Source organism: Melopsittacus undulatus, chromosome 10 (genome assembly GCF_012275295.1).
Source record: "Melopsittacus undulatus isolate bMelUnd1 chromosome 10, bMelUnd1.mat.Z, whole genome shotgun sequence".
Classification (NCBI taxonomy): Eukaryota; Metazoa; Chordata; class Aves; order Psittaciformes; family Psittaculidae; genus Melopsittacus; species Melopsittacus undulatus.
The window spans coordinates 13,325,852-13,450,359 of NC_047536.1; the positions used below are offsets into that span (position 1 = coordinate 13,325,852).

The following is a 124,508-nucleotide window of genomic DNA, read 5'->3' on the forward strand; positions in this document are numbered from 1 at the left end:
TTCCATGAGAGAATCATCATCATGGAATCCCAGGCTGGTTTGGGTTGGAAGGGCCCCTAAGGCTCCTCCAGCTCCAACCCCTGCCACAGGCAGGGACACCTTCCACTGGAGCAGTGTGCTCCAAGCCCCATCCAAAAAAGGCAGGATAGTTTCGCTTTACCAGTTTTCTGGCAAAAGGGTTTGCACTGGTGCCCCACTATGGGCTTAGCTGCTCTCTTTGTCCAGACCAACCCGAAGCAGCCTCTGCCAGGCTGTTTGCTGCTCAGCTCTGCTTCACACTGATTTACAAGAAGCAGTATTTCCCATCCTGGTGACTCAAGGTTCACGCAGTTCACCACAACTTCTTATTTATGGCACAGTGACCCTTCACCTGGCTCCAAGGGTAGCTGGTACTACCTACCCCACAGGCTTAAAGCAACCCTGATTGTCGTGATTGGGTTTGCTCCTTCAAACCACAGGATTTGCTCTCAGGGTGTCTAATTCCTGCTAAGTCAGCCTCTCCCCCCTGTGACCAGAGCAGCGTGGGGTTGTGCCAACCCACTGTGATAGAGCCATCCACAGGATTCTTCCCTGTGAGGGTGCTGAGGCGCTGGCACAGGGTGCCAAGAGAAGCTGTGGCTGCCCCATCCCTGGCAGTGTTCAAGGCCAGGTTGGACACAGGGGCTTGGAGCAAGCTGCTCCAGTGGAAGGGGTCCCTGCCTGTGGCAGGGGTTGGAGCTGGAGGAGCAGGATATCCTTTCCAAGGTTATACCAGCACCAAAGGAAAGCTCCTGCTAACATGGCCTCAGCCATCAGGTGCACTGCCATGCACCCTGCTCTCAGAAAAGGCAGTGCCAAGAGGAAACCAGACACGTACACAAAAACACATCCAAATCAAACACGGCAACGTTGCAAGCCCTAACAAACAGAAAGCTCACTTGGAAGCTACAATCCTGCCTGCTCAAGGCCATAACACAGTCATGGAGCTCACCATAACACAGCCACGTTCTTGGGTTCACCTTCAGGCTCAAAACACTGTGCAAGTCTGCAGCTCACCGCAGCCAGCACCAACCCAGCTGCTGTGGTGGGGCCATTGGCACATAAGGAAGGCAAACTCATCCTGGGGCAAGCAGAGGGCCAGAAACGTGGCTGCATGGTCTGCAGTCAGCCAGCCTTTGAGTTAAGGGTATTTATCAGGTGGTCTCACAAGCCTGGCTCTGCTTCTCCAACTGTCTCTGTTTGGATGAAGACCCAGATGCTCCAGTCCAGCCCAAATGGCCTCTATTGGAAAGCAGGGCAGGAGGAGAAGGGGGACAGGGCAGTGGTGCACATCTCAGCCTTTGTGTGTACCGAAGACCAGAACCAGAGCATACAGCAAGCAGCAGCTACAGACATGACTCCCAGGGCAGCAGCTTATCCACATTCCAGCTGTATTACTTCAATAAGAAGATAGTGGCAGCCACAAGGAATGTTTTCCTTTTCCCCATTGTGCTTTGGAGGCAAAAGAACAGACGTTCTCCAGCAGGTTTGGTACTATAATAGTGAAAATCATGTCATTGAACACATACAGAGAGGCTTTTTTGTCCCTTGCTCCATGTATGCTCTTGGTTCTAAACAAAGGGGCGCAGACAAGACAAATTAAAGAGTAAGAAGTACTTAAACAAATAGATATGCTTCCCCCCAGAAAAAACTGTCTCAGTTCTGTTTATGCTGGCTGGGAGACAGCATCCTCCATTCCTCTCTGACATACCAAACAAAACCCGAGCTAATGGCGTGAGTTCTGTAATCAAGGTCACAAGCCTGGGTTTGCTGGTGTGCAGCCGAGCATTATACCCAGGGCAGGACTCATTGAAACTTCATCTAAAACGGGATGAGTACCAAAAAACTGCAAGAATTTGCTTATGGGGAGGAAAAGCGCTTGGGAATGCTTTCCTTTCCAAAGAAAAGAGTAAAAGTTGGAAAGCTTGAGGGTCCTGTGGAGCGCTGCATCTAAAGGAAGCTGCAGGGTGAGCTGTGAGCTGCTGAAGTCAATGGCAAAGCTCCTCTCCATCTGGGGCTATACCCAGATAGGGAAGAGGGTAGTGCAGACAGAGGAGGGAGGGTTCCCTGCTTAACCCCTGCAAATAAAAGAGTCATTTCCCAGCTGAGAAACTCACCTGGGGCATCAGTGCCTTAAAATAGCAGTGGTGACTCCACCATGGCAAACAGCAGCCGCTCCCTGCACACAAGGGATGTACACTATGGCAAACAGAGGGTTCTCTCCAAACAAGGAAATCAGCACAAGGAGGACTTGCAGGTTGGGCTGTTGACACAAGAAAACCTGCTTCAGCTCATAAGTCTGTTGTTTGTTTGATAGAGAAGAAAACAAATTGGCTTTGAAATGAGTGCTGGCAATAAGGCTCAGCAGCTCAGCCGGGACAGCTCGGGATGTGGATGGAGAGGAGCAGGGACACCTTCCACTGGAGCAGCTTGCTCCAAGCCCCATCCAATGTGTGCCAGCTGGAGAGAGATGCCCGGGCATGGCAGGAGCTCTTAGGGAAGGCAAAGAGGAAGAGCTTTTCTGCAGATGATTCCAGCTTAAAGTACCTGTGGGACGCTCTCACACTATTACAGTGCACTGTTCTTGACCTACTGGAACTAATAAAACCAGTTACAGTGGAGGGTAATACAAGCTAAAGCTCTTTTAGAGGCAGCTCTTCCAGAGCACCTTCATGTGCTGCAGGACCTCCTGTTATGTGCAGGTTGTCACACACTCGACTTCTATTAACCACAATACTTGTGCAGAGGAAGGTGATGCAACGGCTACATGGGAAGTGTCGGCTATTTCATACAATGCTGTTTATTGTGCCAGAAAAGACTCTCAAAATGGAACGGTTGCTGCTGTGGTTCCTGATCTCCTCAAAAGGCTTTTGGCTGTGCCTTTTCCTCCTGAAAGGGAGGCAAAAATGTCAGGATGCAAAAATCAGTGCATGTTAGTGAGGAAGAGAAACGGAGCAGCAGCAGCAGCACTGCCCCTGACCTGTGATCCTCCTCCCTCCACCCACTCTGGTTTTGCCTGGGGGCTGAACTCCAAGGGTTGCATGGATAAAACAATCCTTTCTCTCTGTCTAATCTCCTCTCTTTCCCATTAGCTCAGCACAACACATGTTGGTTTCTCCACTGCTCAGTTAAACCCTCTCAGGAGCAGCAGCCGTGGCACTGCCTGGGCTGCAAACGGGGTTTGGGGAGCTGGTCCATCCTTGCCAAGGAGCAGTGGTGGCATTGCTCCCCCAGGAAAGCCTCACAGAAGGGAACCTTAATCCATGCAAATACCACACGTGGAATTCCAATGCCTGCCTCTTTAGTGTCGCTTTCAGTCACCCTTCTCTCATAAGTGGCATAAAATCAGTTCAGCTTCACCAGCTCCAGCCATCTCCATCATCACTAACCTCACACGAACCTGCTGCATCCAGGCCTGTTTCATCATCCATCAGCAACAAAAAGACTTAAACCACAGCCTAATACATTGACAAAACCAGATATGGGTGATAAATTGCAATTTATGAATGTGCATTAAAAGCAGATGGGTATCACAGAGTCACAGACTGGTTTGTTTTGGAAAGAACCTTAAAGCTCATCTGGTTCCAAGCCCCTGCCATGGGCATGGACACCTTCCACTAGAGCAGGTTGCTCCAAGCTCTATCCAACCCTGAACACTTCCAGTTCCATCTTGCTGCTGCAGACCTCGATCTAACATGTCCATAATAACAGATCACTAGATCAAAATCATATCAGTTGACCTGCAACGGGGCTGCTCTGCAAAGCCACTTCCTCAGCAGCAGAAAGTCAGGGGCTGGGGCAAGCAGGGAGCAGAAAGCCGTGGCTGCATCAAGGAGCCAGCACACACGCTGCTGCCCTAGTGACAGTAAATAGTCCCTAATGCAACCTTTCCACTGTGCAGTCCATCTGGGGCCCAATATCCTCTGGAAATCATTAACTCCAAAAGTCTACACAGACAGAAATGTGATAAACGGAGACTGATAACACTCCATTTTCTCTGGATTAAAACTGAATTCTATTTTCAGGCTTCTGGTGTACTCTCACTCTCAGAAGCCCAATGGTACGGTTGCGTTTCATCCACCAGCTGCTTGGTAGCTCCTAAACTGGGGGACCTGCCTGTTGACACAGTGGGATGTGGACACATTCCTGCAGCATCTCCCAAGGATTTGGTGCAGACACACAAGGGTGGTGGGATTTCCCCTCTCTGCACCTTCCACCATCAGATGAGGCAAAAGCTGTTTCATCTGCAGAGTCAGGAGCAAAGCTGCTGATTCACACCGAGGTGCCACCAGGCACCTCTGGTTCACACAGTGAACTTAAGAGAACATCTACTGTAAATAAGATGAACCCTTTCCTGTAAACGAGTGGCAGAACTGGTTTTGCAGCCCTTGGGTCATAGCAATTTGCTGATAGAAAAAAAGGTACTTGTAAGGGAAAGCAAGCGCCAAGCGTGATTCACTGTATTGATGAACTGTGTACCAGAGGAACGCCATTGAAGTTGTATAACTTGTATAAAGCCTGCTTCAGTAGGGTTCACTTGAAACAAGAGATCTCACCCATAAAACCGTCATCTCCAACAGCTGGTAAAGAAGAGAGCAGAAGCTGCCTTGAGGTTCTCCTCTAGACCACTAAGGTCAGTAAAGTCACACAAGGCATTCCCCTTTCTCCAGGGGCACAGTCTTAACTGGCAGAGTTATGTGGGCTCTTAAACTTAGCAGCACAAGGATAAGTTGTGGATATTGTTAGGGTGGTGAGGCACTGGAATGGGTTGCCCAGGGAGGTTGTTAATGCTCCATCCCTGGCAGTGTTCAAGGCCAGGTTGGACAGAGCCTCAGGTGTCATGGTTTAGTGTGAGGTGTCCCTCCCTATGGCAGGGGGGTTGGAACTGGATGATCTTAAGGTCCTTTCCAACCCTAACTATTCTATGATTCTATAATTCTATATACTTTGCTAAAGTCCTAGAATGGTTTGGGTTGGAAGGGACCTGTGCAAGGACGGCATTGCTGGAGGAGGAATAGATGATACATCGATGGATTAGTGGGGATGGATAGGCTCATGAGCAGAGCAAGTTACTGCACTCATGAACACAACTTCTGTCCTGCACAGCATGAACTGGGTGGTAAAATATGGCTACAGAAGTTGTGTATCGTGATAAATTCATCTCATGTGCAAACACAGGGTCCTTTGGGTGCCCTCAGATATTGACCCGGTGGGGAGATACAGAAGTGATCCCACAACAGCAGGCACCGGCTCTGCTGGACCTCTGCAAGGCACAACAGCGCCAGGCAAGTAATAGCATGGTATCAAACCAGGCTGATCTTTACTAATCCGCTAAAGAATGACTGCAGGGTGAGTGTATCCAAGCTCGGGAGGGAAGAACCTGCTCTTCCCTCCCTCAACCACAGCCTGGAGGGGGCAGAGTGCTCTGACAGCATCTCTGCCTGTTTCTTCAATCAAACCCACCCATGCTTTCCCCACCTGACCTGGCCCTCTTCTGCAAACCTCTGTTCTCCATCTCTTATGCACACAACCGCCCCTCCAGGCTTCCTCCCATCTCTCAGCTCTGCATTTGGAACCCAGCGATTCCCACCAATGCTCCCCAAGACCTTCCACTGAAAAGCCTGGAGCATTTAATAGGAAAAACTCTATTTGGTTTATTTTAAGCTGTTGTAGCAGAGCCGGCCCAGGCTGGGGCTGTATTTGGCACATGTCCATGGCTGCTGTGCAGCGATAAGTGTGGCTGCTACGGCAGCTAGAGATGAGACAGGAAAGGGTGGGATGGGTGTCAGCTCTTGAACAAGCCATGACAAACATGGGGCAGGAGGCTGAAAGTCCTGACCTACCACACGGGATGAAAAGATGACCACAGACCCCCTGGATCACCAAGGAAAGGAAACCCCATGATGCTGCTGGCACATGTTATGGGGCCAAGAGTGGTACAGAACCAAAGCCGGTTGTGTTTTCATGTGTTTCCATGCTACAGCCTATGTTAAAGTTCTTTGCTGTCACGTCACAGTAGTGCCATATAAGTGACAGCACAGTATCAAGCTGGACTAATCTTCGTTAATCCACTGAAGTATGACTGCAGGGCTGGTGCACCTGAGCTCTAGAGGGAAGAACCTGCTCTTCCTTTCCTCAACTCGAACTTGACCTCTAGCCCTGGGGATAAACCCAACACAGGGATGAAGTCAATGGGCTCTGTGCAAGGGTCCCAGGACAAGGAAGAGATGTGGCTCCAACTCAGCATCTCAAAGCCACTGCCTGAGGCTGCCTTTGGCTTCCAGAGTGAAAAGAAATGAGCAGAAACAACATGGATCCATGCCCAGGCTTTGTGAGCTGGGTGCTGACACTGGAGATCTGGGCCCCAAGGGTATGACAGTCACTGTGGGCACAAGCTTGGCAAGAGCTATGTGTCACACAGCACAGCTATTGGGTACAACCAGCACTTGGCTTAAACAAGAACAGAGGAACAGCCCATTGAGGAAAAGGGACAAGTGCAAACTGCACTTCCAGCAGGAGAGGGAAAAGATGCTGAGTGAAATGAAGTGCAGAGGAAGGCAAAGAGGCTGGACATAAACCACGCATGCTTCCAAGTGCTCAAGGCAATGCTCTGGCACAAGACTTTGATCAGACTGATAAAGCTGAACTCAGTGCATTCATTTCTTCCTGACAGCCGCAGTAGGACCAGCAGCCCCATACCCTCAACCTGAGCTGCTCCTCCAAGACCTCAGAGCTTCTGCTCTTCTTCCAGGACTCCTCAGGACCTGGAAGCTCTTCAGAGTGCCCAAGTGCCCCCCGCAGGGTGCTCTGCAGCCTTTTTAATTCACACCAAGGCAGAAGCACACTGCACTTGACTCACATAATCTTTTGAGCAGTGCTGAGCTTGACCGAGGTTGTTTTGCATTGCTGGCCAGCTGATGGTGTTCACCATCAGGGCAGTGTAAGGGAAGCATCACAGTGGGTGTCAGAGAATCACAGAATCCCAGCCTGGTTTGGGTTGAAGGGACCTCAAAGGTCCTCCAGCTCCAACCCCTGCCATGGGCAGGGACCCCTTCCACTGGAGCAGCTTGCTCCAAGCCCGTGTCCAACCTGGCCTTGAGCACTGCCAGGGATGGGGCAGCCACAGCTTCTCTGGGCACCCTGTGCCAGCGCCTCAGCACCCTCATTTGTGTCTTGTCTGGAATGGACGTTCCCAATGCCATGACCAGGCAGTGGCAGCAGAGAGGACACCAGGACAGCCCCCGACAGCCACCAGCACACACAATAACCTGCAGAGACGTCCCTTAGAGCCAGGCAGCCCCAGTGACGGCCGCAGTGACCCACACTGCTGCCCAGAGCTCTCCCCAGCCGATGGGCGCTGCTCTGGGGCAGCTCCTGCAGCAGCACCCCGGGACACGGGTGTCTTGCGGATGCCACTGCCCTCTGCAGTCTCCAGAGGAAGGCACCAGCGCTACAATCATTAGTTGACCTGACATAGAAGGAAATAAAGCTCACAGTTTTCTATAGAATGTGCAAATCATCCTATACTTGGGCAATAAAATCTGTTCTCCCTTCTCAAAGGCACATTCCTTGCTCGGAGCCGAGGAAAGCTGGGCAAGCAGCTCTGCTCCAAGGAGAGGTCACCACCACCACGGCTGCCTGAGACACAAGGGTCAGCCCTTGCCTCCCTCTTGGCTGGACTAGTATCAATATATACAGCAATGGAAGCCAAGCTGAGGCGCGCATCCAGGACGGAACACGTTCAGCTCGAACAACTGACAATGGCACAGTTGTAAGAAACTCAAACCCAGGAACCTGGAACGGGATGAACCAAACCTCCCTGAGCACGGGGCAGCAGTGCCCGCTCCCTGCAGCCCTGTCAGCTCCGGGGGCACGTACACGAAGGACAACTCCAGAACTGAGGAGCCCCGGCAGCCCCGCGGGCAGGGATGGAAGAAGCGTTAGCACCGCCTGAGCAGCAGAAACAGCGCTCACACTCACCCGCGGCGGGGGAGGAGGAGGGAACCGCGGAGCCACGACGGGAACCGGGGCCTCACCTCCGCTGACCCCGCAGCCCGGAGCCCGCTCACGCATCCAGCTCCGGTCGCGATGCTCCCCGCAGCGCGGCTTGCGCGGGGTCCGCTGCTTACCTCCGGCTGCCGGCCCCGCTCCGCAGCGGCCCCGCGCTCCTTTCGCTTTCCCTTTCCCTGCGCAGAGGGGCCGGGCCCGGCCGCGGCCGCCCTCAGGGGAAGGGGCTGCGGGCGGCTCGGCTCGGGCCGGGGCGGAACCCGGAGCGGCGGCACCGCGATGGGCGCTGGGTCTGAGCCTGAGCCTCCCCTCGCCCGCATGGCACCGACCGAGGCCATTGCTTCCCGGTGCTCAGCATGACCCGCAGCAGGCAGAGGGACCGCAGCCCTGCATCCCTAGAGATGCGAAAGAGCCAGCCCCTGAAGGTGAGGGGGGTTGATCTGGGACCTGGAGATGGGGTGCTTGGGATGCTGGGAGCAACTTCCTTCATGGGAAAATAGAGGTCTCCAAACAGGAGAACTCCTAACCAGCCCTGTCTGGAAGTGTCAGCAGGAGCTATAAGAGCTCTGGGAGCTTGGAAAGAACTACCTGAGCCATAAGATTTCTGATGGCTGAGGACACTTAATGGATAAACCAAAAGGGAATCAAGTTAATTCACCCTAAGGTCAAAGAACCCTCCAGATGGTCACAATTAAGATGCCTCAGAAGCAGGGAGCCAACAGTGAAAGAGCTTTCCTCCCTCCAGCACAGCTGGGGAGAGGAGCAATCAGCAGGAACAAGGAGCCTCCTCCTCAGATGTTCTGCTCTAGTCCTTCTGCACGCTCCAGGGAACGACTGCATGCTTCAGAGCTGGTTTCTCCAGGGATGTAATCCCTCATCTTGGCATTTCCTGCTTATCACTCCTGTTATTTACCTTGCCTCGAAGTAAAGCTGTACCAGAGCCGCCAGCAGCAGGCAGCACAGGGGGTTCTGAGCACAGCCCCTGTTTTGGGATGTTTCCCCACTGGATACAAGAGGGAAATTCTTCACAGTGAGAACAATCAGCCATGGGAATAATCCCCTCAGGGAAATGGTGGATTCCCCAGCATTGGACACTGTTAAGATTTGGCTGGACATGGTGCTGGGATGTCTCATCTAGGTTGTGCTTTGCCTATTGTCCCTTCCAACCTAGGATTCCATGGTTCTCTTCACAGGAGCACTCATTTCCACACAGGGTTGTGCAGAATGCAGCTCACAGCTCTCCCACACAGAGAAATGACCCCAAATCCAAGCAGCCCCACAGCACACAGGCTGCTGGAGGCCATGGGGATGTCACGTTCCTGGGTTGGTTTGCAAGGGGAAGAGCAAGGAGGTCTCAGCCCTGGATCCCAGCAGCTGGCTGGGATTGCACGAGCATTGCTGGCAGCTCTCCATGGGGCTGCTCTTGTCCAGGCTGCCCCAGCCCAGCTCTCTCTGCCTGGCTCCAGAGCAGAGCTGCTCCAGCCCTCGCAGCAGCTCCATGGCCTCCTCTGGACTCATCCAACAGCTCCACATCCCTCTTGTGCTGCTGCCCCAGAGCTGGAGCAGGGCTGCAGGGGAGGGGGTGTCTCACAGAGGGCAGCAGGGGGGGTGAATCCCCAACTTGTTTCTTAAACCTCCAATGCACCAAACTGAGCTGACAGTGCTGGTGGTACTTCTGCTTCTCCATGAGCACACAGCTGAATGTTGCATGTGGAGGGGAACCCCCCAGACTGAATCGAGCAGTGATGTTTGCACAGCTTTGTGTGCTCTCTTCATCTGGGATCACAGAATCATAGCATGGTTAGGGTTGGAAAGGACCTTAAGATAGAGTAAATTTTCTTCCCAGTAGCTGGTGCAGTGCTGTGTTTTGGCTTCAGTCTGAGAACAATGCTGATAACGCACCCATGGTTTAGTTGTTGCTAAGTAGCTTTTACCCTGATCAAGGACTTCCAGTCCCTCATAGAATGGTTTGGGTTAGAAAGGGCCTTAAGATCATCCAGTTATAATGCCCTGCCATGGGCAAGGACACCTCACCCTAGACCATGTCACCCAAAGTTCTGCCTGACCTGGCCTTGAACACTGCTAGTGAGGTGGGGCACAAGAAGCCTGGAGGGAGCAGATCCTGGACCCCTGACCTGAGCCAGCCAAAGGGGTGCCCTGCACTAGACGATGCTATTTGAATTATTAAACTGATCTTAACCCACAGATTTTACCTTTTCCCTGATTCCTCTCCCCATCCCACTGTGGGAGCAATGAGGCAGCAGCTATTTGTGACTTTGTCACCAGCTGGGTTGTCTCAGGCCATTGTTTTGCTTAGAGAAGTATTGAACAAAAGAATTATGGAAAACAGTCATTATAAATCATACAAGATTAAGGAAGGTAAAGCCTGCAAGATCACCAAAAATGAAGCAGCTGCTATACAGAATGTCCTAAAACATGAAGATGTAAGACACCCCAAAACCATGAAGACATAAAAAACCCATATGAGAATGCTCCACTTTAAGACAATTCCAGAGGATTTTATTCTGAGTTTTACGAATAACAATAATTTTTTTTCCTACAAAAACATCACGAATCAATCTAGTTACAGGTAGGAACATTCACATTCTTAAAGACATTTCTACATCTTTCTATATACAAGGCTGTGGCTGTCACTAAGCTATGAAGTACTCCAAGAGCATTTGTAAGCAAGGCATTGTGATACCTGAGCCCATTCTAGGCTTTAATAAGCCATTTACAACGACCAGGATCAAGGTTCTAACCTACAAATGCTGAAATAGGTGTTTATGAGCACAAAGCATCAGTGTCCTCACGTGCTTACTGTGCTCTGGGCTCTGGAGAGCATTAAAGGGAAGTCTCTGTGGTGAGCCTATGAAGCAGAACTACCTTCCTGCACTGTACCCACAGCTCATAGATATATCACAGTGCCTCTCGCAAAGGTAAATCCTGTTCCTTTCCCCTTACAAGGCATTGCTCACTGCTTCTTTGAGGATAACAGCAGCAAAAGCATCAACTTCCCCAGAGAGCAGCCCCTCTGCCACAGCCAACACACACCAGGCAAGACCAGTGCTCAGGAGCAATCAGCTACCGGTGCTAAACCCCATCAGCTCTTTACCAAAGGGACAATGTGTGTGACTTCCACTGGGATTCAAGGCACGGTGCAGCACCAGGACTTTATTCTGCAGGTACAGTGATGCTTAGTGCTACAAGCCTTACCTCTTGCCAGCATGGATGCCACTCTTGACATTTGCCAGTGACAAGATCAGGACCTTTCATCTGCAAACAGATCACCCACCTATACTAAGATATTCCTTCAATTTTTGGCAACACCTATCAGCTGGATTGTGCCTACCCATGAGAACAAGACCCTTGATTTAGAGATAAACATGAAAGGAGCAGGATAGAAAAGGAATTACAAAGGTATCCATGATTCCATATTAAATATAGCCCATGTTTCCAACTCATACTTTTAAAACGTAAGCAAGGAAAATCCCCCAGAACTTTTTGACACAGAGGCTGCCATTGTGCCTGTGACATTAGTCATAACCAGGAAATTCCCCTTTTTGCCAGAAAACCCCCCAATTCCTTCCCCTCTCCCTCTTGAGTAAACATCACAATACTTAAATATGCAAGAACAAAAGTCCCTCTGTCAAGGTGCATACCTGGAGAGAACACTAGATAGGAAATAAGAGCTAAATTGGACCTTGAGTGGGCTCTGCTTTAGGACAGGAATTCCCATACTCGCTCCTGTCTCAGAGAAGCAGGGATCTTTCATTTCAGGATTGTTTTCTGAAGCAGTTTACAGGAAGAGACTCAAGGAAGTTGGAGCTCAATGTGCTTTGCCTCAGATTCCTGCAGTTATCAGATAACTCTCCTGCAACACAAAGAAAAGAAGCAGCTTCTAAACGTTCCTGCCCCTAGAAATAAGGTTTGAGAACTTTATTTTAGAACAGGCTCTTTTAGGTTTGCAATGAGTGTTACAAACAAGGTGATAGGCCTAAGAAATTGCATCATGTCTTTTGGGCAAGGGAGACCAGTTGTTAATGCACTCTCCTGCCATGTATTTGCTCATGTCAGGGCAACTGTATGATGTACAGCGAGGCTTGCAAAATCCATCCTCTATTTCTGCACTAGCTTCAAACCCCACACTGCATCTTAAACCTGTCAACTTAAACAGAAGTGACACTGAACCTGCCCAAGTGTTTGGATTTCTCTCCGTGGAAGAGCTGAGGGTATGAGCTGGTACCACCAGGCAACTTCCTGCTGCATCCAGAAATTGAAGTGCTGAACAAGCAGGGGAGAAAATGCAGGGAAAGGGGAACAAACTCAGAAAGTTTAAGCAAACAAACCACTATAGTCTATACAGTGTTTTCAGCTTTCTTGTTTCTGCAACAAGTAATCCCAAGGGCACACATCAGTCTGGCTGCTGGAATCAATGTCTTGGTTAATGAGAGACTGGAATCAGCTGAAGTCTACTGTATTCAGAAGACAGAACCAGTCTGGTCGTGTCTGTGACCTGTGAGGGTGCTGAGGCGCTGGCACAGGGTGCCCAGAGAAGCTGTGGCTGCCCCATCCCTGGCAGCATTCAAGGCCAGGTTGGACACAGGGGCTTGGAGCAAGCTGCTCCAGTGGAAGGTGTCCCCGCCTGTGACAGGGGTTGGAGCTGGATGAGCTTTAAGGTCCCTTCAACACAAACCAGGCTGTGATTCTATGACAACTCCCACAATCAGATCACACAGCAAAGTAAGGCCCCTAAAAGCTTTGGCTACAAAGGTTTAGGTTCTGTTTATTAAGTCTCAACAAGACAGAACAAAATACAGACAAGTGCCATAAGAGAGAAATCTTTCACCATTCACATCTGCCAAAGTATAATCAGAACAGCACAAACGAGATGGGGTGTACAGATACATTGCATGTATTTAAAGAAACACAGGTAATGCCAAGGGTGCTCCCACGACTCAATGAACAATTTCTTGGCAGACTGTCAACAAGAGCTCTTTCTTTAAGCAGGTTGAGAACAATTCAGTGATTACATGAGAGCTGAGGGAAACAACAGACCTCACAGTAGCTGTAGTGCTGGCACCTGAGAATTGCGAGCCAGTGCTCAGAGCCACGTCCTGAAGTTTGTTCTCAGTACGTTCCACCATGAGGTGAACACAGTGCCATAAATTAACACAAAACATAGCTCTAAACATAGTAATTGTGTGCGTGTGAACGTGCATGTGTGTGAAAAGCACAGAACGAGGACAGGAGAATTGTTTCCATCATCCAAATTGCACAGAAGACGTTAAAACAACAGGCACAAAACATCCATCACCCATCAAAGCGGAACAACTCCAAATACCACTGCTCCCTCCACACACAGCCAAAACCTTCTGCATAAATCTGGCCTGCAAGCAGGCCACAGGCAGGGCCAGATGTAAACAGCTTCACCGTGCAGGTAGAGTAGAAAACCAGCACTGGAACCAAGTGAAGTTCATGAGCAAAGCTTCAGTGCTTACAAAGAGTTTGTGCAAGACAACCCTTTCCATCTGTGTTGAGTGAGAACACACCAAGCTCCAATTCAGTCTCAGAATCTTTCTTTGCATCTTCCTGAATTTGGTAACAAACTCAGCATGTGGAGTCATTTGGGTGAGACCGGGGGCATGTTCTCATCACCTCCGCTTAATAAATAAGTTTCCTGTCCAGAGACAGAAATTCAAGAATCAAACCAAATTACCAGCTTTGTCTGGCAATTTTGACTTCTTGATGTGCATTAGCTGTGGGGGAAGATTCACTGAGGGATCCAGGTACCTGCCACCCCTTGAACTCATTTTCAAGTGTCTTTCAGCTGAACTACACACTTAAAGTTACACAGGATTGCTCAGATACTGTTCATGGTACTGCTCTATTAAACCAGCTGTGGCTGACAAACCTCACTGAAGGCTATACACTACTTCTGCTCATATAAAAAGAGAATGTATGGAACACAGTGTTTAAATTAATAAATAAGGTTAAAATCACAGGAAGTGTTGCCACTAGCCCTTTCTAGAATGCATTTTAGAAGAAAAAGTCCATTTAACTTTCAGTCCACCAGGGAAGTACACAGGAGTTCCATCAAAAAGCTGTGCTTTTAAAGATATCTGGATTTTCTTCTTCCTCCTTGGAATCCCTTTTGTTTCGAGAGGCAGGTCTGTATTCTAATCTGGTAAAAAAGGAAAAGGAAATGCAGACAAAAAGAAAGAAAAATCACTTAAAAATAGATGGGAACAGAGGAAAAAAAGTCTTTGATACCCTGAGCCCTATTTGATATTACAGCCTCCTGATTTCACCATCCTTTTGGCTTCAGTTGGACAGGTCCCTTTCCTACACCAGGTGTATGCTCATGTGCCACCTTCAGAGCAGTGGCAAAATCACAAAGGTTCTCAATGCATTTTTAGGTCAGTTTAACTAAACTGGAAGAGTTCAGCCCTCCCCCAGTACTTTTAGAACCTAGGAAGAGAGATTATAACCCACAAAGTGTCCCTATAAAGCAACACATTTAAGTGCATTCATGGACTTCTATTCAGCCTTCAGAGTAAAATGATAAATTTGGAGCTGAGATGTCCAAAACATACACACTTGGGAAGAGGAATATGGTAATACTTGGGGAAGTCCATTCCCCTTCTCCATATAGAGAACACGTGTTAAGATCAGAAGGCGACACAGTGATACTTACCCTTTCACCAACAGCATTTGATCAATGGTGTCTGGAAGAGGCATTCCATAGCTTTCTGGCAGAAATAAAGTCAAAATTCCTGATAGCACAGTAAGGCTCCCCATCAAGATGTAAGGCAGGAATCGGTCATAGGCACCTAGCAGAATACATTAAACAAACAAGCAAGCTAGTATCAGTTCCAAGTCGCTGGTGATGTTTGTACCTAGGTACAGGGCTCTATCCATGCAAGACTTAAGCCTTCAGTAGAAAACAACCCAGCCAGTCCCCCTCATAGGCTGGTGTTCAAAGCATTGCTGTTATAAATGTGGGTTAAGGAACTCAAGGGACCAGGAAACAACAGCCGTAAGAGCTGCCCCTGTTCAGGCAATCAGATTGTGAGTCTTCAAAGCATCTCCTAAACAGCAGAAAAGCCCAATGACCTGCAGAGGCAGGACACTGACGTGGGTAGAAAGTATTGCTATCCATCCACCAGCATCTCCCCCCCAAAGGAGATCACTTACCGAGGTAAACGAAGTAAGGTGAGAGGATGCTGCCCAGCCTAGAGGCCATGGAACTCGCTCCAACTCCCATGTTTCTCACTACTGTTGGGTAGAGCTCAGCTGTGTAAACGTAAACTATTGAAAAGGCAGATGTGATTCCAAATTTCCCCAACATCACCAGCAGAATGGATAGTGCACGAATATCTGAAATCAAAATGCAGGAAGGACTTTTAAGCAAACTTTTATGCAAAGTAAAGCTCTGACAATTCATGGCATCTCTCAACTCTGTTATGTTTGTGTAACTCCTGCCTAATTCATCCCAGTGTTTGGCATCTTTTTCCCCTGCAGATCTCTCCAAGCATGGGCAATGTTTTTATGTTTTAATTTTTAATTATTAGGACTCAACATTTCAATTTCCTCTTGGGCATGGGGCTTCCTGCCAAGCAAAGAATAAGGAGAACAGAGCAAGAACGGGAGAGGTCCTCTCAGATTTCAGATCCTTGCTATTGCTCTCTATCCCTTTTTAATAAAATGAATCAAGTTAAACATTTGAAAGAAGTTATTTTTGGTTTCCTGCTCTGGTTTCTCATTAACATTCTTAGCTGCAAGTCAATAATTTAATTAGAGGAAGCTGGGTTGACTTGAACTGGGACAGAGTTGAAAATGAAAACAGATCAGTGTGCAACTGATTCACAACACATCTATTACCTGTATAACATAAGCAAGGCAGCACTTGTGCATTCTCTTGTTTATGCTTTGATTTGTAAACAAGTGCTAAGCAACAACAACCCTCATCATATTCCATATCATTATCAGTAATCAGTCCATAACTCTACTAATCTGTCCTGAAGACACCTACGGTTTGATATCCAATACATGTTATTCTGTCCTCCTTTCCAGTTGCCAAACATTATTTTAGTTATTGACATCAATTCAGTACAAGCATCTTTGCCAAGCAAAAATGCTTCCACAATGACTGCCCTGAATATAACTCTTGAAACAAGCCACAAAGAGACAGTCATTGACAGCTCCTTGGGAAGTAAGTTCTGCAGCCTCTTGGTAATCTCCTATCAGTCTGGTTTGTCTAGTCCTGGTTTTACACTTGGACCATACCAAGGCACCTGGTGAGGGATGTGCACAAAAGGCAAATCTGGACTACAATGCTAATCCCAACAGACTACAAAGCCAAAAGTGTATTTGAATTGACATGTGTGAGCTCCTTGTGCAGCAGCACGGAGAACCAAGGGACAAAGACAGGAAATAAACATCTGTACTTAGTCCCCCTCAGGACACTTTTCCTTCACATCTGCCTAGCGCAGGGTACTGCACTTCACCTATCATGCATATTTGAGATCAACTAACGATTCCATACGTGAAGGCACGAGCTGAATGAAGAGAAGAACACAGCCTCCCAAGAATAACGCAGCAGCCATTGAGTACCGTCGCGGGAGATTTCGAAGCAGCAGCCAGGAAATAATGTAGGCTGGAACTTCAATCACTGCCGAGAGGAAGCAGTTCACATAGACATCTCCATGCAGGTTAGGTGTGTCAAGAGACAGTCCAAAATAACCAACAGAGATTATCATCCTGAAAGAAGCAGAATAACACGATCAGACTAATTTCTCTTCTTCCTGAGGCTGCTGTGAACCTCTGTTACATCTGCTAAGCACAGAAACCACTCCCGAAGGCAAATTCAGCATGTGCCAGATTCTTTCACCTCTGAAGCAGCTGAAGTGCCAGCTTCAGAAAGAGCAAGACAGCAATTTAACAGTGCTGATGCTTTTTATCTTCCAAGTTGCTCCTGAATTCAAAGAATAAAATATATTTTAAAAGACTAAAAATACCCTATTCAGCATTACCACAATGAGGTAACTCCAGAGCTGTTGCTAGCCTTGCTGAGGCACAGGTTTATGGGCCCATGGTCATAGGTCCTTCAGCTAGAGAGGTCATACAACTTTTCTGATGCCACTGCATGACTGTGCAACTGTCCATCCCACTTTTGTTCAGATCCTGCAAGGAAGCTCTGGGCATTTGTCACTATTAGATATCTCATTTGTCTCTGCTTACTGTGCTGATGGAGAGGGGCTGACTACTTCTCATGTATTCCTCTATATATTAATACCATACATCCCATATCCTGGGAGAGAAGTGATGATCATTCCTAACGTGAGGATACAGAAGTTCTTGATACTAGTTGCTATAGTCTTAAACTGGAAGTCTGGACCACCAAATTTTACTGCTGCTGTGGTGTACCATAGCTCTTTCTTATATTTACCAGGGAGCTCTGGATGAAGAACATTGTTTCTGGGTCATTACCCTCTATGCTTTGTGTATAAAGTCAGAGAGAAGGAATACACCATCACAGCAGACCCAAACAATCAGGGATTCTCTCTGCCATGCCCCAGGGTGGCTGGGCAGCATCCAAGCTATGTCTGCATGGCTCGGTGCTTGGGCTGCTCAGCGCAGCAGGACAGAGCCTAGGGGCGAGGAACACTTTAATTGTGCCACCTTAATTGTGCTGCTGCCAGATGAGGGCTGGCTCCCACACAATGAATGGAAACACACAACTGGCCTGAGAGACAAATCCTGTCATGTCTTGGGAGATGCTGGGAAGACAAGGTCATGCTTCACCAGCAACACACAATAAACAAGGAAATAATGGGCACTGGCTCAGGACTCGCCCAGGTGCAACGGTGGGTACAAAGCACTCAGCACTTCATCTCCTTCAGCATCTGTGTTAGAACAGAACTGGAGCAAAATCACTGCACAGCACAATGTGAGTCACTGACAAGAGGGAAGTTCTTCCTCTGGCTCACTTGACGTGGAAGAGCCTTCATGGTCCAATTGCTTAAAATAAGTTGCATTGTACCTGGGAAAGTATGAAGTCATAGAGCTGAGGGTGACCCCCTGCTGCTGAGTGTGCCCTGCCAGCTACAGCTTTTCTTCTCAGAGGTAGGTACTCAGTGTTTTCCACAACACTGTGCTCCTAGGAGTTATGCACAATAAGCTGTGTTTGCTGGAACTCCCTTGCAGCAGCAGTTTGTCTCAGTTTATCACACTGCCAGATCTTGACACAATTCTATATTTTGCAGAAAACCTCTAGAGGTCTTTACACACCCCAGGGTGAGAAGAGGCCAAACTTCCTCCTCCCTGATGCAAACCCAGCAAAGGGATTAGTGTAAAGGTTGCTACTTACTCAAAATGAACAAAACACTTGGCAATATGTAAAGGGGATACACTGCTACCTGCAACTACCCTCTTTACAGAGCTTCTTTTATGAGCTCTTTTGGTTCATAATACAGCACATATGGAAACTGAATTGATATTCTTGGTGATGGGCAATGGAATCTGGTTTAAATATTAGCTAAGTCATCCTTTGACCCAAAAAGCCACATCAGCTTGTACACGCTGGCAGCTCTGTGAACTGACCTCCAAAGCTTTGCCCCACTAAAGCACAGGAACATTGTTCACAAAGGTGGTAAATAAACTTACTTAGTCCCAAAGCACTTAAGAGACCTTCTTGGTTAGGACACTGCAGGTACATGCACTAACTGAAGCTCACTTTTATAGCCTCTGGCAGGCTGTAAGTTACCCTCCCTGTTTTCTCTGAGCAATTACAGCTTCACTGAGATTTGCCGTAAAGGTAAATGACAACTGTTTAATCAAAGCATGGCTTCAGCTAGTGCAAACCCCAGGTGAAGATGGCAGGAAGACAGAGCAGCCAGCAGGAAAGTCTAGGGAAATCTCAGATTAAAACGTCAAAGGCAGCTTTATCCCTTTAAGAGACAACACAAAAGTAATAGGAAGATTCTCCCCCCTAAGTCAAGCATGGATGTGTTCAGATCCCTGTAGTTCTCTGACCGGAGGACAGGGCATGACTTACTCCTCTTTGAAGACTCTGTTACACTCAGAAAAGCATTCCTCAAGGCACAATATAAGGCAGGATTCCCACACATCATCACCAACTGATCTGATTCTGGCTCAGTTTAGGATATGCCTGACTGCTTCAGAAAGGAATAACAATCCAGATGTGTTTCTAGACTGTTACTGAGATTAAGAACCTACATAACCAGATTTCTGTTGCTTCAGCTAGCAGGTTGTTGGCTCTTGAGCTGGTTTTGTATGAATCTCTTCAGAACACCTTTGTGTTCAAAGACCAGGTTTGAAATGGTTTGCTGCTTTTGTGCTTGTATACTCCTGAACCACGCTTGCTTACCAAATAATCACTGACATAATCGTGACAGTGAGGATATTTCGGGTTCTCACTAGATCCAAAATGGTGTATGTCTGCTGCTTTTGGGAATCCAGGTCTTGCAGCTGGAAATAACAACAACAAAGATAAGATCATTAACTTCCTGCAAGCAGAATTACTGTGAAAGTAATCCCCTCCCATAGCACACACTGCAGGGCTGAAACAGGTGCCTCAGTTTTACCTAAACTCATATAAGCCCTAAGAGCCAACTATCTGTGAAAGTACTTGCTCCTCCCTCATGTAAAGACACTTAAAACAGGCTGAAATTAGTAATGATTTATTCTGCCTGAGGAATAAATTCTGCCTGAGCAACTGCTTATTGTTACTTTTGTACTTGAATTATAAAGTGACAGCATTAATTCATGATTTATATCTCACTGCTGGTAGGGTCTCACATCCAGTTTCGAGCACTGCACCTTGAGGAGCATGCAAATCACTGCACCCCAACAAGAAGAGAGCAACAAGGATGAGAAGACACTTGAAAAACATGATCTGTAAAAGCAGAGGGTTTATTTAGGGCCAGAAGACCAAAGACCAAGAACGGTCTTCAAAACCCAGCAAAAGAAGGGATAAACTGTCTGCAGTAGACCTGTAGGACCAGGCAAGAAATAATGAGATTAAACTGCAGCAGGGTAGATTCAGTAAATGACTCCTCATGCTGGATCCACAGTAATGTATTTGAACAGAGAGAAACTGGCTAATGAGTTGAAGAGTCCTCACCATTATCTAGCCTGGTTTTGAGATGATCTTTAAGAAGCAAAGCAAAGCAAAGAAGGGCAACAAACTTCTCCTTTCCCCATGAAACTTTCCAGCTCCTCAATATAAAACCACTTCCATGTAAACAATGCAAAGGTACTTGTTCCTGAAGCACATGAACACGTTTGGTGCTCAATAAGATTGGAAAAATAGAAAGAATTTAAGGCTTTTTTCGACTCCTCAGATTCAGACTCTTAACTAGAAGTAACAGGGCCAAGCTTTTCAGAATATATAAAAGGTGATGTAAGAAGACAAGTTCCATTGATTTAAACTACTGACTCTGATAAAGCAGAAGAAGAATCACAGTTTTCTAGCCAGGTGATATTTTGCTATCACAATAGATGGTATGTTTTCAGGATTTATCACAACTGCTCACTCATCAGCTTAATGGTATCTTTAACAGCCTCACAGCAAGAACATTAACAAGAAAAAAACCCACACATCCACCTGAGCATCCTTAGCACTTTATCCACCTCAGAATTAAAATGAAGAAAGGCAATACTAAAGTATTTGGGCATCTTTTGAATTGGAAGCTGCCAAGCCAATACCTCACAATACTGAAGACTTCTCTTTCCACAACTAGAAGACTCACTCTTGCTTGACGGACCTCTATGAAGTGCAAGCACAATAAACTGCATACAGAGATCACTTCCTCCTTTGGTTTTGTAAGTCAGTGTGACCTGAGGATGTCAAATTAAATTCCAGTATGCTTAAAGACTGAATTGCTTTTGTTGGCACCGTGTACTCCATCGTATGTGCAAATAAGTTACCTATAGAAATGAACTATGGTTGTAGCTACAGTAGAGTGCAATTACTCTAAACTTAACTCTTTCCCTGGTCTAACATACCATCCTCTAATCTATTAGTTCAGTTTAAAATCCCTTTTCCCCTAAAACATCAAGCTGGTTCAGCAGAAGTAGCTGGATGTATTGCAGGACACCACACACCAATAAAGAGACAAAAGCAACCATTAGTTTAACTTAATTCTTCATCAACCTCTCTTCCATATTCAGTTAGTGAGGTTTTTTTTTTGGCAGGGTAGTTGCTGGACACTGATTTGTGGCCCTTATCTCTTGTCCCTCAACTCAAAACATATGTTATCTTCTCCGCACCTTGTAAACTGTATCCAAGCTAATGGGAACATGAAAGGAACATGAAGTTTATGTAATCCCTGCAGTCAGGTGAAAATTCTTTGAGTGCTATTTTGCTGTGACCTGGAGGGTAAACCTGGAGGGTCTGATGCTTGTGCACACCCAATTGCAGTGTATTTGACTTCATAAATCTTTGTTGTCTAAGAAAAGCAAAGTTCTTCATGTTTCATAGCTTTCCCTCTGCCTGAAGCCAAACCTCCCACGAGTCAGCTTCAGTCAGCTCTGCAGCTCCCAGCCTTTCTCATAAATCACATGATCTTTCCTAAGCATTCTCCAGTTTTGCCACTATTTGTTGCCAAGAAACCAGCAAACAGGAAACAAAAAAAAGGAGGAAACCACCCCCCCAACCAAATCAACCATAAAACAAAATCAGGAACAGCAAAATTCAGCCACAGCTGATGAGAAAAAGAATGAGCATGGCTTTTAGGAGCTGAATATATGAACAACACAATCCCTGACAGGACAGGCTAGAACAAGAAGCTAAGAGAAGAGCAGGAAGGGCTAAATGATGGTTTGAAATGAAACCCGTAACCTGAGCATTTCTACTCCCCTCATATGGGATAACTCAATCAAGCAGCCTCTGTCTGTGCTCTGCAGCTTGTTAGCAACCAGTCACCTGCAGGATCCTAACTGGTTTTGAAATCTCCAGAGCCTGAATGCTGCAGGTGCTGCTCCCCAGCTGCCCAGGGCTGAGGAATACTCCAAACATGAGCTGGCATTGCTCCTCCGAAGGAGGAGAGTTCTAAAGAACTCACATTCCAAAGGCAGGAGGGCTGAGAGCCAGCCAGATTCCCAAGAACCTCTCTGCAGTGTGAATAAGCTTCCTGAAAACCCAAGAGGCAGTGAGCCTCTTTCTTCACAGCTCTGCAGAAAGCAGACATGGGAACAGGGCAAACAGACCACTGATGGCGAGAAGCTCTCTCTGCACTGAGTTTTTTGGCCAGGCCATTACTTTGACCTTGAAAAGTAAAAAGATGGGCAGGAGTCTTGCATTTAAACATTTAAACTGCCTGTTCATCAAGCTCATTTCCCTTTGAGCGCCACAATGTTAATCTGCCTTTCCTAAAGTTAATGTGCAATGATTTATCTGTAAACAAGCCCCCTGAAAACCGGCCCATCCTGCTGCAGAAGTCAGCAGTTTCCCCTTGTCCAGTGTTTCCTTGCCCCTGCCTTCTGCTGCTTTGTAATCCAACCCCATTCTTAGACAGCAAACAAATCAATGTTTCTTTCTAAGAACAGAAGATAGAAGATTCCAGGGACAGTGACCTTAAGCAGATGTTGCAGCCAGAGCCAATTTTCTGTTCTCCTGCCACTCACAATGGGCGCATTTTCATGGCTACAGCACGAAAAGAGGACTAAAAAGGAAAAAAAACACCATGTCCTATGAATATCCAGGGAAAAAGCTCTCCTCAGAAGATCTGGGTCCTGCTGGCATTCTCTCTCTGTCCCAGCAAGGCCAAGATGTCTGTCCTACTATCTACAGATAAGTCTGAACAGGCAGTTTGTTTGCTCCTCAGCTCAGTTTAACCCAAGCAAAGCCTTTTCAATGTCAACAGCAAACACTCAATGTGTAACCATCTGCCCTAGCCTGGGACAGAGGCCTTGAAAAGCAAGTGAGCATACAAGGGATCGTCCCATAATTACAATACCAATTGTCAACTAGAACACAATTGGGCAACTGCCCCGACAGGTTCTACATGTCTGCTGAGGAAGGTGCCATTCTCCTGGATTAGGCAAACACTCTGTCTGTCTGACCTTTGGAAGTCATGTCTGAATGAGTGTGGAACTGCTTTTACACCCTAAGGTCACCAAACAGATCAGACAAAGGGAGATACCCACAGGACACAAGTACATGTTGGAAGAAACAGATGGGAAGCAAAGATACTGCTACCTACTCCACCCTAACAGGGCTCAAGTTTTGCTTTCCTTAGCATGCAGTAAAACATGGAATTGAATACAAACTAGAATGACATTAATTCCAGTGCCACTCATCAGGATTAGTCTTGTGTTAAGATTTATAGAACTACACTAGGATGTGCAAGTACAAAACCTGTTCAGCCCTGGTATTCAGATCACAAAGCAATAGTTACCTGAAGTTCATTACCTCCCTCAAAAAATAGAGTGTAAAAGGGAAAAGGTGGCTGTAAACTGGATCAAAAAGAATGTATGCTGACATTCCCATGGGAATGGGACAGTAAGGGCTTTGCAAATCTTAATGAAGCAGGAAAGGGCATTCTGCTTTTCAGGAAAAGGATGACCTTTTACTCATCTGAGAAGTACATAACAACACTGAAGGCATAACTCAATTCATACATCTGGAAATCAATCACTTTACATGGTCATTAATAGGTTCAATGGATGCTAAATCGATCTTACATCACTCGGGTGAAGTATCACATCTGGGGCTGTAATGCCGTTAGTTTTTGCAGCCTTTCGAATGATGTCTTCTGCCTCCTGAAATCTTCCCTGGGATATCAGCCACCGAGGAGACTCCGGAATGACCCTGTATAAAAAGTTCAGAGTAACAAGCACTGCTGCAGGCATCAGTCCACATTGTTCCAGGTATGAAGGTCTCAAAACCTGTCACATCTTGCAGAAATTCGAGCAATGGCAACAGAAATCAGGTTTACAAGAGCAGACTAGCACGCTGGACAAGAGCAGACCAAAATGTGTTTGTGGGTTTTAGAAGTACTAAAGAAATTAGCAATGACTCAGAGAAAAAAAGAGCAATCAAAACCTTCAGAGTATGGGAAACAGCTAGAGGAATTCAGAAACGTGACTACACAAGTAGCATTCTGTACGTGAAGAGGTGCATCCTTGAAGAGTAACACACGTACAATTAGTAACTGGAAATACTGTCACAAAGGCAAGTCAGAAAGCAGAATCACCAGTTATTCAATCCCATGAGAATCTGGAGGGAGCTACAAATGGCTAGCGAGGAAACATCACCACCGTGTGGACTATTTGAGCGCTACATGCCACCTAAAAGTAGTATTCGACTATGGAGGAAAACACGGAAGCCTCAGATGTGCAAGTATCGATCTGTAGTTTCCCAAATCTACGTCAGCCGAGCATTGCCCAGCTTCCCAAAACAACCGGTTTCTCCTGCCCTTAGTTGAGGCCTAATCATGGATTTAAGATGGTGCAGAAGGATGATCATTACTGACTTTTTATTTATTTTCTATGTATGTGCATTACTTCATTTTATAGAGGCCTACAGAAATGAAGAGTAGGCTTCTCAGGCATAAGTCACATCACCCACAAAGCTATGGACTTGCAGCTGGGACACAACGTCCATTCTTCACCTGCCCGTTCCTGAATTTCATTGGTAAAGGCTGGTTGGAGTCTGGACCTTAGAAACCTGTAGACAGGACTTGTTAAAGACTGAAGTCTTTTAACTTATACTCACCACCAGAGCGGGATGCAGAGCAGCCCGGGTAAAGTGAGCGCCAGCAGCAGCATCCGCCAGTCCCTGATGAAGTAAGCAAACAGTGGCAGCAACATGTAGCCAAATGCATAAAATATGCAGACACCCAGCGTGCAGAACAGCACCCGGATTGACTTGCCAAGGATTTCTGTGCCTGTTCAAAACAGCAGAGGGAAGGGCAGTATTTAACTTAACAGCAACCACATAACGTACCAAACCCACCTCTAATAACTGGCTTTGAAATACAGTAGTTAGTGCAGTGTGCTGTCTGGTTTTAGAGGCACCAGAGATCTGCTTCATGCAGTGATCCTTCATCAACCGAGGTAATTATATATAAAACAGGAAGAGAACTGGGCCATAAAGTATTTCTGTGGCTCACAGTAGCTAATACTTCTCTGTATCTTCTCAGAATCTCACATTTTACTTGAGGAACTAAACCTACCTAATATACAGCAAAATATTCACAACAATTAACCTCAGCTTGATCTCTACAGGGTCCTCTCCAGCTCATGGAGAGAAACCAGCTTCTTTATGGAATAATTCAGAGATGCCTGAGTTAGGTCCCTGACCTGTATCACCTTCTGAAAGACTATTTTGCTATTAGCCCAAAAAGCCTTACAATCTTTTGATGTACACATATATTAAATCAAAAAGGCACTCAGGCCCCAAAACGGACAACAGAAATCCCTGAGAATTCATGTCTTACGTGTCTTATCGCTCCAACCAGAAGATGGACTTTGTTCCAAGTAATAGATTTTTGGCCTTTTTAGGATGGTAAGCCACAGAATTAATTCAGATTGTACCTCTATCGACTGGAAACTTCCAAAGAGAGAACAAGTTATCCACATGTGGTGAGGATGTGTTGCTGCCTGGCAAACAAATCAACCCTAAGCCAGTACTGAAAAGGAGCAGGAAAAGCACAAGACAAGAGAACACATATTGTGCCCAGCAGGACTTTCATACCAAGAACAAACGCTGCCACGTAGTTGGAGATCTGCCCCATGCCGACCAGCATGAATAACACTGAAAACATCTCCCAGCTGGTAGAGAAGACCTGTATGAAGCTGAAGCCAGTCTGCATCGCCAGAGTTGCAAACAGCACTTTCTTCCTGCCAAACCTTCCATGGACAGATTAAAGAAAGAAGAAAAGAGGTTATTACACAACAGCACAAATGAAATCTTGAGACACAGAAAAATACGATTACTCATATAAATTCTCAGGGAGATACAAAACATTTGCAGAAAGCAGAGGTTCGGGAAACATGACACAGGCACAACTACTCTAAATACATTAAAACATCCACTGGCCAAGAGAAAGTAACATTCCAAGGGCTGCTACTTAAGTTGCCTTTAAGTATATGCTGGGACACTATTTTTTATTTACTGATAGTATGAATAAGGAATAAAATCATCAAATTATTTCAAAAGCAGGAACATGAGATGCTCCTTTTCTAAGGAGCCACAGCTCATGACATAGAGCAGCATGGTAAAACATGAAGAAGGAAAGCTTCTGAAGGAGAGCTAAACCTGAGGTGTGTAAGATGCTGTTATCAGTGGAGTGATCCCATGCTGTAATCTTCGTTCCTCTTGGTAAAAAATGAACCAATTTAAGGGACTCCAGCAGTTCTACTGATGAAGTATTAAAGATAAAAGGAAATTAAACTCAACCCAACCCATCAAGCTGTTGTAGAAGTCAGTGCCAATGTCCTGTGAGAGGAACTGGATGAGCTGCACCAACGGTCTCCATGACAGTGCCTGTGCCATCATGTGAAGGACCCACAGGAGGAGACTCCTGTGACCGTGAAAGTGGGAAGCTAATGGCTTTTGGCACCAGAACTGCTCCTGCTTCACCTGTTGGGCAATTTCCATGTAAAACACATGGCATCCTTGTGGCAGACAAAGGGTTGGGAGCTCTTTTGAAGGAAGCACCCAAGCCCTGCAGCAGCACCAGGATGAACTGGTGGGAGATGCCTCATAGTGAAGAGTGGAAATGTGAGAGCAGCCAGAAGGCACAGAACTCTGTCTGGGGATGGATGAAGAGCCAGCTGAGAGCTTATGGGTCAGGATTAGCAAGTAGACCAACACTGGCATTGCTGTAGGTGTCCACTGCAGTCCACCTGGTCAGCAAGAAGGAGGCCAGCTTCAGACAACCACAGGAAGCCTTGTGTTCAAAGGCACTGGCCATTGTGGGGGATTTGAAGGACAAGACCCAGGAAGTTTCTGGCATGCTTTCATGATAACTTCCTAATGCAGATGACTTAGGAGCTGGCAAAAGGAGACATTACTGGACCTCAAGCTGGCAAACAAGGAGAGCTGTTTGGGGATGTAAGGGCCGGAGGCTGCCGTGGCTGCTGGCTGTGCCATGGTGAAATGCAGGATCATGAAGGGAAAAACAAGGCAGAAGGGAGTATCACTGGGAGAGCAAACACTGGCTTCATCAGCAATCCGCTTGGAAAAATCCATGCCATACTGCTCTGGAGAGAAGTCCAGGAGAGCTGCTTGCTTTTCAAGGATCACTGCCTCCAAGCTCAAGGTTGGTCCAACCTGATGAGCAGGCGACCACGCAATGGCCCTGAACGATGCTACAAGATTCGTGGCACAGGGATTGTGTTTCAAAGAAATATAAACTCTGCAAGGGAATCAGCAAGTTAGAGGACCACATACTGTTCTCTGACAATCAGGAAGACAGCACACATTGCTCTGCACAGCAAATCCCAGGGAGAGAATTGGGAAAACTGAGCTTTAAAAAACAAACCAGATGACTTTTTATACCACAAAACCTAATGGCTTCTTCCAATTCATTACGGTTTGTACTGACTGACAAGAAAGCCTTGCTTCCCTGGAGTACAGCTGAGCAGCACTCATACTTTGAGCTTCCACACATGCAGATCATCGGATTTGAATGCTGCATTTGATGACGACGAAAGAAGCTATAGGTGTTTACGCAAAGAGTTTCAAATCTGACCTCAAAAAAGGGAAAACAAGCCTCAGGAATCCCTCTGATCATGGTCCAAAGTAATTAGAAGAGAAAATCCCTAATCTGATATTTCCAGACAAAATTTATCTCCTACACCTGCTCCTGGCATAAACCCAGTTTGCTGCAGAAGTGCTTTTGCTGAAAACATAAACAGATAAAGACAACCCCCCCAACAATCTTTGTACCACTCTGTTCTATCTAGTTCAGGACATGTTCCCTATGCACTGTGTACCTTCAGATTAGACAGTCACGGAACAAAGATGTGTTAGCAATCGCAGACAGATACAGGAAACTTCACATACACAATCGCTTACAAAACAGCACCAAACAGAGCCAGCAGCTCTGGTGTATATACTTTACTTGTCTGAGAGCTGTCCCGATATGAAAGACCCAAGCAGGACGCCCACGAAGAACAGGGAGGTGCTGAGGGGTCCCTTCCAGTCGTTGTCACACACAAGGTTCCACTGCAGAGAGAGAGAACATGAAAGTCTTCTGGTAAACAAGACTTCCCCTCCCTTTGAAACACCTCGGCTGAGCCTGGATGAAAGTGTGCTCTTTGGACAGAAAACCTCCGCAAGAGGAATGAGTAACCTGCTGCGGGGATGCAGCTCCATGAAAGCAATGGGAAGGGATGCTGGGCTGCTATGTCTGAAAAATCTCTCCTTATTTCAGACTTCGTAACCCTCAATTATTCTTGCACTTACTCCCCAAACCATTCCAGCCTCCCACCACCTGAGGTGCAGACATCAGCTTTCCAAGCGCTGCTCCAATAAACCCTGTAACACCATCAATTACACATCATTCCAGAAGCTCCTGTCAAAACTGTGGCTTTCTACTAACAAATTCAAACCACTCACATAAGGGATTTAACTTGCTATAGTTATCAATGTCGTGTGGATTAAAACCTGCAATTAACATTCATAATTAACTCTGCAATTATTCTATAGAAGCTGTACTTCATTACAGATTAAAGAACATTTGAGCAATTCTGTGATGACCCCAGAGGCTAATCCAAGTTGCCAGATCCATTTTACTGAAGCTTCCTGGCTGCAACTACACAGTGAATGATCAGCACCAAATTCATATAGGCCAAAGGTCCCAGTAGTTATCACAAGCCTACACATGATGGCACTTACCAGGAAATAAAATACTATGAATACAAGTCTTGCATTACTAAAGACTTACCTACTCACAAAGAACCATCTTTGCACCAGCTACTGGAGCCAGTCATCTTCAATCACAGAACTAAAATCTACCCAGCCAAGACTCTAGCTCAGTGATTTACAGTCATTACTAAATAAGTCATTATGTTCCAGCTGACCACCTTGTACCTGTGAGTTGGCATCCCCCTGTACTTTGACATGAGGCTGTGGCCCATTTGGCTTTCCAGACACTGATGTGCTTGTGCTCATTAACAAACACTTTCTTCTGGCCACTAAGGAGAAACCTGCTTGGAAGAGTTCATGGTAATAAAATTGTTTGCACTGTTCTGCCAAAAGCTCCTTGCATTGGCAGCTGGGACCATAGTGGTTCTTTAAATGTGGTAATGATTACCAGCTTGTTTTTCTCTCCACTCTACTAACACCATGTTAGGAGCTGTTATGCTGAAGATCACTTGAACCAGGCACCAAAGTGAACTTCAACACCAAATTTCCAAGGAAAAACTGCCTTGGTTGTGCAATACCAGTTATTTACAGACTCCACAGATGCACAACCATCAGAACAAAAGGGTTTTAAGGTCTGTTACTTCTTGCCCCAGTAAATGAATGTTGACGTCTTCAACTTCTCAATAACTCACCAACAAGGTCTACGCTATTGCTTGTCAGTGATGGTGGCATCAGCCTCCCAGAACCATTCCACAACCATACCCTTCCCTCAGCTGTATGTTGCCCAAGAAGTCACTGGAGCATCACTGATAGAAGACCAGCACCACAAACAGCGAGTGTCCCAGTAGTTACTGATGGAATCCTGCTGCTGGTAGTGCTGTTTGGACACGGTATAACATGACCCAGTACTCTAAAATCATGTGCTTTTTTTCATTTCTTAGTATCTTTTCAGTTGGCCTGCCAGCTCTAACGGTCTTTGCCCCAGTGAATGAGATAAGATTAACCCCGGCAAGGTATGGGGGGCTCCAAACAGGAGAAAAGCACTGAGCTGCTGAACACTGGTACTCAATGCTCTAAGCATGGCACAGAGCATCCTCACTCCATTTTATTACAACTTCAGAAGGGGACACCCTCTGCTGCAGTTTAAACTTATCTTCTTACTCAGAGAGCTTGCACTGTAGCTTCTTCCTGAACAATGACCAGGCTGGGGTGATGCCTACCAGTATCCTCACACCTACCGGCAATGATTACTTATGCATTGGAGTAGAGATGTGTGGTGGGATATTCACCTCCGTAAGATTCCTGGCTGATACCAGCTGCTGGTGAGGGTGGGTGGGAAGAGGGGACTGGTAGAAGACCCGAGCAAGAAGTATTATGGCAGGTTCAGCTAGGATTACACTAAGGAGAGGCTGTAGAACTGCATCAGTCTTGCTAGACTAGCATTTCCTACACCTTTCCAACATGTGACTGAACACTAATATAACTATCAAAAAAGGAAACTTGCCTGCAGTTTTCACACAAGCCACAATCAAAATGCAGACTCCAAGATGAAATATTTTGAGTTCTTTAAACTGCAAGCTGTGAACAGCATTCACAGCCCAAAATAACAGCATCACACTAAAACCACAAGGTAAGCTCAGGCAGACAGGATGCCACAAGTCCAGCTGAAGGTACTGCTGTACCACAAGTGAGAAACACTGTTCCTGGGTGTTCTCCAGATACTTCAAAACCTGGAGGGGCAAGGAGTAATTTCCTGTGTGCAGGCTCTGCGTCCACTGCACTTGCAAAGCAGCCCATGCCTTGAAAGGAGAGCTGGCACCTCATGAATTGCTAACACTAAATCCTGCAGTGGCTCTCATCCAGACACTGATGCAGCTCCCTCATCCTGCTTCCCTTTCACTGCAATTATATCACCTTGTAAGAGATGGCAAAAGAGGAAATAACAGAATTCTAGCTGCTAATAACAAGATGCCACTCTACATAAGGATAAAATTTGCCTGACATTTTCAATGCATCATAACATGGAAATTGCAAGTTTAATTATAGAGGAGTTCTCAAAACATTGTCAGGCCTTGCAATAGCATCACAAGAAACAAATATATACCAAATACAGACCACTACCAAATATGTTTTGAAAGTTACAAGTAGTTGCAAGGCCACCACCAGTAGAATTCAGGGCTTCATTTGACAAAAGGCTGTTTCTCAGATGAGAGAGAACTGTTCCACCACAGAAAAACTCCCACTTCCCCAACAACATTACTACAACCCCGGACAAAGATGAACTGTGACAAATACAACAACTCAAGAGCCTCACTTGGTTACATCCCTGTTATAGAAGGAAAAACTCAATAGGAACAGGAACTTTTATAGCAACAATACCTGGTGTCCTCCCACTCCTTTATTTCTTTTGAAGCTGTCTTCCTCTAGCAGAGAATAACGCACAGTTGAAAACCGATGAGGGATGGTCCCATGTGCTAATATTTTCTTTATAAAGTCAACATGTTAGCAAGAGTTTTTGAAGCCAATCCAACCTCCTGTACTCTCTCTCCTACCTCTTGCTTCTCCCTGCAAGCAGAGGCAGGCTCTTCACAAACAATCTCGCAGCCTCACAACTGAGGACTCCGGAGCTCCGATTCAGAATCAGGTTTTGTTTATATCTATATAAACATACTCTGCTTACTCAAGAGCTATGAGCGTTATTAAACACCCTTTTCTCTGACAACACACTTGTATATTTCAAATACCTCGAACCTCTAAATGGGACATTAAAGCTCATTAGCCAAATACAAACAGAAGTCTGTATGTACAAAACATACATTCTGCTCCATTTCTCCCCTTGCTGCTGTTTTCAATTGTTACAGAGAGAAAACTTGCACAGAACAGGAAGGGAAGTGACAAATATCTTACAGCTCCAGCACAGAAACTGAACTACCCCTCATACATCACATTCTCGAGGGGGCTGGAGAAAAAGGACAATGTCTACCATGACCCAGGGTTATTCTGGTAAAGCAAAACAATACATCCCTCTGCCTTCCAAAGGGTGAACATGGAAACCTCTAGTTCCACAGCTGAACCATTTCTGTCATTCCAGATGTCACCACTGCCATCTCCACTTCCTTCCTGAAGGTCTGGCATAACCGGCTGATCTCCAGCAGGTCTGGCAGCACAGCAGGGCACTTGAATCCCTGTTGTGCAGGGAACGTAAACCTCTGGGCCCTCAGATCTGCCCAGAACTTTCTCTCCCTGCATGTCCAGACAGGACAGAGCACCAGCCCTGTGCAAGCCTCAGGACTCTTGGCAATACCTGCCACACGCATCCTTCCTTTGCCAAAACCAGTCCCTGAAGCCTGTAAGAGCACAACAGGCATAAACCACACAGCCCTGGAGCACACCTCCTGCCCCGATTTCAAACTGATGAACACCACAACACATCTTAGAAGCAGAGGGTGAACACATGTATACAAAATGTGCCTGTTTATGTTTCAGTATGTTAGAATTACTCCCATGTGGACTGCTGTATCATCTAACGTCTTCTTATATCATATTTCTGGTCCTCTCATGCTCTTAACTCCATTGCTCAATTCTATTCCCAGTTATTCAGTATAGCTCCATAACAGATCAGACTGGCAGAAGTTAGCCTTTTCCCTTAATTACCCTGGGTTTTATTCCTTTTATTACCACATAGGAACTTTTATTACTCCTACATTCTTTTTTATGGGACTTATGAATGAGTAAGAGTGACACAGATGGCTTCTTGAGCCAAGGCAAAGCTTTTCTCATCCCCTGAGCTACAGCATTTCAAGAAGTAAAAGACAGAAAGGGATTTTGTTACATGAAACTGGTTAAATACTGCAGACAGGGTAATAACCTTCTGTCGTTAGTCTGTGGGAGAAAAGGAAGGGTCTCTCCAAGCGAGGGGGCACTGAACGTTTTAAATCTCTGAAAAGCAGAACTATAAACGAGGACTTTATCCAGAGGCAGGAGGGATTCAGCAAAAAGCTTTCTTTAAAACAATTCCCCCTTCCCCCTCCCTTGGCTACGGAAATCTGGGACAAAGGTCCCCATGATTATTCAACGAGTGCAAGATATGCAACGAAACAAGATTGGTCAATCATGAAAGCAGCAGCAGCAAGCCAAGAAATGCAACGAGTTCAACACCAAAAACCTGCTAGTATGTGAAAGGCCACAGCTTTTGCAAAACTCCCTGGGAGGCATTAATAAAGGGAGAAAAACCCCAACCCCAACAGTGCCCCGGTGCATGATGTTTGGGCAGACAGACATTACCTCCCACAGGCACGGAACATCTGCCAACACCAGAGCTGCTGGGGAGGTGCAGCAAGATGTTAGCTCCTGTTTCTCATAGATTACAGGACTCCTGGACAATACCCTGAGAGCTCAGGATGTTTTAATTTACACCAAGGCAAAGCTCAGTGAAGAAACTCCAGAGACAAAGCTGAAACCGTGTCTAAGCCAAGTGAAACATTATAGTAAGGCACTGGAACAAAATCTGCATTTCAGCCGTGAATGGGACTCCCACGAGAGGATGCCAACTGCCTTACGCTGCTCTGAGAGCAGCCCAGCCTCACACAACAGTGCATTTCAGCAAGAAGCAGCATCTAGAGATTCAGAGCAGGTTTTCTCTCAAGCAGCTCTTTAGAAACAGGTGAAGGGATGCCTTGTGCATCACTTAAGGCCCTGCTGCTGTGTGCGTTTGAGGGAAGTTTCCAACAACTCCAGTGCCACCGTTCCATGATTCCCTGCGGTGCCATGGCTCCTCTCCCACACTCCCTTCCTCACTCCAGTCCTCCTGAGGAAGACTTCTGTGCTCTGTACTTAATAATTATGTTCATTAAATACTCACACCCATCACTATCCAAACATCCCATTATGCAAAGCAAGGAATAAGAGCAATTATAGTTCTGGCTCTCTAAAACTTGTCCACAGGCACAAACAGGCATTGGGACTGTACAAACGCTTTATAAGCCTTTTGAAATAAACCCCAGCAAACTGTACATGTTTGGAAATTCTAGTGTTCCTCAAAATCTATTTCCTTGCACTTTAAGTGGATAAGCACCTGTGGATCTCTTCAGCTTTCACCTAAAACAAGAGGGAACATTGGCACAGCTTCAGCTGTATTGCCTGCCCTGACCACAGGCTTGGCTCATAGGGTGCATACGAGCAGAGCAGAACATGACCTGCCCCTGCAGGTGAACAGGGACATCAAAGCAGCAGGCACGGTCAAAGCAGCGGCATCGCGGGCTGAACAGATGCAGTTCAGTATCCTTTAAGACACAACATCAGGGTTTCCTGACTGCTGCATTGTGCACAACAAAACCAGACCTTTCCCGAGCCCAATGAACCCTCCCCGAACCACCAGGCGGGCGCACCCACTGTTCCTGCACTGACCCCTGCTCCAAGCCACTATCCAGGTACCGCATGAAGCCCATTCAGCAGCCGCGCACATGCAGTAAACGCGCTGCGCTTAGAGGCTACTTTTACAAGGGAAAGCGAAGAGCCCCAGCATTAGGATAACCCCGCACCTCGGTGACGATGGTGGAGCGGTAGACGTCCCGGCTGTACTCCCAGCCGTCCCGGCACGGCTCCTGTTCCAGCGACTCCAGCTCCACGTCGGAGCCGGGCCGCAGCCCCAGCGCAGACAAGTTGGTGAGCGCGGCCAGGCGGTAGCGGCGGCAGCGGCTCGGCACGGCCCGCCCGCCCCGCAGCTCCAGCGGGATGCTGGCGTTCAGCCACTCCGCGCTCAGGTTGGCCCCGCTGGGCACGACGCACCGGTGCTCGGGGGTGCCGGCCATGAACACGATGGAGAGGCCGTTGAAGCCGTTGGGGATGATGCTGGCGCTGAGCAGGAAGAAGACGAGGCGCTGGAAGCGGCCCCATTCGCCCAGGAAAGCCGCCACCTCGTCGTAGTCGCGCATGGCGAGCTGCGGCCGCCGCTACCTGCGGGCCGGTCTGGCGCGGGCAGGAAGCGGCCACCCCGAGCCGCCAAGGAGCGCCTCGCCATGGGCCGGGCCTCGGCGGCGGGGGAGCGGCCGGGGGTGGGGTTTGCAGGCGGAGGTCCCTCAGGTGGGGCCGGCCGCTCACTGCCTGCGCCGCCGCCGCCCGGCCCGGCCCGGGCCCGCTCGGCTCGGCAGGCAGGCGGCTCCCAGCGTGCCCTGCGCCCGCACGGAGGCGCGGCGGGGGCTCGGCTCCGGTGCTCCGAGCCCCATGGCGGCCGGGGGAGCTGCCGGGTCCTGAGCCCCGCCTCGGCCCGAGGGAGAGCCCAGGCCTGGTACTGACAGCAAGGGCAGAAGTGGCGACCTCGATGTGCAGGGTGATGCACAGAGCCCTGCGGGCAGGAGCGATGCCGGGTCTCACGCTGCTCCCTGCCTGCCCACATGGGGCTAATCCACGTCTCCGACCAGCCTATCTTCACCTCTAATTGATCAAAGCCAAATGTACACCTTTCACAGCACTTTTGAATGCTTCTGTTTAAAAAGAGCTTTCATTCCCTGTTGGAATCATGCTTTCCACAGCTGTGAAAAATCTTAGAATTGGACAAAATAGAAATTTCATACATTTCATACATGATCCATGCTAAGTACATTTTAAACTACCTTTTTACACTTCTTTGCCCAAAGCGTTAACGCGAGGAGACTTCCTCTTCAATTACACTCCACACGCAAAGCAGGTTATACAGTGCCAGTGCACATTTTATTACCATGAAGACATAAGTGAATGAGTGGCAATTGCTACAGTTTCATATATGCTTTAGCACATCCAGTTAACCAGCCCAGGAGCAAAGGTTGCACAGAGAGACCCAGGTAAAGGTGACAGCGGTGACAGTTGAGGCACAGCGCAACAGCCCCAGCGTCAGTGAGAACGGTCCCACTGGTGCTTCCCTCCTGCCCTTCCTGCTGAAGATTGCAGGGAGAGGCTTAAATAGCTCATAGCAACACATTTAACTTCTGCCAGCGGCTACTAAACCAGTGCTGTTTGCTTCAGCTTTACAATTAAGAGAACAGTAACCGGCCAGAACGTGGCACTTCAGATTCATCCCTGTTGGGTTCTTCCACAGACCATTGCTCTTTGGGGCTTGTGAACCTGCAGAAGCCACTGGCAGAGGACAAAAATTCTTGCAAATACTTTATGCACTGAAGCAATCCCCTTGTTTTTCACCATTCTCAGGCACCATGAGGCCTTGTAACAACACTGTGTACTTTTCAGAATGTTATTCCAGAGGTGGGGAAGATTTGTCTTTGTTTAAATATGCCATTGAAAACACTAAAATGTGACACCAGCTTGAGATTGAGTACGAAAAATGAGACCGATTAAAATAAGGTATTTAAACCAAAACCCAACACAACCCTTTTTCTTATTTAGAAAAGGGAAAATTGTTTTTAAGTTACCATGGAGCTCAAGAGTACAAAAATATTTACTTTTTAGAAACACCCAAGCCTACAATCACACAAAGTAGCAACTTGATATAAAAATCTTCATAAAGATACGGCCACCTCTATTTAATCAAGTCAAACCTGTCCCACACTGATACAAAGGCTTTGCTGACAAATGTAGTTATGTCTAAACTGCTATTCTATAGATTAACTTTGTAGTAAGTAAACCCAAGATTAAATACTGCTGATACCAGAGAAATTCCAGCTTGAGAAGGGATGAGAACATCAGGGGTCACAGGATAATGGTTGCCTGGTGTTACATTCATGGCAAAAGCCTAAGTGCAGCAAACTAATGTGAAAGTAAATGGTATTTCTGCATCCCAAAGGGCATTACTTTAAGAGTAATTGCACAAGTTCTTTGTACATGTTATAAAGCTTTATATTTGTGCTTGAACTTGGAAGGGACAGCCTCCTTCCTATGCCCAGTGCCAGCACAAGACCAGCTTGCCACAAACTCTCCCATGAGAAGCAAGACAGAATGCTTTTGTTAGCCCTTACAGAAGTTAAATCATGGCTAATTGATGCCTATAGAGGATAAAAATCAGTCTAACAGGTCTGATCGACTTTATGTGCCCAAGAACTGTAGGCACTGCCAATAAATAGGAAAATAAAAGGTATTCTGCTGTGTAGTGTTCATTAAACAATAGTAGCAGAACTCTAAGCTCTGCATTTGTTTTCATCCAATCTAGTGTTGCTGAACTTAAACACATCCATAACCTGTAGGATCTGAAGAACAAAACACTAGATTTGGTGGTGATTTGCTGGTGTTTTCTTTTTTTTTTGTTCTGAAAAAAACTGTGGTCCCAAATTAGCCCTTTTGTGGTTTTTCATAGCTTGGGGTGAACATCTCCAGAGTAGAATGCCAGATTTCTGTGAGCATCAAATCCCCTTTAAATCTGTAAATGGTACAAAGATTACACAGAGGCTTTTGAAGCTGTCTTCTCTGTACTTCCTGTGGAGGCACAGAATGATGTGGTATATTTTCAAATGAAATGCTTTGGAAAAAACGCAACCCCAAAAGATCTAAAAACCCTGCTTATGCTCATATACCAGGAAACACCTGAAAGCTAAAGCTGTTTGGATGGGACCACTGACTTGCTTAGGCCCATGTGTCTTCTGAAAGAAGGCACAGCCCCTCAGGTGGTCAGCAAGTTGTAGTCCTTACTCAGTGTTAAAGATTCCCCCTCCATCCCCAAGGATACCAAATGTTCATGAAGCCCAAGGATTTCAGTGGGCCCAGGCTTTATGAACAAGCATCAGCTTTTACAGGGACAAGTGGATCCCAGCTCCTGGGAAAAGCAAGCGACATCAAAAGATACTCTGATGTCTTGTACAAATCCCACATCCTTACACTGAAGTGCTTGTCTGCTTTGCTACAACTAAATCCTGATCCTACTTAGTCTATTAGGCTTTGGTCCCAGATTTCAAAGGAAGATCTTCCCTTCAGGGGCATATGCTGATGTTTTCAGAGGCAGACCCCAGCTCCCCTTCATCCAGTCAACATGCACAGTGAGAAAAACCATGAGCATTACATTCACTACCCTTTCTTTCCTTTAAGCAGCTTTCATTGAGTATCCAACTGACTGGAGTCATTGCTGTACTATTCCTAACACTCATTTCTAGCTTACTCCTTGAATTGTATTTAGCACACACAGGCCCCATTTCTCAGCAAGGGAGAAGTCCCAAGTTTCAGGACACTGAATTACAGACTAAGAGTCCTACAGGACTACACAGCATCTGTTAGTAAACTATGTATTTGGGTAGAGTAGCACAAGGGATAACAACTATGGTGCAGTAGCATTGACTGTTGGATTTTCTTCTGGCAGAAGATGCATTCTGAGAAGATGCTGTTCTTCTTTCAGCATCTCTGAGCTTGTGTCCTTCTTCACAAGGGTGTTACCAGAACCTTAGGACTCTCCTTTGCATTCCTAATGCCAGTGGTTTGTTGCCCGTTTCTGAAACTGAAATCAAGTAAAAGACTGAGAAGCCAGCAGACATTTTACAGGTTGTCATCAGACACTTCCCCCTCCTAATTACCACCACTAAAATAACCATGTTCCACCATCAATAGAAGTGTTACGGAAAATGTAATGCTCTGTAAATTACACCTTTCTGGATGGCAGAAGTAGTGCAGCAAAGAAACACTGGGAACTTGGACATAATTCACTGTCATTCAGCTGCTTCAATCTGTTTATGCAAGAAGCCTGTTGCTCCCAAGAATTTCCCTCCCCGATGGTAACTGGTAAACTGGTAGTCTCCCAAATGAGAGATGCTAGAGAACTGCAATCATGTGTTTAATTTGGAGTGGTACCTAATGAACTTACACTGAAAGAGTGAAGTGTTTTGGAATGTCGGACATCCCACTAAATGAATAGCTTAAATGAAAAGTTAAGGAGAGCGAGTGCTAGAAAAGGATTGAAAGACTTGGGAGACAAAGCAGCAGCCTGAAGGTGATGTGAGGGTCAGCCTTGCTTTCCGGGTGCCCACTTTCAAGCACAGCAGCTCTCAGGTTCACTTTGAAAGATCTGATGTTTTGCAGAGGATCTGATGAAACGGAATCATAGACACATGGAATGCTTTGGGTTGGAAGAGACCTTAAAGCTCGTCCAGTTCCAACCCCTGCCATGGGCAGGGACACCTTCCACTAGAGCAGCTTGCTTCAAGCCCCATCCAATCTGGCCTTGTTTACTGATTTACATCTTTACTGATTGTGAAAAGGGACTATGTAAAAAGAGGTGCTGAATTCTCGTGATGATGGGATGAAGGAAAACCACCTTACCACTTCAACTTCAGCATCTGCTCAAAGCTCTCCGGCAGGGAATTGCCATAGCTCTCTGGGAGAAACAGGGTAAGAATCCCAATCAGCACAGTCAGGCTTCCCATCAGGATATATGGGAGGTATTTGTCGTAGGCATCTGTAAGAGCACAGGAAACAACAGTAGTACTTAATGTGCATAACCAGCAACCCCATGGGTAAAATTTATATTCCAAATATTGCTGGAATGCAGAATTAATTGAGAATTATTAGCTGAACTCTTCCTAAATATCAAAAGGTGAATCCAAAACCAAATTAGTACTGTTATCTGTCTGGAGATGTTTTCAGTTTTAAAACCACAGCATGCACTCGAGGATAGTCAACACCTGCCATTGGTTTCATGCCATCCCCCCTGTCTGTGTAGCAGCTAATAGGATTTTTGTACACTTCCAGCTGGGATAGCCAACATCTCTGCAAGGTAACAGCTCTGCTGGGATCATTGCTGGAGCCTTCAATACTACTCTGTCATCAGGAACCAAATCCTCTGTTAAATAATTCAACATGAGGGAGGAGAAGTGCTCAAACAAGCCAGCACTCATCAGCTGCCTGGGATTGTGCTTCCTGCTGGGCTTGTGCAAAAGAACAGGCCAATTACAGACTAATGAGCAGCTAACAGGGGAATCCTTAGTTACCTTCCTGACTGCACAGGAGGAGAGCATCAGGCCTCCCATGACAGACAAGAGGCTCTGACCTTGCTCTACCCAGAATATTATTTTGGACTAGAAGGCAGCAGCCCCTGCCAGCAGGCTGAAGCCAGCACACAAGTGTTTGGGCAGGATGCAAGATCTTCAAGTCACAATAGCATAGCAAGGAGAAGGGGTTAGCTAGGAGTTCAAGTATTTATGGTACAGAAAATACCAAACTGGACTTGCCAGCTTTAAGTTGGTTTAGAGCAACATGCTTTAGGATGTATGGAATAAACTAGCAGTAAAATGAAGACCTCTGAGTATTGCACACAGAGTCAAAGTTTGTGATTTGATCTCTTCTGTGTTCATGAGCTGGATGAACTGCAAGGTCCTAATTTAGCTGTTGCAAAGATCAGCAGCTGACGAGTTTCTCCTAAAACCTCCTGTGGTTTAGGAAACTATTCTGATGACTGGAACAAGAGGGTTTTGGAACAAGAGTTCTTTGAAAGGATGAGCCTATGGAAACCTGGGATAAAAATAACCTCAAAAACCCAACCAACAGCTTGGTTTAAAAACTATTATTGTTACCTGTGTTGCAAAAGAGACTGAAGACCCTAAGGTGCATCACAGTCCTGCTGTTCCTTTTACTTTACATTTGCACTGTACAAGGATGAAATAAAGACCATGTATTTTCATTACTTTTGGTGCAGTTTGTTACACTCATACTAGGATGTGGATGTGAGACAACATGGGTGAGTTACAGACAGCAAAAATAAGTAGTTTTCTCTTCCCTTTCTTGCCATGGTGAACCAGCAAAGCCCCCTTAGCAGGATACCAGCAACATTCTGCTAGAGTCAGCAGATACTTCTACCCTTAATCCCCTAATCTCTGTTACCTTTTCCTGCCTGCAACATGATGATCATTTCCATGTACAGACCCAAGGTGAGAGAAGGGACTTAAGAGACAACAAGTGAAGGGACTTAAAGCTGAAGCTGCACTGCAGAAGCTCAGATAATTTCTCTGGGCAGTTGTGTAGCACAAAGCAAGGAACACAAGATGTCTCACCCAGGTAAACAAAGTAAGGAGCAATGATGCTGCCCAGCCTGGAAGCGGTGGAAGTAGCTCCAACTGCCATGTTTCGCACTAGCGTTGGGTACAACTCCACACTGTAGACATAAAGCATTGAAAATGCGGCTGTGATGCCAAATTTCCCAAGCATCACCAGGCCCACAGACAGGACATTAAAATCTGGAAGAGAAAAAATAAAACCAAGGTGAATACACAACATCCTGCACTTACTACTTGTATTTCTTCTATATCCCAAAGATCAGATCACTGCTTTTTTTCTAGTGGTTGTGGTTTTGGTTTAATTATAAAATGCATTATACATTTTGCATATATATATATGTATATGTATGTGTGTGTACATAAAATTGTACAGTGTATTAGCCCCATCCCTAGCTGACTTGGCTCCAAACTTCCCCCTGAACACAATGTAGATGCTCAGGCTATTTTGTACTGTTCAGATATTGCTTGTTTCCAAGTAAAACAGCATTCTTGAAATGGAACAAAGCTGGATTACACAGCAATAAAAGACAAGCTTAAATCCACCCTTTTTCATCAGATCCTACAGAGATTTACACACAGTGAAATCTGGAAGACTTGCAGGGTTTTTTAGCCTCTATGCACAACCAGATAAATCACAGTACACTTTTGGCTCTCATTCTACAATTCCAGGTTCCCCTGGGCTATAAAAAGCTCAGTAATTTGACACAATAAATGACAGCTGTGCATGACTCAGCATCTTCATAAACCCACATCTTGGCTGCAAGTGATCAGCACAAACTTGACTTCAAATCCTAAATGTGATCATGGTTTCCAGCAAGTTTACAGAACTATTAGTACCATAAACCATTTCTAACATTTTATATGCTCAGGTCATGTATTGAACCTTGTACCTGCAGGAACCAGCTGAATGAAGAGGACAACACCTCCCCCTAAAAAGAAGATGCCAGCTAAGGAGTAGCGCCGGGGGAGGCAGCGGAGGAGGAGCCAGGCAATCACATAAGCTGGAACTTCAATCACAGCCGAGAGGAAACAGTTGATGTAGGCACTGCCATGCCAGTTTGGAGTGCTGAGGGACAGGCCGAAGTAACCAACTGATGTGAAGAACCTGAGGAAAGCAGTAAACCCAAATGATTCCAGAAACATCAGTCTCTGAACGCCTCCAAGCGTTGCCTCAGATGTTGTGACAAAAATAGGATGCTCCATTAAGCCATGGGCATTGTGGCATCCCCATCTTTCTAATTCTGTCATCCCTTCCAGTGACCATATCCACAGCAGCTGGAAGAGACCTCTGATTTCTCTGTCCTTCCTGCATACACTATACCAAGTAAAAGGCGTTGTGTAGGTCGCTCACAAGGCTTTTCACTACAATGGAGTCATTAATGGCACAGTGAAGAAACTCTGGAAAGCTTCCCATGCCAACTACATTCCTACTTGTATCCACCTCCAGTGACAGGATCGCCCACCCTTAGCAGTTCCGTTACATCTTATTTAATCTTCATGAGAGAGCTGGATGTTCGGGTTTCAAATCTCAGGAATGCCTTACTCTGGCATGCCAAGTGTGCTAGCCAGTTCCTTTCTGCTGGGGGAAGTATGTACAGAAAAGGGTCCTCGTTTGTCTATATGGTATTATTGGGTGCTCATTCCTTGTGGCTGCTCAGACAGAGACCAGGATCTCACTGAGATGGGCAGTGTACAGAAACCAAACAAAACCACCGGCCATGGGTCTGCTTCTTGTTATGTTACTGAGTTGCTGCCTTTGCTTCAAGGAGGACATTTCTCTTCAAATAGTGATTACAGAGTTGGGAGCTTCTTTAAAGAAACCAAAGCAACAAAATTTGCAATACACGAGCTGTTACCTATAATTTCCTAACTATTTTACATCTAAGTCGATGCTGTTCTCTCCATACTCTTGTGGATTAGTGCAGTATGGGTGCAAGGACACTGAGGGCCAAGGACCATGTGGATGAGCTCTGAGGCTTAGACTTATTATCTAAACCTGTGGCACGTGCCCTCAAATCAGAGAGTGTTCTATTGCCTGGGTACTGTAGGAATACACATTTCCTTACCACAAAAGTAATGACATAATAGTAATAGTTGCAGTGTTTCGGGTTCGAAATAGGTCCAGAAGGATAGCCTTCTGCTGCTGCTGAGGCTTCCAATCCTGCATCTGAAGGAAAGAGGAAAACAAATCCAAAACATTCCCACACACCTGAGAGCAAAGCAACCTCTGCTACCCACAGGTCTGGGCAGTTATGATGTTATGACTCTTATCAGGGGATAACCAGTGAGCCCAAGGGCTGCTTCTGCACCAGGGCGGGCAGTCCTTAGCTAAAGCTTGTGTGCACCCACTGTACTCGTGGTAGCTTCCAGGTTTTTGTTATAAGAAAGGTAGCACTGAGACCACTGCTCCTGCTGACTAATGAAAAAGGTGCCAGCTGACAAGACAGACACATCAACATTTCCTTACGGATCTAACATAGAGCTTCCAGGAGTAACCTCATTACCAAAGGCACTGCCTGTGCACTGTCCACTTGGGTCTTCTGCTCAACCTTCACAATCAATGGGAAATCAGTGCAGAAACCCAGCCAGTTCTGCTGCCTGTGGGGAGGATGGATGCCAGAGCTCAGCATGGTGGCATCATTGGAGACAGAGGGTCCAGTTTAAAGCTTGAAGTTGGAATCTTCTGGGTGGCATTAGGGAGCTCTTCTGCCTGCATGGAGAGTCCTTGCTGGGACAAAGCCAATGCTCATGGCCAGGCCTCCCCCTGAGCCCAAAGAGGGAACCACCCTGGTCCTCCCTATGGGGCTACCCAGTGAATTTCCTTTCCTAGGAAGAGAGGATGGTTTCCAAGGAATGTCTTTATAGCAACGTCTGAGAAATACTTCCAATGGAGGCCTTCACGTGCAAACATCATCCTCAGGCTTTGGTGGACAGATGCTTTGGCACACAAGATTCCCATGCAGTAAAGGACAGTGGAGCTGCTGCTTTCTCTCACAAATACACAGGAGTGATGGAAAGCAAAGCACTTACTGGAGCCTGAAAAGTCATGTCAAGCACGAAAGGCATCTGACCTCCAGCTGTGAAGTAAGGAAAATGCTTTCCCATGGTTTCTGTAGGATGAGCTTCCCATCGCTGGAATAGGCACTTCGGTTTACCCTAGAACATACACTTGGCAAAGAGATCTTCAGCAGCTCAGCCAAAGTGTGAACATGACATTGAAGGGATGGATCCAGCCCATGGTAGGTGCAGCACGCAGCATCTTCCTTGCAAAAGAGCACACAGCGCTTTGCTTTCTGCTCCATCGGGAGACATCAGGAGGCCCAAAATGCAGTGGAGATCTCACATACAGACACATGGGTATTACTGATGCAGGGCTGGTTTCTTTGCACAGCAGAAACGTCTGTGCTTCTCCAGGAGCTCCAGCCAGGGCAGAGCCACTAGAGGGGGAGATGAGCCCAAGAACCATCCATCGTGCTGCTGCTGAGCAGCTCCCTGGCTTGCTGAGCTTGTGCTGGGCTTTCTGCTCTTAACCAATACATGTGAAATACAGCAGAAAAACAGACCTGAAAGAGCTTGATATTCTTCACCACCATTGCTGCTTGTGGTTTTCATGTGCCTGTGTAGCACTGGGGTGCTTTGGTTTGTGCCACCCAGCCCCAGCACATGTGTGTGCTGATTTAGGGTCCCCTGCACAGTCCTCCTACAAAGGGTGGCTGTTAAACTGCAAATCCCTAAGACCACAACCAAGCTGGAAGGGGGACAAACACATCCTCCTCGGGTCTTCTCAGCGCCAAAGGCTGAAGCAGTCTGGGTCACCCTTGCTCTGAAAACCACAACCAAGCACTGCTGAGGAAGAGAATTTCACTGTAAAAACCAAACAAATAAAAGTCCCTCTGGCTTCGCATTTTGAACTCCCTAACCCAGCACTTACCTTGCACCAACAGTCACTGCCAGCCTTGAACTGCTGCTGGTGCAAACCATTTCTGTGCTGGCATTTCCCCCCCAAGTCAATTGGCCAAAGGGGGAAAGTGCTGGTGAGGTAAAGCACCAGAACGCATGAAACATACCTCTGCGGTGTCAAAAAGCACTTCTGGGGCTGGCACACCATTTATCTTTGCAGCCTTTCGGATAATAACATCTGCCTCCTTGTACCTTCCCTGTGAGATCAGCCACCGAGGGGATTCAGGAATGATCCTGCAATGGGTTTCACAATCAATGACTCGTTGTTTCTCACACAGAGTTACTAAAGCCACACGTATCGTCTCTACGAGTTCCACTCTCAGCTCACAGATTGCTTGCAGCAGAAGGCAGTCAGCACAGAACCATGTGGGCAATGTAATCCATGGATTTGTCCCACTGGGATCAATGGGAGAATTCCAATCTATGGGATGTGTTTCTCCTCGCACTGAAGTAGACGCACGCTTAGGCCCTTCTCCTGGGTGGTTGGTTTTTAAGGGGTAATTGATGCCCAGCAGACAAACCCCAGATGTCACCAGGCAGAGAGCAAAGGTGAGGGTAGCTTAGCCAGTGGTGAGCAAAAATGTTGTTAGGGAACCACACACAATGTGGAAATGCTTGAACTATGCACAGGGTATATTTGAAGCCTCTGTGTCATAGAAAACTTCTATACAAACCTCACAGTTTACTATAGCAGCAATGGGCGAGTGAGGGTGCACCTACACATCACCAGTGCTCCAGAGCAGGGATGGGTGAGTGCAGTGGAAAGATGAAGGAAAACATGGACTCAGGTACCAAGAGGACAGCGTGGGATGGCTGAGAGGAGCAGGGTAAGGAAGAGCCAACCTTCAGCTTAACCAGATGCTCATATGGGCTGAAAGAGCTCACAAATCAAGGTCCTGCTCCAGCAGCCAAAGCCAAGGCTGGGAAGACACAGGGCTCCTGGCACACAGAGCCCGTGGGAGAGGGCTGGCCTGTGACTTAATGACACTGAGTGCAAAGAACTGCTTAATGATAGCAAGTGCAATAAACTGCTGCGTGTGAGAGAATGGGCTCAGCCGGTCTCCGAGGTACCCCGAGAAGCTGTGGATGCTAAGGCCAGGTTGGATGGGGCTTGGAGCAAGCTTCTCTAGTGGAAGGTGTCCCTGTCTGTGGCCAGGGGTTGGGGCTGGATAAGATTTAAGGTCCCCTTCAACCCAAACCTGTCTGGCCTCTTAGTACCAATCAGCAAGTGAATCCACATTAAAAAACAGTTTAAATTAAACAAGGAAGGAAGCAAACTTAGAACAAATCACACGGAGGTACTACAGGGATAAACCTAAAGGTGGTTAACAGTGTCCAAAGCTACAAATCAAATACAGCATTCCCAAGTGCTCTGGAAAGCCAATGCACAAGTGGCTTCAAGCACAGTGCCAGCACCAGCAGGGCTCTGCAGGTAGTTAACTTGACTGAAAAGTGGTACTCACCACCAGAGCGGGATGCAGAACAGCCCCGGGACCGTGAGTGCCAGCAGCAGCATCCGCCAGTCTCTGATGAAGTAAGCAAACAGTGGCAGCAACATGTAGCCAATTGCAAAAAATATGCAAATTCCTAATGTAGAGAATATAATACGAACTGATTTGCCCAGGATTTCTGTTCCTGTTCAAAACAAGGGAGGGTGGATTAGCATCTCAACGCTTTCTTTCCAAGCATCACTCAATACTTTACTGCATTTATGAGAAAGTTAAGCTGAACAACCTTAGGAAGGAGCAGCACAACACAACCCACCCAGTACAGGAAAGCTGTTGGGAGTATTGGGGACCTTCAGATGAAGGAGTTACTTCTGTTTGCTTTAGTTAATGCATTGGCAGAGATGGAGAAGAGCAGGCAGGGAATGGTCAGCAGCTTTTCAGGAGCCTTTCCGCATGCTTGTCTAGGATGTAACCTGCTCCTGCCCTGAACCCATTGGAATCTAGGATGTTAAGTTCACTGCTGAGCACTTCAGGTCTGACATAGGATGACAGAATGTGAATTACAGTGAGGTGGAAACAAATTTAATGTTTATTGTTTGGAACAGAAGGCTGAATGTTGGACCAGCACATCACAGGCTGTAGGATACCACCAGGGAGGACGCCATCATCTAACAATGCTACTGCTGCAGTAGCCAGGTAGCAGCCCACGAAAGCATCCTACAGCCACTCTGTCATGTACAGGATGTGGTTAAAAACATCTCTAAAGACTTTTGCCACCATCTTTGGGAGGAATCTATTCTCATGAAGATGGAAGCAATAGTGCTAAGGGCAAGAAGAACCCTGGAGGCTGGAGCAGGGCCTGTGTTATGCATAGGGCAGCAATGCATGTTTGGATGTTGGAAGCTGGAACGACAGGAGAAACCTGTGCTGAGGTGGCCCCTTAAAAAGACAAACACCTGGGGATGGGGGGTGCCAGGGCTGCAGCATCAATGGGAGCTTTATGTCACTGCTTTCCCACGGCAGGCTCCATCAGCTCCACACAGGAGTTAACTCCCAGGACAGGGGGAGCAGTGGCATTGGGATGGCAACAGCAACAGCAAGTGATCTCCCTGCTGACAGCCTGACCTACTTAATCCTCCCTCCACCACTGTCAGCAGTGACTCACGGCTGCCCCGGGGACATGCTGGTGCATCCCCTCCACAGCACTGATTTCACATCATGTTCTTCTGCTCTGTTTCCCCCCGGCATTAAAGCCTCATGGGGTAGGAAAGAACAGCATTAACTATTTATTAGGTTTTAATTTAGACTAGCTCGTATTAAAAAGCACAAATTGTAATACTAATGAAACTGGTTTAAAATACCTACACTGGTTTCAAATACCTAGAGACCAACAAGAAATCTGGAGAGGGGCTTTGGACAAGGGCCTGTAGGGACAGGCCAAGGGGAATGGCTTTAACCTGCCCAAGGGGAGACTGAGATGAGCTCTTCCCTGTGAGGGTGCTGAGGCGCTGGCACAGGGTGCCCAGAGAAGCTGTGGCTGCCCCATCCCTGGCAGTGCTCAAGGGCAGGTTGGACACAGGGGCTTGGAGCAGCTGCTCCAGTGGAAGGGGTCCCTGCCTGTGGCAGGGGTTGGAGCTGGAGGAGCTTTAAGATCCCTCCCAACCCAAGCCCAGCTGGGGTTCTATGATATCAAAACCTAACACACACATGTACACACAAGACAGCTCTTGCAAATCGCAGCTCCCACTGGAGGTCTGCATCAGTCATCCCCATAATTCCCTCTGACAGGGAGGAACCCTAATGCCTTCTCTATCTCAGACCTGCTTCTGCTGATAACAAACCCTGAACATTGCCTTGAACTTCTCCAAAGAAGAAAACAGATCTTTATTGAGAGTCTTCTTGCTCTCTTCCTTTCCTCTAAACCTATAGGAAATACAGGTTTGATGTAGCCAAGAGCAAAAGGTTCACACTGGCCTAAATTAGAAATTGTACCAGTGAGGCTTCACTGCTGTCTAAATAAATGCTCAGAGGGGAAAAGAACATAACAGTATATGAAGCATGTATTGAATCCAGTGCAGACATCTTCATACCCAGTATGAAGGCCACCACGTAGTTTGAGATCTGCCCCATTCCCACTATGAGAAAGAGCACTGTGAACATCTCCCAGCTGATGGAGAAGATCTGCAGGAAGCTGAAGGCAGTCTGCACGGCCATGGTCAGAAAGAGGATGTTCTTCCTGCCAAACCTGTTGCAAAAGAGAGATTGCTACTGAAACAGCATGTATTGGTGGAAAGGGGCTGTGTAAGAGAGCAGGAGGGAGCACAAACAGCCAACCTCAAGCAATGCAGCTCAGCACAACCTGAGGTTTGGTTCATCATAAAGAATTCTGGTTATTAGTTTCATAAGCACTAAAAATGTTTCAATTTCCAAGATGCAGAAATCAACCAAGAAGAAAAAAGAAACTTCAGGGAACCACTAGACAGAGCCCAGACTACACTTTATAGGCGAGATATGTGAAGATTTCAAGCCACACAGCTGAAAGTTAGGAAGTGATGGCTTCTGGGCTACTGGCATCTATACGTGGCAACACCATCACACTTTGAATGTATTAAATGGCTTTATCAATGGGCTTTGGTCTGAGTTGTTATTGCACCCTTTCCCTCACCTGTCCCTCTGCATCAGGATTCCATAGCATTGCCTTATGGGAAGGTAAGAGCAAAAGCAAGGTTATGTTCAGGTTTGCACACCCAGGGCTGCTGCCCTGTGCACGGATGCTGCCCAGGCCACCCTGCCAGCAGCAGCCCTTGACCTAGGAGAGGTTTCTGCAGCAGCTGCAGGCTCAGACCATTCCCTTCACTGACAAAACACTCCCAAAGCAGCTCAGTGAATAGCTCACAGAGAAGGTGCTGGGCTCAGGGGGAGGCTGACAGGGCACACACGCCTTGTCTGATGCTCCCAGGGGGATTTAGTGATTATCTCGTCTCCCTTTCAAACAGTAACACTCACTGACTTCTGCACCAGGGCAGGAGTCAGGAGACTAAATTCAGATCACATGGAACTTAATGCTGGTGGCTTTAGGATTAAGATTCCCATCGAGTTTGGAAGCCTCTCTGCTGAATACCCAGGGGAGCACAGTGGCTTTTGTGGCTTCCTCATCAACTGGCAGCTGCGGTGTTACCTGTCTGAGAGCTGCCCTGAGATGAAGGAGCCGATGAGGACTCCCACGAAGAACAGGGATGTGGTCAGCGGGGCTTTCCAGTCATCCTCGCACACCAGGTTCCACTGCAAGAGAAGAGGCTGTTCTCAGACACAGCCATCATGCTCATCCAGGCACAGGGGTTATGGGCTGGAGACATGAGCTTTTCCACATCATTTAATTCCATTCCCCCACACCCACATTTTCACCTGTCCTTGGCATCAGCACTGGTTTCCACAGTGAAGCTCACTGCTCAATGCCCTGTTAAAGCACAGGCAAGCCCCATCAGGCCAAAATGCTGGCAGCCATCTGATGGGACCCCATCACCTCTGAATGCCAAACCCAATGGGCAGTTGGTGTTTGCAGCCCGGGGGCTGTCCTGACCCCATCTCCAGCACCATCTCCCCACCACACACCCCAACTGCCACATCAGACCCCCAACACCTAGGACATGGCTCTTCACGTCCCGAGATGCTCCCCATCAGGAAAGCAGAGCGATGGAAAGGGGTGAAGGAGTGCCCTATCCCTGACTAGGGACAGTTTTCAGTTCACCTGCTGCAATCCTGTAACTTCAGGGGTTGACAAACCATATGCAGACAATGAACAGAATGTAATTTCTCCTCCTGCACTAACGTGTTTCCAACTTCCTTTCCATCCCCATAAAGTGCAGGGCTCACTCACTGCCCGTCACTCAGCCTCGACTGCCTCTGGCTGGGGGTGGAGGTTTAGGACAGGAGCCAACATGGAAACTTCCACCTCAGGCTGCTCATAACCCCAGACAAGACGAATAAAAGCAGCATCATGAGTCTCTGGCCACTGAAGCTGGAGCTGTGGCTCGCTCCATCCCAGTGACTAATCTGCCAGCCAAGGCATGCCTGCCAGGAGCACATGTGGATAGACTTCAAACATGTTAGTCTAGGATTAGATAATTCTACCACAGAATGAAGCTAAGTAGATCACAGATCAAAGTATAGCATCATTTTAATCATTAGCCATGCTGTCAGAGAGTGGGACATGGCACGCACTAGTGCTGGGGGCATGGATGGGCTGAGCCATCACAGCCAGCGGCAATGGAGCCTGAGCAAGGCAGGGGCAGTGGAGCAGAAATCTCCCCTCAGGGCTGCTCAGGGTCCTCAGCTCAGCAACAGGCAACACGAATGAGCAACTTTCGGGTTGCAAAGAGATGCAGGTGCCATCTGACAGCACTGGGGGTCCTGCCATAACCAAACCATCAATGGGATGATGGATGGGCTTTGTGTCTCCTACAGAACAAGGAGAAGGAAACCCCCAAGCAGGGAGGGATGTGGTGGTTCCTCCAGTTTGCTCTGGACTATAATTCAGGAACAAGCTGCACTCAGTGCCTGTTTTTCAGGCAGGACAAATGTACCCTCCCAGCAGAGGGAAGCTGGGTACCTATGCCCAGCTTGCGGAGTAGCACCAGCTACGTGACAGAGAGATCAATCGGGTTTAAGCACATAGCCCATGCGTCTTCTGGGAAACACACAGAGAGGCTTTAATTTGGGAACATGGAGACTTGAGGACTAAAATGTGCCTCCAAGAATTCAATCTGATTAATCATGGCTTCAAGCTGCCAGAGGGGAGATAGAGATCTTAGGAAGCTGCCTTCCAACCCAAACCATTCCGTGATTCTATCAATAACAAAACGTTATTGATATAGTGTTAATAATAACAACATCATTAAGACCTATGGCAGCCATTTCTGGAAGACAGTTTCTCATCCCTGCTGGGAGGGAAGAGATGTTGCCATGGGCCCAGCTGGGTCCCCACCAGCGCTTATCTCCTCTGTATTTGCTTGGGTGGGTGTAAGCACATGGGTCAGGAGCACTCAGTATGCTCACAATGAAAAACACACACAGGGATCTGCTACACAGGGCAAAGAAAACCCATCCTGCTGCACTTCCCTTTCCCTGCTCTGGGAAAGCTGGTGACAAGGTGGTGGTAGAATTTGGAACCAACAGAGACCATTATTGGGGTGCTGAGCACCTTGCTCTAGGGCTGCCAGTGAAGTGCCTCATTCTGGACCCTCAGGCTTCAGTCGCTCATGGTGAAGGGTCAGCGTTTTAAAATGCCTCCACCGTGCCAAAGGCACTTTGGCTGCAAAATAAGCCCAGCTAAATAATAACTGCTTCTTGTGCTTCCTTGATGCCAAATGCCTCCCACCCAGCTGTTCCCTTTGCCTTTTCCCAGGACAAAGGAAGAGCTGTGTACAGGAGCTCGCTGTCTTTGACCAGAAAACACACAAACACATCAAATCCAGCTGATTCCACATATACCTCAATCTGCTGAGTGAAGAAAACACATCTCCTGTGTTAGACCCAATGCCACACACAGCACACACAGGGGTGTATCCAGCCCTACTCCATAGGTACACCTTGTCTTCTCCCAAAGTACCAGCCTCCCACACCAGAGGCACTTGTTCTCACAAAGGCTCATGCCCTAGCACTGCACGGTGATAGAGCATGTGTCAACATGGGAAGACTTCACTTGTCCTTCCATGTACAGGGCTTTCAGTTACTCATTGCACGCTGATTCCTTGCCAGCAGTACATGGGGGAAAGGGAAACCTAACTTCTCTCTTCCTCAGAGGCTGTATCCATCACAGCTGGTGCTGAGCACACCATGGCCCCGGAGCTGCAGCCCAGCTACAGCTATACCAGCTATAGCTACAACCTCCACACTGTCTGTACTGGACTAATTACTCATTAACCAGCAAATAAGTCATTCTGTCTGTCTCTGGTTAAGCATGCAGGAGAGCAAAGTGCACGTAAGCTTCTAAGGAAGTGCTTGGAACACCAGGAATAAGAGCTGCTCAAGAGCAGCACTATTAAGGCATTGTGAGACTTCTCCTCCCTGCAGTTCCATGCTCAGCTCTGGGGCCACCTCCACAAGATGGACCTGCTCAACCTTAAAGCTCCTCCAGCTCCAACCCCTACCACAGGCAGGGACACCTTCCACTGGAGCAGCTTGCTCCAAGCCCCTGTGTCCAACCTGGCCTTGAACACTGCCAGGGATGGGGCAGCCACAGCTTCTCTGGGCACCCTGTGCCAGCGCCTCAGCACCCTCACAGGGAAGAGCTTCTGCCTAAGAGCTCATCTCAGTCTCCCCTCTGGCAGGTTAAAGCCATTCTCCTTGGCCTGTCCCTACAGGCCCTTGTCCCAAGCCCCTCTCCAGGTTTCCTGCAGCCCCTTTAGGCACTGGAGCTGCTCTCAGGTCTCCCCTTCTGGATCCTTCTCTAGTCCAGGCTGCTTTGGCCCAGCTCTCTCAGCCTGGCTCCTGAGCAGAGCTGCTCCAGCCCTCGCAGCAGCTCCGTCACCCTCCACCATGGCTCTTTTCAGCCCCCATCTGCATTTTTAAGACCAAGCAGATGACTGAGTCTGGGATCCTCCGTTCCCAGGGTTTAGCACGTCCCTGCACACCAAATACCATGGATCTGGCATCTCCCAGCCTGTTCCCCTCAAGCAGCCGTAATAACAGGATTTGACGCAACTGCACAGATCAAACCTTCCAGAGCTTAATCTTGTGCCATCAAGTTTTGCCCCTCTATTAAATTCTTCAACTGAAGATGTTTTTTTCACTGAGCTTCTCTGACAGCATGTCCTGGCCTGTCTGCCCTAATGCAGAGAAAAATGTTGGGTACAGAAATAATGAGCTCAAGTTTAACTGAATTGCTTCTCCACAGGGTTTCATCGGCGCCTTGTTTTCCTGCTTTTGCAACCAAATTCTGTATGTTTTCCAAACATCCATGATGATTTGAAAACAAAACAAATATCCTTCTTTTCCATCTGGCTCACAGATGGGAACCTGGCACTTGGTTTCCATCCCTGAATGCGCTATTTGCTCCACGGCATGCCCCAGGTCCCATGGCAAACCTCACTGCTGCATCCCATCAATCTGGCATGAATGGCTCTTGTTTGGTATCTGCCAACTGAACTGTTTGCTGCTTGATAAGAAGGAAAAGCATTTCTCCTCTTTTTCTTCATTTGCAGCCTCTCTCAGAGCAGACACCAAACCACAGATTTCAAGTTCACAGCCACCATGGGATAACCTGGCTGTGCTCTTGGCATTGAGCACCATGGCACTGCCTGGATACAGCTGGGCATGCCCATGTGCAGCAGTGGGTTGCTGCTATGGTTCACTCAAGGCCAGGAGCAGGGTGAGCTTTCCAAGCCTTGATCTGGTGTTGTGAGGGCTCCCCAGTGACCGAGCATCGCTGCCAGCACAAATGTCAGGAGATAAGCACACGCAAGTGTCACACACGCTGATGGCATCGCTTTGGGCATGTGAGAGGAGGCTGCATCCCTGCCCTCCCCTGCCCTGCAGCTGTTCCCTGCTGCCTCCCTTCCCCGTATGCTTCAGTGCAGCCCAGTCCATGTCCACACACCCCAGTACAGACCCTGACCACGTCCACAGGGCACAGCCCTGCAGCCAACCCCTCCCCCCCCCCCCCCAAGCCAGGACCTGTGCCCCCATGCAATGTGTTTTGGTGGCAGATGTTGATGCTGATGTACAGGGATCCCAGACAAGGGCCACACAACTGCTCCCCTGCCGTGCCATGCATCCCAAGAGTGAGCCATCAGCAAATCCACCAGGTACCTGCAGCACGCTACTTGTGCCTGCAGTCACCAAACCCAAATGCTGGCTGGCATGAGGATGAGACAGCTTTATTTTTAAACCCTTTCACACAACACTAAGGAGCAACAGCTTTACTGGAGCTGTGTTTTCCTTCTCTACCAGAGCTCCAGGCTCCTCACCAGCACAGGCAGAGACAGACACACGTCCCTGCTGCTGCACAGCCAGGAAACCCAAACAAGCCAAACCTGACCCATCACCATTCCACAGATGCTCTGTACAATTGAGGCCCCTGTACAGACTTACACCCCAAGCTGATGGCTTGGCCACAGCCAGGACCAGGCTCACAACAAGCCACGTGTGCTGCAGACAGCGACAACAACGCCTGCTTTGCACATCTCGTCTCACCCAGCTCCTGGTGACCATGTCACCAGGGCTGGCAGTGCTGGCACAAGGTGCTGGGGCCAGCAAGGGCCCATCACTGCCCCGGACCCAACCAGGCTGCTGGTGTGGTGATGGAAAAGCCTGGATGTCCCCATGCAAAGTGCCACTGGGAACCAGGGATTCCATCAGGTGGAAAGTTTACCGGGGCAGTCAGCATGCCAGCAAAGGAAATGACCGGGCTTCTATTTAAAGCCTTGGCTTTCCCCTGTGCATAAAAGCCCTCCCCAGACAAACAAGCTGCGGTTTCAATGGGCAGTACAGCACGAGAGTAGAGCCCGGTGGCTCCTTCCGGGGCCCTGCACCCCATGTACCCCCCTTCACCCCGCTGCATCGCGTCCACCCGGATCCTCTCCCAGAGGCACTTCACCCGCTGGTCGCTGCTCCCTGTTCGCCCCCTCCCAAGGTAGAACGACCCCCCCACAAAGACCCGGCGGAGCCCGGCCACGCATAGCCGGAGGCAACAGGGGGTGGATGGAGGGTACCGGGATAAGGGTGGCGAGCACCGGGGGTTGGGGCGGGGGTACCGGGGGTTGGGGGTCTCCGCGGCCGCGCACCTCGGTGATGATGGTGGAGCGGTAGACGTCCCGGCTGTACTCCCAGCCGTCCCGGCACGGCTCTTGCTCCAGCGACTCCAGCTCCACGTCGGAGCCGGGCCGCAGCCCCAGCGCAGACAAGTTGGTGAGCGCGGCCAGGCGGTAGCGGCGGCAGCGGCTCGGCACGGCCCGCCCGCCCCGCAGCTCCAGCGGGATGCTGGCGTTCAGCCACTCCGCGCTCAGGTTGGCCCCGCTGGGCACGACGCACCGGTGCTCGGGGGTGCCGGCCAGGAACACGACCGACATCCCATTGAAGCCATTGGGAATGGTACTGGCGCTGAGCAGGAAGAAGACGAGGCGCTGGAAGCGACCCCATTCACCCAGGAAGGCGGTGGCCGCGTCGTAGTCGCGCATGGCACAACGCGGGCACAACGCGGGCACAACGCGGACCCTCCGCGGCTCTGCGTGCCCACGGACACCCCCGCTGCTGGCTCCGCCCCGGACCGGCCCCCCTGGGCGGGGCGTCCCGCTGGTGCCGGGGGGTACTCACGGCACCGGCCCCGCAGGTCCCCGGTTACCCCGTGGCTGCTCGCGGAGGCTTTGGGGCGGTGAGAACGTTGCACAGATTTATTACCGGCGGCTGCGGGACCCGCGGCCGGTACCGGAAGCCCCGCACTGTGCCCGGCCCCGTGGTGATGCGGGCGGTGGGAGGTGAGCGCCTGCGGGCACGGGGAGCACCGAGCATCGGAGCCAGTGATGGAAACGCGGCGTTATCCGCGCCCGGTGTTGTTTGCCACCGCAAACAAGGTCAGCAGGAGAGGAGCTTTTTCTGTTCCGGTTCCCTATCTGTTAACGGTTACCGCTTTGCACATGACTCTGGGCTTTGCCTGGACTCAGAGACATCTCAGACATGAGACAACGCTGTCATCTTATGAAATAATTCAAGGGGCACTCAGACACGCGTGAGTGTTCCAAACACACAGTGTTCCTGAATTGCTTGTAAGATGCGGCTCCTTGGAGCAGTGTCATTCCCCACGATGCCTGCTCAGGAATGGGGCAGTTTGGATGTGCAGAGCTATGGATGAGGCAGGCAGGGAGGCATCTCTCCAGCAGAGACGATGCAGGGCTGTGTGTGTGTGTGGAAGGTGGAGGAGCAGACCGAGGAGCGGCAATGCCTGGGGAGCAGAAGCAGATGGCAGTATTTATCCGAGCCATGCAGAGATCTGCCGCTGCTTGGGGTAAAGGATGGAGAGCCCCCGTCATGCAGTAAATGGGGAAGGTTTGGATACCTCCTGCTTGGAGAGAGGCCGGAAGTGGGAGATGCTCACCTGTGCTGGGCACTGGGTGAGGCTGCACCTCGAATCCTGGGTTCAGCTCTGGGCCCCTCACTAGAGGAGAAACACTGAGGTGCTGGAGTGGGGCCAGGGAAGGGCAATGGGGCTGCTGCAGGGCCTGCAGCACAAGAGAGGTGGGGAATGGCTGAGGGACCTGAGGTGTTCAGTCTGGAGAAGAGAAAGCTCAGGGGGGACCTGATGGCTCCTTACAACTGCCTGACAGGAGGATGGAGCCAGGAGGGGCTGGGCTCTGCTCCCAAGGGACAAGGGATGGGACAAGAGGAAACAGCCCCAAGATGCACCAGGGCAGGTTTAGATGGAGCTGAGGAGCAATTCCTTCCCCAGAGGGTGCTCAGGCATTGGAACAGGCTGCCCAGGGCAGGGCTGCAGTCACTGTCCCTGCAAGTGTTCACACAGCGTGGAGACGAGGCCTCAGTGCCATGAGTTAGGGGTGGCCTTGGCAGTGCTGGGAACGGTTGGGCTGGATGAAATTAAAGGTCTTTCGCAGCCCGGCTGATTCAGCCCAGAGCTGAAGCTGGCCCCAGTGATAAGAGCAGGGCAGGGGCTGATTTGGGTGATCAGGGCCTCACAGGCAGCAGCTCTCAGCCTGCCCTGCCCTGAGGCTGTGCAGGAACCACCTAAAGCCATGCAATGCATGCCTGCTCCACCAGGAAATACATGAATCAGGAGGGTATTGTCTTAAACATTAATGCTAATACAATCTTAATAATTATTCAATCAACAGTAAGAGTTTACGGAGGAATAATTTGCAGTCCTAAGTGGCTGTGGTTAGACTGCACATTTAGCGTGTCAAAAGAAAAGGGAAGATGTGGAGGGCACACTCAGGCTTCTCTGGTTTGCAGATGAATCTTTAATGTCTTTAAAAATTCATGTGCTCAAAATGAAAACACTGTGAGGTTTTCTCTTAATTGTGAATCTACATGAATTAACAGTCCTATTAACACCTCGTGTTCCAGCCAGCTCTGCCACAGCACCACCAGCTACTGACCGTCAGTTCAGACCCAGAGGGAGGATCCAACCTCAGGGATGCTTCAAACCAGGCATGGAGATTGTGAAAACCACACGGAATTAGCATCCAGGAGCTGGCTCAGGCAGGCAAGGAGCAAATTCACTGTGGAGGAAGGGCTGGCCCTGGTTCTCCCCACTGAACCCTCTGAAAGCAGTAGGTACATTTCACTGCAGCCTCCTAAACTGCGCTTTGGCTATTACATGAGGAGCAGTGTGCGGGAAGCGAGGTCGGAGAGATTCCTGTAAAGTGAAATCAGATGCTGAGGGGGAGCAGCTCTGTCACAGGAGGAGATGGAGAGGACCTTGAAGAGCTGAGGAGGCTCCTCTTGTGCAAGTGGCTTGTTCTTGTGCAAACACATTGTCTAACATGGCCCAAACCAGGCAGGCAGGGGCTGGAGCAGGAAGCAGCACCGATGGGATGCTGTGCTGCTACAAGTTGCCCAGCAATGGAGCAGCAGCCCCATCCTGTGTGTATGCTGGCACATAACCTCACCCTGTGTGACACTGCCACCCGGCACGGTCATCATCAGGGCTACTGGGCTGCTGCCTGTGGTGGCTCTTTCTCTTCTGCCTGGGCAAGGCCCCTCTCAAGGGATCCTCTGCCTTGGTGGGACTCATGTACCACCCTTCCAGTAGGCATCCCAGGAGGTGGGAATTAAGAAAGCACATGATAATTCATAGACTTCTAATTGTGTTGTTTGTGTAGCAGTGGGATCAGGTGGAAGCTTATTGATGGGGCAAAGGTAAATCACAGAATCCCAGCCTAGTTTGTGTTGGAAGGGACTTAAAGCTCACCCAGCTCCATCCCCTACCATGGGCAGGGACACCTTCCACTGGAGCAGCTTGCTCCAAGCCCCTGTGTCCAACCTGGCCTTGAACACTGCCCGGGATGGGGCAGCCACAGCTTCTCTGGGCACCCTGATGTGTTTGCTGATCCTGCCCCTCCGAAGGCTGAGGTGTCCCTGCAGAAACACCCCCCAGCAACACAAACCCTGGTTGTTTTCATGACTCAAGCTGGAAGCCTGAAGCGTGGCCTCACACAGCAAGAGAGCGACCCTGTGCATGTCAACCCCGCGGAGCAGCGGTGCTGGCACCAGCCCAGGCCCTCCCTGCACAAAGAACTGCTTCAGGACTACATAAAAACTCCAAATGTTTACATGGCCGGGTGTGAGAAACTGCTCCCGGGCTGGGGCAGCTCCGTGGATGCTTCCTGACAGCCTGCGCCTTCCCAGAGAGATACAGAGAGACAAAATAGCTCCCAGATCAGTTCCTTCACACTGAGGAGCCCTTTTCTGTGCTTTATTATATACAGAGGGGGATTTCCCCCTCCAAAGTAATTAAAAGAGCCTCTTTCACACAGGAGAAAGGGAGGAGAGGGAACTTTTCCAAACAGCCTCCTTCCCTCCGTTTTTACAACACAAGGACTTTCATCCTAATACAAATGGGCCAGCTGAGATTTTTGCTTTGAGGTCCGAGGGGCAGCCACCCAGTAACAAAAGCAAAGTTAAACAACTCCAAACAGCAGCAAGGGCAGAAAGGGGGTGGAAATAATGCCCAGCTAAGTGGGAAACTGGAATGATGATACATGGAAAAAGTTAAAACAATTAGAACTTGAATCATTTGGCACTGGTCCCACCTCACTGAGTTAATAATGATGCCCTTCATCATTTTTGACCTTATGTGCTTTCATTTCCATGGCATGAGGAGCCTGAAGGAGGCTCCTGGGGACAGTGGGGGGTTTGAGAGGGTCCAGCCAAGCACCCTGTGTCCCCATCAGTGTCACCCCTTGGCATCACCTCATGGGGCAGCAGTGCCCAGGGCAGAGGGGCCATAAATCCCTGTAATATATAAACACACCCAACATCTGCATTCAAGGGGTGAACAGAAAAATCACTAATTGAAAAGCCACAAGCATGTTAATGATTTGCATATGTGCACTAATTAGACATGGGGTTAAACAGACCCACACTACATGGAAATCCTCCACAAGCAGAGCCTCAGAGACTTTGTCTTTTAAAGCCCCCAAGGATACAGCAGCTAAACCCCAGTGAGCCTGTGCTCACCCTCTTGCTCCTCTGGCTCCTACCGCCTGGTGAGTTTCCATGAGTCAAGGTGGGACAGAGCTTTTACAAGCCTCTCTTGCCTTTCTTCACAAGGGATGCAGGGACAGGCCAAGGGGAATGGCTTTAACCTGCCAGAGGGGAGACTGAGATGAGCTCTTAGGCAGAAGCTCTTCCCTGTGAGGGTGCTGAGGCGCTGGCACAGGGTGCCCAGAGAAGCTGTGGCTGCCCCATCCCTGGCAGTGTTCAAGGGCAGGTTGGACACAGGGGCTTGGAGCAAGCTGCTCCAGTGGAAGGTGTCCCTGCCTATGGCAGGGGTTGGAGCTGGAGGAGCTTTAAGCTCCCTTCAACCCAAAGCAGTCTGGGATTCTAGGTAACGGGCAGAGACACAACAGCCCATCCCGTCTCTGGACCTGATGGGATGCAGGGTCCCAAGGTCTCATGAGTGAAAAAAAACCCAACCAAACCCTGCCAGAAACACAGGCCAAGCCTCCTGCAAGGCTCTCAATGCACAATGCTATGAGTACAGCTGTCTCCAAGATTATCCAGTATCCTCCTTACCCAGATGCTGAGAGACCCCCACACATAAGGACACGGCCACAGGAAAGCCATCAGGGACCAGGCTAAGTTCAGTGACACGAGACACAAAGCCATCAGTACAGTTTTATTTTGTATTCCATACAAACAGTGCCCTGCCCATGTTACAGTTTAGTGGCATTCCCTGGGGACACTGGATCCTCGTGCATGGCAGCTCCTACAAACCCCATAACGTGAATGAGGGCACCTGAAGTCAGGAATCAATGTGCCTGGGGATGGGGAACTCAGAACCACTGCTTCTGACAGTGGCAAACGGCTCCAAGCAGAGCCCTGCAAACAGGGCAGAGATGCTTCCCACCCGATGATTGTCAGTGTCCTCATCATTTACAGTTGTCCCAAGTATTTCCCTTCCACCCCACCGAGCACACCCATGCAGACAAGGAACACAGCGCTGTGATAACAATTCCCATGTGTTCCTGTACTTTAACAATTGCAAATCCTGATGGCAGCAGGAGAGGTGGATGTTCTGCTGGAAGGGAGGCGCAGGACCGGCATCCCTGTGGCTGTGAGGTGGTACCCAGCTGGGGGGAGCTGCATCCTCAGGAACAGGGCAGGAGCAGCTTCAATCACTGTAAAGCACTGCATGAAGAGGTCTAGATATAGCCCAGTACCACCCTAACATCCCTCCTCCCTTCTGGGATGCAGAACCTGAAGGAAGAGGTTGTGTGCTCAGCCTCAGCTGGGATAGCGCTCCCAACCCTTCTCCAGTCCCAGATTTCTGAGTTACGGACAGCCAGGAGGAGAAGGAGTGCTTTGGCCATTGCCCTATCTCTTAATTTCCTTTTCCATGTATGAGAAGCAAGCACAGACATTTCTTTTTCTCCCCCACATCTTCCCTCTCTCAAAGGAGGAGGAGGAAGGAGGCTGTTGCAGAGCAGAAGTAACCTTGTGGTACCAAACACACGGCTCCTGTAGGCACCCAGCAGCTGGGAGACTAAACTGGGAGACTCAACTCTCCCTCCTCCAAGCGCCAATATGAAAACAACCACATTTCTCCAACAAAGCATAGTTCCAAGATCCGCAAAAACTTCTCCCCGTTAAACAAAGCTGATGATGGATCTGGCTGAAAGCAGAGCCTTGGGATATGGGTATAAAGCCAATCCTGCTGCCTGTGGATAGGGGCTCATCAGCTCCAGTTACTTCCTAAGTGCCGGGAAGGATTTGATCAGCCCCTCCCCGCTGGGAGGCAGACGTGGATGGGATCTAGAAATAAAGGGCTACAAAACTATAGCAAATGATGGGGAAGAATCAGAACAGGCAAAGCAATGACAGTGATGGGGCTGGAGCAAGGGAGCTGGAACAGCTGAGGTGGGCTCCGTGCTATTTCAGTGTCCTTTAAGGTGTGCTGGGGGGAGTGGATGACAGAGAACAACTGAATAAAGAGTGAAAGAAGGGAGACAAAAGCCTCCTTGCATTATGAGTGTGGAGATGTCCTGGGGAACTCGGGTCGGTCCTTGTCAGCCTCACACTGCAGTGCCCTGATCCAGGGAATTCCACAGCAGTTGCTGTTCTAAGAGACCACCTTTCCTCAGCACATCTGCTGGGATGAGCCAGGAACTCCGACCCGCTGGTACCGCATCCCAGGCTCCTCAGGGGCTTGGGCTTTAATCGCTGGGGCAGCCAGAAGGCAGGAGATAAATGTCAGGATGTTGGAGTCAGCTTCATTTGTTAAAGTGCCTTATTTTCTATGAGCTTCTAAAAACATCTTCCTTGCTTTTTTCAGAAGGGGGGGAGGGAGCAGAAAAGGGGGGAATACTGGTTTTATAGGAAACAGAGTAGAGAATTAATCAATATTTACACAGATCTTGGATAAGGTTATGGCACAGACTAACATCCCACCGCAGCAACCCGAAAAGCAGAGTGTCAAAAAGAAGGGAAAAACCTGTTCGTATGCTTTCAACACCATCCCCCAGAGATCCCAAGTGTAAACGGTTTTATCTAGGAAAAGGCATTGGAACTTGGGCTCTGGTAACTGGGGTTGATTCCAGCCCCAGCGCAGCCGGTGGCGGTGGGTGGGCGCACAGCTCAGCCAGGGTTTAGACAAGTTCAACCTTGGCATTGGGATAAACAGCGACCACGTCATAGCCCTCGGGGGGCTTAACCCTCTCCTTGGCGTGCGTCTCGCAGTACAGCTGCTCTTCGATGAAGAAATACCCCCTCTGCTTCAGGTTGAGGCCGCAGTCGTCGCACATGAAGCACTCGGGGTGGTAGAGCTTGTCCCGAGCTTTGACGATCGTGCCCCTGGGGAGGGATGGGGATAGCTGGGGTGAGGTGGAGAAAGAGCACAAACATTCATAGACTCATAGAATAGGTTGGGCTGGAAGGGACCTTAAAGCTCATCCCTTCCCAACCCCTGCCTCAGGCAGGGACCCCTTCCACTGGAGCAGCTTGCTCCAAGCCCCTGTGTGCAACCTGGCCTTGAACACTGCCAGGGATGGGGCAGCCACAGTTTCTCTGGGCACCCTGTGCCAGCGCCTCAGCACCCTCCAGTAAAATGGAGTAAGTGAAGGAAAGCAGCATGAAGGGACATGTGAGGGTGTTATTGTGGGTTCCCATCCCAGCATCTCAGCCCACCCAAAGCTGCCATCCTGCTCCAGGCACAGCTCCATCATGTTTCTGTGGGAAGGGATGCTCTGTTCCCATCTGTTCGCATCACTCCAGGATGTGATGCAAAGCAGAGCCTTCAATGTCTACACTCAGACTGGATCTGAGCATCAGGAGCCAGCAGCTGAACACACTCCAGGCACTGCTGGCAGGGCTGGGGATGCGCACATGCAGGCACTGTGGCTTTTGGAGCATCTCTGCTCAGCTCACAGCACCAGCAAGAACATGGTTACAGCATTTGCAGAGCAGGCTCCCAGCCAACAAATCTGGCTTGAGCAGTAAACTACAACAGGACATAAATTACAACACAATGAAGCAGGGAAATGCCTGTATGCTCTGAAATCAGACCCAGCATCGATCCATTGGAGGGTGACTCTTCAATAAACAAAAAATCATCCACAGACCTCTTTGACTTGACCCTCAAAGTGTTTCTCCCTCCATAAGGCAGTGAAAGAGTGCCAGCACTATTCATAGTCCCTGGGCAGTTACTAGGATAAGCAGGGCAGAAACCATCCCATGAATCATCCCTGTATTGCTGCAAGATTCCCTTAAAAGGGACAAGCCAAACCATATTCCTCAATTCCAGGTTTATATATGGTTAGCAAAGAACAGAAAGGGATTCAAGATATTCTGCTATAAATGTAAGGTATTCTGCTTCAAACTCTGACCCACACATCTGGTAGGACCTCATCCAGCTGCATTCCCACCCCTACCAAATCAGAGGCTCCGTTGGGATGTGACACTTACACGATGCCGTTCCCACAGCGCGTGCACTCAGGGAGCATCTGCAGCCCGGACATGGCACCACCAAGCTTGGACACCGGGGACTTGATGTTTCGGGGGTTGCTCAGCTTGTCGAGCCTCTCACCTGCCCGGAATGTGAAACAGACACACATTGAGAACCTGCCCTTGCTGGGCTTCTGTTTCTTCTGTCTTTGATAAGGACTCGGATCAGTCTTTGTCACAACAGGCTTGGAAGGAATGAAAAACCAAACAGTGAGACCAGCTAGATTCAGACAGCATCTGGGGTTGCGGATGACCGCAGGACACTGTGCTGATCCTCTGCTCATCCTAACGAAGCACAGGTGATGGCAGAATCCCTTGGTTGCACCAGCAGACAGTATATCCGTGTACTGTGCTAACAATGTGGTCTATACACCTTGTCAAAGGCAAAGCTGCCTTATCCAGACATGAGATACAAATGTGGCTGCTGGGCTCTTTAGTAAGTACCACCCAGGTCACCCTTGGGATGCACAGGCACCCTCACACAGCAGACCCCATCTCCAGCCATAGCTCTGATCCAGACACCGACACCAGCCAAGTGAGTAAACCCAAAAGAACCAATTTGCCACCAAATCCTACTTTCCTGAGACAAAATACAGTGTCTGGAGATTTCGAGAGCCATGACACGTGTGACAGCGCCTGCTCAGGACCAGAACGGGGCTGCTTCAGCCCAAGGGTCCAGCGAGCCCTGGGCTGGCTCCAGCCAAGCTCCCTTGCTGAGTCCTTCCTTCCTCTGCCTTGCTGGGAATCAACTGAAACAACTGCTCAAGTTGTTGGCTTCCCGCAGTGAGGGACCCAGCGTGCTTGGACCAGACATGCTCTTCTGCCAACATTCAACAGTCAAGCTGTCACTGTCTCTCAGGCAGAGCTTGGATAAGCTGCTTAGAAAAGAGAGGAGAAGGAGAGGAAAAACCCAAACGATTTTACAGCAAAACAAGCCCTGCAGAGAGTTCTGCTTCCCATCCTCCCAAAACATGGATCATTTCCTTCTATTTACCAGCCCACAGCCTCACAGTAATTTATGGTCCTCCGCAAGGCAGCGAGATGCCTTCACTCCACAATCTGAACCATCACCATCTCCATTTGTGGCTGCAGTGCTCATCCTTCCCACACCAAGGGCACCCATAGAAACAACTGCTGTGATTCCTCCAGCCTCCCCAAAATCCTCAGCATGAAGCATTGCTCCTTATGGGGCTGGTGATGCTGGGCTTCCAGTAGAAACACCTTCCATATAAATCAGGTGGCTGTCTGAGACACCCAGCTCCTCAGGAAACGACATCTTGACTTTAAAAGGACAACACAAAGCAGGCTCAGGCCAAAATGTATAATTTTAGGCTTAAGGAAAAAGGAGGAGGTGTGGGAGCTGTAAAACAACAAAGCAGGAACACTGCTGGGGATTTCAAATCTGAACGTATCACAGAGCCTTATGCCAGGAGAGAGGCTTTTCACTTAATTTCTCATCCTTTATGAAGTAAACAGAGTGTAGCGACCATGACATGGACCAGGCTGTGCTTGCAACAGCACGTCCCCATTGCCAGCACAGCCGAGAGGAAAGGGGGTGGTGGAGCCCCAGGAGGGACCCCTCCAGCCTGTCACCAGCCTGGCTCTTGCCCATCAGCAGCATCCTGGGCTCCAACCCAATAACACTGTACTGGGGATGGGCTGGTGCCAAGGAAATGCTGGGATAAGCAGACACCAGGACTGGCTGGGGCAGACCCAGTGTTCGGGCACTGTCCCAGCACCTCTCTGTCCTCTGTAGCCTTTTCCTTCTCCTGTCCTCCTAAAGGGCAGCACTGGGTTTCTGCCACCCCAGAACTGCAGGATGCAAGGTGAGGCAGGAACAAAACAGCAAAGCTCCAATTTTGTTCCCTTTCCCTGGCACAGAGAAGGGAGGAGTCACAGAACCCCAGCCTGGTTTGTGTTGGAAGGGACCTTAAAGCTCACCCAGTCCCAACCCCTGCCACGGGCAGGGACACCTTCCACTGGAGCAGCTTGCTCCAAGCCCCTGTGACCAACCTGGCCTTGAATACTGCCAGGGATGGGGCAGCCACAGCTTCTCTGGGCACCCTGTGCCAGCACCTCACAGCATCAACACAGTTGCTTCCCATTTATTCTTCCTAATGCGGAGGCCCAGGGGTGCAGCAGACACTGCATGGGAAGCTGCTTCTGCTTGCTCTCGGTGAAGGACTTGAAGGTACAACCGGAGCCTGTCATTAACATCAGTTTTCCTGCCAGCCTAGGAGGGGCTGAAGTATTTACACCCAGTGCCTCCAAGGCTGATCCTATCTCATGCTTTGCAGACATGCCTCAGTACCACTGAGGAAACTGGAACTAGCAGAACCTCTTGATGCTCAGAAGTTACCTGCGATCGTGCTTCTTGTGAAGCAAGCAATATCCTACTGGTCAAAGCACAGGGCTTGCCATCACTTTATACACACAGTGCAGCAGCCTCACTTGCTACCTCTTGCAGCTTCATAATGAGATTTCCAGTTAGTGTTTTCCTATAAAAACTAAGTTCCTGGATTCACATGATCAGAGTACGAGGCTCTTGGAAGGAAGCAGTAAGAACAGTCTTGCCCTAATGATTGTAAAGCAAAGCCTGAGAGTTTGAACATAAAAGCCACAGTGGACTTGAGGTTGAAAGGCAAATAAAAAGAAGCTGAGATGTGCAGTTTGGGGATCTTATTTAATGCTTGGAGCTGGCTCCTGCTTGTGTTAATGACACAGGCAGGAAGCTGTGACAGACGCCAGATGTGAGCCAGGAGCTCCTGATCGCTATCCCTGCATTGCCGAGGACCATCCCACGTCCTTATGCAAATGCCATTTTACCCAGACAGGCTGCTGGTTCTCCACTGGTGATCTTACACAACCGCTTCAGGCCAGTGCATTTCACAAGCAGTCCCGGGAACACCACTGCCACCGAACTTTCACACCATGCTCAAGTCAACCACAAACCCTGGTAAGCCCCCAGATGCTGAGTACATAAAACCCACTTTGAAACCTGCCACCCAGATGTGGGGATCCAGCATCTGCAGGGATCCAGGACCCTCACAGGGTGCTCAGACCATCCCACGTTGGACTGAGCTGTCTCAGCACCGAAGTGATGCATGGTAAAACGGCAAAGTAGAGGAGGTTGAAAACCCTTCCCATCAGCTCTTAGAGATGGGTCCTTCAGAGGCTTTCCAAGCTTCTGGACCTCAGTAAAGGAAGGAAAAGGAGGTGAAGCCTTCAACAGCAGCTTGGTGGGTGTGGGATCATGGAAGGGGGTGCAAAGGGACCAAACGATGGCTCAAGCCACAGCCCTGTTTGCAGGGAGGACTTGATGGGACATGCTAAGGATGCCAACCTCCTTACCATTCTCACCAGCCTCCAACATGCCCTGCAAGTATCGGAAGGACCCAGACTGCTTAGGCTCCGAAATGGGCTTTTCATAATCCTGAAGCATTTTGTAGACGTCCGACTCCACATCAATCCCATTTCTGTTCCGTGGGAGAGACTTCATGGGGTCAATGCTGTTTTGAAGGAGAGAAAGAAAGGCTCAAGTCAAATACAAGCAGCGACTGTCAGCTCATGAGGGACCGATGGGAACCTCCACATTCCCTGAGATTCAGTTAAACACCTCTCTGTTCCCATGGTTTCTGTGCCTGGAGGTACCTGTCCCAGGAACAGCCACTGAAGCAGGGAAGTTAAACTTGTTCCTTGTTCAGCTCTGATTGAGCAACACAATTTGGGCTGGCCTAGTTACCAGATGCCTTCAGGAAAGAGGGCAGCTGCTTACAAGCACTGCCAGTTGCTGTGCCACACATGGAATGTATTGGGAAAAATGGGTAAAACAAGGAGTTTCTTTAATTATGCTGGGCCAGGAGGTCCAGCCACCCCTTGTACCACTGTTAGGACACCCAGCATGGGGACAACATGTGCTGCTGCTGGGCACAGGCATGACAGCAAATCCCCTTTCCATCTCTTTTGAAGTTAGCATTCCTGTAGGTGACTGCATGGAAAGATCCATTTGCCAGGCACAGCCACAGCTAAAATGAGGTGGTGGAGGGGACACAAAAGCAGCCCCATAACTGCCCCCCTAACCACCAGCATCTGGATGCTGCTCCTTGTCCGGATGCAGCATGACTGGGGTACAACAGACAACAGTCATTTAAACTATGATTTTGGTTCATTCAGTACAGCAAAACATTGCAAGCACAGCCTGGAATCAAACGTACTCTGGGTACATGTGTACGAGTCCTGCTGAGCAGAGGTGAATTCAAGTGCTGTTGTGCTTCAGTGGGGCCCCAAAGCACAGCACAGCTTGGGGGGAAGGGGCTCCTTTTCCTGTTTAAGGAGGAGGTCACCAAGGTCATTATAAAGCCAATAAAACTAGTGAGAGCCCTGAACCCCATCACACGGATTTTAGCCATCATCTGGCTCATTTTCCCCACCACCATTCAACAGAATTAAAGAGAAATAAAAATCACTTTCAAACAAAGAAAACCAGCCCTGGGCTCCCCTCTGCCCTGCTGCAGCCCTCTTGTACCTCAGTTCACACATCCTCAGTGAAATGCAGCAGGTTTTGACCCGTCCAGCCCCATTAAGCACAAATTCACTTCTGCCCCTGTTCTACTCAAATGCTCGAGCTAATCTCCTGCCTTTTGGCTCGCACAGAGATAAACATGAGATTTTGTTCTCCATGCTTTTTGTGCTGATCCCTCCTTTCCAACTTCATTAACTTCCCTGGAGCAGTGCAGGGAATAAGCTGGCTCACAGCGTCACTGAAATATGAATCAGTGCAGGCAGAGAGCTCCCCAGATGAAGAGAAACTCTTTGCTCGTTGGATGCAATGCAGACATCGCTTGCTTGCAGGATGTTGCCAGTCTGGAGGAGCATAAATCAGCAGCAGCCTAAGCCATGCACAAGCATCGCAGTCCACAGCCTGGCCCGTCTCAAAGCCCGAGTCTTCCACCCAAACCTTTCCACAAAAGCTGTTTCTTTCCTCGGAGTGTTCATTATTTCCCAGCCTCCCACACAGCTGCACAGACCTGATCGAACATTCCCAAACATCCGCATTTACTGGGGTTCATTTTCCCTGTGGGTACCTCCAGCTCCAGGCCAAGTGTTTGCTCCTGGGTCTGGGGTGATGTAATCCCCACTCCTAGGAGGGCAAACCTCTCCATCCTGCCTTGCATATATACTTTGGAAAACCAGGATACTCACGTTTCTGATGCTCCCTGGCATTCATCCCATCCTGGGGACTGGATCTGATGCCGCTAATCTACCTACCCCCATCAGCAATAGAAGGACCTTATGGAGATCTGAAAACCAGCTCCTTCACCCATCTTCCAGTTCTGGGACATATTGAGAGATATTGAGGAGCTGGGTCCAGAGAAGGGCAATGGAGGTGGTGAAGGATCTCAGGGCTCTGGGATCACCACAGCCTCAATGTATCCCCCTGAAACTCAGTTTGCAGTAGAGAACCCAGAGCCTGGCCATGCTCGCATCCTACCTGTGGGCAGGAGATATGTGGAGGCCACTCAGCTGGCCTGGCAGAGCTGACTCGGAGCTGCTGTTGGCATAGAGCCGGTTTGGGTGGTGGTGCTGCACATTCAGCATCTGCTTGGTGTCCATGGCACTGCCACCAGCCACATGGGGCATCGTCCTCCTGCTCTGGGCCGGTCCATTGTCCTGGAAGAGAAGAAAAAGCAGAAACACCTTGAGCTTTCTGGTTCTTAGTAGGATGCACACAGAGGGGCTGTGCTGGGACGTGCAGGTCGCAGCAGTAATATGTTATACATGCTGTGGAAAACAGAGAGATGCAGCAGAAAAAGGAAAACTCAGGCTTGACCCGCAGCTCAGTCTTGATGAATCTCTGCAGTTCTCCTTGGTCTTGGACCAAACGAACTTGCCGGTTCCCCCATGGCGAGCCACTGCCAAGTATTCCGCATTTATTCTCCTGTAAAAGCCTATTTGTTATTTCCGTAGAAGAAAGGCTCCGAGTCTGCTTCTCATTTCATGTTACATCGCTCCAGAGCCGTTATCACTCTCCTGACTGGAGGCAATCACTCTGATTTACACCAGCAAACCCCAGGCTCTCGGCTCCAGGCACAGGCTGGGAGAGACCTGAGGCCAATCCTGGTATTTTCACTCATTTGCAACCAGCTTTGTCCGGAAAGATCCCTGGTTTGGGAAGGTTTTCTCAGTCCCTCACAGTGAGAAACACACTGGTCAAAGGTTCAGCTCGGTCCTCACATTCTCATTTGCTTTTCAATTCACAAAGCAAACGATGGAAATATGACCTCATGTCAGGAAGGGGGATGCCATTAAACCACAAGTTTTCCATATGATTTTCCCTACATAAAACACTACCTATGTGTTTTTCCATAGCTTTGTTAGTCAGCCCCACACACACCCATAAAAACAACAGTACCTACTGCTAATCTTGCCACAAGCCATCTGATCCAGGCTGCGACCAGCAGCCCCTTCACCAGAGAGGGGCTAATTCCAGCTATTGGGAAAAGCAGCAGAAAGCTGAACACAGCCTTGAGGGTGTCAGGGTATTCTAGGCTGCTGCTATTTCCAGCCATGTGAGTCTGAAACATGCCCTTACCCGTGGAAGAAACAGATGCTTGGATAAGAGGCTGTAATCTGTTTAATCTGGTTTAATCTGTGTCAAGGCAGATCCCCAGCAACACTGATGCAAAACCAAGCAGGAAAAGAAAACACCGTCCTGTGAACAAATAACAGAGTGCATCCTGCAGGGTTCTAACACAGAGCTTCCTTCTGACTGAAATAATCCAATAAATACTAATTGGAAACAAATGCCCATCACTGGTGCGGAGCACAAAGCAGCACTGGCGTTCCCAAGCCTTGTAAAACTGAACAGCTTAGAGACATAAAAAACAGATCCTGCTAGAAAAAGATCTTGGAATTCCAATTCTTCAGTTCTTCCTAAGGCAAAATTCCCATTGATGGCTTTAACCTACCAGAGGGGAGACTGAGATGAGCTCTTAGGCAGAAGCTCTTCCCTGGGAGGGTGCTGAGAGAAGCTGTGGCTGCCCCATCCCTGGCAGTGTTCAAGGCCAGGTTGGACACAGGGGCTTGGAGCAAGCTGCTCCAGTGGAACGGGTCCCTGCCCATGGCAGGGGTTGGGACTGGATGAGCTTTAAGTTCTCTTCCAACCCAAACCAGGCTGGGGTTCTGTCACTGATAAGAACCAGGCTTAACTATGTATTTCTCCTGCCACCAGCTGAAAAGCTGCAGACTCCAGCAAGCTCTTGGTCCTTCCACCACCTCAAAAGGCTCAGCAGCCACCCCAAGCCCTCTCTGCACTGCTCCTTCCACACGGTTGTGTACACACATGGGGAAAACTGCTTCCAAATCAAGAAATCTAAGTATTAGAAAAGGAGTTTAGTTGCCAGGAATAATACAGTTTTAACTATTGCCCAATTTATATTCTTCATATATATATATATATAAAACCAGGCTATATGTTTCCAATTCCCAGATTTACATTAGTAGTTCAAGGGAAATAAAGAAAACGCTTTCAACCATGACACAGGGAGGAAAAGAAGGATCATAAACATTTCAGGGAGAAAAGCAATGGCCTGTGCTGGCTGGCAGGCTATTGAGAGCTACAGAGCAATGCTTTTAGACACCCATTATCATTAATTACCCATGCATTGATGCACACATGGTCTGAAGGACACAGCAACTGGAGCCTGCAGAGGACAGGGCAGGATCCTCTGCTCTCATTCCCTCGGACCCCACAGGCTCCTCTGCACCAGGGATATCCAGGCTCCTTCACTGGGAGCATGGGACTGGTTATTTCTGGGATGGAAACCATCAAAGGACCTAGACAGCAATCCCCACAGAATTGCTTTAATCCAAGGTAACTTGTAAAGTGTTGCCCATTTGTCCCTGCTAAGCTCAGCAGTTTGGACATCAAAAGTAAATGCTGCTATAAAGCCAAAACTTGTTGCTTGGGCTCTCTCCAAAATGCATGAAACTGGTGATGGAACCAGGGCATTTCAGAGCCCTCCCTGCACTGCAGAGTTCCTTGGGGTTCCTGAGTTCACCACCTCCTTGTCCCTGTGGGAAGAGGATGCTCATGGTGGTGGCAGCTCACCCTTACATTGCTCCACTACACAGGGGTGAGTTGCCCCTCACAGGTTATAAAGGTCTTATAAAGCCACAGGTGAGCCAGCAGCATCCATAAGGATGAAGAGGCTCCTAACAGACACCAAAGCACTCCTGCTACCCTGACACTTACCAGACCAATCCCATGGAGATGAAGCAATGGATGTCCCTCAGCCTCATCCACCAAGCTCTTTGCAGGCTTTGAGAGCTGTGCTTCATGTTGCGGGTAGCCAACACACAGAAAGCATTTACCCCTCAGTGCACACTGGTCTTTGCCTTCCTTCTTGCTCAGTTTCTCTGCCGTGCACCTTTCCTGTTGCACGGAAATCTCTTCAGAACAGTCTCCTTCCCCTCCTCGCAAAGGCTGTGAGACCCCTGCAAGGCTTTGCACTGTGCACAACCCTCCCGTATTCATCCTCAGGAGCCAGAACCTTCCAGTTCTCAGGTTCAAGATCAGTTAAAATCTCCCCCCTTCGGGACCTCATTTGCTTTTCTGTGCTGGTTTTCCTTCCTGCTTTTTATGGCCTCTCTTAAATTAGAAGGGTTTGCAAACCCTTCCCAAGAGCTGGCCTGCAAAGCTGCACCGAGGAGAGCTCCTTTCCCTATGAAACAGGAATGTGCAATCTGTTTCCTCACGCTTGCCTTCTAAGACCATCAGTTATGGAGTACAACCAAGATGACACACAGCATCTGGAGCTCTTGGAGCTGGCAGACACAGTTCACACAGCCATCCCACATGGATACACACAAGGCAGAGCCAGGCAGGAGATGTTTGAAGTCCCAGTGCCAGGGAGCAGGTGGATTTTGGGGTGCTTTGTGTATGGCTACAGTTCTGATCCAGCCTGATGCGTGATGAGCACCCTCGGCCAATGCCCACTTCATCATGTTTCAAATCAAGACCTTTAAAAGGGCAGAAGTACATACAAAACAGCTCATCTCATTTATCAGAGATTAAATCCAAAGATTGATAATTTAAAAGGTGATTTAGAGGCTCCTACAACCTCCATGCAAACACCGGCACACACGACCTGATGTGGAAGGGCTTTGATCAATGATAGCTTTGGAATATCTTGGAAACCGTTCTTGGGAGCAGACCCGGGAGCTGCAGAGCTGACCACAGCTCCACAATCACACCTCTAAGCCCCAAACCCATCCTGGAGCCCCCTCGTGCAGTGGTGAAAGATGATCTGCAGGGATAGGACCAGCAGCAGCTCTGGTTCCCAATGCAGGGATTGCCTGTGAGATGTTTACGCTCCTAAACCCAGAGGAGACCATCCTGCTCTCTGTTATAAACACACCCTGCATCAGACTTGACCAGAGCTGAAGGTCATTAATGGCTTGGCTCAGGAAAAAACAGTTTTCTGTTTGCTGTGCTTCAGAACCACTTCCTAAAACCAGACGTTTGCTGCCAAAGTGGTGAATTAGAGACATGAGCACTGCTATTTATGCACCAGGAGGTCAAAGCATCCCTTAGCCATGGGGTCACCTGGAAGAGGTACCTCTGTGACCACACTTGGTTACCTGTGTCTGCCCTGCAGCCGTGGCAGGATGAGCCTGAGCATTCCAGCTCCTCACCGGGGTTTTATTTGCTCTGAGCTTGTGTAATTAAGCCCAGCTGTGCTCTGCAGAGAACTCACCAGCACTTCCCTGCCTCTGCAATATATGGCTAAAAGATGTCCCTGGCATGGGTCCCTCAGCTGCCTGCCACAGAAGAGAAGAGGCAAGAGAGCCTTTCTGCAGGACTGGGATAACCTATGTCACTACCATTAAAGGGCCATCAGACCATCTGCCTCAATAGCTACACCTAAAAAGATCAGCTCAGGGCAAACCCACCATGGTTCCTGCAAGGCTGAGCAGTGATTTGAGACCCATCCCCACTCATACCTGCTGTCCGGTGTGCCCAGACAGCTTGGGGATGGGCTCCCCAGCTTCTCCAATGAGTGCCTGGCACCACTGGCTGCCCAGGGCTCAGAGCTGGCAGCGAGAGAAAAGGAAAGGATGCAGCAAGGATTTCATTGAAGCAAAGGTGCAATTTCTGCCCATGGCTGCCTTTTTCCCCAAGCCAAGGGTACAGTTGGACTGTGACAACCTGGTTCTGACCTCTCCTGGCACAGTGCTTTTTGTGGATGAAATGTTACTGCCTTCAAGTCCTCTTTCATGCAAATGTGCCCAAAGACACCTCCTAGGATAACCTGTACCCTTGCGACTTGAATTCATTCTCTGCACAGAAGACAGCTGCAAAGCAGCCAATGCAAACCTTCCTCTCCTTCCCCCCAGCTCTTCAACAGCAAAGACAGTGCTTTGTCCCTGATAAACTGGTTCAAAAGACCCTGAAGTGGAAATCTTGTCATCACCCACAGAGGATGCACAGTACAGTTTCCATCTGAATGCAAATAACACATTTACAGGAGCAGGATTGATTCTCCAGCTCACAGCCACAGCAGAAATCCTGTGCCAAACACTTCATGTCAAAACCTGCCCCCAAAGCTGGGTAAGTGTTAAAAGCTACACACATTTTAACACACATTTCCCTGTTAGCACAGACGTCAGATGTGCTGTTTTTACAGACCAAGCAGGCTTCAATCTACCTTTATAAAGGTCTCCTAAGTAGGATCCCATTATTTAGCTCAGAAGATGAACAGATAAGCACAAAGGTAGGGTGTAGTTTGCTGAAGCTGGATGAACAAAGTGTGGGGGTTACGTTATGAGACAGGTCTCAGACACTGCCAAGTTCCTCTTTCAGTCTATACCACAGTCTGTAGGAAAGCTTTATCCATCACATCCTTCTTGCTCCGCTCCTTTCCCAGTCATCAGCTAAACACCAAATTCATTTTTCAGATCTAAGTAAGAGACCAAACCCTTGAGATCAGATGGGTTTTTAGTTAAAAGGCTACAGACAATGTTCACATGAAACACGACTCAATGTGGAGCCTGGCTGAGTCCCAGCCCACGTCCCCAGGATGCTCTATAACCCAAGAAGGCCTGGATGTTAGTGCACAGTGAGCTCTTGGGATGGGGGCTCCCAGTGAGCCCCACAGCCCTGTGCTGGGTCTTGGACATGCTGAAAGCACCCGTGGGTCAGGCCCTAGTGAGCACTGCTGAGGTTTGCTCCGCTTCATGGCCCTGGCCCCAGCAGTCAGGCCCACTTTAGTGTTTCTTTCTGTTTTACACACTGCAATTCCTGCTGGAACCACTGCAAGCTGCAGCTAAAGCACAACGTGAGAGTCTCCAGCGCTTCCCATGTAATTGCTGTTACAGCAGGGAGCAGGCTAAGGTCAGCCCCACCACCATGCATCAGTGCGAGTTTCCAGCCCCAAACTCCCAATTCCTCAGGTGAAACACAGGTACCTCCACATACAGCAGCCTGGCTTTGGTTTCCAGGTGTAATTCCATAAACACATGACTCCAGGAGCTGGGGTTTGGCTGAACACACCGGTGCCAGGCTGTGGCTCACCCCATTGGGAGCACTGGGATCAGGAGCGACAGCACCAGAGAGGCAGAAGCTCGATGTTTCCTATAGCTCATTTATAGTATAGTACATTTATATGATGTGTTACTTTTGACAGCATTATAACAGCCTTAACAAAAGTCATCTGAAACACATTTGCACGGATGGGGAGATTTCTAAGCTATTTTTAAACAATGGTTAGGCATTTCTTAGCTTCCAGGAGGAAGATATCCCCCCCTTACTAAAGAAGGGCTCTCACAAGAAGCAGCTTTGATTTAAAATAAGGCTTTATTAAAATAAAGTGGGTTTAAGGTAGGCTATTCCAGCTCTGTATTTGCACACGCATGTGTTCTGGACTATACACTGCACAGCACAAGGACAGCATACATCTAACGCAGGGATAATCTCTCACTATTAGAGATGAGCTCCACAGCTGCTTAAGGAATGGACACTTCCATCTCGGTTTGGTCACTATGGTGGCCGCAGCAAGGGCCTGATGACTACAGGTTCAGTGAACATCTTCACCCCTGGGAGCAGCCACAGCCCTCATGTGAATTAAGGAGCTCAAGAGGGACCTGAGCTGCGATGCCACAACTTCATCCCTTAAGCTACCTGGCTCACCAGTGGTCTCTTAAAACTTCACAGCAATGGAAAACAGTTACCCGAGCCCGGCAGGAATGATCAAAATGTGTTTCCATTTATCTCCCCTGCTGCGGTGCAGAGGGCATGGTTTTAATATCAAGGGTGCAGGGGGGTGTTTGACAAGCAGACAGAGGAGGGCTTTGTACAGATGTACTGGGTTTATTAACACTTGCATACAAAAGCAAGATAGCTGGAGATCACAGCCCTGCTGAGCCAGGGGCACAGGAGGGAATGGCAGCGTTTTCCAAACACCCTTGAGCAGAGCTCTGCAGACAAAGCTCTTCTGCACAAGCAATGGAAATACATTGGGAGGTAGAATCCCAGACTGGTTTGGGCTGAAGGAACCTTAAAGTGGATGCAGCAGCCAAAGCTTCTCTGGGCACCCTGTGCCAGTGCCTCAGCACCCTCAAAGGGAAGAGCTTCTGCCTAAGAGCTCATCTCAATCCCCTCTCTGTCAGGTTAAAGCCATTTCCCCTTGTTCTGTCCCTATGGGCCCTTGTACCAAATCCCATGCTTCAACCCAATAGATGCCAGCTTATCTGAATGGCTCTTTCAGTAAAAACCAGGGTAAGGTACACAGGAGTCTGGGGACCACAGTGAGCATCCTCCTTCCCTGCATCCCTCCTCTGGTTCCAGCCTCTTCCCGCATGCTCTCACCCCAGCAGGTCACACAAATGACTGCAAAGAGCAATTCCTCATCTTAAGCAAGCAACAAGGAAAATGAAATGGGATAAGTTATTTGTCCCCAAAGGCTAAGAACAGAAACACTGAGCTACATGTATGCTTCCAACCAAACACTGTATTTCTGAGTACACAAGCAGGCAGTTTCCTTACCTGTATTAACAGAGTCATCACTGAAACCGATGTTATCAAGTGAAATAACACGGTATGTATTTGTGTTAGCTCTTTATCCACCAGTATTTTCTAAATTGACCCACATTGTTATTATTTCAGTATAGCTCCTGTTCACCTTCAATGAAAACAAACTCTTTAAGTAGCCTGGACAGAAGAAAACACCATCTTTAAGTTTCCATCTTCCCATTTTTCCCCCCTTTATCTTAACACTACTTTCTACCTCTTTTATGTATCAAGATTGTTGAAAATCACTTAGAGATGCTGATTCGTTTAGAGATACCTGGAGGATTTCACATGAAAGGTAACAGCTACGACAGTTCAACATGGTACACCGGTATTGAGGAAACCACTTTGCTTTCAAATGACTCAACAACCTATCACAGGAAAGAAATGCACACAAGTGCACACCAGCTCGTGTGCAACCTCTTCACCTGGTAAATCAGACCAGCAGGTTCTAGTGGTGTATAAACCCTTGATGTTTCGGTGTGAAACACTGCCTGAATACCCGCAGTTGAAGGCTGATTCTGCTTACAGCTGTCGTCAGGATTCAGCATGTTTCTGCTATTAACTCAGCCCTCAAACAACAAGCTGTGAGTTCCCATGTGCTGGGAGCCCATCTCATGCCAGGGCATTATCTCATCCTCTTTGTTTTCCCCAAAGCACAAGGCAGGCGGTTTCCCCTCCCTCTGTCCCATACCCATCTGCTGGGAACCAAGGGTCCCGCAAGAGCTTTCCCAGGAGCAGCCGTGACCCGTCCCGCCTGGGACCAAGGAGGAAGGAAGGTCGGTCACCTTGAGAAAGGAAATCCCACCTCTCCATCGACGAGGATTGAACCCCCGGTTCACAGGAATAAGTGTGGCCTGTGCCAAGCCTTGCAAAGATGTATGGAAATTTCCTGCACAACACCAGCCCGTCCAGAACTTAAAGCAAGACTTGGAGTCAATTAAGTGAGGAGTCATTCACCCTCAATAACAAAAGACCAGCTCTTCTCCATGGCTCAGAGCTCAGCCCTTGGTTGGACTTGGAAAGCTGCTTCTCATGAAGCAGAGCATGAGCAAGGACCAAGGCAAAGGGGACAGCAGCACTGACCCATCATCCCCATCCCTGGCCTGAGAACACCATGCTGCTGGATCTTCCAGCATCCCGGCTGGGTGGCACTGGGATGCCATTCCCACAGCGACCGGGCTGACCTGCAGGAAGCGCCTCTCCCTTCCAGACAGCCGGAGGAAACCCAGCCTTCAACCCCATGTAGCTTGTTTTAGCCAAGTGTCCAGGTCTTGGAGCACTTTCATCCTATTCCAGCTCCAGCTACACACTGCCAATTAAATCCTGCAGCAATTATCCTCCCAGCCAGACACGTGATCTGCTGTCAATTGGCACTGATGGGCTCTGCCCCAAAGTCCAGGGCCAGAAAGCTGCTAATTCTGGCAGTAAAGGAACAGGCAAGGAGCAAATATCCTCTCCTCTTATTAGCACCACATGGAGGCATTCTGACCAGTGAGCTCACACTACAGGAGGCTGAAGGCAGTGAGATCTCCAGGAACTGATGGATTGGTGATCCCATTCTCTCCATCTGCCAGGCCCCCCAGTGACACCGACACTGGGCAAAGAGCTGGCAGCAAAGTGAGACCAGAGGTCCCAACACATCAGCAGTGATTTTGTACCTGGAGACCAGAGATCCCAACGCATCAGCAGCTATGGCATTCCAGTGTGATGGAAACCCTGACTCCTTGTGACAGCATTGCTGGCTGGAGAGCACTGAGCCATACTGCAGCATCCCCATAGGTCCTGCCATTCACATGGTTCTTCATTATTCAGGGTGTAAGTTCCTCTATAGGTCCTTACTGTTAAGGGCAGACTTGTGCAGTGTAACCAACTGATAACCAAAACCTGCTATTTAAAACCCTATTATTTCATGAAGGTGACTCGCTACCATCCTGTTCAGTGTTGATCCTAATTGCAAACAAGCAGCTCTCTCCCAGTCCAGCTTCTTCTGTTGCAAGTGCGGAAATTCCCTGCAGTCACAGCATTAATCCACGTTTTTAGAAGGGGGATTGATCACATTCTTAGTCTCCGAGTAGGGGTTTTCCACAAAGTTCAACTGAGAAACCATAACACATTTAGAAAGAGAGGAGAGGTCATTAGCTGGTCCATACCTTCCAAGTTCTCTCATACAAAGACAGCTGCAAGCCTCATTGCCTTCAAGACAAACACTGCACCTAAATAAACAAACATGTACCTAATTATAGGGTACACGCTTTCCTAGAAATCACACAGATTTAGGCAGTCTGCTGATGCTCACATCTCCCAGGGCCTCCAGCAAGAACTGCTGCAGTCACAGGTCAAAAGACTTCCATGACATCTTTGCCCAGCACAATGGAAAAGTTGATAGAGTAAAGCCTGGAAGAAGGAAAATGTGCTTCACATTACTGGAAAGGCCACGCAGGGTAAAGCTCTCAAAACCCTTTTCAAGGAGCAAAATTCTCAGTCCCTTATTGAAAAGGAGCAGCCCCAGCCCTGCTTCTGTGATCTGAGGGCAGATTTCTAGCAGAACTGGGTTTCAAAGCAGTTTGCTTGTTCCCAGAAGAGAGGAAGCTTGCTCAAAGGTTACACATATTGAGCCAAGCCATTACTTTACAATGAGTCTTTTCTTCCTCACAGTCTAACAAACGCCTTTGCGACAGGGGCTGGATGAATACAGCCCAGGGTTGCATGGCATTGCTCCAGAGGGGACTCCAACCATGATCAGCATCTCTGCTCCCAGGGGATGGGACCCCTGCTCTGAGGGTCTGTTCCCTCGGCTGCTGATGATCACCCTTAGCATCGTTCAAGTCGTGAGGGCATCAGCAATAACTCAGGGGTTAGGACAGCTGCTGGCACATGTCTTAAGCAGTCAGTGTCATGTCTCAGTCTGGGGAGTCAATCACAGCAAGAGCACTCTAGTATGTGCATGCAATCTCCTTGATCTCCTCTCTGGGAAACACAAGAAGCCATTAAGCAAGACAATGTGGGGATACAGCCACCAAAAAGAGAGCAAGAGCAGGGACCTATGGATGCTAAATCAGTGGCAGTACTCAAGGCCAGGTTGGACACAGGGGCTTGGAGCAAGCTGCTCCAGTGGAAGGGGTCCCTGCCCGCGGAAGGGGTTGGAGCTGGAGGAGCTTTAAGGTCCCTTCAACCCAAACCATGCCCTAATTTCACAATCCTATGAACCTGCTGTTTGTGCCTGCTTATTCTTGTTCACATGCCTCAGTGCTCTGCCACAAACACATCTGCTTTACCCGCTGAGCACTCCTCAGATTTACACGCTTTCAGTGTAGGTCTGGATTCGGGAAAATCCATCTCCCCTCCTTCATTATAGTCTTTGTAACTGTCTAATTTTTAAAGAGATCCATATGTAACATATATTAATAGTCAGATTCAAATCCAGTCTGCACTAAACCTCAGAAATGTTGTATCTGGCAGTGGGACTGCTGCACATTTGTTCCTCATTTAACATTATTCACAGGGTTTGAGGCCCATTAAAGTCTATTAAGAAAAAAGTATCTGTCAGGAGAGATTGCTGTAATTGATTAATGAAGCAAACGTGGCCAGGACTCAAAGCCCAAGTGCACAGATCCCCCTGCTCTGCTGCTCAGGGCAGAAAAGCCTCAAGAGCTGCTGGTGTGTGACCCTGGGGTGGGTTTGCTGGTGCTGCTGTTGTGCAAGGCTGGCAGCTGAAAACCCCTCTGTCCCCTACAGGAATGCAAAATACTTCCATATTCCACATGGTTGCTACAGCTGACAGGTTCCAGGTGGGACTGTGCAGGTCTGTTCCTCGTCTGGGGAAACTCACACTCATCCTCCTTACTTGGTGGAGATTCTGCTGCTGGTGCTCTCTGCCCACACCTCACCAAAGGGAAATGAAGGCAACACCACTCCTTACAGCATCATCCTGCCCTTTTCCACCCTTGCAGGTCTTGTATCCCTTCTGGACTGAGCCAAGGGAGAGCTGTGGGGGGACCTTGGGACCTCTGTCTGGACACTGCAAAAGCCACCTCTAGATATGAGCAGCAGAGCTAATCCAGCAGCATCTGCACGTGCTGGAGAAAATTTTCTCATCAAACAGCCCGTAAGACAAACCACCTTTGAGAAGGAAACCATACAAGCAATATTTGAACACTCCTCCTGGTCTCCTCCTCATTCCACAGATACCTCTCAGCATGCATCACAGACCAACACATCCAAAAACCCTAAGGTCGGGTAGCTCAGAGGCAGAAAGGAGCAAAACACCATTCCTCTTCCCTTTAAGGAGCTGGAAGAGAACAGGAGCCATCTTGGACCACGTTAACAAGGTGCTAGTCAAGAGATAGGTACAGAAGATGGAGATTTGCTCAGATCCATCCACCTCCCAGTATCAGGATGCTGCTGGAGAGGGGGATGTCCTTGCCCTGCCTCACATAGACCACAGGGCAGGAAGGCAGGGCAAGGTACAAGCAGAATGCTGGTGGGAAAAGAGCTGAAGGGAGAGGGAAGAGACAAGCTGCAAAACAGAGAGAAGGAAGAGAAAGATGGATGCTCCACATTCCTGGCAGTGTTCAAGCCCAGGCTGGATGGGGCTTGGAGCAACCTCCTCTAGGGGAAGGTGTCCCTGATTGTGGTATGGATTGGAGCTGGATGAGCTTTCAGGTCCCTTCAACACAAACCAGGCTGGGGTTCTATAATAAGAGACAGAGAAAAAGTAAGAAAAGCCCATACCACCACATGAAGTGAATCAGCATCATGAGAATAGGAAGGTGCAGTGGATGCTGGAAGCAGCAGAGATGAAGAGACCTTGGCCAAAGCAGGTGCAAGCAGACCCCAGGTGTGCTGTGCTCTGCTCCAGGCAGGGCAGGGATCGGGCAGCACCCTTCGGAATGCTCCCAACAGCTCCATCAAACACAATGCTGACCACGAGGTTGGTCACTGCTCTCGAGAGGGGGTCTATGCTGGGTCCTGCCCACCTCATGGCACTGCCTGGTCCCCTTGTGCCACCAACAAGCTGATTCAACACGGCCTAGCTTGGGGAGAAGGCAGTGATGGAGCCAGGTTTAAGCCAGATTCACTCAGGGATCTGGTTCACCACAGGAGCCTGGGCTTCACCAGCCCAAGGAAAGCACAGCAAGGCCTGCACAGAGGTAGATGTCTAGCGAACATCGAGATTTAAACCCACACACATAAACTCCTTAGCTTCAGGAAGGATTACAGAAAGAGCTGAGGGCTTTTCAGACCCCAGATGTGGATCTCCTCTCCCAGCCAGTGCAGGGCTGCTGCTGCCTTACCTGTGGTTCCGGCTCTATGTTGATCCTGTACGCTTGAGCCTTGCCATCTTCCAGAACAGGAGGTGACCAGGACTTTCCTTCAGCTCTGCAATGGGAAATTAAGGAAACTCCAATTAAAATAGCTTTAAAGAACAAAACAAAACCCCCACAAACAGCAAAACCCAGGCTTCTGAAAACACAAACAAACCAATCCACCCAACTGAAACCAGACCAAAACCTCCAAGCAAACCACAAACCCCAAATATACAATAGCATGTAGGCCTGCCAGGGAATGACTATAAGTACATGTTTGCCTAAAGTTATCCTCAGAAACGTTACAATAGTAAATAGAGAAGATGCCAGCTCCATGCTATTGAAACCATGAAGCTCAAACCCCTTCTTGAACCACAAGCTTTAACTTAGTGCAGAGTTTAAGATATAAACTTAGCTCAAGAAATCAGTAGACAGGCTTGTGGTGGTTTTGTTCTGCATGCTCCTGGCTTTGCCCCTTTATTCTGGCCCTGAATCCTGAAATATGTTTTTATTATGTGTGTGTATATATATATGTATATATATGCAATCCCTGGCAAGTCTATATACTAGACTACAGCAGTAATTATACCAATGCCTTTCAGGGAGAAGGCTTACATAGCCCTGTATGAATCATCCTGACCCTTTCAACAGGTGCCAGATTAAAAAAGCCCTAAAAATACAGTTTCCATTCACAAATGCATCTTCGGTCCTGCCAAGCCAGAACAGGACGCTCCCACTCTCCAAAGGGTTTCCATGTGTCCGATCATTTTTTCCCCTGCATCCAGGGGCATGGCTGGAATGTGATTTCAAGTACTTGGAGCAGGAGGGAGCTGCAGGGGTCCAGGGAACAGCCAGCAGGCACATACACAGGCTTTTCTGGATGCTAAGAAGTTGAGATGGGAGATGGAGACTGCATGAAAATAAAGGTTTCAAACACAAACTATCCTGTTCATCATCATAATCCGCATCACCTAATGAAAACAGGTTGTGTTCCAATGGGCACAGATCACTTGCCGTGACCAAGCATCCTTTGCCATCAGACTCTGGCCTCTGCACATACCACATTCAGCTTTGGTTTAATTATCTGCAGAGGCCAAGTGTGAAAACCAAGGAACATGGGTTTAACCCAAGAATTCTTGAGGTGATTTTTACTTTGGGTATTTTATATTTAACCCAGTCAGCATACAAACCCATCTCTCCAAATGCAGGGCCTGATCTGAAACCTATCAAAAGCAAAGACTCCCACTGGCTTTAGCACACTTTAGATGCATTCCCTGAAGATTTAAGCCTTTTCTGTGTGCTCCAAACTACTGCTCAGCACTACCATCACAGCTTTTTCAACAAGGCATAACATACTCGTCTCATAGCTACATGTCCTGTTCTGAGAAATTACCTTTACTGTAATTATTTGGTTTTAGGTGGGTCTTTCCAACTGTTTTTGGTGAGACAAAGGAAATCGTTCTTCCCAGGAAGGGCAGCGTTCCTAGCAATCCCAACTCACTTTTTGCCACGATGCAGGGCTGTGTATATTACTTCCACATTAAGAATTTCATCTGGGGGCCCAGAACAATGAAAACGCCTAATTACATTGGCAGAGACCATCATTATTATTTCCGTGCTTCTTCCCCTGCATCCAGTCAGCCTGATGCACACTCACGCTGCTGCTGACATGGGGCAGTGATGACATTCCCCTTCGCTCCATTCTGGTGCCCACATGCCAAACACAGCTTGAAGGATCCCTGAAGACTTCAGTTTGCCAGTTAATAAGAATCAAGATTCAGAAAGAGATTCTGATTGCAGAAGGTAATAGCAATGGCAGTAAAATGCTTTGCATGAAGCTACAGCATTCAGTCACTGGGACTGCCAACACCTCCTAGTTGGGTTTTCACAGTTCTCCATATCCCTGCACAACAAAGACCACACCATCTGTACCAGAAAGCACCTAAACCTGGGTATTCCAAAAGTCATTATTGGTGTCTTTACACTTAAAGGCACAGTCAGACTCAGGTTTGCATGTTGAAACCCATTCATAGTCAGTGCTTTTAACAACTCAGCGCTTCACCATCAGTGCTTTAGAGTGACCAAAAGTTCTTGGCATAAACAAGACAGCCTCATACAGCTTACAGGGATGGTCTGAACAAAGCCAGGCTCACCCCAGCCACAGCTTCCACTCGAACCACCCTGAAATTCAGCTGATACAGCACAATTTAGGTTCTATTTAGCACTTTTAAAGGCAAAAGAGAATGGGAGAAACACCAGGCTCGCCAAACAGAAGCACGAGTCATAAGCTTGATGAGCATTTATGCTTACACAAGGAGACTCCTTTTTTCCCCAGGAACAGCAGAATGCCAGGTAATCCAAAATGATTAGGAGATGGCTCTGACAGAGCATGATGCCATGGGCAGCTCCTGCACAATGGCTGGTGGCCACCCCAAGCCACCCTGGCAGCAGGGTCACGCTACCAACAGGCACAACATTGTGTTTGGGCAACAGCAAAAACCTGATAACTCTTTCCCAATGTAAAGAGAGAGAGATCAGAGGTTGCCCTCCAATGTTCCGAGTCATTTAATTTATGGCTCAAGGATGGGAAAAGTGTTTTCAGATGTGTTGTAGGGCATTAAAGGCAGCTATGTGGAAATCATTACACTGCACTAACAGCACTGTTCTTTTAACACTGCTAGGACAACCCTAAGCAAAATAATTTGACCTAGGTTAGCAGCAGGCCTTCAACATGGGGCTTTGTGGGAAATGGACACATGAACAAGACATAGCTAAATAAACGTGCAGACACCTCACATCCCAGGACTTAGAATAGAATAGTTAGGGTTGGAAAGCACCTTAAGATCACCCAGTTCCAACCCCCTGCTACGGGCAGGGACACCTCACACTAAATCATGGCACCCAAGGCTTCATCCAACCTGACCTTGAACACTGACAAGGATGGAGCATTCACAGCCTCCCTGGGCAACCCATTCCAGTGCCTCACCACCCTAACAGTAAAGAATTTCTTCCTTATAGCCAATCTAAACTTCCCCTGCTTGAGTCTGAACCCATTACCCCTTGTCCTGTCACTACAGTCCTTAATGAATAGTCCACTACAGTCCCTAATGAATAGTCCCTTACCAGCATCCCTATAGGCCCCCTTCAGATACTTGTTTTCTAAGGGACTCAACATCATCCTTAGAAGATTACTTGCATGTGCTCACATATGTTTTTTCACCTGGTAACGATCAGCAAGTCTTGTTCCCTCCATTTGTAGAGCTGCTTCTCAGTCCCAGCAGTTCCTGGGTCTTACTGAATTTCTCATTTCTCCATCACCTTATAAACTAACATTAAGCACCTGGGAAGGTGCCAGACCAGCTGAGCAGGCAACAGCCATACGAAGTTCCAGAGCCATCAGGTTGCTGTGTACCACACCAATCTGTGTGGTCCCTTCTGGGAGGGGCTGACTCCAGGTTCCTGCCCATCTCCTGAGCACCATTCACCTCCCACAATGGCACATCCCTAAGATCACACTGATTTTTATCACTGATATGGCCATTAGCCTTCCAGGAGCTGAACTTGCTGTAGAAGCAGCTACAGATGATGCTTCTAATTCCCCAGGATTGCGAACCTCACTGTGATAACCATAAGGTGTTGGATCCATCCCTATATCCTGATGTAGGGTTTTCACCCCCATGGACCCGGCTCATCCAGGCTACATGAAGGAGAAGCTGTGGGATTTCTCCTCCTTCATTCCTCTCAGCTGAAACCATTGCTGTGTACCGAGGCTCTGGAAAGCTGCCGGTTTTCCTCCTGATTGCTCCTAGAGGAGCTCCAGAGGGGAAGTTGTGATTCACTTTTTCAGTTGTGCTTTTACTGGAAACTCGAGAGCATCACACACTGTCATCCTTCCCACCCACAGCAAACAGACCCCGACAACACCTCCACGAGCAGGGGGAGGTGGGCTCGGAAGAACATCATCTACATGAGCTTTCAGGGACTTCTTGGGGCTCCACGTCCAGCAGAATCATTACTGGGCTTTCTCCCATAGAAACTTTCAGAGAAAGTCCATCTCTGTACACAGAGCAGGGATAAAGAGAAAGTCTTCACACAAAGTCTCCAGGCAGACTCAGAAGAACCATAGCAGTGCACTGGTCCATGAGGGCTCTCTGCCTACTGCGTATCCCCTGGGAAGCAGGATCCAGTAATCCATCCTGCAGCAGGGCACATCTCATGGCTGCATATCGCACTGCAGTTCTGCACTTGGGCTTGGTCACTCAGTCGCAAGCACATGAGAACAAATCTGATCCACACTACAAGTGCAATGCATCCACATGGAATCTGGGTTTTCCCAGCCTATGCACACCACTTGCTTCCTTCTCAGCCACTCATCCTTGCTCTGCTAGGGTTGCCTAGAGCAAAACAGCATCCAGAGCTGGGAAGGGGTTTCCACAGCTGCTCTGCTCCATTTCAGAACAGCGAGGCTCCTGTGCTGCTTTGCTTTCCACAGCATCACTGCCCAGAAACAGCCCCACACATGCTGGGGCAACATAAGACTCAACAAAGCAAGGGACAGAGCACCTGTTAACTTCAGGGAGGACAGGGATCTAGCCAAGAAAGGCTAGAAAGGGAATGGGGATGTTAAGAAGAAGGGAAAACCACCAAGGGCACTTAAAGTCCTTGGTAAAGGACAGAGAAGAGATTTTTGAAGAAGAATCATAGAATCGTTTGGGTTGAAAGGGACCTTTAAACCTCATCCAGTTCCAACCCCCAGCAACGAGCACGGACATTCAAGCAGATCAGGCTGCCCAGAACCACATCCAGCCTGGCCCTGACTGTCTCCAGGGATGGGGCACCCCCCACTTCTCTGGTCAACCTGTGCCAGTGTTTTACCACCCTCATCACAACTCGAGAGCAGGGACCCTGTGCTGCAGGGGACAAGAGAGCCACATCCCCCAGCACACTTGGGAGGCTGCAACATCCTCTTCCCAGTGTGGGCTTGTGGCCAGCTCCTCAGGAAGGATGCAGCACCGCATGCTCCCAGCTGGCAGAGGACAACAGCTCCAAAGGAGCTCTCCGGCTCGCCTTCCCCCTCCAGCACAGACGGGCAGGTCTGGGCAGCGCTGCCAAGGACTTTCCAGCAGCGTTGTCAGCAGGAACTGCATCACTGATGCCACAAGGTCTCCTGTGGGTCCTTCAGGCACTCAACACTGTCCTCAAGCAAAGCACAACTCTGATCCAAGCTTATGGCTGCTTTTGTCTGAGGCATAACCTGATTTGAGGGAACAAGTCCTCCCTAATAACCAGCATAACCACGAGAGGTGTTAATGTTCAAAGGGGCTGGGATGACTTTCTTTGCAGGAGATCAGAAGACACACAGTAATATGTAAGCAGGAAGAGGATGAGCTGTGCTGCTGAGGGGGTTATCTTTGTGCCTTAGGCTTGTTGTGTGCAGTTGCCTGAGCACTGACTGTCTTCCAGGGTAAGAAAGGCTTGATTGCAGGAAACACTATTGATTTTAATGTGCAAGTTCTTGTTCACACAAACACACATCACTACGGGGAATCCAGATGGGATTCATCAAGCCTGTGCTACTGTTAGAAAACAAAGCAGCTTTTCCATCCGAGGTCTGGAGAATGAATGCCCAAGCTCTGCCAGCTTCTCACCACAGTGTCTGTGTTGCTGCTGATGCCCTCCACACACAGCCTCCCTCAGCCTCCCCAAAATGATGTGGAAGATCAAATACAGAGCTTCCTTGAGCCCAGCATTCCTGCTTCCCTGAGCCTAGCATCAGGAACCTCACACTGGGTTTGATGTTGTTTTCTCTTACCTGGCTTCCTGTTCATCTGGTCAGTGAGATACACTGATCTATTTGCAGTCCTGCCATTTGCGGTTATGTCTGTCTGTGGCCAAAGCTTGCATCACAACAGAAATCCCACTTCAATTGCTCCCTCCCAAGTACAGAGGAGAGGCTTTGCTTGTGCTGCATGGGAAAGTTCTGCACTCTAATGGCTTATTCTGCCCACAAATGGTCAGTGCTCCTGGCTCGTTTCCCCATCAGTGTACCCAAATATCTTAATGAAGCAAACACATAAGCAGGATAATCAGTATCTCCTCCCATCAAATTCAACGCTCTCTGCATCCCCAATCTGAAACCCAGATGGGTCACATTGGACATCCTGTCAGACCCCACAATGACTCTCCCTTCTCTTCCTCCAGTCTGATTTTCCTTCCTAGTCAAGGGGCATTTACTGACCACAGCTGGAAAACAAAACCCATCTTGTTCTCTGTCTCAGTAACACAATGTCAAGAGTTCATGGAGAATGAGCATGGGATGAAAGGAGCCCAAAGGGCACCAAAGGGCTGCAAGATTCAAGCACCACTTCCCAACCACAAGGACTGGGTGGGCACCAGCAGTACCCTGGAGGAGTACTCGAGGCCTGATCTCAGCCAACTGATACCAGTGGCTAAAATAAAGTGAAAAAGTGGGAATTCAGCTCATGGGTTCATGCTGCAGGAACCCTCACACATGACAATAAAAGGCTGCCATGCTGCAGGTGAAAGCTGTTTCCAGCAAAGCTAACTCTTGATGAAGTTGTTCTGCTGCCAAAGCACTGCAGCAGCTTCCATCACAACATGAGGATTTCCACCTCTTCCAGGGAATGCTCCACCAGCTCCCTTGGACAGCCACAAAGGGAACCCCCACCCTGCCCCAGGTGCAGCTCCTGTTTGGAGTACGAGACCATCCAATCCCCCTGAGCTGCTCCCAATGGAAAGCAAAGCAACCATCCTCCTTGACTGTGTGAAATCCCACCTGCGTGAAGGGTTTCCTTGCGTTTCTATTTCAGCTTCTTTCCCAGTGCTGAAGCCACATCATCCCTATGGCATGAGCTGAGCTCATGGGATTCCCCTTCGCTCGGACACCACTGTCTGATGAACCGAGAGGAACCAGAGAGGCTTTGCTCCATTTACGGCTGTGCTTTCCCCACTGCCCAGGCTTCCAGTCACAAACTATGTTTTCCAAGGAAAGCATAAACAGTAAATGATAGATCTTTATGGCAGGAAATGCCTTTTTAATCTGAAGTGGAGACTTGTATACACTTACTTTAAATCTATCACAGATAACATTAGCCATTTGGGAGCCTTATAAGGAGTGCTCATTCTGCCTGCATCATTTGTGATTTGTATTGGGAACTTCCAGCTACAGGATTAATACCAAAAACAACCCCAAGCCTTCATTGGGCTTTGAAATACCCTACAGAAGTGAACTTGCAGGACCTTCAGATGTGTATTTATTGAGTAGATGCTTAGGCAATGATAGGTGGGTATTAATGAAGTGTGAGGCTCTGCCCAAAGGAGATTTTGATCCCAGTGTGACACTTGAGTCGATAAAACCTGCACTGGGTTGAAGGATCTGACCCAGCTCACAGCCTGGACCAGCCTTTAACATACAAATTATAACCCACACGTATAAATTAACCAAACCCATTTCTTCTGTCACTGGCCTTTTACAAATAATGCTGTTTTACTGCTTTTTAAACTGCAGAACACTTAGACCCTGAGGATGCACCGGAACTGAGCCTAAGGGCACATGTACTCCAGGACCCAGCAAAGCTGGCACAAGAGCAGCTCAAGCAGAAGAGGACCTACCTGTTCACAGAGAGCAGCAGCTGGTCCGTGCATGCTTTGATCTTGTTCTGTGCTTCTAGATGTGTCATGTTCTCCGTGCTCTCCCCATTAATTGCCAGAATGATGTCTCCTGGGCACAGGTTTGCCATGGCTGCTTTACTGCCAGGGTTGATCTAGGCAGGGAGAAACAAAAGGGGCACTTAAAAGAATGCTCGGCTTTAAAAAAGCCTGGTTTCTTGGAATAAGCAGCAGATAAGGTAATAGTTATTTATGGAGATGTGTTCTGCCCATACCAGTGGCATCTACCAGAGGCTGGATGTCAGAGCCAGGCATTGCAAGTTAGCCCCAGCTCTCTGGGGACCAATCCCCTACAACAACGCTCTCTTAAGGAAGAGCTTTCTGTCAATCTGGTCCTCTTTAGATTTCCCTCTTGCTTGCCATAACTCAGCACCCTTCCAGAGAGATGCTTTCCACTCCTTTGGCTTGCAGGCCTGAAATCACGCTATGAGATTCAATCCCTAAAGCTCCCATGGACCCCTCCTCTTTGGCTAACTGTGTAATTACAAGACACATGCAGTCCCCTAATTGCTTCCCGTGGAGAGGTTACATTTGACATCAGTTTTTCCTGACCATCATTGAAACGACTTGTCTCTTTCTAGCCCTGCATGGAGTATCACACAGCTCATTAAGGCTCCACAACCCCTTCCTTCTGGTTTTGTAGCAATGCCAGAACCTCATAAAACTCCTGACTTCTTTCCTGAGGAGCTAATGACAGCTCCAGGTACAGTTTGTGGTCAGCCATAAGAGCAATCCTGCAGCCCATAAAAGAGTTCCTTGAGAAATTACCATTTCATTTACATCAGCCCAAATGTGGTTTGAATTTCTGCACAAATATAAAGTGATGTGAAGCACAGGCAGGACAGGTAAATGTGTCTGTTTAAACTTCTAATAGCAACGTGCTTGCCCTCTAATTTCCTCTCCAGTCATTCAGAGCATCTGCTAATGCTGCGCTAGGCAACCACATGGTTTATCAAGTGAGAAAGTAAGGCCTGACTTTTGGTTATTCATTTCTCACTGCATTTAGAGTGCAGTGGGGCTTTGAATCCATTTAATCTTGATGGACACAGGTAAAATCCCCAGCCTCAGGTCTCTGCTCCATCACACCCTGCTCAGAAGATCCAGGCAACAGCATCACTCTTCTGCCTTTTACCTCCCCTTAGACACAGCTTACCGCAGGGCATGGTGGCAAACAGACACTAGTAAACCAGGGATGGGTTTTAACAGATTGAGACCAAGTGATGGCTATGACCCCCCCACCGCAGCCACCATGAGACAGACGCCTAGAAAGGAAGGATGAACATGTCCCTCTTTCCATCCCTATTTGTTTTTCCCAGTTCTGTTTCCACAGGGAGTTTATCCAGGGTCTGCTCTTGCCACCAAAGCCCTGTGTGGATCACACTGGGGCTGCTCACAGGACCAAGGCTGGTTGAACAGCCAGCAAGAGGCAGGCAGCATCCAGCATAACTCAGACCTGTTGTACCACTACAGTGTGACTATAGCCACCAACACCACTGAAACATGAACCCAGGGGTGTTTGAGGAGCTCCAAACCACTCTTTACAGTTAAGTAGAGCTGGCAGCCTGAATTAAGCCTTTTGTTGCATTGTCAGAGTAAATCAGTGTTTGCCATTTGCCCTTCAATAGCTTCAGCTGAGCTGTTTTGCACTAGAACCCTGCCAAGCCAACTCCCTCCCTGTTCACAGGCTCCCTGTGACTCAGAGCAAACAACGGGAGGTACTTCTGCACACAGCACACGTGAGCTGTAAGGCTCTGATACAGGACACTTCGACCCAGGATAGGCTCATTTTGCCCTATTGGGTTTTCTGAACCTGTATAAGAAGACACAGCATTCACAGAGCCCTAAGCTCCTTCTACAGCCACAGAAGCTGCCAGACCCACCAGAAAGTCAACCAGAAGCTCAATCAGCACCTCCACGGAAGTATCTCCATGTGCTTGCCTTTTGTTATCCGCTTCCCTGGGTGTCTGCCCTGCATCCCCAGCTGCAGTGGCCTTTTGGACTAACAGCCCTCCAGTTTGACCCAGGACAGCTGCATTTTGTTCTTGTCTATTCAATGCTGTCTAGATGTCCCATGGATTGTTCTCCTTGTGCTGATCCTAACCAGATTGTAGTTCCCTTGGAGAATAAGCTGTTCATAAATGGGGCTCTATAGCTGTTTCCTATTTTTAGATTCTGGTTTATTTCAAGTTAGTTTGGCAGTATCTCCCTATTAGCAATTTGTACAAACCATGGAGATGACTGAGGGCTCGCAATGGAACTGCACTCCAAGAACTCATTAGTTTGAGATACAGCATCACTACCACAGCAGCTTGGGAATTACTATCGTAATGTCTGTCAGGTCCAGAGTTTGTATTGCAGTGAATAATGTTTAAAATACTTCAAGTTCTCCTAACTCACAGCTGTGCTGTGACACCAAATGTGCCACAGAAAGCCCTACTAGACTGGTTACAGGCCAGGGCTGTGTCTGAGTCCTTGTGCAAGGCTCCTGCGTGCTTTGCTCTACACGGATCCATGCAGACAGGCTCTGCAAACCCAGGGTCCCCAAACCCAGGACAAAGATGTGATTTTATATACAGCATCACCTCCATATTGAGGTTAAAGATGGGAAATGGGTCTCACAGGCAGTAGCATCAACATCCCACAGGCTGATAACTCAGTAAAAGGAGATCTATACCCACACCATCACAAACCAATTGCTTTTAAATAAGTTTGTCCAGTTATTTCCCACACCACCTTTCCCAGGATTACCACACAGTCTCTGCTCTCCCCAGCCAAGTGGCTACTCTGATGCTATGGAACAGACTGGAAAGAGCCCAAAGCCAGCAGCAGCTATCTTATCTGGCCACTGGAGCCTCGTTAGGATTTACTGAGTGCTAGCATCTGACATCAGGCCAATAAAATAAAGCACATTAAGGCAGCTGTTGTGCTAAGCCAGTTGGCTTTGGAAGCTGCACAATCTCATTTAGTAAGCAAGATTACTTGCACCAAGAGGAGTTTACTCTTCAAACACACACACAGGGTTACACTTTCCCCCCTGGAGAGCAGCCATGGGAGTGTGCCAGGGCTGCAGGGCAAAGTCCCCTCTATGGGTGTCCCACTGCCGCTGCAGGGATGGCTCAGCTCAGGGGCAGCTTTGCTCAAGCCCTAGAGCTGGGCCAACACCATAAGCCGAAACAATCAAAGCCTCAGTGAAAGGTTAATTTGTTTTATTAACTTAGCCCCTTTTAACTCTTTTCCCTTCAGGAAAAGCCTCTAACATCTCCTGGGTCAGGACCCAGGAGTGAGGGACACGGTTCCTCCTCACTACCTGCATACTCGGGGCACAGCCATTGGAAAGAAGAACTTTGTATTTATTCTCCCAGTAGTTTTTACTCAAATTAACAAAGAGCACCCATTCAGCCCAAATCTACACAGTACAGGCAGCTTCTTATCTGCCAGATCTCCTTCCCTTTTTAAAAGAAGCCCTACTATACCAAAAGGCAAAGCATCCCATCAATTAATGAAGTCATCTTTCCCAAGATTTCATGGGTTAAAACATGCAATCCCATAGGAGAAGCCTACACAGACCACACGACTCTTTGGAATCAATGGCGATTTGTTCCAGGCCAAATGTGGGGGAATTTTCTGTTCTGCAAGCATGATCAAAAGGCTCTGATTAAAGTCTTCGAGAGGCTTTCAAGATACGGTGACAAAATTCTCAGCTTTGAAACAAAGACAGCCTGTTCTGCTATCAGGAAACACACTATGGGGCAGCAGATGAGCTTACAGTAGCAGCAGCTTTTAAATAGGAAGAACCCAGAGCAAAATGAAAAACAAATTCCCCAAATCCTTTAAGCATTCTGTCCAGGGACTCTCTTCAGCACTTCCAAGCATGCTGCATTGAAATGACATCCCTCACCAATCTATTTGCATCTAATTGCTCATAGAACATCCAGTGCATCAAGACATTATGTAGGTATGCTGCACAGCTCAATGAAGAGCATGGTTTATGCAACTTTAATTCATTTAACTGAAGGAAACAAGAAACTTAACGGCATAAAAAGGAAAGAACCAGAGTATGACTGTTAGAAAAGGCAAGAACTTGAAAATCCTTTAGAATCCAAGTACTAATGGATTCAAATCCAAATTTAGAATCAGGTTCATAGCACAGATCCTAATCCAGCTCAAAGGCTGAGGTCTCTGTACAAGGAAAAGGCAGAGAATCACTAAGATCAGACATGAGTTTTACAGCAACCAGCCCCATGAGTGCAGACCTCAAAATGCTGATTGAGAAAGACAGAGGTCATTGAGACACCCACATCTGGCTTGTTTTGCCAGAAGCTTGCTGTGCTCAGCCCAAGGGTACCCAAAGCTCCTGCAGCACTTGGAGCAGGGCCTTCTGTGTACCAGAAGCTTTACATGTCCTAAAAGCTTCTGGGAAGTGGTTTATGGTGATTGACCCAATCTCCAGCAAAGCATTTGCTCCATGGTGCCTGTTACTGCATAGTCCGTTCAATAACAGATCCTCTTTTAGCTGTGCATTGCCCATATCTGATAATTAAGACCAATTACTGTAAATAATCTGCTTTAACAGGGTATATTTTGCTTTCTGAGGCTTGGAACTGTAACATGTCATTCGCACGTAATCCGCTATCAGTCCTCACAATGTGTAAAACTACTTAAGGCTTAATGGGTGCGAATTTGAATTGCTCTGGTTGACAAGAACGATTGAGTGTGGCACGAACTTTGAGGCATCTTTACGATGCTTGGAAGATTTATGGGCTGAAATCCTCTTACATAGCAAGTTTCTCTTTATTTTTCACTTTCCAATTGAGCTCTGTTCCCTGTGTGACAAACCCAGGTTTATCCCAGGTCTCTCTGGCTGTAAAAGCCACTGGAATGCCACACTGCAGCTCGACATTTTTGCAACGGCTCCAAGTAACCCAATGAATCTTGGCTTTGCTGACATCTTTGTGTAAGCCCTGAAGTAGAAACCAAACCCAACCTTATCTTCCAGGGCTTGGGACATGTGCAGTGTTAATGGCTCTGCACAAATCCACTCCATTAACAGGCTATGGCCAGGTACTGGGGTTTCTTTGGGCACACATCTGGCTGACAGCGAGTCAAGCAGAGGATCTCTTGTGAGCATGTTTGCTTTAGCTGGTTTTATCAGCACCGCCAGATGTGCTGCTTCCCTTCACACTCAAGCACCTGCGGTCACAGATGACTTAGAAAATAAAAACATTTGCACAAGTGTTTGGGTATCCAAGAACCCTCAGTCAATGCGTTTTGAGAGCCTGCAAATCAAACAGAGTCAGTTACAAATACCGTATTCAAGAGGACTTGTGCCTTCTAGGATTTGCTACATGACTCCTGATGTGCATTTTGCCCCCAAGCTAAAGTAAAAGAAATTACAATAGCCTACACTAATCCCACACAATCCATAACGGCATATTTGTATTAAAATTAAAGGATTTATCTACCTCAAGTAGGACCAGGTTAAATCACCAGCTATTGTGCTATACAACAACAAAAATAAAGAGAAGGATAATGCCACATATTTCCCCCTGTGTGCTTCCTACACTAACAGGGCCATTTCAGTGAGAGAGTAAAGCTGGATAGCATCCTTTTATCCCTGTGTCAAATGGAATACAACCACTCGAACTCTGAATACCTGTCCCAAGAGCAACCTTGAATCTTCAAGAAGCCGGAGAACTGCCATCACCATTGTCAGCCCACAAACCCCAATATCCCCAGCTCAGAAGAACCCCTCACACTGAGCTCATTCTGCTTTGTTCAACCTGGCAGAGGCCCCAAGTGTTTTCGAGGGTGTGCTGGGTTTATTTTGCTCAGCTGGCCCCAAGGTCAGCCCTTGCCTGAATGGACATACATGAATCATTCTTTCCGCCTGCTTTCCCACTCCAGATTATCAGCGTGCTTGATTACAGTAATTAGCATTAGGCTTCCATTCCAGCATATTCTACCATTACTGTCTCCTGAACCAGCACAAGCATTTATTCTTCTCTTTCAGTTATTAAATAAAGCCCCACTGAGAGAATAACTTCAGCAGCAAATCTGTTTGCTACATACTTTGGTGAGTTCTCACCTGTAATTCACATTAATTGTTGGGTACTGCTATAGCTTCGAGTGGAACCACCCAGATCCCTCACTTGAGGCCTTACAAGTAATCATTGGGAGAACAATGAGAACAGAAAAGAAACTCCTTCCTTCCACTTAAAATCATCTCACTTGAGCTATTATGTGCTAACAAGCTTTAACATGTAACCAACTGAGAAACAGCTACCAGCACTTGGGTCTGTACAGGCAATAAACCCACCAAAGGTCAGCAGAAATCTGCTGGGCTCCTAGTTTGGGGGTTTATCATCACAAACACTTAAGTCCATTCAGGAGCTCTGCACAAAGTGCATCACGTCCATTTAATACGCAGTCAAATCCATACAAGTTACATGTAAGATGAGGAGAAAACCCTGATGGAAAGCAAAGCAAAAAGCCCCATTCACTTTGGTGGCATCTCTGGTTCTTGCTTTCACCACCACACATGGAGTTCCTGGGGTAAGGAAACCCACCCAGCCTTGTATTCTGCCATCCCCACCCCAGAGCACTCAAGAACACGCCTCATGGAAATTACTATTCCAAGTGGGAACTCTCCACATTCAAGCAGGATCACAGCAATGCACTTGGGTGTTTGCCCCGACAGAATCAACAAGGCCACTTTTACTGGAATTCCTCCCTCAGCAGAATTACTTCTCGAGTATCCTAACCTTTAACAGGACACGTAGTTGCTCAAGTACAAAAACAACCTCAGCTTAAAAGTCAACCTTAACTCAAACAATACCTGGATAATGGATTGCAGACCAATTATTTCTCGCCCTTCTTGTGTTACAGCTCCAAGTCAACACTGAAAAATGCTAGAGACCAGTGGGTAAAGTGATGCTGAAGGCAGCAGATTCAGGGAAAACTATCCTAAAAACTTAGAAACCAGACTGGAATCAGCCCATTTGTCAATTATCTGCTTAGCAAGCAACGTATCTATGATTCTAACAGCAGCAAGTGCTTGGCTTAGCACTGGCAGAGCTGGGTCGATGACAACATCGACTGCTCTAAGAGCTGGACGAGCGAGTTCAAGTGATTAAACACATTCAGCTCCTCTCGTTACGCTAATGAATGATTATCTTTTAATCCCAGGCAAGGGGCAGATCAATGTGATGCCACACAGTGCGGCAGCACTCGCTGACATGGTTACCAGCACAACACTGAGAGCAGCTGAGTAAGTTATTCCATTGCTGCTCCCCAACTGTGGCTGCTGCTCAAAGGCAATGCTGTTGCTACCTGGAGTAAGAGGCACAGTAAATCCCCTTTCCCAGGAAGGGCAAACAGAGAACCCAGTTGTTAAGCTGCTCAACCAAGGAAAAGCAGCTGTCAGCTCCCAGAAACTTAATTAAGTCTTAAAACCACTTTCTACCAAGGTATTAAGGCCAACTCTCAGCAGATGTTTTGAGTCATTCCCCTTTCCCTATAAATATCATTAGGAGAAGGAGCCATTAATTACAGTGTGCTACACCTGGCATTAGCTTACTCTAACTGCAGGCATAAAACAAGCCGGGTTTCTTCCCTAGAGCATAGCCTGGGGCTACAATTCCATTCCCAGCACCACACCAGCATGATCCCTGTAGCTGCTGCAGCATCCAAGGCTGTGTCCCCTCAAAACCACCCCAGCAAAGTCCAGCCCTGCTAATCTGGATCCCCCAAAAATGCAAGCAGGGAACAGAAGGCTGGCCAGCACACCCAGCTTTTTGTGTGACTGCATGAGAAAGATGCCCTATACACTCCCTTCTGCATTTGTATTTATCTTTCCTTATCTTTAATAGTGCAGAACTTGATGCTTCAACTCAAGTGTGGCCTCCCCAGGGTAGTGTTCAGCATCAGCTGTTCCCAGCCACTTGAGCAATCAGATCTTTACCACTTGGTAGCCAAGACTGATCAAACCACAGAGGGAAGCAACCTGCTTCCAAGAGAAATCCATCTTTGCTTGATTTCATGAGTGTATTTGAAACATCTGCATGGGATGGGCTCAGCATCACCACCTGCACAAGTGCAGTGACCACACAGGGGACTAAAGAGAGTCCTGGAAAGCAAGTCAAGCCCTCTTCCAAAGCAGAACTCTGTGATCTTTCTTCTTGCTGCCAAATCCATGTTTTTCAAGTTTATCCCTTTAACAATGCTATCACAAACCACTTCCGAGTACTTCTCCCTGCGCAGAGTTCAGCTGCATCCCTGCGCCTCCTGCTCAGCTCAGCCTCATCTGGCAGCTCCTTTCCCAGCAATGGCTTCATTATTTCCTCTCTAACAGCAACACTTGGACTTCACATCCCATAAACACAGCATTAAGGAATTCTGCCTGCACTTAACCTGGAGCAATGACATCAGACAGGCTTTGGAGAAGATGCTGCACCCTTCAGTGTGCCCCCAGCAGACTGCAGAGCATCCCTCGCTGTGGCTCCGGGGGCAGCACTGCACTGCTACTGCTCGTGAAGGTCTGGGGGAAAACTGTTTCTGTAGCAGCCCAGCAACAAGTAGAGAAAAGCAACTTGCTAGCAACCAAGTATTGCTCTCCAGCCCCTGCACAGATGAACTGGTGTTTCCTAAGGAGGCCGCCAGCCTTTGGCACCCAGCACTGGATGTGGGTGGCTTTCAGATGCCTCCAATCCCCAGCTGCAACCCATGACTTCCCAAAGTAACCAGTGCAGGTAGGATACTCACAGCCCCCCTTCAAGCACACAAGTGGGGCACAGCAAAGCCACATCCAGCCCAGCACACCCAGAGCACACCAGCACACAGATGGATGCGTGAATCCAAGAGCCTGGTCCTGCCTTCCGGCAGAATTTCCACTGTTCAAAATATGTTTGTAATTTAATGGCATTTTAATATAGAACAATTAAACCAAACCAACCAAACAAAAAAAAAGCACTTTGAAGGCAGCACAAGCCAGCCAAAAGCCTCAGCAATTAGGCTGCAAGAGCCTCCCTCCCTCCTGCAGCAGCCCAGCCGGGGGTTCAAGCTGGATAGAGCAGATTTCCTGGTTAGACAGTGCCAGAATTAAAATGTCTATGGCACCACACCAGCTCCATCCTCTGGGGTTGGTGGGACCCACGACCAAGCAAAGCCCCCTCCTGCATCCCCATAGCCAGGAGTTACCGCAGAAGCTAATTCTTCCCCGGTTCTAACACTTTCTGGTGCTATTTGCAAAGCCAGTGAGGTCTCTCCTTGCATTAGGAGACTGGAGCCCAAGCAGAGCACCCTACACCCGTATTTAACATCCCAGCAAGTTGTTTATCATCCCTCCCCAAGCATCCATTAGCAGTAGCACATTGGAGCATCACCCTTCTCTTCAGCGGGAGCAGAAGTAAAGCAGGATCTAATGCACAGGCTGTCACAGTACCATGAAATAACACCCCATGAGTGCTGCTTGTGTGATCCAAAGCAAGCCAGGCCTAATGTGAATGTGCCTCACACCTCCCTAGGTCTGCTGAATCAAACGAGGAATTTGGCAAAGCACCTGCCTAGGCAGAAGCAGACTTTGTTTTTTCTTGTTTAATATTAAACCAAGCTTCTTTCAAATAGGAAAAGAGGCTCCCTCCGCACAAATACGATGCGCATTTCCACACAAGGAACATTCTTACAGTCACCCAGAGATGATTCTGTGTCTTGTTGCAATATATCCCACATTACTGGGGGAGAAACAAGACATTCCTGTGCCCAGAAGGTACAGGCTAAGCCCCAGAAGCCAAGTGCCTCCCCTCATGGCCAGCCCTTGCTCCCTGCACTGCCCTGGTCTTCTCTCCTCTCCATCCATCTCCTGCTGCTCCTCCAAAAAAACCCCTCACTGAACACTTTGGTGCAAAGTAAAACCAGAGACATAAAGCTGTGTAATAGGTGCATAGGGACCCAAATACAAACCAAGCCTCTTTAAAACATGCTCTCTTCCATAATTAGTTCTTTAAAGGTCAGGGAATACATTTCCCCTTTTCCATCACAGCTTTGGCAGATGAATGAAGAGACAGCAAACAGCTTGGATGCGTTATGACAGTGTTTTTAAGTTATAGCTCCTCTCAAAGCCTTTCAATGCTCTCAGAGTGCGTTGAAGCGCTCCAGCAGCAGCTGCCCAGGAGAGCCCAGCTATACCACACCACTGCAAGGCGCTGTGTAAGGACGGGAGCTTCGGCTCTCCAGCCCCTTCCCAAGCCAGCCGACGGCGATGGAAGCACCAGTGCCCGCGGGAACGTGCCTGGCTTGGTAGCAGCACCTCATCCATCACATAGTCCATCACATCCCGTCGCCGTGCTCTTTCCTGCACGGAGGATGGTTTGTTTCCACATATATCTATTCACAAAGCCTAGCCCAAGCTAGCCGCCGTGTCTTAGGAAAGAAGTTTCCAGAAATACATCTTTGTGAGGTTAAACACAAGTGCGAGCACACTTACACAGTAATTACTACCAGCCCGCAGGGACCCTATAATGCAGCAGCCTGCACAGAGAAACTTCTTGCTGACATTACTTGTGCCTGCCTAAAAAAGCCCCAACAGCCTATGAACTCAGTTCAGGGCACAAATCCAAGCCCTCCTTAGGACTGAGAACTGGAAACTTTGGGAGCGTATCTTTATGAATTTAACATCCCCCCCAAAAATAAAGCACGGAGAAGGCTATCCGCGTTGTGTTCAGTGAGGAGCGCTCTATTTAAGGGTATAGATAAGAACTGGTGTTTGAAAAGCCCCCCGACCGATGCTGCCCGCCAGCCCCGAGTACCAGCAGCCCCGCTCCCCATCACCTGCCGCCAACCCCTCTCCAAGCCCGGGCTCACCCTGGAGATGGTCAGCGGAGCACTGAAGTCTTTACCGCCCACCAAGCGGAAACCCCACGGCGAAGGACCGCGCAGGACCACCGAATGGGACATAGCGGCGGCGGAACGCTCCCTGCCCACGAACAACTGCGACTCCAGCTCCCACTTGCGCCCAGCAGCCGAACCCCGGAGCGCCGGGAAGGGGTCGGTCCCGCCCCCGCCACGCCCCGCTAGGCGGGGCGTGGCGGGGAGGCGGGACCGGCCCCTTCCCGGCCTTGGTGGGGGCTGAGGTTTACCAGGGGGTTTCCCCCAGACCTTTTCCCCAGTGGGGTTTAAAGCGAGTGCTTGCAGTAGTAAAGCGAAGCACGCACATTCGGTGTGAGCAAAGCCTTTGGTTAGTGCGCCTCCATCCTCCAGAGTGGTAGGAAAATGGTGTAATAGGTCTTTAAAAGTGTGGTCACAACTGTTATATCCATAGTGAGACGCATGTTGAAAAATAAGAGAGAAAACTTCAAGGAACTAGATCAGATTTGGGTGTAAAGCAGTCTGGGGATCTCTTGGCCAGTGCATCCCATCAGCATGGAGAAGAGAGGACTCTGGGGAGACCTTATGTGGCCTTTCAGTACTTAAAAAGAGGCTTACAAGAAAGATTGAGAGAGACCTTTTAGCAGGGCCTGTTGTGACAGGACGTGGGGTGATGGGTTTAAACTGAAAGAGGGGACATTCAGGCTGAAAGTGAGGAAGAAATCCTTTATAAGGACAGTAGCAAAATAGTGGCACAGGTTGCCCAGAGGTGGTGGATGCTCTGTCCCTGGAGACATCCAAAGACAGGCTGGAAATGATTCTGAGCAACCTGATCTAGTTGAAGATGTCCCTGCTCATTGCAGGGGGTTGGAACTGGATGAGCTTTAAAGGTCCCTTCCCACCCAGACCGTGCTGTGATTCTGGGATCCCTGTGTCCTTGCAGGCGAAGCATCAGGCACTGTGGAGCATTCCAGCTTCCAGTGGTGGCTGTCAGAGCGCGCAGAAGGTGTTTAGAGGGTGTTTGAAGTGATGGCTCGTAGGCACGCAGCCATAGCTTGGTGTTGGGATGGGTGGTCAGCACAGCTGCTCAGCGTCCCCCCCACAAGCTGAGAGCAAACCTCAGAATGGCTGTAATCCTCCCTCTCTTCCTGGGAAGGGCTGGGCCGGAATATCCCACTTCAGAGAAAAGGGCCTAACAAAGGTTTCATTGTTTGAAAAGTCCAGTTTCATCAAGCACCTTCTTGTTGCCCAGTTTCTGTGAGTTTGATTTACGGGCTGTTTGCTGTGAAATCTGTCTGCAGGCGTTTGCTCCTGACACCGAAGGGTCTGTGTGACCATGTCCCTTTCAAACACACTCTTGAGCTATGCTGCAGCCTTGTGATGCAGCGATGTGAACACAGCGAGTGCCCTGTGTTATGCACCCAAAACACAATAAACTCTGTTTGCTTTGCTCAAAAGGTGCCTCTGGAGGAGCGGTTCAGCTGCAGCTGGTACCCGCGGAGCTTCCACCCCTGCTCTTTGTTCCGTGCAAGCGTGCGCCTGCACCAGGAGAGGCTGTAAAAGCTGACTTTTGTCTGTGAAGCTGTGATGAATCATACCTCCTCATTCCTGCATGATATCACCCGGCCTGCCGAAGCCTGGGAGGAGGCTGGCCTGAGGTTTCCTTGCTTGCGTTAGAAAATCCACCCAGCCAAACACTGTGTCTTGCAGAGGACTGGTTCATGTCCCACCTCTGCTGCTCTCTCTGGTGCCGAGGAGCTCTCCCCAAGGGACTGAGTTAAATATGTGCATGAATGCAGTGTCGGAGCTGGCATCTCCGTCCTCTTACGAGGGAATCCAAAACAATCCTTCCTGTAAGAGAGACCAAGTCTGCTGGGAGGTAACAACAATAAAAACAGAGAGAAGGGAAAGAGCAGGGAAGAAAATGGAGCCTGCAAGCTCTGTGTAGTCAAACAATTCCCATTGGCATTCATTGGGGCTTCATTACCTAAATTGCACGCGGGCTGTGAGGGGCAGGCTCTGCTGAGCAGCAAACAGTTGGGGTTTCAGAGTGATTTGCTGGCATAAGAGGTAGATGATCAAAACACAGAAATCCCCACTATTAAAGTATCCATTTCAAAAGCTGATGGGAAAGCTGCTGGCTGCGAGGCCCTTTCTCCTCAGGGCCTAGGTTACCCCTCATGTAACTTAAAGCTTGTCAAAAACTCAGCCCAAGTAAAACATGATTACAGTTACCCCAATTGGTACAGAATTGTGGGTGGGCTTCTTTCGGATGAGGCTGTGTTCCAAACTACAGCAAACTGAGCTGAAGGAGAGGCAGTTTGGCTCTGAATAAAAAGTACCTGCAGTTGAACTACTCCTGATGGGAAGTGTCCACACGTAGAGCAGCCCCCAGCTTTCCGAGCTGCATCAGGAATTAATTCGGCAGCCTTCTGTCAGCCAGAGGTGGTTTTTCCCTAGGATTTGGGGAATGAGAACATGAACTGAAGAACTCCATGTTTCACAGATGTCTTATTTCTTTTGGTTGCTCACACACCTTTTCCCACATGCTGGCTATGAGAAGCACAATTCTGCAGCCTGCAAAGGGCTCAGTTGTGCTCCCACTTTGATCAACCAAACCAGGACCATAAATTTCTGCTTTGTCTTTGGCCACTTGAGAACTTTTCAATTATAATTCATTTCCAAACCCTAACCGGAGCTCTCCTTCTGGATGGGGGATCAGCAGAACCAACAGGAGATGCTATGAACCCTGCTGTATGAGCCAGCCTCAACATCCAGCCAAAACACAGTATCTCTAACATGCTCATTCTTCAGCTGAGTGCTGAAACCCTGCAGCAAGCTCTAACAAAGAGCACACGCTATTCAAAAGAGAGGTCAAACGTGTTCATGAATCCAATCTCATCACTCCAGTCACTTTATCTTCCCCCCACCCCCAGTATTTTCCTCAGTGTTTGTGTCCAGTATTTTTCCACCCTGAAGCCTTATCACCTCTTTGTTTCTTGTTTGAATATTCCATTCTGGCTCTTCTGTGCTGCTGGTGACACTCGTGGTTTCCTTCCTTTGTTATCACAAACTGGCTGGGTAAACTACAGCTATTCAGCTTTGTGTCCCGTTTTGAACGTGCATTCAGGTTTTCCATTTGCCCACCTCCCAGTGTCTAGCAGAGGCCCCATGCTTATCTGGGAGGCCTGATAATGACCCCCAAAGGCTGTTTTTGAACATCTCCCCATGAGAGAGGGACTTCAAGCATAGTTATGGCTTGATAGTTCTTCTCCAGGCCATGAGATTTTCTTGCTCTACAAACTGCCTTCTTCTAGACTATGACTGTTTCTCCTTAGAGTGGTTTCAGCAGGCTGAAGTCAGCCCAGAGGCCTCTCTAGCAGCAGGCTGGGTCTAGTGGAAGTAGAAATGAGATGCTCTGATATTTTCACATCAGTTTAAAGGTGACAAGTTGCTGTATGGGTTGCTATGAGCATTTTCTTCACGGCTTTCCTTCTTGCAGAAGTTAGGCAACCCTAAAATCGATGGATAGACACAATTTGACTATCAGGCAGTGATAAGTTTCCTCCTCTTTGCAGGGCCCCCAGGCCCTTCATGAAAGATTTATTTCAGACTGAGGAAAAAAGTACCTGCTAAACCTTGCAAGTTCAATAAATGGCAATGCTAAGGTAAAGCTTCTTTGTTTTTCAGAGTTCAAGGTAGAATTCAGCTACTCTGTTGATGGATGGGGTTTGTCTTACATGAGGACCTAAAAATCTCAACCTATACACTTCACTTGCTAGAGCAGGGGCATCTCTCTTGGTTGCTTTCAGCTCAACTCAACAAGTTGCTTACCGTATCCTCATGCACTTCCTGCTTTATTCCTGACAGACACAGCTCAGGTTATGAAGTGGCTTCATGACATTCATGTAGCACTTATGACTCCCCTAAACCAGCAGCATCTTCTTCAAGATGCATCCAAATGTTTGTGGAGCCCCCAGCATGATTGCTGGCACCTCTAGGACCTGGTAGTCACTCCAGGTACCTTTCCGTTTCTAGCCAGAATATGTTCCACTGTATGAGTAGCTATTCAATGGGGATATGTGATCTGCAACAGGGAATGTGCTGGGAATTACAGTTTTCACTCATCCATCAGTCATGCCTGATTTACCTTCTAGAAAGAGCATATTTGGAAACATTAATCCGGTTCATTGATGGAGTGGCAACTGAAGAAGGCAAAGTTAAATCAGACGCTTTTTGGCTGAAGGCACAGAATGAAAGGGCATCTGAAGTGTGGGAAGGTGATTGTTATAGTACAAGTGATTCAACTGCAAGAGGTTTTAATATAGGTTCATTTGGCAGGTCCCTACTTCATGCAGAAAGCTCTTGCGGAAAGTATTAACTGAACTTTGCTTTGACCTGCCTTTGGTGTAGAGAGGGCTGTAATACATTAATACTACATATTCCTGTGTAACACAGAGATGACCTTTCTCAATCACAGGAATTCAAAACCATTGTGGGAGGAAAGTCTCCAAGCAGTGTTTCATGGCACTTGTGCAATTTGTCCTCCCTGTAGTCAGTATTTCTTGGAGTATATTACATATACTCCAATATATATAAACTCCAAGAAATATCTTTTCTTACATTAATCAGTCCCTGACAGTTTCATCTTCATTTCCATTTCCATTGCCTGAGTCCTTTCTGGTGCCTTCCTAACCCGGTGGGATTCATGTACGACAGATTCTTAAGGGTTTCAGTTTATTTCTTTACTTAATAGTTTAAAAATTCCCAAATATCCCCAAACCCAACATCCTGTGAAACCAGTTAATTTTGAAACTCATTACTTGGATGACGTCCAGGCAAATCTCAACCCTATGGCGGATTTAACTGCAGGCTTCCCAAGGATTACTTAATTTATAGGCTTTGCAGGATCTCTCAGATCTGAGTTATTATTTTGGCTTTGAGAGTTCGTTGGCAGATGCCCAAGTGTTGGGAACTGTCATTCCGAATTCTATTTAATTCATTTGTTTGTCTAAATCATTCCTTAAAGGTTTATCTCGCCGATCTCAGCATCCCACAGAGAAAACCCCAGCTGTGATAGAAATCATTAGGATAATGAAAGAAACCTCGTAGGTCCAGGAGAATTTCTTCTGTAATCACCTTCAGGTGGAGCAGCCTCCTGCCTCCCCACAGGCTTCCTGGCTTTGTAGGATTGCCACAGAGAAAACTATGTGCACCAAGTTCCATCTTTGATTCTCTTCAGTGCCGTGAAGCAGACACAGAGTCACAGAAAGAACTAGGGTGAATTCTTTGTCTGAGATGAGTTCAGAGGGTAAAAAGCAGCAGAGCCTGACCCAAAATGCACTTTATTCTGCTGGCAAATATTCATGAGACAACTTCTACACATGATTCTTGTTCATCAGGCTCCAGAGCTGGGGTTTTGCTGAGCAGCAAGGATAAATCCCTACCTCACGAACATCGCAGACTAAACACAAGATAAGAGCTGGCGGGTGGATTTCCCAAGGGGAACGCTGGGAAGCAATGACACAGCGTGGTCGGCTCGTGTCGGAGCACAGCAGCAGCTTGTTCTTGATAACAGGAGCCTTGCGGAAGGCTGTGGAGAAGGACAAGGCAGCTCGTCAGGGCTAGCAATGCTCACAAGGTATTTCACAGTGCTTTCAACAAACAAACCCATTGCCATCCAGAGGCACTTGGATGTGCTGGAAAGGTGGGCCAGGGCAAACCAGCAAGGCCATGTGCAAGGTCCTGCACTCAGATTGGGGCAATCTCCAGCACAAGCACATGCTGGGGGGTACTGGACTGAGAACAGCCCTGAGGAGAAGGACTTGGAGGTGTTGGTCACTGAGAAGCTCCCCATGACCCGCAGTGTGTGCTTGAACACAGAAACAAACTGTCGTGGGCTGCATCCCCAGCAGCCTGACCCTTTAAGGTCCCTTCCAACCCAAACCGTTCTGTAACTCTATGAATATATTGAACAGATGCAAGGAGCTATTTGCTTTGGGGGCACAACCTCCTCCCAACAGCTTCAGCTGCTGTCCTGGCACTGACAGTGAGGGCAGGATTAAGCCTGGCTCTTCCTCTCCATGAGCTGTAACCTCTGTGCAGGCACAGCAATGTGCCCGATGAGCAGCAGTTGAGAATGTAAGAAGAAATACTGGCATAATGTTGTAAGGAGAAGATGAGATTACAGCTGATCTGCTTCTTCTGTAAGGCTAATTGTTCCCATTATGGGATTAAACTGATTGATTTCCTATCAGAAACGGTGCCTGGAAGAACAAAGTCAAAACCTCTGGTCTTAATGTGGGTCACTTGACTGAGCAGCTGAACACTGAGCTTTTGTGTGTTTTTCTTACGAAATTGTGACAGATGTCAGCTGTTGGCATGTTCTGGAAACAGATTTGGTACATTTTCAGTATCATTTCATGCAGTAGGAACCAAGCAATTGTACCTATTCAGCCAAGGAAGTCCCCAGCCTTTCTTTGGGATGTCAACATTTATCGCCCCAGCTCTTGCCTCTCTTGATAGTGATGCTTCCTTTTTTGGGTGTTGTACAGCTCCAGAATGCAGGCAACTGGAGAAGATTCAGCTGAATGTTCTCAATTTATGCAGGTCAAGGAGAGTTTGCCTTTTATCAGTCAGAGATAATATAGCAAACTAACTGTTCTTGAAAAGCTGAGTTCCACACATGCTGGTATTAAGCCTCAGGAATCACAATGGTTTCTGTAGGTGGGTTTCACAGAAGCTTCCTATTCATTTTAAAACATCCCACTGATAGGGACGGAGGGACATGCAGTACGCTAAAATATAGGGGGGTAAGCCTTGTGATACCTTATCCCTGTGCACTCTGCCTGAATTCATTTAGCCCAGTCCATCAGCTGGTGTGTCACCCTGTGCTAAGGTGTTTATACTGTGCTAAGCGTGTCCAGAGTGAGAAATCCTCAGCCAGTGTAAAAGGCTGCACTCTACAAAGTGTAACCTGCATGGCAAAGTCAAAGCAATGCCAACAAAATTGCTTAGGGCATGATAAGGGGATGTAAGACACAGCTCAGCTCAGTACTTGTATGGATGCTTCCTCCTTCCACTCAGGCAGCTCTTCATCACTTGCAGGACTTCTGGGGAAGTTACCTACAGAGGCACAAGCATCTTCACACCACACGTGAAAACCACTAATACACAGGCACATCTGTTCTAATTGCCTTGGGGAACCAAAGGAGACATCCCTCAAACCCAATGGGAAATGCAGAGCATATTTGGTAGTGTTTATCCTGGATGTGAGAGGCATTAAAATAATTTGGGCTCTCCCAGTTTCCTGAGTTCTAGGGATTGCTGGAGGAGGATTTCCAAGCATCTTTTGGAAAATATTTTGCTTGAACTTTGAGGTGAAATGCTCTGAGGTTCTCGAGCTAGACATGAGGATAAGTATTCATCATCCACAAGCATGAGATGAAGAAACTCAGAGTTAAGATGCTTTGGTGCCGAAAGGTTGTTCTTTCTGGAAGTGAGTCTCGTGGGCCCCAAGTGAGACTGAAAGCAGGCAAATAACATGCAAATACAGCTTTCAAGATTTCCATAACAATTCAGTATTGGCCTTTGGAATTACTATGTCTCTTGTCTGATTTCTCTCTTAACATCCCTGAAGTTTGCATGTGTGTGACCAGATTACACAAACGGAGCAGTACAAATCCAAAATCCTGAGTATAGGCAGTAGTTTTACTGAGTAGGCAAAAAAATGACATAGAAGCAATTGGCAATATTTGTATTCTAGCACATAAGCAGGAATTCATAAATGCTTGCAGGAATGTAACATATCTACCTCCTTAAACAGCCGTATCCTGTTTCTTTTGTTTCCTTCTCTGCTTTTGCAGTGACTGTTGCTACAACACCATCCATCACAGCTCCTTTCATCTGTCAGGCCCTCCAGCCCTGTACCTGCCCCCTCAGGTCTGAGCTGTCTGGATTTCCCCTGTGTTTGTCGTTTTAGGGTGTAGGTGCCCATCCTTTTCAGCTGGAGCTGTGTGGGCGATTCAGTTATCCCCTCCGGTTCCTCAGCACCCTTCCCATACCTGCTTGGCTGGTTGCATGAATAGGTTTTAGTCAAAGAAGATTAGTTTTACCAGGTTTCATTGTGGGGCATTCTCATCCTGGACTGAAATGACAGTTAAGATGGGCATGGTCCAGGCTGAGAGTGAGAAAGTGATGGCTACAGCCAGAGGACAGCACACATCAACATCCCTGTTCAGAGAAGCTCAAGCACATCTTTGTCCATCTCTTTTCTCTGGTATCATTAGGTTCTTAATGCATAATTATGTGGCTATTAAGCTGCAGGCTCCTGCCACTGAAGATGCTCCTCTGATCTCTTCAGAGCATTGAGCTAGGTTACCTTCTGCAGCATATTCCTTGATGCTACTTCTGCACAAATGGTAATTGCATTTTCTCTTCCCCTCATTCTAAGCATGCAGTTACTTGGATGTGGAAAAGCTGAGCCTGAACAAAAGTTTAAAGTATTTAGAAGGATTTGTCATTACTCCGAGAAATAGCCCTGACATTTACTGGAGTGCGAGGAAGTGGAGAGACAGAAATGTGCTACTCAGAAACTGTGTTGGCCAGGCTGAAGTTCTGCCTTTGGCAGCATCTGGGTAACTCATTTAGGCAGAGAGAGCTGTGTCGCATGATTTGCAGTAAAACTTCTCATCAGAGCTTAAATAAGATACATTTAAGAACCTGCAAGGCCATAGGTGATACTGCACAAAAATGTGTCCAACAGCACTGAAAACTTTGATTCAACATTCAGTGATGTCCATAGAAAGGTTCCACTGGTGATGATGGGGATGTCATTTCGATGAGCAGCTTGGCCATTATCCCCAGTGTTCAGTGGGCATTGGAATAATCATTGGTTCCACCTAATAAAGAATCAGACCTCACTACTTCTTTATTAACACCTGCAGCCCTTGTGTTCTTCAGCCTTTTTCTGGCTCTCTTAGGAAGGGGGATGACATGCCTGTGGCTAGATGGCCAGGAAGATGTGCAGGAAGGATGAACTGTTCAGCCTTTCTAATCCCTCTGTGCCTCTTTGAAGATGTAATATGGCTTTTTGGTTGGCTTTAAACCTCAGCAGTGCTCTAGAGCTCATTATTTCTTCTCAGCAGCACTACCACTGACCTGCCTCTGCCACCCAGCCACGCAGCACCGTGGCCTTGCCTTTGCTTGCCCATCTTCAGGAAAACCCTATCAGGCCCCAGGGACACCACTCACTGCTTCTTTCAATATCTTAACTGCAGCACTACTTTTAAAGCAATCAGTGTCGCTGCCGAGGGAGGGAGAATACAAATACTTGGCACAGGTGGATATTTACTTCTCTGTTTTCATGGATGCGGAGTCGATTGTGCCGGGTCAGAACATCTCGGGAGAAGCATAAATGATTCAAACATGTGTTGAGGAAGCTTTTTAGTTTATGGATCCCCAGATATTTTTTTCCAAGTTGTGCTTTTGTAGAATTTTTTAAGCAGAATCATAGAATTCCAGACTGTTTTGAGTTGAAGGGACCTTAAAGCTCATTCAGTTCCAACCCCTGCCATGGGCAGGGACACCTTTCACTAGAGCAGAGTGCTCCAAGCCCCGTCCAACCTGGCCTTGTATAGGTACACTGTTTATTGTTATCAATAGGTGTACTAAATACACCTATAACTGTCCTTGGAAGTGTGGAAGAGTTCACAAACCGTGTAGACAAGGCCCTCAGTGTCATGGGTTAGTGGTGGCCTTGGCAGTACTGGGGAAACATTGGACTTGATGATCTTAAAGCCTTTTCCAATGTGATTGATTCTATGGTTCTGTGATCACAGAGCACAAGAGGCTGGACTGGACCTCTGGAGGTCATTGGACCTGAGCTCTGTCTCAGAGCAAGGCCAGCTTTGTCATTAGACCTAATTTTCAAGTTAGATGGGGTCTGATGAGCTGAAGAAGGAGAGATGTCCAGTGCTCCTGAAGTGCCACAGAAACCTCCATCGTCTCGAAGGTCCATAAGCTGAAGCTGGGAGGGAGCAGGCACCTAGTGAGTTCAGCAGCAGAGAGGTTTCTCTGCATCTCACCGCCACTGATCATCAACTGCTGGTGACTCACTTGGAAATGATCTGTTGGCAGGTTGTCCCCAGCCAGCACACAGCCTCCATCCCACCCTCCCACAGACCCCACATTGCGTACTCTGTTTCCATGCTGTCAGGCAGGGATGAAATCCAGCTGACAACAACAGATACCAGGGGAAAAATACCCAACAACTGAGAGTTTCTGCTCCCAGAAGAGATTTGACAAAGGAAATAGTGGAAGTCCCTGTGCTGAACTTGGCAAAAAAACGTTTGGATAGTGCTGTCAGGAAAATATTCTTCACTGAATGGAGCAGCTTAGAAGGTCTTTTCTCTATTTCTGTGACTATGACGATGGAATTAATGAATAAGAGGCGCTTCCGGCCCGTGTCCAACTGGATCGTTACAGCATGCTTAGGGAAGCACAATTTTTCTTTCCTTTTGGACAATCAAACATGGTATTTTTAGTCCAGGAGAGAGCTTTCTCCTCTGTAATGATGTAAGGTTCCTGTTAGCTCATCACATTGGGTCACCCGCTGTAAAAAGCTCAAAAGAGACCAAATTGCACACCCCATTAGGTCTGAGCATCAGCTCGAAACGGGATGGTGGGGAAAGACTTTCTGCTGTGGAATCACACCCAAGCGGGGGAGCAGGCAGGACACAGAGCCCAAACAATCCACAAAGCCTGACTCTGGTTTGAGCTGAACCCTTCTTAATTCATGTCCATTTATGGAGTTATTTGATGTGAGGCAGAATATGACGCTTCTTTATGGCTGCTTCATGTGAGACAAAATATGTGATGAGCTAAACAAATACCGAAATCCACAAATCATACCCAGGTGGCACAGTTATTGTTGTGTTTTCCAAGGCCTTTTTATTATAACCCTCCTCGGGGGTGGCTAATCAGGGACGCTGGATCTCTGCCTGGTGTCAGTCTGCGGAGCTGTGTCCAAGTGCGCTCATCCCTGCTGCTTTATGCCAGCTAACAGTTTGCCTCCTCTATTTCATGTTCTTCTACTGAGAAAACTCTGAACTCTCATGTTCTTATGTTGAAAAAGCTTTTGTTGCAGTGCTGATGTGTTCAGAAATAGAGGGTTTAAGGTCAGAGGGGTTGATATAAGGCATAAAGATCTTCATTCTATAGGGGTGTTGGTTTCTGGTCTGATTGGAGCTGTCTGGGGACACATCCAGCCCTTGGCGTCTCCTGCATCCCAGCATCTCACTGCTTTGGATACGGTTTCTCTGTAGCTGGAATTCTCTGCTTCTCCCCACCCGCACCCCCAGGGTTGTGTAACTCTGCTATGAAGTGTTCTCTGGAAGGGTTTTTTCCTGTCTCCTGTTTTTTTCCTCTCGGAGGCTATCAAATCACATTCACCTAAAACTTTCTGTGCAAGAAACTAAAGTAATTTCCTTTGAACATTCATTTGAGGCTTGTTAGTTTATAAAGAAATCTGGTTCTCTTCCATCGCCCTTCCCAGGCACTTCCTCTGCATTCCTGGCCTGCGTGTCAGTAGGAAATGCAGGTGCCTCAACCTTGGGCTGCTGGCACCCGCTGCTGTGGAGAACAAAAGTGTGAGGCTGTGGGACTTGAACAGTCACCCCAATGGTTTCCTACCTCCTCCCAGCATGGAAAGCTTGCAGCTCCTACTTACAGATGCCAAGCACTTTAAATAAGCCCAATGTTTTTCTATAGAACTATAACATAGCTAGGGTCCATTCCTCATGTGGATGTGGATGGACACCAACAGACACAAATTCCAGGCAATATGTCATGTACAGGCACCCCAAAATAGTTCTGGGGTGTAGAAAAGACCTTTCTGGCCCATTGGAAGTGCCTGAGAAGAAAGTCTCTGAGTGAGGATGGAGCCTAAATGGGATTTACTTTTGCTGAATGCACCAAGGGGCCCCTAAACATTTTGTGTATTGGCTCCCATCCAACCCACGTGAGCATTCCCATCAGTGTGGCTTTTCAGAGCAGGCCAGAAGAAGGAATGGATTGCTTGTGATATTTCCCAGGCATTTGCTTTATAGACACTGAAGACAAAATGTATTTGGTTCCTAATGAAACAGGGATGTTCCTAAGCATAACGTAGCTCTTGCTTTGTTTTGCTTTTCCTAGCCCAGCATTATGTGACATATAAACCCACCCCATTTGTTTTCTATTGCCTGTAAGTAAATTTCCCCCCACCCCCATAAGACCACCACTGAGCAGATACGATGGAGGAGGCCAGCCCTGTGCCCACAGTCCCATCTCACAGGCTCAGTCTGATCCTTGGCTCCTCTTGCATCTCCACAGAGAATAAACCATAATGATACTCGGTGTGTTCATGCAGTGCCCACCCCTGCAAGCACAGTGCACGCTGCCTTAGGGAGAGTCCAGAGGAGGCCATGGAGATGCTGCGAGGGCAGAGATGAGCTCTTAGGCAGAAGCTCTTCCCTGTGAGGGTGCTGAGGTGCTGGCACAGGGTGTCCAGAGAAGCTGTGGCTGCCCCATCCCTGGAAGTGCTCAAGGCCAGGTTGGACACAGGGGCTTGGAGCAAGCTGCTCCAGTGGAAGGGGTCCCTGCCTGTGACAGGGGTTGGAGCTGGAGGAGCTTTGAGGTCCCTTCAACCCAAACCAAAGATCCCTGTCACGGCATGTCCCATACAAGCACTAAGACCCATCTCTGTCACCAACAAGTCACTGTTAAGCCACAGCACATATTTAGTCCCAGCTCCCACGGGTTTTCAGTTAGATACACCCCGTATTCCATCCAGTACAGCTGGACGTGTAAATGCATGTAACATCTTTGAGTCAGTACAAATTCATTTGCTTTTTTGACAATAGAGCTTCGTCTCCTGCAGAAGCAAAACACACCTATCTCATAAATCATGATCATCATAAATAATCATAGAATGGCTTGGGTTGGAAGGGACCTAAGAGAGTTCCAACCCCCCTCCCATGGGCAGGGACACCGTGATAAATCATATGATGGATGTGAAAAGGATGCTGTGGGTTTGGCCTCTTAGTGCAAGGAGAAGTGTTTGTGCAATAGCTCCTCTTTCTGTAGCTTTGTCCATCAGTGGGGCTGATGGTGGAGCTGTAGGGAAGGGTTTGGGCACAGAGGGCAGCCCTGTGGCTCCTGCCAGCATGAAGCTGGCACTGGGTAGGAGCTGACATGTCCACCCTCTGGCATCGCCAGGAGCAATGGATGGAGGATGGAAATCTTGCTGTGAGTTGGACAGGAGGAGGAGCCTCTCTCCAGGTTGCAAAGCTGAGACATGCAGAAATGAAGTGACCTTACAGAGGCCTTTGGGAAGAGCAGCGCAATCCGTGTCTGTCAGATTGCAATGCCATGGATCCGGGGAGACGGCATCGCTCCCGGAGGAGCAGTGGGCAGCAGGAGCCTGCTTGGGGTGTCAATCCTGGAAGGATCCATGACTCCTCTCCCCTGGCATTCTCTGCTCTTCGCATTGGGTACATCAAAAGCACGTGGAGAACCCAGCACACTTCGATGTCTGCTTGCCAGAGCATTGGGGCTGAGCTGGGTCTTTTTTGCCTTCAGTGTCTGGAAGTCACGTTAGGAGCACCTGCTTCTCTTCATGATAACTAACACACAGTCCTGTGTTTCTTCTGTATTTAATGGAGGAATTACTCCCTAGTGGACTCAGATGGGCCAACATTTACTTCACAAGTTTTCAGTTCCCACCTAAGTTAGTGGAAAGATCTCTTTTAACTTGCTCTGCCTGGGTTGGGGCCCTGAATGGAGTTCACTTCAGGATAACCCCTAGGAAACCCATTGTTTTCTAAGTGTGGAAGAAGTCACATATTCCACCGGCTGTGATTGCCAAGGGAAAAATAAAAGGTGCCTCAGCACCCTCACAGGAAAGAACTTCCTAAGAGCTCATCTCAATCTCCCTTCTCAGGTTAAAGCCATTCCCCTGTCCTGTCCCTACAGGCCCAATAAACCACAGCTTTCTGGATTATGACTCATTTAGAAACCCACAAAGACACTGTGTTTCATTGAAGTTCTAAAATAAATTGCATTTTGGCTTATTTTTAAATAGGCTCTGAATTCCATGAGAATTTTCTCTTTCTTTATTCCTCAAGCCCCACCCACACCTTTTTGCCCTTTTCCTATGTGCCTGTAGCCAAAACAGCCATTCCAAACCTCGGAGTGCAGCATTGTGTGACTCAGTGTCTGCTGGTGCAGCAGAAGCCGAGCTGGGGTTACCACTGGGGCTGTTTATATGGACCCACACTAATTGCTGCAGATAGGCTTTGGGTTTACATCACTTCATTGTTATTGGGCTGCGCTCATCCTGGCTAAAGGCGGCTTCTTCTCAGCTGCTGCCCTCTCCTTCCCTTCCAGCTGTTCCCATCACCGGGCCCCAGCGTGAAGCACACAGAGGCGTTTTAGCCAGAGCCCCCAGATTCCTGTCACCACCTTCACGGTGGTTGCAGCTGCTGGGGAGAACAACTCCAAGAGGCTGGAGCCCGTGGTGATGCCCGAACCCTGGGGAGCTGCATCCCTGCTGCCCTTCCCTGCGGCTGGAAAGTGCTCTTCCAATTAGTCACTGCCACAACTACTGTAAGCAGCTCACTCAGGCTCTGTGTTTGCTTTACAGTCTGGAGAGTGCCTCCGCTAAGGAAGCATTGCCAGTTTGTCTCCTGGCCCCACGCATTGATTGACTCAGTGCTAATTATTTATTGGAGGAAATCAGCGGTGGTTCTAAAGGGTGGATTTTTACTGGCAAAAGCAGGGCAGGATCTGGATTCTTTGAGTGAATCAGCCATGGTGGAGAGGAAAGGCACCAAGCACCACGATCAGTGAGGATGTCTGTTTGCATGGAGAGCAAGGGAGCTCCTAGAATGGTGCACTGGGTGCCCCAACAGGGATGGGAAGGCAGTGGTGCCCTCCCTCTCCAGAGTCAGCATCCGTTACCCAAACTGTGTTTGAGCACCAGCTCTTCTGCAAACGTCCCCTTCTACACACAGCTCTGCGCAGCTGGGCTGCTCTGTGTTGTACTGAGGTCAAGGTGGTGGGGCAGGATCTGGGGCAGACCACAGCCCTTTGTCTTGCCTCCTCCTCCCTGTCCCTGTGGAACACAGGGCTTCCTCCTCAACCTCATCCTCATTTTCATCCTTCTCCTCCTCATCATTCTCAGCTCTTCATGCTGGTAATTCCCAGCAGCTCTCCTTGGGGCTGTTCCCTGCCTTGTTTTCCCAAATTAGAATCACAGAATCCCAGCCTGGTTTGTGTTGAAGGGACCTTAAATCTTCTCCAGCTTCAACCCCTGCCACAGGCAGGGACACCTTCCACTGGAGCAGCTGCTCCAAGCCCCTGTGTCCTCAGCACCCTCACAGGGAAGAGCTTCTGCCTAAGAGCTCATCTCAGTCTCCCCTTGGGCAGGTTCAAGCCATTCCCCCTCATCCTTGATGCCCCAAGGCACAGATAACACCCAGTAACAAGTGGGCTCCCATCCCTGGCCTTGAGCACTGCCAGGGATGGGGCAGGCACAGCTTCTCTGGGCACCCTGTGTCAGTGCCTTACCAACTGGACTTGTAGCTTCTCTTTAATAGTCAGGAGCATTTAGAAGCAGAAATGCACTGATTATAGTTTCTGACTCAATTCCAGGCAAAATTAGGAGCACTGAGGCCATATTTCTGGTCTCCGAGGTGGCCAGCAAATGTGAGCGGAGGCTGCAAACCCTCCTGGTAATTCAGCATAATAATGGTGTTAGCAACTTGCTTGTGAATGAAGATAATCACACTGCCAGAGCATTGCCATGAAAACTTAAAGGCCAATGAAACAGACTGGCCCGGAATGCAATCCACTCATTGTATCAAAACGACCATAACATCTTGTGTCTATTTATTGCCAAGTATGTTGGCTTTCAGGTCATTTGACAAAATATGACCTCAGCTGCTCTTTGCTGTTTGGCACCGTGTCAGGAGACCATGGAAAACAGGGAATCCTATCCCACGGGCTTGTAGAAAGGAGGTGAAAAAAAGGAAAAGAAAGTCAATAGGGGTATTTTTTACAACAATGTCTTAAGTATGTAAGCACGTAATTTGATGGATTTTGTGTGATTTTTATTTCCTGGCTACAAAGAGGGAATTCTGGAGGGAGGGTGTTCATAAAGCCTCTGTTATTTATCCCCTTGACCTCTGCATTACCCCAGCTGTGGCCGGGATGACAGATGTACATCCATGCACTCGGAGCAGTGAGGTTAAAAGGAGAAGTGACTCATCCAGTGTGAAACCCCCAGGAACAAATGAATGCCTTTGGATGGAGAGAGGTGTTAGGCCCACAGCTTTGCTTTGGCCACTGAGGGGCAAATAAATCACCAGCTGCAGGAGCTCCGGGATGCACAGCACCATGATGGAGCATAAGTAGGAGAGCTCTATGTGAGAAGAGGCCCCACAGTGTGGGCGTGCATGGTGTGGTCTTCTGCCTAAGAGTTCATCTCAGTCTCCCCTCTGGCAGGCTAAAGCCATTCCCCTTGGCCTGTCCTTACAGGCCCTTGTCCCAAGCTCCTATCCAGGTTTCTTGTAGCCCCTTTAGTCACTGGAGCTGCTCTAAGGTCTCCCCTTAAGGAGCCTTCTCTTTTCCAGGCTGAATGTTTCCCTGTGCTTGGATCCCCTTGGAGGCCACAGGGCTTCCATTCCTGGGCAGAGGGGAAATTGCATGATTGTATGGAAAATCCCATAATGTTGTTGAGTTTTGTTGCCATGGGAACGGGAGCTCCGACCAGAATACAGCACATCCGAAGGCAGAAGGCTGCCTGTTGAGGAGGGTGCCCAGAGCTCTGCCCTTAAACAATGACATAGCAAAAGAGCAGGGCACAAAAGGCCAAGAGCTGCTCTGCGGGTTAGTGCTCCCTTTCACTTGACCTTTAACTATAAATTGTCCCTTTTATGACTGTCCCATCATCTAACCCTATATTGTACATGATTTTTCATGCACTTGTATTAATAAATGGGACTATTTCCCTCTTTATGTGTCTTCCTGTGAGTAAAATACTTCATCAAGACATGAAAGATTCTATTCAACTTCGACTCACATAAATATCTTCTGTTAACATAGAAATGCATGAGACCTTCTGCAGTCTGTACCCAGATATTAGATGTAGCGGCTTCTCATCTTTCTGTCTCATCACTAGGATGCTTTTATTTAGGAATGAGTAGGACTCAAAGAGGAACTGAACACTTCTGTGGTCACTGAGCACATCTGCAGCTATAAAAGCACCAGGCCATGGAGGAACAGGAAGGTCAAACTGCCCCACATGTGTCCTGCAGACAGCAGAACTCGGCCAAGCTCCCAAGTGCAGATGGAGGTACTTTAAATAGCCAGGGCTGGTCCCTATCAGTGCTGGCAAAACAGAGCTCAGCATCACATCCAGCTCCAGCCCCAACCTCCTCTGACTGCAAGGTCCTTTTAGAACCATAGAATACCAGCCTGGTTTGTGTTGCAGGGATCTTAAAGCTCACCCAGCTCCAACCCCTGTCACAGGCAGGGACACCTTCCACTGGAGCAGCTTGCCCCAAGCCCCTGTGTCCAACATGGCCTTGAACACTGCCAGGGATGGGGCAGCCACAGCTTCTCTGGGCACCCTGTGCCAGCGCCTCAGCACCCTCCCAGGGAAGAGATTCTGCCTAAGAGCTCATCTCAGTCTCCCCTCTGGCAGGTTAAAGCCATTCCCCCTCATCCTTGATGCCCCAAGGCACAGATAACACCCAGTAACAAGTGGGCTCCCAATAAGCCCCATAGTGAACACTCAGAAATTAACTGTTTCTGCAAAGCTGGTGGGAATTTGGTGTTCTGCTGGCGTACAACATCCACATCTGTGATGCATCACCAAAACGCATGGCCAAGCATCGCAGCAATAGAGGAGGAGGAAGAAAGAGCTTGAGTGAGCACAGAGCAGCAGCTTTCCCAAGGCAGGGTGGGGTGATCACACCACGACTCCCTCGGCGTGGAGCTGGAGGCCCATGGAATGGTGCTGAGTCAGCCCCATGGCTGGGTTTGTGCAAGAGGAGCGGGGTTACCATGGGCTGCCAGGATCCCCCATGGGGGCTGGCTGTTCCTAGGTACAATCACAACTACTGGGCCCTCTCCATGGGAGTTTTGAATATAGGCTTTTCAAACATCTTGTGGGGAGGGCATATTAAACACCCTGCACTGCCATGAGAAACCTCTCTAGCTGACTGCAGCATCTCCTGAGCATCTCCTGGCTAAATTCTTGCTGCATTTTAATGCACACACTGCCCTTTGCACTACATGCCTGTGTTAGCTTTGGGAAGTTGTGTTCAATTTCTTTCTTACTTTCTCTTTCAAGGATTTCAGCCCCACCTCCCCTGCTCTATTCCAAAGGGTCAAAGTTACATGTGGAATGTTTGTGTCAGGCACTGCTTGTGCAGAGCAAGCAGCCGAGGGGAGGGAAGGTCTGATGCACGGTGGTGGGCACTCCTGGCTCAGCCATGCTCTAGGATGCACTCATATTGCAGGTGACTCCATCCCTACTCCCTCTTCATGACCCCCTCTGCTTCCTTCACACCTTTCTCCTGCAGCCACCCGAAAACTGATGGCAGGAGAGCATTGGGCTCTACCACAGCGGCTCAAAGCCCTTTGCTGGTGATGGCTCATGGGGACCCCAGCGTGTGCAGCTCACATTGGACGGATGTACAGAGCTGGGACCACCAGCTGCACGGAGAGGAGCCGGTCCTCATTTCATGGTCGAAAGAGGGGCAGGGATGCAGGGCAATGTCCAGGCAGCAACTGATGAACAACCCCTGCTTCCCTCCTTTGCTGCCTGTGCTGCAGCGTGCCCGGGCCGGCCGGGCCGGCGCTGAGGGCCGGGGCCGGCCCCGCGGCCCGAGCTCGTTCTGCCCCCTCCCGGCCGCGCCGGGAATCGCAGCCTGGGCACTGTTGGAGCGTCCTGAGCCGGGCCGGGTCTCGCCGCGGTCCGGACGCTCCGGGGCGGGCGCTCGGGTGCTCAGGGCCTCGCCGGCCGTCCAGGACGATGCTCATGTGACAGCAGCGGAGCAGTCAGAGGGGCAGGGACGGCGGCTGGGACCCGGCACCCCCTGGGGTTCTCTGGGGGTGTGCGGCAGCATGGATGTGGTTTTTGGTACCCATGGCTGCGGTGAGAGCGAATGGGTCACCTGCAGAATGTAGAGCTCAGACATCTGTGGTACTGGGATGGAGATCAGGGACAGTTTTCATAGACTCATAGAATCACAGAATCAGCTGGGTTGGACAAGACCATTAATTTCATCCAGCCCAACCGTTCCCAGCACTGCCAAGGGCATCACTAACCCATGGCACTGAGGCCTCATCTCCACACTGTGTGAACACTTGCAGGGATGGTGACTGCAGCCCTGCCCTGGGCAGCCTGTTCCAATGCCTGAGCACCCTTTGGGGAAGGAATTGTTCCTGAGCTCCATCTAAACCTGCCCTGGTGCAGCTTGAGGCCGTTTCCTCTCGTCCTATCTCTTGTTACTTGTATCACTGAGACACAGCTCAGCTGGGCACAACTCAAGGATGTAATAAGGAATGAGGAACCTTAGTTACTCCTCCTAGGAGAGGGCTGGTTGGCTGTCTTGGCCAGAAGCTGGGGCTGGGGGAAAGTAGCTCTAACACCATCTCTCATGGGAGGATGTTCATCTGGAGCCCTCAGTGAGCACGGACATTTAGGGACACTACCCAGGGTGCTGCTGCTGTGCAGACCATTGCCAGCACAATGCTGAGGTCCTGATAGAAACCATGGCATTGATGGGAGAGGGTTCCTGCGAGATAAACAGATAACACTGCCACAATGAAAGGTCACTTTGCTGGCCACATGGCTACAAGGGAGTTTTCCTATAGCTCAGGGGTGACCTTTAATTTCCTGCATCAAAAAGGCCCCTTAAAGTGATGTGGAAAGGGCAGATCCAGTGCAAGGCCCTGCCAGCATTCCCTGCATGGCCATGGCTGTGTTCCTTGGGCAGCCTTTCGCTGCTCACTGCCCGTGTTTATGCTGGGGTGTAAAACCAGCTGTATCCTTATAGGAAACCTCACACAAACACCAGCTTCACCCAGGGGGATTCGTTTAAAGTTTGGCTCCTCAAAGTCATTACAGGGACAGCATCCTAGGCCACATTGCCAAAGCCTGATCTGCAGCTAATTAAAAATAGCTTCATCTCTTGGGGCTTGAAATGTTGCTGGTTAAAGAAGTTATCGGGAGCTACAATTTGTATGGGCTGAAGATTTGTCTGTAGGACAAAACTACTTCCCTTGTGATAAGTTTCCTCTGACAAGCATTCAATACAAGCCAGGTCCAGCAGATGGGAAAGGTGCATGAGGATTTACCTCATGGCATTTGAATGTGTTTCTTGAATTAGAAATGGCAAAACACAATTTTGTTTTCCTTTGTATTTCCATCCAGCTCCAGAGAAAGTAAAAGAGCCAAGTGACAGCCTTTGCTCTGAAATAACCCCAGCAAGCGTGCGGTGTGAATTTACCCATGGAACTGGGCATGGGTGTATGTCGAAGATGTGCTTTTCCCTTCCAGCATCTGAAATGAAAGGATTCTCTTGCCTTATTTAATACGTCTATGTGAATGTCCATGCTCAGGCATTCACTGTTTACTTATGCTGAGTATACAGTGCACACACTGTACTGCTTCGTCTGCCTGGGAAGGAATAAAGATCTACTGTTGGAGTCAGCCAAATATGTTTTTAATGGAGTGATGTGCCAGAAGGGAGCTCTGGAACTCCACAAGCTCACTATTCTACTGCTGCATTTTGCTGCTCAGATGTGGCTGCTCAGAAGAAGGACCAGGACCCACTCTGCCGGGGTTGCCCCACTTCACCACTGCAATGGGGATCCAGGAGAGAGCCTTTACAGGAGCAGCTCCTGATCGGACAGGAGAGGAGAAGAGAGACCTCTGGGAAGAAGGATGTTCCTAGCACGTTCTGGGCTGGGGGGATGCGCATGAGCCATGAGTGATCACAATGATCCAAGGGCTGGAGCAGCTCTGCTCTGGGGCCAGACTGAGAGAGCTGGGCTGGGGCAGCCTGGAGAGGAGAAGGCTCCTGAAGGGAAGACCTTAGAGCAGTGCCTGAAGGGGCTAAGGAAGGGGCTTCTAAGGAAGAAGCTCTTCCCTGTGAGGGTGCTGAGGCGCTGGCACAGGGTGCCCAGAGAAGCTGTGGCTGCCCCATCCCTGGCAGTGTTCAAGGCCAGGTTGGACACAGGGGCTTGGAGCAAGCTGCTCCAGTGGAAGGGGTCCCTGCCTGTGGCAGGGGTTGGAACTGGATGAGCTTTGAGGTCATTTCCAACCCAAACCATTCCAAGATTCTGTGATTCTAGGAAGTGGAACATGGATGAAAGAATATCATGTGTGAAAATGATGAGAGGCCGAAGGACCAAGTGCTCTGCAGATGGAGGAAAGATGTGTTCTCTTTGCGTGCTCACTGCTGGCAGGCCTGAAGTTGTATGTGAACACTGCTCTGCCAGCGTGGAACTTAGGCCTGTGATCAATCAGATTCAGGAAGGATGCTGGCGTTCTCCCTAGGAGTTTATTCCTGAGATTGGAGATTTCAGAACCTCAGCACAAAGCTAACGCGTGCTCTGCAGGAGCATGTTCCATCAGCTGGGTTTCCCTTCTAAAGAGCCTGTAAAACATGTTGTGTGCAAAGAAGGGATGTGACAAGCCAGCACAGACTGATTTTGAATGAGTAAGGATCTGGAGCTGACAGCACTGGAGCTAGTGAGCAGTGAAACCACAGAGCCTGTTAGCAGCCTTTGCCTGGGCTGCTCTCTTTAGCCCTAAATAAAGAGATGTGGTGACCTTTCCCCATTTGTGGAATCTTTTCTGGGTAAATATATCTCAGTTCCATGTGGAAAACCCACACACATTGAAGGAGCCATGCCCAGAAGATGATAGCCACCTAAAGCACAGTGATTGCAAATTATCCTCTCTTTGGAGAGAAATGTTTCATATTGATATGTCTTCAGCCCGGCTCAAGATGTGATTTTTTAAGGTCTGGCTTTTCACCTACTAATTAGTGCCTCAATAAAACACAGGTTGAGATTTTGGTTGGTTTTATTTCATGGGTTTTTTTCTTAATGTCTTTTACCCACATTTCTTAACTACATCTTTCCCTAAACCCAAAAGGAATCCTGTGACCGGCTGGCCTTTCCTATTTCTGGATTTGATTTACTCTGGAGTCTGCGAAGGAATGACTCACAGAGCCCGCTCTGCATTGGCTGCTCAGTCATGTACAGAATCTGTGTCACAATCCGGGGCATGCAAGGAGGAAGGTCTGCACCACGCAGCGTGGGGTCACTCCAGTCCTTTGCCACTCTCCCTCTTGGACTTTATTCTGCACCAAATGTGCTTCTCCTTCACGCAGCTCTATGTGAAATGTGTTCAAGGCTAAATCCTTGCAGGCTGCATCGTGAGCTTCAGCCGGGGTGGTCTGGCTGTGTTACTTCAAAGCCTTTATTTCAATTAACAGTGAGAATTACCACTATGGGGTGAACACAGAGGTCAGACGGGCCTCTTGCAGCCGCCCAGGTACATTCCCCGTCACACCCCAGTGTGCAGTGACTCGGGAGATGGGAATGCGCCTGCCCCAGCTGGGGCTGAGCTCTGCATCCATCAGCTTCTCCCCCTTAGTTCAAACAGGGAACACAGGGTGATTCATCATCCCTGCCGGCCAAGTTTACAAAAGAGCTTACTTATTTGTTGAGAAGGGGGCCAACCTGTGATTAAAAACCATAAAACATGGATATGATTTATAATATGTTTCAGCTTGGACATCACAGCAATGGAGACTGCAGCTGCTCTGGGCTTTTGCAGAGCTGCCACCTTAGGTGCCCATGGACAGATTTTGGAGGAGAACATCAGAAATGATCATTTATAAATGATCACTTATAGAAGCTGCCTCACTCCCAGTGCTTACCAAGGGTTAGGATTTGCATCCCTACATCCCCTGGACAATTTGGAAGATCTCATTGAAATCTGTGCAATGCCCATAGAATGATAGAATAGTTAGGGTTGGAAAGGACCCTAAGATCATCCAGTTGCAACCCCCCTGCCATGGGAAGGGACACCTTCCACTACACCATGCCACCAAAGGCTTTGTCCAACCTGGCTTTGAACACTGCCAGGAATGGAGCATTCACAGCTTCCTTGGGCAACCCATTCCAGTGCCTTACCACCCTCACAGTAAAGAATTTCTTCTTTATATCCGATCTATACTCTATCAAACTGTTTCAGTTTGAACCAGTTACCCCTTGTCCTGTCACTACAGTCCCTAATGAACAGTCCATCCCCAGCATCCTCCCATGAGGAGGGGAGAACATGTCCCTGTGTTCAGACACCCCCAATTCTGTGTGGGTGCTCTCGGGCAGGTTAAAATAAGCTTCTCAGGCAATTACTGGTTATTCCTCTATTTGTAGGAGTTTAAAAGCCATGTGAACGTGCAGCTGGGCACGGCTCCCAGCACTGCCAGAGCAGCCTCAGCTGTACCATAATTACGTTAAACAGGAACACGAGCCGTTGGATTCCTCCCTGGGCTTGTGATCCTGACGCTCCCAACACATCCCGCCTTGGTTTCCCAAACCTGGCACACAGACAGCTGGAGCTGCCGCTCTGTGTGACAGACCTTTTCCATCGGATCGCTGCATGTTTATCTCATATTAACTCCCGTCTAGATGATCCGCAGCAGAATTTAACAACCAAATCCCAGCCTTTCCTTTCTCTTGGTTGCACTTTGGTGTCATTCAGGGGTGTAATCTCCAATAACTCTGACTGCTTCCTCCTGCCTCTCTGGTCTGCTCGCCTGCACACCAGCTTCAGAGCAGCTCAGAACCTCGCAGGATGGAGCTCCCAGCCCAGTGTTAAGTGCAAAAAGGGCTTTTCCCCCATTCCTGGCACAGGTCTGATTGCTTGGAAAACGTTCAGAGCAGGAGTCTGTTTGCAGCCAGGGTCTCTGGGTTTTGTCAGAGGACACTGACAATGGAGGTTGGATCTCCTTTTGCCCTGCATCCTCAGATTGCAAGATCCATCTGCACAAACACTGAAGGAAGACTAATAATTAGATGATACTTCATCAGACACCGCTTCCA

The 124,508-nt window shown here is 48.5% G+C and overlaps 3 protein-coding genes across 5 annotated transcripts; all 3 read right to left on the bottom strand.

Moving 5' to 3' along the window:
* Positions 1-12,791: 12,791 nt before the first annotated feature.
* LOC101878284 (solute carrier family 22 member 5) lies at positions 12,792-34,803 on the bottom strand. Of its 2 annotated transcripts, none has more exons than XM_034067110.1 (10): positions 34,411-34,803; positions 28,125-28,228; positions 25,751-25,905; positions 24,770-24,941; positions 23,737-23,863; positions 19,418-19,518; positions 16,574-16,788; positions 15,223-15,405; positions 14,723-14,858; positions 12,792-14,204 (listed from the first exon to the last, which is right to left on the bottom strand). In XM_034067110.1, the coding sequence occupies exons 1-10, from the start codon at positions 34,801-34,803 to the stop codon at positions 14,138-14,140; spliced, it is 1,653 nt and encodes a 550-aa protein (XP_033923001.1). In that variant the 3' UTR covers positions 12,792-14,137. The 2 variants fall into 2 exon arrangements, with proteins under 2 accessions (XP_033923001.1, XP_005147336.2); XM_005147279.3 differs by having other exon boundaries at positions 12,792-14,209.
* Positions 34,804-35,552: 749 nt separating this feature from the next.
* LOC101878111 (solute carrier family 22 member 4) lies at positions 35,553-55,411 on the bottom strand. Of its 2 annotated transcripts, none has more exons than XM_031047478.2 (10): positions 55,019-55,411; positions 49,414-49,517; positions 48,326-48,480; positions 46,251-46,374; positions 44,895-45,021; positions 42,894-42,994; positions 41,718-41,932; positions 40,825-41,007; positions 39,098-39,233; positions 35,553-38,279 (listed from the first exon to the last, which is right to left on the bottom strand). In XM_031047478.2, the coding sequence occupies exons 1-10, from the start codon at positions 55,409-55,411 to the stop codon at positions 38,204-38,206; spliced, it is 1,614 nt and encodes a 537-aa protein (XP_030903338.1). In that variant the 3' UTR covers positions 35,553-38,203. The 2 variants fall into 2 exon arrangements, with proteins under 2 accessions (XP_030903338.1, XP_005147335.1); XM_005147278.3 differs by having other exon boundaries at positions 46,251-46,422.
* A 4,658-nt stretch (positions 55,412-60,069) lies between these two features.
* On the bottom strand, positions 60,070-100,501 carry PDLIM4 (PDZ and LIM domain 4). The gene is made up of 7 exons (XM_005147277.3): positions 100,332-100,501; positions 89,418-89,569; positions 81,774-81,858; positions 68,899-69,077; positions 66,759-66,916; positions 63,369-63,489; positions 60,070-62,258 (listed from the first exon to the last, which is right to left on the bottom strand). The coding sequence occupies exons 1-7, from the start codon at positions 100,422-100,424 to the stop codon at positions 62,054-62,056; spliced, it is 993 nt and encodes a 330-aa protein (XP_005147334.1). The 5' UTR covers positions 100,425-100,501; the 3' UTR covers positions 60,070-62,053.
* Positions 100,502-124,508: the final 24,007 nt, after the last annotated feature.

Coding starts and splice junctions, on each gene's coding strand:
- LOC101878111 (XM_005147278.3), bottom strand. CDS start 55,411: ATGCGCGACTACGACGCGGCCACCGCCTTCCTGGGTGAATGGGGTCGC. Junction 46,423..48,325: donor CGTGGTGGCCTTCATACTGG/GTATGAAGATGT, acceptor TGTTTTGAACAG/GAACAGAAATCCTGGGCAAA. Junction 41,008..41,717: donor CATTCAGCTGGTTCCTGCAG/GTACAAGGTTCA, acceptor TTTCTCTTCCAG/ATTTTAATGTCCTGTCTGTG.
- PDLIM4 (XM_005147277.3), bottom strand. CDS start 100,424: ATGTCCCATTCGGTGGTCCTGCGCGGTCCTTCGCCGTGGGGTTTCCGC. Junction 81,859..89,417: donor CTGCTGCTCTCTGTGAACAG/GTAGGTCCTCTT, acceptor TTCCCATTGCAG/AGCTGAAGGAAAGTCCTGGT. Junction 69,078..81,773: donor ACATAGAGCCGGAACCACAG/GTAAGGCAGCAG, acceptor CTTCTCTTCCAG/GACAATGGACCGGCCCAGAG.
- LOC101878284 (XM_005147279.3), bottom strand. CDS start 34,803: ATGCGCGACTACGACGAGGTGGCGGCTTTCCTGGGCGAATGGGGCCGC. Junction 19,519..23,736: donor TGATACTTCACCCGAGTGAT/GTAAGATCGATT, acceptor TGTTATTTCCAG/CTGCAAGACCTGGATTCCCA. Junction 14,859..15,222: donor ACCTTACTTCGTTTACCTCG/GTAAGTGATCTC, acceptor GTATTCTGCTAG/GTGCCTATGACCGATTCCTG.